The following is a 114,489-nucleotide window of genomic DNA, read 5'->3' as shown; positions in this document are numbered from 1 at the left end:
ATTCTCCATCAGGAGGGTTGGCTCTGCTTCCTTTGAGCTGACCAGCTACAAGGAGGGTGGGTGATGGGCTGATGGGCATCAGGTGTGGGGGTTAGCCCACCCTCACAAAACTTCCTGGGGTGGGGAGAGCTCCCAGCTTTTGCTGCAACCCTGTTTCCCAGGGAGGTGATGCTCTTTCCTGCAGCTGTTGCCTTCTGTTCTGTGCTGGTGCTTTTTATCTGCCAGGTAGATAATTCTTGTGTGTGTGTGTGTGTTGGCAGTTGCAATGTGCCTTGTTTGGGATGCTTGGGAGGAGATTGGACCCTCCTTTTGCACATGGATCTTTTTTGCAGGGCTTAGGTACAAGTGGGGCTGTGGTGGTACCCTGGCCCAGGGGAAGGGCAGTGCTATTAGGGCAAAAATACAAAAATACACTTTTAGGTCAAATGCACAAAATCCAGTGCTCCCTCAAGAGCCCTTGGGGTGGTACCTTCTGTCCCCCCCAGCCCCATGGCATTCAGGAGGCTTTGCAAGAAGCCCTGTGCAGAGGAGCTGCCTCCCCTCCATTCCTTGCCCTCCCTAGGGGTGATGCTCACTGCACCAAAGCAGCTGGGACAGCCCTGACAGTGGCCAGTCTTGGCCACTGCCCACAAAGATAAGTAAAAGCCTCCTCATAAAATTGTCTGGTCTGCCTTGATGTCACCATATTTGAGACATAAAATGTAAAGACTTAAGACTCTCCAGAATGATTATATGGGATGCAATGAGGTAAATAAGTGAGGCTCTGCTGGGAGTGTCCAACCACTTCCTTGGGTGTCAGCACAGCTGTCAGATAAAATATATTTCACTTGGAAAGGCTTGGGTAGTGGTGGTGTTGGAAGTGGGATACGTGTGTTGCAGCAAGTTTCTAAAATAAGGAAATATTGTCATCCCCAATGATGTATTTTTAATGTATATATAAATATTTTGGTATATAAATGAACAATACATATGTATATATGGTATCCATATATTTATATGGAAAGCAAGCAAGTTCTAAAGTTTTCAGTCCTGGTCAGGAAACATCATAGAATGTGGTTTCTTAAGGCTTTTGGTTTACCTGAAAACAATAAATTACATATAGATGGTAACAGATCTTCCTGTGTCCCCTGTTCAGAGGAGGAAGGAGTTTGTCACAGCCAGGGCTCCACATACCTTGCGCCAAAAACCTCACTTTTTTCCCTACAAACAGCTTGAGGTGTTTCAGGAGAAAGGTTAAAACCTTCCCTTGGGAAAGTGTTTGAAGGCTTGAACCCTACTGTGGCTAAAAATATTGCTAATGGGGAAATCTCTGAAAGCTGTCAGCTCCTATTAACATCTTCATTTCCAGGTAAAAGGAACTGAACACGCATGACCTGAAAGTCAGGACCAAAGTTAATAGGGGCTTTGTTTTGCAGCCCCCCCCAGCTTCCTCCCAAGACTCCTGGATCGTTATTTTAAAATAACCCTATCTCCTTGCTTGTGCCTTCTTTTTCACAGTAATCAGGTAAAACTCAGCAAACAGGAGTTTTCACCTCCTTCCTGAACTTCTAGTGGATTGAGTGAAGTCATTGCTTGGAAAACTGGATGTGTCCTTTCCCTGAGCATGGATGGTCCCAGACTTTGAGTTGCCAGGAGGACCTAAGCTCTCCAGGCTGAAGTTTGTAATTTTATTTTTCTGTAGTCCTTGTCCCATAACCAGGAACTTCTGTTACCTTGAGTTTCTGTCCTGTCTTGCCACATAGTGCAGGCAGGGGGAAACCTGGCAGCAGCAGAACTGCCCCACACCCTCCTGCACATCACTTGCCAACAACTGATGGCAGAGGGTCCTTTTTTAGGAACTGTACATCTTCCTTCAGAGCACATGAAAGGGTAAGTTTGAATAGTGTGTGGTGTAGCCTGGGAGTAAACAAAAATAACTGTCTCTTGGTGACAAATGCCTTTACCCTCCTGTACCCCATTTCATGGTCTGTAGCCACAGCATTGACCCCAGCCCTGGGCAGAGACATGGGCCCACATGAACTATTTGCTTTTTGATATTGTTTTTTTTCCTATTATTATTCTTTATTTCCTGAAATATGTTGCTGAGTGCCCAGGGCAGGGAGTTGTGCAGGCAGCAGCTTGCTGGGTAAGGGGGTGCAGCAGGAGCAGCCTGCCCAGCACAGGCAGCCCTGCCATGAGTTTCCTCTGCTGCTGGGCTGGGCTGAGCTTTCCTTTCCTCGGGTAACTCAGGAAGCTTTTTTTTTCCCTGAAAATTACTGAAAGGATAAGGCCTACACAGCTTTTTCTTGTGCCTCCTTTTCCCTCTGTTTTCCCTTGGTTATAATTGCCTGCCTAGTGGAGCAGCTTCTGCCCTGGGGCAAGGATGCTGCAGAGCAGTTCCCTTTGACGGGGAACAAAAATATTTCAAGGCCAAAAAAAAAAGCTTCCAGCAGCTCAGTGAATAAATTATAGACATTTACTGACTGTGGCAGTGAGGCTCATAACCAAAAAACCCACTACCCCAAGCTATAAAACCTTATGATGTTACCTCCCTGTGTGATGGTGTTGAACTCCCAGCTCTGGTGCATCCCCAGCCTGTGCTGCAGGGACAGACCCAGTAGCTGGCCCAAGGAAAGCCAGCAGGATTTGGTCCCTTGCTTTGTGGTTCTCAGTGGGTTTATAGGTGGATTTATAAACTGTGCAAGCTGCTGGTGTGTGATGGGCAATTTTGATTAATTGCAAAAGCTGAGTGAAGTTTCAAGCAGTGCCAGCTCTCCTCTGGGAGAAGCTCATTTCTGCCAGGGGCTGCTCCGGCCTGGGGGGCCCCAGGACAGGGCCAGCTCAGCACAGGGGCTGCCCCGCACCAGAACCAGGGACATTTTTGCTGTCAATTGCTCCTTATCAGTACCCAAAAATGTCTCCCTGTCTTTTATGGCTGAGGATTCCCAGGTTCCCTGTGAAAACTGCCTTGACAGGGAGCCGTGGTCTGTGGGTCAGCAGCCTTGTCCCCCTCTTGGTATTGGGCTGTGCCACTAATCCACTCTGAATGGGGTGGTAAAGATGATTTTTTAAGTGCTTCTGGTTTGCAGGAGCTTGGCAGCCTGGCTGGCACCAGTCATTCCTGGGCAAAGGTTGTCAGGGTGCTGGGGATCAGAGGTGCAGCACAAAACCAAAAGATGAGCAATCCCTGATCTGGTTCTGATCAGCCCTGATGGCCACGGAGCCAGAGTGCAGGTGACATGAGAGGGAAAGGAATCTCAGCTGGCACCATGAACATGGATCTCTGGAGTTACTTAGTGAGGGTGAAGGTTTTTTTAGCAGATTGCTAAAGGAGCTGATGCTCCTCAGCAGTTGTTGGTTGCTGTCCCTCAGTGAGGTCCCGGGTGCCACCCTCCTGCTGCGCTGGCAAAATCGTAGCTGTGTTTGGTAATCTGCAATAAAAGTCTGGTCCAGCTCTCAAGGTTGCCATGGCAACAAGATATTTGCTCATTTGTATTTCTTGAAAATTATGGTGGCCTCTTGATTGCACCGTTTGTGAAGCTCTTTGTCAGGAGACTGATGGATGGCTGCTTGTCAGGGCTGGATGGGAGTGGCTGCTGCAAATTTCCAAATGGGAACTTTGCTGGAGTGTGGGGTGTGCTCTGGCTGCAGCCCTCTTGCAGAAACCCAGTAACACAACCCCTGGCCTAAGAAGTTTGTGCTCACTCTGCTTGCCCCCCCCTGACACCCATGGGTACTTGTGCAGTTGCTGGGAATAATACGAACTCCAAGTGCTTGGCCAGTGACCTTGGTAAGGACAGGCAGGGGAGGGTTCAGGAGCAGCATCTGTAGTGTGGAGAGGACTCAGATAAAATTCCCTCCCTTCACTGCACTCAGAAATCAGCTGTTGTGGGGTAGGAAGGCAAAGAGTTTTACCTCAAAGGTGGTTTTGGCAATTGCTGTCTCCCCATATGATCTGGGGAGGAGGTGAGAGAGCATCATGGCCAGAGGGGCCCCCGCTGGCTGCTCCCGGGAGGGCTGTGATGCTGCTCCCAGGGGAACAGCCACCATCTTCCACATCCAGAGAGCATGGAGACTTTGAGGTTTGGAAAAATGTCAGCTTAGATTAAATGCTTACTAATTTTTGGTGCTGAAAAACTGGCACTTGCTGCAGAGCACAGGGAAAGGATGGTGTTGCTGGCTGGCTTGAATTTTCAGACTTGGCTGTAGAAGCAGATGGGAAAGCTTTTTATATATTTTTTTCATTCTAATGACAAAATTAATTTGATTTGGGTGCTATTTAGACATAATGTCCATAGGTTCCCAAAAGGCAATTGACCCACTGTCCAGCAGAAGTATGAGAGCTCAGTGTTCATTCTCAAGTATTTGTTTAATGTCAAAAACTCCACTTGCCACTAATCTGCTAATTACTCTTTTATCTCACTGAGATAATTATATTAGGAGGCAGGACATTGTGGCAGGTCTGCAGATAGAAGTAGCTTTCTGCAGCTTGCCCATGTGTGGCTGTAAAACCTTTGTGGGCTCCTCATCTGCTCATCTGTACTTTCATTTGTGCCCATGTGGAGCACAGGGACTGTCAGACCTGGGCTCCTCCATCCCAGCCAACTTCCCCCATCCTCTGACCACCAGCAGACACAGAAAGTGGAGGTCACAGGCAGAAGGAGGGGAAAGAAACAGTAAAATTCAGTTTAAAGCAATTAAATGTGGTATTTCATCAGTGGGAAAGGTGAGTGCTCACAGGAATGGGCTGTGGCCTTCATAAATTTCCAAATTAGCACACGACATCCCAGACACATGTAAAAGCTGAACAAATGCAAATGATGAACATATTCATCTAATATGGAAAGTTGCCCTGGATTTAGCTGGGTTGTGAAAGTGATTATAATTTGGTAACAGCAACAAGATGAAGAGCTCTAATGAAATCCTAAATGCCAGCTTTGTAACCTGCTCTTCTATCTGCACTGACTCTGTCAGGTGCTCTGCTGTAGCTGTCAGGGCAGGTTGCTGTGCACAAGATCCCCCTGATGCCCCGTGCACACCTAGCCTGACTGGGATTTGGGGGTTATTTATTACCCTGCATCTCACAGCCACACAGGGAACATGGAGCAGCTCCTGCTCTGGCAGCAACACAGCTAGGGAACCAAAAAGCCTTACTTGGAGCTGACAGGTTTGGGTGTATTTTGCATCTACACCCTCAAGTGCACATGATCCTGGTCCTCTGGGTGCTCCCTGCTGCAAGGATGTCCCTTTTGGGGAAAACTGCCAGAGCAACAGCCATCAGGCTTCCAAAGCATCCCAGCACTGGTGGGTTTCATCACTTCAACTCTTTCTACACCCAGGATGTGACTTTTGGGAAAGGATTTGTGAGTTTGTGGCTTTGGGTGGAGCAGGGTGAGGCAGTGGTGAAGGCTTCTCACAGTTTCCTTCACTCCTGGTTTTAGCATGCAGCCATACAAGGCACAAAATGCCTGCCAGGGTGGGGTTTTTAACTTTAAAATGCCAGTGCAGACTCTCACTGCTTATAGGATCTGGCAGCTACAGCCCCTACATCTTGTCTTGCATTCCTTTCTCCATTTTTCTGGTTTAAACTGAGCAAACCCCAAAAAGGCTCTTTTGCTTGGGAAGCTCAGTGAAGTAAATGACCCATTTTTCTTCTTGGATGAGTCATAGAGCCTCCTCTGAAAGATCTTATTATTAATGTGCCATTTGGGGGATATCTGATTTTTCTAGCAATGGACACAGCCTTGGCTGTGCTCACTAAAGGAATCCACACAATTAATGGCACATGTCTAATGGTGGCACCATCATGCAACAGCTTTAGTGTCTGTGTCTTTTTAAAGGATATGTTGGATTTTTATGGCCATATATATGTTTTAACATATAGCATTACTATTGTATCATAACCATTTTATGTACACCCACACATCCTCTGCACGTCCCACGTCACTCTCTCTCTTTCTCCCACCCCGTGCAGAGTAACCAACATGAAGAGCTCACCCATGGGCATTTCTTCTGCAGAAGAGCCCAATTACATAATTTTGAAGCAACATATTTTGGAAGATTGGCACTTAAACCTGATTTCAGGATGATTCTACACCACAGGAAGGTGGGGTGCATATCACCTTGTTAGCCTGATGAGCTGCCAGGCTGAAGGACAAGTGCTCTGAGCATTGCTGATGCTGGCTTGTACCAAAAAGGCCCCATAGTGAAAAAGGCTTTTGACAGCACTGAGTATATTTACTGGTTTGGAGATAACTCTGTTTATGGGGATTTGGGCCAGCTATGGCTGAACCAGGATGTGACTTAAATCTGTCTATAGCTTTGGACTAAATCTGCCTGTCACCATGACAGAAGGAGCCACACAGGTACTTTGTGCAAGGTAACCTCTTTGCTGTGGGTATTTTCTGGTGTGGATTCACCATGGAAGAATCAAACTGAGCGTTAGCAGTTCAGGTGACACGAGTGAGACAGCAGGAAGGTGGGATGTAAGGATGGAGAATGGCTCTGGTGGCTTTCCTGGGTTCCTTGTGTCTCCTCCAGGCCTTCTGAGTGATGGGAGTGGTAATGGCTTACCATTTATTAGCATTTGCTTCCTTCCTGCTGGTGAAGGACTAGTTTTCTGGCTGGAGTAAAACAAATAGGAGTGCTTTGGATTAGATGCTCCAGGGTGAGAAATCCCAGCCAGAGATATAACAAAATCAGGAGCTGCAGCAAAGCGGGAATGAGGAAAATGAGCCTAAAAATTAAACCTGCTTGGGATCTTTCCAGAAGAGAGAAGTAAATACATGAAAAATAAAAAGAATTTGGCATTCTGCATGGGAAAAACACCCAGAGTGAGCAGCTCCTGTGAAATGGGGACTACTGGGGAGCAAGGAGCAAGCCCAGTAAAACTCTTGGTGACTGAAGAACAAAAGCTGTTTCCCCTCCAGTTCCTTGAAATGTCCCTAAAGTGATTTATTTTAGTTAAATGGTTCATCCCTGCTAACTGATCTGGAGAACTGGGATCTGTGCTAATGACAGATTCTTCATGCAGCCAAATTACGCAGTGATTTACTTTGTGGCCCTTCACTGACTTCCCTGGTGATGCCCAGGGTGTAAAAGAGCACAGCTCCTCTGTGCCAGACTGAGCAAGATTCCCTGTTCTCATCATAAAATGCCTCCTGTGGTACTAAATAAGCAGTTTAAAAATCAAATCTAAAATCACTGTTACTAAGCCATGACTGCTGTGGGTCTCTGCCTGGGGGTAACAGTGTTTCCTGCTTTCTCCCCAAGCAGCCAGATTCCTGGGGAACCCATACATTTACCTGTGGCATCCATGTAGCCAGGGCATGGTGCTTGCTGAGGCACCAGGATGAGGTGTGGGGTGTCCTGGGGAGGATGAGGGTGGCTCTTGCCCTGCCCTGGTGCCACCCATCTCTCTGCAGAACCCAAACACAGCTCAGTGCTTGGGGCCAGCAGTGCCCTCTGGGTGCCTCTAAGGCAGTTTCCAGTTCTTGTAAACATCCTGCAGAGATTGGATGTGATGCTCCTGTTCCTGAGGAGAGCAGCTCAGCTCTCTGCTCTCTTTGGACACTTCAGCTCAGGCTGGGCACAGGAGGAGCCCCCAGGATGAGCTCTGGACTGTGGTAATGCTCACCCTGCTCCTCACCAGGCATCTGCAAATACACAAACAATATTATGCTCTCGTTTTTCTATTATGCTCATTTTTAACATGCAATTTGCAAACAGCTCTGGGCGTTTGGTTTTTCCATTAGCCCAGATGAGGCATCTTGAGCACCCCCAGAGACCAAATGAAATGCTTGCCAGCCTGAGCAAAGCTGGGAGATGTAATGCTCTACGTTCTGCAAAGAGATGATAAAGATCCTATTTCCACAGCATTTCACTGTGCTGCTTGTTGCTGCTCATGCCCCAGCAGTGCTGCTGAGCTCACCATTGGGCTGCTGGACACATTTGGCCTGGGTGGAAGCACTGGGCACTCCTTGGCTTCACAGAGGATAAGGCAATGCCTATGGTGTCACTCAAGGATGTGAGTGTATAGGACCTGCAAACACAGTATCTGCCCCCGTGGACTGGTAACTTGTCAGATCTGTGGGAAATAGGGGAGAAAACACTACACCCAAGCATGCTGGGTATTTCTGTCAGCTATTTGTAGTTAGTCCAAGTTGCAGATTCTTTCTTTTGTAAAGACTGGATCTGGGCTTTTCACACACCTTGCTCTGGGTACTTGTGCTGGAGAGAGGCAGCTGGAGCAGTGATGCCCATGTGGAGCAGAGGATGGAAAGTTTTGGGGCTTAATTGAACAGCTGGCACATGGCAATTTTCCCAACCTAAGGGAACTATTTGATGCATTTGCTTTTTAGCAAAGGGACCCAAGGAAATCTTTCCTACTGAAGCTGGCTCCCATGGGCTGCTGGAGGACCTGCCCCATGACAAGATGCTGCCCACTCATGTGTCCTCTCCTGTGGCAGGCAAGGAGGCTGTGATGTGTTGGTATTTGCAGGAGTGGCTATCTTGTTGCCCCTAATTAATGCTTTGACTGATTAATTTTTGTCTCAGGTGCTTTTTGACCCAGCATTCCTATACTGGTGGCAGTGGGCTTTCCCCTGTGGGAACACAAAGTCTAGCCATGGCCCTGTGGGAAGGAGAAAGCCAGCCAGGAGCTGGGCATGAGGCAGCAGGGGCCCTGTTAGAGCCAGCAGTGCCCAGAAGCTGCAGATTTCCCCTATTTCCACCAGCCCTGGACACAGCATTTCATGTTGGGCTCATCAGGCCCAGAGAACTGAAGGGTTTTTTCTCCTTAATTTGGCATAGGCTGAATTGCAGAGCTGGGGTTGCTTTCCTGCTGCAGGCTTTCTAGATCTGACTTGGCCCTTAATGCACCAAAGATGTGATTATCCTAACACAGCACATCTCCTGTTGAGCCATTACACCCTGTTGCTGATTGCCTTCTGGATATAAAGTGGTTTGTTCTGGGTGCAGGCACCCACATCACCCTTGCTGTGGAGGACCTGCCAGCTCCAGCCTTTCCTTTGCCTGAAAATACCACCATCTGCTCTGCAAATCTGAATTTCCCTGCAGCTCTCCACCTCGCTTAATTCCTTGTGTTTTCACAGGGATGATGGAGCAAATCTTTGCATCAGACTTATTGAAAGCAGACCTCAGGGGTTTTGTTTGCAAAGTGCTGGGAACAAAGGAAGGATGGCAGCAATCCCAGGCAGGATCCCAGGGGAATGCAGCCCTGGCAGGCACCTGGGGGTCAGTGCCCAGTGGGCTCCTGGGGGGCACAAAAACCAGTTCAGCTAAGTCAGGGGCAAGGTAGGGAAAAAAGGCAAGTGGATAGAAGTGCAGTGGTGGGTTATCATCTTGGGAAAGGCAAAAATCAAGCCTGTTTTCTCCGAGTTTCTCTGCCCAAGCTCTGCTGTGTGTGTGCCCTGGGGGGCAGCTGGGAGCTGCACTGTGCAACAGGGGAAGGAAGAGTCATTCCAGATGCAAAAATTGGCAAAAGATGTTATTAATTTACTTTTTTCTTTTTTTTTCTTCCTCAAACAACACTCAGAAGATGAGGAACAAATCCTTCCACTGACACCCAGCAAGTGCCTGGCTGTCCAGCCAACTGTTGGTGCTGGTGGGGGTGACCAGGGGTGTATGAAATGATCATTGCTGATCCTTCTGTGCCTGACGATGTCTTTGGTCTGGGGACAAGGCTGATGCCCCGGGGCCGGGCACTGCCCGCAGGCAGCAGCAGCATCCCTGCCCCCAGCGCTGGCAACCTGCGTGGCCACCAGTGCAGCCCCAGGGCCCTGGCCTGGCTGGGTGCTGCGGGGCAGGAAAAGTCCCTGGGATACGCATCACCACGGGATGGAACTTGTACGCGTTTGTAGGGAGAGGAGGGAGCTTTTGAAACCACCCAACTGTGAGAGAGTGCTGCCATCTCTCGGCTATGCAAATCAGGAGAGGTGCAGAGGAGATGGGGGGGGGGGGGGGGCATGGCAGCTCCCAGTGGTTAGGAAAATGTTGGTTATGCGCTGCTTTTCTTTGTATTGGGGCTGGTTTATTTCCTTTACCGTGTGAAGTGACCCTGGGTGTGAGAGGAGGACCTTGACTCATGCTCAGAGCTGGCCAAGGGGACAGCTCTATGATTCTGTGACACTCTGCTGGCTCCCAACAGCCCAAGGTGGGCATCCAAGGAAGCTCAGCTTGTTGTGGGACACCAGCATCCCTTTCTTCCAAACAGAATACTCGATCAAGTTTCTATTTTAAGTGTTTCAACCCAACATGGATAAAGATTTTCTGTAAATTTGAGAATTAATCATTGAATGAAAGAAGGTCTTAGGCTTATCTATTGCTTCAGTGGAGCACTGCACTATCTGGAGCCTGTATCTATCTGTAATTAGCTCTTTCCTGGGTTTAAAAATCAAGTTTAAAACTATCAAATAAGTGAGTGCTCTATTTTATGTACAATCGCTCAGGACTGACAAATGGTAACTACTACCAACAAGCAGAAGAGGTTTCAGAAGTGAACTTGAGAAAATAGGATATGTGGTCCCTCCCTGGTGAGCAGCATCCAGAGCTGAGCATGACTCACTCCATCCATCAGCACAAAACTCACCAGTGTGATTTCTTTCACAGAAAACAGACAGCCTTTGACAGCTCCAGGGCACCATCATCTGTCGAGGTTGTTTGGCAGTATGGCAGCTTTTCTCTCTCATTTCTGTGGGTCCAAATAGCTCACCTGTGATCCTCTGAAAAGCAAGTAGAAATTATTGGAAAAAAAATCTAAGTGACAACTCATAGCTGCTGAGGCTGGATGTGGGAAACCTGACCTGACAGCTCTCTTCCCAGGTGAGGCTGGGGCTGAGCAGCCACCCCTGCTGCAGCCACATGGGTTGAACCCCTCTGAGGTTGCTCTGGCACTGATCTGGGCCCCATCAAGGCTGTGGTTCTGCCTGGTGGTTGGGCTGCAGCTGTGCAGTGCTAGGCTGAAACACCTCCTGGGGGCTCCCCATGAGTTAAACATCTCTTTTAGGGTGAATGCTGCTGGGAGAACAGCCCTGTGAATATAGCTCTGAAGAGCTATAGTGAGCATTTTCTCTACAGGTCAATCTTATCCTTCCTGTGGTGATAAAGCCAATATTTGGGCAGCCTAAAAAAAAAGAAAGAAAAATTGCATGGGGAGAGGAGAGTGTCAAACTGTGCCAGGTATTTTGCTGATGTAGATGTGATCCATTTGAATGTGACATCTCTGGCAGTGACATAAGCTGCTTTCCCAAATATAAAGCTGTCAATAAATCACTTTTCTGATACAGAAAAATAAATTTCACTGATGCTGCACGGAAAGAAGGCGGAGAAGGGGGTGAATGGGACCTGCTCTGAGCTGGTAGCCCTTTGCTGAGAATATGGATGTTGAAGTGTGTGTTCCAGGCTGTTTTTCTTGCCTCTGCCCAAATCAACACTGGTGACTCATCTCGGGCAGGCAGCATCAGCTGCCATAGTGCTCACAGAGGTTCATAGCCCAGCCTGCAGAAACCTGCTGCTTTCCTCTGCTGATGACAGGAGCAGGACTCACCCCAGCACCAAAATGATGATCTCTCAACTGAAATATGGTTTCAGGCCCTTTTTTTGGCCTCTATGCTCTATTTTCTGTACCAAAAGCAGCAGTGGCTTGTTCCCATTCTGGGATGAGACTGCAAAATGCTGGGCAGAGCCCATCCCAGCAGGCACTGGAGAAGAGGAGCCATGAAATGGGCAGCCTGGTGCTTCTCCCTGGCTGATCAAACAGGCACAGCCCAAGACTCTGAGTGTCCTGGTCCTGTTTTGACAGTGACACAGGAACACTGCAAGAGGCAGCAAAGCAAAAGCCTGGAATTGTCCTCCTTCTCCCCTTTCTCTTGCTCACTGCAGCTGCTGTCAAAGCATCCTTGTGGGTCAGTACTTCCCCCCCCGCCAGTGGAAGGGGAGCTGGGTGCCTGCCCATAGCCCCTGGGGCCATGCTGAAGCATCCCTCTATCCCTGCCACTCTGCCTGTCTCATCAGATGAGGACATGGGGGGAAAGGGGAGTGTGGCACCTTGGTGTCCTGGCCCAGTGTGAATTCCAGATACCCTCAGGATGTGTTCAGAGCTGTGACCAGGAGTCTCCACATGTCCACACTGGCACAGAGCTGGTGCAAGGTCAGTGGGGTCCAGTTCCTTCCCCATGTGGAAAAGCAGGGTGAGATCAGTAGCTGGGATTCCCCCTTGGTACTGCTCAGCACCTCCCCAGCCAAATCCACCACTTCCCACCCCAGAACCTCCTCGCTGGGGCGGTCCAGGAGGGCCAGAGTGTGCTGGTCTGAGCAGATTGGGCACCTTGGGGCAGTGCCAGGGCTGCGTGGCTGTGCAAACCCTCACTGGGCCTGTCCCTACACACTGCTGGGGACTGGGGAAGACAGAAATATCTCCAAGAAAGCTGCAGGACACAGATGTCACTGAGCAGCCTTTGCTGAGCAGCCTGATGATGGATTTAGGAGGAAAGCAGGAAAGCCTCATGAGGTACTAGCAGTCATTTTCCAGGCTTGCCCAAAGTGGCTCAGCAAGAGGTCACTCAGGGCTCCTGAGGGGTGCAGTTTCACACCCACAGCACCAGGAGCACCAGCAAATGATGAAACACATCGGGAGGACCCGGGTGGGTTTAGCCCAGTTCACTATCTGGAGAAATATTTCGGTAGCTTTTCAAGGTCAATAGCGATGTCCTTTTGCCTCGGAAGCCCTCAGCTCCTCTCTGCCTCCTGCTTGGGAAGGAAACAAATGCCGCTGGAGTTAAAGGAGCAGAGCTGAAAGCTGCTGCTTCGGCACAGTCCGGGTTTTCCCTGCGAAACCCCCGGCTGGGGCTGGGGCTGGAGCAGCCCCCGGGCTTTTGCGGTGCCCAGGCAGGGAGCAAGGGGATGGGGAAGCGTGAGCCTGCATAATCCTGGCTGCTGCTTAGTGCTGTCAGCCCGGCCGGTTCCGAAGGCATTTTGCCTTTGCCATCAGCCTCACGGATGTTAAACAGCCAGGAGGATTAGATAAATCAGGTTTCTGCATCCCAAGCTGGTGTTGATACCCACTGATTGGAAACCAGTTCAGAGCACAGGTGGTTAAATAGGAAGGTGTTTCCTGCTCCTTCGCCAGCATCGCTCCGAGGAGATAAGGACGGATAATGAGGAGGCAGAGGAGAGATGCAGCCAGGCTGAATTAGCAAGGAGCATGGTATGCATTCGGTCTGATGGTTACTACAGCGTCAGGAATTTGCTAATCAGTTGGGGGGGGGACAGCTTATTATCTTGTCCACCAATAAGTCAAATAGTAATTCGGTTGAAGCACACTTTTTTTTGCAAAAATCATATTTGATGGTTTGGCATCTCTGCATGCTGCTGGGGTGCTGCAGAGGCTGCAGGGCAGTGGCCCCCCAGCTCTGAAGGAAGGGGGGCTCACACCCACCCACCCATGCTCCCTGGGCTGACGTTGCTTGCAGCCAAACAAAGCAAGATAAAACATTGGAGACTGGGGTTTTTTTTATTGTTTGAGGTGTTTTTGCATCCCACCGAACCCTGAATTATGCATTGAGGAGTGGACCAGACAAAGAGCCCAGAGCAAACGTGAGCTTGCATCTTGGGAAGCTGGCCAGAACTACCCAGAATACAAAAGCCTGGATGTTTTTAATAAGCAAGACAGGTCTGAGCCACCGGTACAGAAAGTTTTGTCTTAAGCAGGTGGGCTGGTCACCCCAGACCCTGATTTCCTCAGTCTAGTACATTTCTCACATGAGTATCCAAAGCTGTGTGCACTGATGGGGCAGTTTGTAGCTGAAAAAGGTATTTTTTCCCACCTAGTTGATAATTGTTTTACTCTGTGAGCTTAACTCTGCTCTGAGTGATGCCAGAGTAAGTTTGAAGTTAATTTAGTAGAGTTACTCCAAGTGTAACAAGTTGCAGAATTTGTTCCTGTGTCTGATGAGGGGCTTCACACCCTGAGGAGAAGAAAATCCCAGATCAAGGCTGCGTTTGGCCACCATCAGTGTAAGAGTTGTCTTCCCCAGCCATGGGGGAAGGTGACTTACATTATTGATGACTGAGTCTTAATGAGGCTAATCACCAGCTAATTAAAGTCCTCCTAATAGACATCCTGCATTGCTTTGCCTAACATACAGTATGGGGAGTTCTTAGCTGAAACAATTTCTTTGGAACACATTCCAAAATTAATTTAGCATACTGTGTCTACTGGGACTGGGTGAGTCAGACGACTGTGATGGGACTGTGAATGTGCAGCAATTTATTTGTACTGAAGTTTAAATAAGATTGATGGAGCCATAAAAACATTAGTGAAGAGACTTCATGGTGAAGCCTAGGGGTGAAATAAAACACAGCAAGAGGCTCTTGGATTTGTAGCATCCTCCCACCTCACTGTGGGGTTGTGATGGTGGTAGCTCATCTTCATCAGCTGTCCTTGCCTCTGCAGAGCTGTGGATGGCTGTAGGCTGGGGTGGATGCCTGGGATCTGCAAGAGCTGTCAAAGCTCTGCAATGAGATTCCCCAGGAGATGAGAGGTGGTCTGTTGAGCCATATCTAGTAGAAGTTTAAAGTCAACCTGAATTTTCTAGTTTAGATCTGTGTTTTTTTGAGAATTGGCCCTGAGGAAGGGGGCTTACAAACCTGGTGAGGGCTGAGGCCAGCATGGGGGAGATAACTCAGTGGAGATGTGGAAGTCCCAGTGGATTTGAGCTGCAGTTCCTGAACAGCTGAGATCTTTAAACTTCCCCTTTTCAACTGCAAATTCGGTTTCATTCTCCCCCTATTGCCTTTTATTAGCAAAGAGGAAGGGCAGTCCTAGGAGCATTCCTTTCTCTTCCATCCACTGAGGATTTGAATGTGCCCTGATGGCTGAAGAGTAAAAATGTTCTGATATAAAGAGTGGATATGGCCACCTCCCTTGAGCCAATTCTTAAAGCATCCCATGATCTGAAAGTTCAAGTCTCTTCCTGTATTCCTTGAAACAGTGGTAGGAGAGCAGCCCAGAAGAAGTCCTTTGGCTGCTACGGATGAATCAGGGCTGTGTCTGGAAAAGGTGCCAGAAACCATAAAATCCAGAACAACTGAAGGTTTTGCTGAGAGTTGCTGGTGCTCAGACAGTTCAGAGATGGGCTGGGATATATAATACCTCTTGGAAAATAGCACTTGTCCTCCTATAGGAGAAGCTAAACTGTATTCCTGGTTGCAGTGCCTGGGAGTGTCTTTGTGAGGGAGATGTCTTGAGGGTCCAGGCACACCTCACCGAACCTGAGGCTGTCCCTCTGCATCCTTTTCCCTCCAGATGAAGCTGGTTCCTCCCCTCCAACCCCACTTCTCAGCCATGCCAATGCCTCTGTCTGCAGGGCTCTGCAATGAACCCTGCCAGGCTGGAAACCACAGACTGCCCATCTGCCACAGCCACTTTTGCAAGCGGAGCAAAAGAAATTGGATGGATACTATAATAAAACTACAAAGGATTATTTGCTTTGGTTTTGCTTTTCAAAGATTAAGAATCTCTTTCAAGTGTCTTGGGTTTCATTTATCACCTAGACAGAGACCAGCACAGGCAAGTGAAAGATGTCTCTAAAGGGCTATCTTTATACTTCACAGCTGTGAGGTATCAAACCCTCAGACTTTTAATGATAATTCAGGCACATAAGGTGTAAAAAGGAGCAAAAAATGTATGTGGAGCTGCTGGGCACGCAGGAGCCCCAGGCAGCTCTGCTTTCCTGGTGTGCCTCATGCTCAGCACATCACTGACACACTGCAGTGACAGGGGTGGCCTGGAAATGGGAAATGAGGGTAGAAAATCCTGCTGTAAAATGTTTACAGGCATCCTGTTTCGGCTGAACCCTCTTCATTTGGGTTTGAAGAAAGGTTTAGTGGCAGCTCCTGCCTTGAAGTTTTCAATGCCACACGTCTGCAGCTGACACGTGCAGTATTTCTCACTTGGAAATCTCCTTCCAAATGCAGCAAGAGCTCAGTTTCAGGGCAGGAGCACCAAAGACCCAGGACAAACCAGGATTTCCAAACTGGGTAATTGTATTGCTCCTGGATAAAAAGTGCTAAAGCAGACTTGTCCTGCTTAATTCAGAGTCTCCCTTTGCAACTGGGATTGTGAGTCATCAATATGTTGACATGTACTCATTTTAGTAAAATCTGGTATTTGTTTCACTAATAGTGTCGATGTATAAAAGGGCTTTGAAATTAAGAGCTGCGTGGTAAAGATCAATTAGCTCTTTTACTCCCACTGAAAATGACATTGATATTTGGAAGATGTACCTGTACCCACATCCCTGCTCATGCAGGGTAATTTATGGCCCTCTCCCCAGCTGCAGAGAGGCCATTTCCTCTGCAACTTGAAAGGTTTCTAGTGCTGCTTTTTCTCCATTTGAGGCTGGCTTTGTGTGAAGGAAGGAAAGTCCTGGAAAGAGCCAGTAGGTTCTTGCTGCCTGTTGCTCTTCGTACCTCACTCCCTTCTCCCAGGGCTTATTTTGGGTAACCAAAGGAGCCAATTCACATCATGTGTGAGGGCTGCAGGTGGATACACATCACCTGCAGTGGGGTCACTAACAGCAGCATAAGGGGAAGTGGGTAAGGGAAGCACCATTGTGTGTGCCTCTAAGGAAAGTGTGAGATCTGCTGCAGAGGTTTGCAAGGCTGGTAGCAAGGGCTTTGTGCTGTTCTGCCAGAAGAAAAGGTGAGGCAGGAGAAATAATGGTATTATGGAGAAATAATGCCTGGGTTAAACTTGTCCTGGTTGCTGCAGATGTCCTTATGTGGGTGGCATGGGGCCCTTCAGACTGGGGAACTCTACTGAACAGGGGAGGCTTAATGTGGGTCTGTCCTCCAGCAGTTTTGCTTCTGAGGTCACCGTTTGAGAAGAAAGTGTTGTTTCGAGGAGTAAAACACATCTCTTGTGTACATTATTTAAAACAACGTCCAGCTTTAAATGTGGGGTGGCACCTGCCTGGACTTTCCTGTTCCTGTGGTGAGTGTTGCAAGGAGGTGGAGGAGGCTGTTGCTCAAGTGACTAAAGCAACCTCCCTGCCCCCAGTTCCTGGGGGAGTGGGCACCCTCCATCATCCCCAGCCCTGCTGGGACTCAGGTTAGCTGGCAATGGGCTCTGCATGAGCAGACCTTGATCAAAATAACCCTGGGGAAAGGGAGTTGGGAGGCTCCTTTCAGCATGATATTTTCCCTGATGTGGTTAATAGACTGCTCAAGAAATTTCTTGCTGCCAAAAGAAATATCCAACAGGTGGATGCAGGTGACTGCTGTGCTGGCTTCTGGCATCATTCAAAAAACATAAACTGAAAGAAATTACTACAGAAGGGAGGTGATTCTTACACTGGATCAGTTCCCTGGTGGGGTTTGTGGGGAGGGAGTGTGGCTGGACTGGCTCTGCCTTTGAGAGGAGGGTAATGTGTCAGGGGCTGAAGGTGAAACACTCGGCTCTCTCCTGCCATTTTGCTCTCTTCTAGATTCAGAAATTCATATGCTGCTGCACAAAGAATATGTGCACCTTTTCCTGTGTTTTGGCTTAATTTATCATCCATCCCCGTGTGAAGACAAATGCAAAATGAGCTCAGTACAGACCAGCTATAAAAATGATTTCAACTCACCCGAGTAACAGCCTTAAAAGACAGAGGGACACACATGAGCTGCCTCATTTATACCCTAAAACCGTGGTAATTTCCAGTTGTGTGAGTTTGTCAGTTTAATCAAACTGTTGCTTTTAACACTAGAAGTGCTCCGGTCCCCTTCCCCCTAGCAGGCAAGGTTCCAGCAGAGGCAGGGGAGGGGCAGCCCCCCTGATGCCCTCCCCGCAGGGCTGCTGGCCCATGGCTACTGCTGGCCAGGATGCGCACAGCAGCAGCGGTGTTGGGGACCATCAGCAGCAGCCCTGGTCCCGGGGGGACCCCCAGAGGAGCTCACGCGGTTATCCAAGGCATGGGAGTGACGTCAGGGAGTGCAGCAGTGAGGAACTTGACGTCACCCGCTCCGTCTGCTCGCTCGCCATGGCCTGCTGGAGGTTATTTTTAGCATTATCTCAAAAGTGCCTCCTCGCCGGGGTTTAGTTGCTTAGCAGCCGCCTCCTGGCTGCCGGGATCGGGCGTTCTCAAGGCGCTCACACGTGCAGAGGTCACCTGGAGGTTTCCTCCCCGTTGCTGCACAACAACCCTGCAGCTTTGGGGTGCGATGGGCTGGGAGAGTCCAGCCCCAGAGGTTGGTGTCCCCTGTGTGTAGCAGTGACATCCTACACCCGCCCCGGGGGCCCGCTGCCTCCTCTCTCCCGGGGTCACCCCTCCGGCACAGTCGGTCCCTTCTATCGGGGTTTGTTCTGTTTGGGAACAGCTTCAAAAAAAACCAAAACAAAACAAAAAAAAAAAAAGAAAAAAGAAAAAAAAGGGCTCAGGCTCGAAATAAACCTCTGTGGGAATCCCCAGCCTGCAGGCCAAGAGAATGCAGTGCAGGATGCTATGTTTATTCTTCGGTGAGCTATTTTACTTTCAGATGATCTGTTTTCTCTGACATATATAGAGTTGTATGTTTCTAAAACTGCCTACCTGGCTTGCTGGTGTCTGAGAGTGGAATTATGTTTGTTGTAAAGTCAGTGATAGCCTCAGTCATCACAAGGCTCTCAGAAGACACAGGGAGTTATTTTCTCGAACTGAGAAATTTGGTACTTAAATTATATTTGCTCAAATCAATTAAGTCAGATTGTCTAGGCACAGATAACTCTATAAATATGTTAAGCTGAAGAAAAAATATTTTAAGTCTCCGTGCACTGACAGACTCCTTTTAAAGCTGGAAAATCCTGAAATGAGTTTCTGTAGGTACAGATAAAATAAACAAAATAGGGATTTTGGGGGGCTGGCTTCTAAAATGTCAGGACCCCAAGCTGCTGCATGCCTGTAAACACATACTTGAGCTATGGAGCTGTTTTCTCTCCCTTTGTCCCCTGTAACTGATGTACAGTAAAGGATGGATAGGCAGTTACTAAGCTGTTTTTCCTGACCAGGCCTGGGAAAGGTGGATCTGGCAGACAGCAGCAGCAATGGCCTGAGAGTCCTGGCCAGAGCAGTAAAATGAGGGTTTCTGCCATGGTCCTGAGACGAATACGGAGAACCAAGTACCCTGTGCTCCTTTTCCTCTGCAAACTGCAGCCAGCTCATTTTCAGTGCCTGGCACATGGCCTGGCTGAACCAACCCAGCATGTGCCCAGCTGTCTGCACAGGTATGTCCCAAGGTGATGCTGGGAAGGTTGTTCCTTGGCTTTTTGCTCCTCTTTGTCATGTTGGTGCTTGTGCCCCTATTGATTAATTTCAGACATTCTGCAACACTGAAGTGTGAAGCTGAAGCCCCTATGCCCTTGTGAGGCAGCGTGAGAGCAGAGTGCTGGGCTTGTCTTCAACACAGCTGAAACTGTGTTTGCACACACAGCCCCTGGCTGGGCCTTTTTACATTTTAAATAAAACCCTTTCTGCATTCAGGTCCCAGTTGCCTCTGGCTCTGTGTGACAGCACTGTCCCTCTGCTGCTTGCTGTGGCCAATGTTGGCTTCACTGCAGCTGGGCCTAGGCCTTGGGGCTTTTGTCTTTATTGTAAAATAAATTTGAAATGAGAGAGTATTTAGGTGGTTTGGGGCGGGGCTTTATCCTGCCACTTGTTTGCTTAATGCTCTTCACTTTGGCAAATCTATAGCAGGAAAGGAGAGGAGTGCTGGCATTTGTCACATGTTGGGTTGTATTGCATATAGAAGGGTAAATGCCAAGGGTACATATGCCATCTTATAAATAGGTGCTTCTGGCAAGGAAAGGCGTTTTCTACCCAATTATGTTGCCTTTTTGATGTAAATGTTATGGATGTGTGGTAATATTTGGCCATCTGCTGCTGAGAGTAAGAACTGCACAGCTGTGGCAGGAGGGAGGGAGCCCCTGCACTCCAGCTCCTGACGGAGCCGGGGCCCTCATGGATGCTGCAGGAGGAATTGGGGGACCCAGCACCCCCCAGAGCTACTGGGATCAGCCCCACGTGGCAGGGTGGGGGATGACAGCCTCACCCAGACTTCCTAATATCAAAAGAATCCTAAACCCATGCTTGGGATCACCATTTTGGTCTCTATGGGTGTCAGCTAGCCAAAGACACTGCTGGCCCATGTTTTCCCCAGGCTATTGACCACTCCATGCTTTCAATGGCTGGAGGCATTTCTAGAAATGCATTTGTCTAAGGTATGCCATCTACAGGATTATGGGCTGCATCTGGGAACAAAATGGGGGCACAATATCTGGGTGAGAGAGGAAAAGAAGTGTGAGAAGAACGGGAGATGAAAAAAGCACATAGTAGCAAAGGTCTAAGTAAAAAGAAGTGGGAAAGTCTTGGCCTGTGTCGTAGAGGCTGTGTGAAGGAGGAGATGGAAGTTGAGAGATAAAGAAAAAGCTGATGAGGGAAGACACAGAGCCAAGCAAAGGAGAAGAACAGGGAGTAGTGGAAGTAATGAGCCCTTCTTGGAAGAGAGAGCTGCTGTCCAAGTCATGCTACACAGAAATTTTTCCCTTGAAAATCCCCTGTGCTCACCCTCTGTCTGCACAGGCTGTGGGCTAAGAGCAAGAGGGGATGGTGCAGAACTTTTCCACTCCTATCCAAGTCTTCCCAGAACAAGGATTTCACACTGTCCTCGCTGGGTGTGCCTGGTGGGCAGTGGGATGGGCAAAGGGGGATTCAGTGCCCTTTCCCCACAGACTGGGGAAAACCATCAGTTCAGGTCTTACACCTGTGAGCTGCAGTGGAGGTGGAGGAGCTGAGGCAAACCCTGTGCTGGGTTGACAGCAGGGACGTGAGATGGTGGCAGCAGAGGTGCAGTGAAACTTGGCCACAACTCTATTTCAGAAATGAAAGTATTTAAGTGTTTCATCACTGGTTTTGTTTTCCTTTTCCTCTCTGAGACTGTCTGCCCTGTTTTATGTGCCAGCACACTGAAAAGGTTTGCATTCTTTCTTTCTCTTACCACAGTCCTTAATCATAAGTGAAAATCTTTCTACACATGGCTGGCATTTGCCTGTCACCTGACAGCCTTCATAGCAATTGCATTCCAATTTCCTCTCTTTTTTGATAGTTTAATAATATCCTGAGTAGCATTTAATTCCACTGTTGCACTTCCACATCTGGTACAGAATGAACATTGATCCCTTGCAAAGCTGCAGGTTGGGATGCTCATGAAAGCTTTATTTTCCGCTCACTGGTGATTTGCTTAGTGCTCCCTTTTCATATCTTCAGTTTCAACTGAAGAAGAAACAACTCAGAAACAGAAAGGGAGGATAAAAAGCAGTTTCTGTGGGCTCACATTAGTGTTCCCAACACACATCCCCTTAGTCCTGCTTGTGTGTAGCTCAGTTGCAGTCAGGCAATACAACCCCCATTGCTGGATCAGGCTGGGCCATGTCTATCTTTATTTATAGATTCCCCTAATTTCACAGAGAATATTTGACCTCTGAAATGCCTGAGCAAGCCCAAAAGCCTGGAAATGTAATGGTGTCCTCTGCAAGTTTGCCACAGGGAATGGCAGAGCTGTGTTTCAGGCTACTGCTCCCCACTTAGAGGCAACAGAGAAAGAGCCCCTGGGCTGGAGAGCTGTGAGGTCAAACGAAGGCAGACACAGAGTCATTCCTTGCCACAAGACAAATGTTGTTACTCACACAGTATGAACAAGATGTATGTCAGGCCTTATGAAGGCTGTCAGCTTTGCACACGTGGATAAAAGGCATTAAGGAAACCTCCCATATTTTATTGATGTGTTGCCTTTTCTGGGAGTTGCCCGTTTGCTTGGTTTGTGTTCTTACCCTGAACACATTTTGCAGCTTTCTTCAAGTGCTGTGGGTTTAACTGGCTTCACAGGCAGGCACCTTGTGTGACACAGTCTATGAAATATTGCCCCATTGTTCTTTTTTCATTTGACACATAAGTTTTTGCACAGTGTCCAGAAGAGCCAGGTCCAAGTCACTGCTGACATCATAGTCTCAGGAAGAAAAACTTCCTTGGGAAGCAGGGCCAGTATGTGCTGCTTTGGCTAACTGCAAAACAAATCCACTTTTTTTTCCCAAGTGAAAAAAAAAGGGAACAATAACGTTGATTACTAGCAGAGGATGTGTTGGATGAGCCCAAAGTCACTGTGATTGGACTTCATGCTCTACCAGCCATGACATCTGTAGGATGAGCCCCACCCAGCTCTCAGTGGACTCATCCTTGTGCCTTGGTGACCCTTTTCACCTTACAGAGGCAAAATGTGGTCCAGAATGTCCTGCTAGGAGTCAGCAGCAGCTGAGCTGAAGGAAGGTGGGGTTGCTCAGCAAACCTCCTAGCTTGGGAACACCTCCCTGCCAGACCAGGTTCTGACTGTTGTTTCCCTGTTTCTTCTTTTTCATCTTTTATTTAAGGTGACTGCTGGTTGCAAACAGTAAAAGCTCTCTTTGTTGGCCTTGCTGCAAAAGATCCATATGGTTCTCCTGTTTTTCAGGAAATAATGAAAACTCCAAGGCAAGCAAGAGTCAGCTGGGAGGGAGGGAGGAGGAATGCAGCAGCAGCTTTTCAACTGTCCTGGGAGATCTACATCCTTCAGCTAATAACTGGAGTAGGTATAACAATAGAATTCATTTTAAATTGCCAAGCAATTACAAATCAATTACTTCCTTTAATTACAAGCAAGATGGGAGGGACAGCGGGATTTAATTTCAATAACATCTCAACCAACTGAATTATGATTTTTATTTAATACAGAAGTAATAGAATTTCCTGCTTTGTGATACTCTGAGCCTGAAGTTTTCAGACTTTATCTTCACTATTGACACAATAAACCACAGTGTGGACTTTGCTTAATACTCAGCAGCTGACTGCAAAATAAACCAGGGCTCTACACATTGTTTTCAGATTATAATCCCAAGTCTGTAGTACATTAGAATCTGCTCTCAGTGCCACAATTCATTGGGAGAACCCAGCACCAAGATAAATGATGCTCTATTTGTTTTGGTATTACTTATTAATAATATTTTTGTAGACCTTCCCAAGTTCCATAGTTGCTTTCTGGAGAACATTGCTACCTCTGTCTCTTGTGGGAGGGGTTGAGGGCTCAGCAAGGGGTGTGTGAAAGGGACCTTTGGGTACTTAACAAAATCTGGGTAAACAGAAAGGGAAATGAGAGAAAGCAACAGCTGGATTAGTTGGCTGCTGGAGCACTTCAGGTGAGCTGGTGAGTGGCATAGCTGAAGAGCAGTTTTGGGTTTCCTCTTCCTGCTTTTTTGCCTTTGCAATGGCAGCTGGTTTGTTGTTTTGTGTGGTTTTTGTTTTTTGGTTTGTTTTTTTGGTTTTTTTTTTTTTTTTTGCTAATATTTTAGCATTATTCTGGTTTGGTAGCATTTAACCTTGCTGCTATAATAACTGCTGCAGAGATTGTCATGAGGGACTTTGTTCTGTCTTTGTGAATATGTGTGTACAGCATGAAATAAAGAAGGCCTGAGGCAAGCTATTGAACAACAAGGAAAAGACAAAATATTGACTCACCAATTCAGTAAGCATCATCTGCCTGGTGTGCTGAACAAGGCAGGGATTTTATAAGAAATATCTTCCCTTGATCGTGTTATTAAGAAATATGTCATGAGGCAAAGAAACAGGAGGACTGGAGACAGATTCATAGCCTATAGTAAGCCTTGAGTAATTCTTGAATACTTGACTTCACAGCATGTGAATGTATAAAACTTGTACATAATTCATACAGGTAAGCAAAGGAATGGATATAACCAGATACATATTTCCAATCCATGTAAATGAGGGGTAATTTCATTCCTTGTGTTAGTGGTTCCATTTATTCTTCTCTTGGTGCTTGTTGCTTTTATTTAGAGTAGCCCCTTCTGACATCCTGAGTCACTTCAGAAGAGGAGGGGATGAGGATCCAGCTTTAGCTTCTCCAGGCACTCTCAGCTCTATGTCTGGGTTGTTGTCAAGGAGACATATCTCTGGCATAGATCTTCTCTGTGCTTTCTCCTCTTAATATGCTTTTCTATTGCTATGGAGACTATCAGGAACTCATTTAGCAACTCCCAGTGCCCCACGAGGAATGAGGATTTCATAACTCACTGCTCAGAATGAGGAGTGCTGTTTCATTTTTGGCCTCTCACCTGTGCTCTCAAGCCTGGCTACGCCAGGGACTCTCCGTGCTGAGACTGACACAGCACAGCTGGAAGGGCAGGGCTAGGAAAAGGTCTCTTCACTGGGGACAGTTTTGAAGCTGAGGCAAACCTTTCATGGGAGAGGTAGCCCAAGGCTTGCCCTGGCTACTTGGCATGGGTCTCCAAGTCTAAAACCTGCTTTTTGTATAAGTTTGCAATTTGTGTTCTGCCAAGTCTTCATGCCATTGCTATCTCTGGCAAAGAGACCATTTCATAACAGGAGTGTTTGCATGCTGTAGGTGAACTGCAGCTCAGGAGATCTTAAGGATTTCCTAATAATTTATTTTGAGGAGACATAATTATAGGAAAGACTTTTGAGAGGCAAGTCTCCAAAATAGCAAGAGGGGCTGAACTTGCTGGGGTAAGAGCAGAAGCTTGCAAACTTGAAGAGAGAGCCAGACAACACAGGAGGCATAGTGGTATTTCAAGGATACTCTGTGAAGCAAAACCAGATGGAACTAAGGAAAATGCCTGACTATCAGGCAAGAGAGAGGGAAGCACATAGCAGGGATTGCAGTGTGGAGGTACACAGGGTGAGGGAGGCTCTGCAGCCTGGTGTGCCCAGCTCTCAGCACTGCAGATGAAGGCTGCATCCCACTCAGGTCGGTACCTGCGTTTGTGTCACTCAAGTGGTGGCTCTTTGAAGCCCAGAGAGCAGCAAGGCAGCTGTGCCACAGGCAGAAGCAGGGTCCCAGCAGCAGAAGTGTCACTATCACCAGAGGAACCAAACTTGACTACAAAAATTAAGACATAAGAGAAGTTATCATTTGGGGTTTACAGCAGGTGATACCCAGGGAAGCAGTCACTGCTGGGCTGAAGGGCCAGAAAGCACTGGGTTTGAGCACACACTAGGGTGTCTTGCTTCTCAGACAGGAGGGAGAATAATCTTTGCAACCCAGGTACCCTGGAAAGACCCCTTTCAAAGTGGATGCAAGTAAGCAGGAAAAATTAGAAATAAACAGGGCAGCCTATAAAATAAAAAATGTCCACATGCAAGGTTGGAACTATAGCCCCTTTCTGGAGCAATCATGCTGAGGTGGCAGCTGTGGCTGTAATTCCCAGCTCCCTGCCCTATTTCTCCACTCCAGTGTGCAGTCTGACATGTTAGAATAATCTTCAATTCCAGTTTGCATTAATATGTCTGTCTCTTCCTTGCTGTAACTCAGGAACTATCATTTGGCTACTGAGTCTAGAAGGCCCTAGGAGGGCTCAGAGATGGGGACAACAGCTCCATTTCCCTCTCTGGGTAATCCAGAGCCAAATCATACCCAGAAATCTGTAAGTAGCCAGAAAGTCTCCAAATCACCACTTTAGTGCAACACAGAGCCATAAATATTCAGTGGGTACTGGGAACAGCTGAATCCAGCTAAAAGAATCTACATATATGAAGTCATTAATTGAGGTGTTTTACAAAAATGTACACAAAATTTACATATTTTACTAAGGCACAGGAATTATAATGAAGCAGAGTTTGGGGAACCTAAAGGAATCACATACAGCCTCTCACTTACACAAATCCTTCTCTGATTTAAAAAATCAGTTAGTTACATCTGAAGCTGCTTTAAGATGCTGCTGGGCATTTCCCTGCTGTGTATTGGGTCATGTTCACATCTGCTGGCCTGTAGCCAGCTGAGCACAGTGCAGACACCTCCCAAAAGCACCCTTAGTGTTAGGGTGCCAGCACTTCAGCTGACCCACCCAGAGGCAGTGGAGAACAAAAAGATGAGGGAAACGTATTAAAAAACTTACCCTGAACGATTGATTTCAGCTCTTCTTAGAAGAAATGGTTTGCTGGGTAATTTTTAATGTGATTTTTAATCTTAGGGAGTTCAAAATTTAAAGGAGATATTTAATTCAGACTTAGATGGTGTCTTTTTCAGCTTGGATTCCAGATTTAAAACAAATCGTGTTGGTCCAGTTAGTGTCTATAGAAGCCCAGGTGTATGTATGTTGACACCATCCACACAAATACATTTCAGAGGGTACCTACACCCAAAAAGCAATTACCTGTGCAGCTCTGGCCCATACTGCTACCTTTCTCCATGTCATTTTTTGTTTCATCATAGGTTTTCTTCTCTTCCTTTAAATCCTTAGCATGTTCCTTAGCTGTGTTTTGGTAAAAGCATAGAGCCAGGAATTATGGATCTGTGAAGCCATCATTATGGGTTTGTTGGAGTGGGTCTGCAGGCTTGCAGCTGAATTCCATTTATCTGGAGAGGAGGTGTTTAACTGATGGGCACATCAGACATGGAAAAAATGCAGGGCAGCTTCTAGTGTCAGTATTTTACAGAATCATCTGAATGAATGAGCTGAGGGAGCAAAACATTGCTTGTTTTTATATGCAGTGAACAGAAATAAAATGAAAAAGCATCACGATGAACACTATTCTTGGGCATTACTGGTGCTTTCAAGGTTAATATTACTCACTCTGAATGACTGCCATATCTGCAAGACTGAGGAACAAATTCAAGGAACCAAGAGAATTAAGTAATTACAAACCATAGGCAGAAACCAATTTTTTTAATAGCTCAAATCAGAATTTAAAGGAACTTATGTGAAAGACAACAATAAATTTGTCACTTATCAGTTACTTTCTAGTTAAATGAAAGGCTGATCTTGTTTGTTTAAAAGGCTTTTGTGTTAAAGGGCTGCAAGCTGTGCTGCAAGGAATCAGGTGAAAGCCGTGGTGTAAACTGTGGTCTAGAAAACAAATGAAAGCAAGGGAGTGAAGGAGAGGGATGTGCTCTGTTTAAGATCTCATTCTGCTTCAAATTATGAATCTCCCACCCACTTCAGGCCCTTGGACTCTTCTATAGCAGAATGACTACATTTAATATTATGTTGTTCTCCAAGATCCCGAGTAGATTAAGGTCTCACTGTGCTAAACATAAGGAAAAATGTTATTTCTGCCTAGAAAACTTTACAGTATACAGACGATTTTTTTTACAGGAGGAATCACAAGCTTGTGGACTAAGGAATATCAGTTATGTATAAATCCGCCCCTCAGTTTATTTCTGATTAATCCTTGGAGTTTTGTATGTGAATACATGAAAGCTGAATTAGGAGAACTTTATGAGGGCTGCAAAAGCAAAATTTGCAAACTGGCAAAAAGTTAGAATTCAGGTTGACTAGGAATAATGTCTGCTTTTCATGCAGGAGAACACATTTTTTTCATTCTGCCCTGGAGATGAGTCAAAGCTGCATTGAAGGAAGCTGAGGAAGCTGTGGTTTGTAAGGCTGTTGTTAGAAAAGATGGAAATTGTAGTGATTTAGAGAGGGCACTGCAGGAAGATGATGTGGTGGTTACAGTGCATGTGTGTTATTTGGGAAATCAGATTCTCTCTTACATAATGCTAGACAGCTCTCCCACACCAAGCTTTCCACAGGCTCAAGTTAATACTGAGTCTTTGCACTGAATCTGGCAGTAGAAAGCAATTTCTTCTCATTCGATTCAGTTTGAACTGGGTCAAGATTTAGACACAGACACTGCCTTTCTCACAGAAATAACATGCAATAGCAACTATGCAGGTGAGATTTCAAACAAGTAGTGCCTGGAGCTTCAATTCCCCCTGTGGAGACTTTGAATCCTCCTGGGTTTGCTCCAGACAGTGCCCAGTGCAGAGGGATGCCCATCCTCCCCAGCACTAAGCAGAAGGGCCATGGCTGAGATGGAGCAGAGCAACTGCTGCTGCTGTTACCCCAGCTTTACCCATGTGCCACAAGTGAAGGATCCCAGCTCCATTTGTTTTTTCCTGATGAGTGTTTTTCCACTCTGTTAGTGTGTTACCATGCAAACATCCAGAAGCACGAAAAACTGAGTCTTTCAATCTGTTTTCTTCTGGAAGCAAAGTCTAGGTGGCCTCTTGACCAGTAGGTCCTCTAGTAATTTGGTCCTATTTCCAGCTCTGTGGTCAAACACCTCAACTTATGAGTTCCCACAAAAAAAAAAAACGCTTCAGAAGGTGAAAAAACCCATGTGGGGCTTGAGAAATGTGTGTCAAATTCACAGCTAATGTCTGTACTTCACATATAAAATCAGTCCTGTGGAAGAGTGTCCAGATGAGAGCAATGAGCTCTGGTGGGTAAGGACCTGCTGTTTAAATCTCTCTAAGTCTGGCTCCTGCCTTTCATACTCTTTCATACTTTTCATAAAGGCTGGTTATGGAGCTCTCACTCAAAGTATGACCCAATTGACATCTCTAGTGATTTCACCAGTCTTTTCCAGAGGCTTCAAGGAAAGATGGAGAGATAAGTACCTGGTAACGCTGAGACCTGGAACACTTTAAAAAACAGGAAACAAAATAAACCCAGAAAAAGCAGTTAAAATAGAAGATATTAAAGGATAAATACCTTGGGGGAGTTTACTGTGTGTTTCACTTCTAATTGTACTGCACCTTGTAGACCAATTTTTCTTGTAATTTTCATGGCACTCCACTATCAGCAATAAGCACCAAACTGAGCTAAATGAACAAGCCAGATTCATTACACCATCCAGACAAATTTCTCTGAGCTTATTATACCTTAAGGGTTTCATACTTTCCTGACAGCCTCTTTCAAATTATGCCTTCAACAAATATGACAAAAACTTGGGTTTGTTGAGCATGAAAATTTGTAGGAGAGAGCAGTTACTTTCATAGATGGAAATGCTCCAATTCACCAGGAAGGTGAAACATCCAGTGCACTATAATTATTTCCAAAGGACTTCACAGTGTAGTAGGCTTGTACTATTGGCATCCACAATAAAAGATAACCACCTCTTGTTCCAACTCTCTCTTTTTCTGCAGTGCAGTACAGTGAATGCCAGCTCTGTCCCAGCATTGGGCAGCATTTCATAACACCCAACTGCTTGTAAGTCCTGATTCAGCTTTTCACTCTTGCAGGGTGCAGTGTTTCTCATTAAGCTTCTGCCCAGGCCCTCACAAAGCACAGATCTCCCAACAGCTGCCAGTCCAAACAGCCACCTCTTGCAGCAACATGAACTCATCTGTAGCCACAGAGTTTGGCTTGCAGATAGAACATCTTGGGAGGGACCCTGGGTACAGCACCCTCTAACTGAACACAGGAGAGGGAACTGCTGCTTGTGGCACACATTTTATTCAACATGAGTAAAAACATATCTGATTCTTGGCCAGTGCTCCCTACCAATCAGATATGAGATTGCTCCACAACGAGTTAGATTTTCAGAGGTGTTGACAATTTTGTTGAGCTGCTATGATGCTGTGAATTTAACTCCATAGCACACTGCATGCAGACTGTGACTGTCCTCTAATGCATTCTGTGGGATTTCCAAAACATATCAAAGCATTGCTGCAGTTTCTGCTCTCCTAAAAACCAGCGTGTAAAATACTGCTTTGGGCTATGTCACCAATTATACCCTGACTGAAATTTAACAGTTGTAACAGGGCTGATTGTATTGACAAAACATTTACTATTCTACCTTTTTTTTTTTTTTTCCTCAGACATTTCAAGACCTACCCGTTTCAAGACATAGAACTGTTTTAGGCTATGTATTTGTCAGGTCAAGGTAACTCCAAAGACTACTTGTTCAGGAGCCAGTCATTTAACTGGAAGTGCTCAGTTTATATATTAACTATGTTATATTTACATGCTACCAGGTTGTAGCATGTAAATAATGCCTAAGACATTTAAGGAACAGAAAAGCATATTGTTAATAAACAGAAAATGAAGAAACATCTTATACACACAACCAAGGACTTCTGTAGTCCATGATGTAATAAGTCTATAATGAAAACCTGTGACAGGAACTCAAATGTTTACTCATATACTGAATATAGAAATATGTAATGTTACATAGAAAATGCCTTAAAGATGTAAAAGAAAGATGCCTTAGAGAAATTCAGTATGGCAAAATGCAAGTTCTAAGAAAGTTTATGTATTTTATTTGTTACAGTGATGTAGAGGAATACTGTTCAGTAAGTTATCCCCTAAAAGACCTTGAGGAAATGGAGCAGATGGTTCCAACTGCTATCCCACTTAAATTCAAAATGGTTTTGTAAAGACTTCAGAAAAGTAGGATAATAATTTCCTTAGTCTTTTAATTAAAGAAAACAAGGTAAATTATGATCATAGTGAACATTCAAATCACAGGGCATTTATTATGGAATTTTAAAATACACAATTTACTTTTTTTTTTTTCCATTACATTTTTCAACACCAAACTCTAGACTAGTTCAATACACCTTGCTATTACCCCATGGGGTAAAGAAAAATTGCAGTTTGGCATGAAACAAAATAAGTCCCCTATGAGGACTGCCCCATTAGTTCACGATTGGCAGTGTCTTTGCTCGGCAGCACAACCTCCATGGATCTTTGTACCTTTTAAATGAAGAGGAGTCCTGAGGGCCCTGCTGTGTGTGTGCTGACAGGCTGTGGCTGTGCCACAAGTACAATATGTTCCAGACACCCTGGGCTCTCCATACCTGCACACATTGGCCATACATCAGGTGTGCTTTGAGCCTGCTGTGTCCAGGGAAGAGTTGTGTGGAGCCATTCAACTGAAAATCTGGTAGGTTACTGATAAATAGAGGATTTTGCCATCAAAGCAGTCGAATTAGTGGGTATGGAGAGGGAGCATTCTAGGAATCCTTTACAATTTTTAAGAGGCATCCATCTGCAATATAGAAGCTACAAGATCTTGGCACCTGGTACATCTCTGCTCTAGTTAAATACTGGTTTGCTCCTTGGCTTCTGTCCTATTTTCTCTGGAGGAAATAGCATCTCTTTCCCTCTCATGGTTGGTGATTTTTTTTCTCTCGATCTGAAGCTTTGTGTTGCATCAGAGGGAGTCAAGGGCCAAAAGTGCTTGTAATCCCCAGCACATGTTGGTTTTTCTAGACATACTGCTTGGTAAGGAAATCAACTAGTAAGAGGAAAAAAGATGCAATATGGTGCTTACCACCTTATTTCAGAACATTACATATACACAGTCAGCACTTTATTCCAACTAAAAATAAAATCAGATTAATACAGCTTTTTTTTTTTTTTCTTTGCTCTTTTTTTTTTTTTTTTTTAATATATTAAACAGAGGAATCAGTACCATGAATTAAAAAGCAGGGAAAAGTGTGGTTCACAGTGTCTGTCATGCCAGAGTTCTGCATAAGGATGGATGTGGACAGTATGTTGGAGCGAGGTGGGAGACTTATCTCTGAGTGTCATTGACTTATTCTGTGATTTAAGACAGGTCTTGTAAGCCCAAATATTTCTATTTTGAGAAGGTCCAGATTTAGACACCTTATTTATATTTTTAAGCAGACTCAAGGATCTTCAACTGATGTCAGCTCCAGCCACCAAGTATACAAAACTGAACTCCCAGACTTCAGGAGATAAAATCAAAAGGCAGTCTGGAAAATCCTGGCTTTTAATTCCATGGGCTTCTTCATTCATAGGATGCTGTCTGAGCAGCCTTATCCATCTTCACAAAGTGGCTAATTGAAATCTGTAACTGAGAAAGTGCTATACAGATAATTATTGCTCTATCTCACAAATCTTGATGAGCATTTTAACCATTATCTGTAACACTATTCAAATTTCACAATATAACCATCCTTGCAGAAACAGATCAAGTGTTTTTTCATTTGGCAAGTATAAAACATTTTACAGTTTTAAGGCTGTGCACAACAGCAGCTTAGAAAGCTAAACATCACTGAACTGTTTTACAAATGGAGATAGCATCCAGAAGAAGGATCTGCATTAGACCACACAGACTGCAGCAAATTCATCACTAGAATACAGGATTTCTGAAACAAAATTTGCTGTACTAAACACTAAATCAGTGGTTCTTAAACTCTTGCAAATAGTTGCTGGTCACAGTGTGCCAGCTGACTTTCTTGCCTTCTCTTTCTAAATTAATTTGAAGGGTAGTTAAAAATACATTCCTTCTATTACCTTGCTCCTTAAATGATTCCTGTTGTTACTATTGGGCTACTACTCAGATATGAAATAAAAAGAAAAATCATCACGTCCTGTACCACCAGGGGCAGAGGACCTGCTTGACTTTGTTAGAAATGGTGAGCGAATTTGTAGCAGGTATCATTATTATTCTTATAAAAACCTAAATTTGCTGCATGCTGTGTAATTCTAGATGTCCATCTTGACTATAAAGAAGGGGAGAAAAGATATATCATGCCTCATGGAATTGATTGATTTTGCAAAACTGATTCTCTTAAGATACTCCAGTCTATGTCAGTTGAAACACAGCCTGATCAGCACTGGGTCCTATTGCATCAAAATGGCATTATGTTGCAATGAAGCCTTGTGATACAATTTTATGGGTTTTTTTGTCCTGGAGCTGGTTTTGAAATCTGTACATGTCTTGCAGGCATTGCTTGTGGACTGAAAGCCAAGAAGCCTGCAGCAGCAGGATGATGGCTGCCCAGCAGAATCCGAGGGAGGTGGCAGTGTGTGCCATCTGTCTGTGCTAAGTCACCAGCAGAACCCTGGCATATCAAGCACAGGGGAATTTAAAAAGTCTCCTCAGGTCTGTCAGTGGTCTCAAATTTAGGATGTTGTCATTTATAAAAAGGGTCTGGTCTACCCAGCTCTCTTTGCTGGGTATTTGACTAGACTTTATCATTTTTCATAATTAAGGAAGTGTTCTGAAGCCAGGAACTGGGTTTATCAAATCAGCTAATTTAAGGTTTGCAGGAGAAATAAAAATATGCCTGAGACAGTCTTTGTATCTTATTTTGGGAAATGTACTCAGAATAGCAACCAAATTGAAGACACTTCTCCCCTCAGATTTCCCTGCCTTCCCAACGCAATGGGTATCACATGGCCTTCTACCAAACAAAAGAAAAAAAAACCCCAAAACCCAACAAACAACAACAACAACAACAACAACAAAAACCAAAAAAAAAAACCAAAAAAGGAGGAAGAAAACTGAGGTTCTTAGCGTTAGTGTGGGGTTAGTCAGCTTTTTGACTGCCTCTGCTAAACATCAGAGTCCTCCCGGGCAGTCACCTGTGTTCTGGTGACAAGGCCACATGTCCTAATGGGTAGAAACGCGGGGATGAGAATCTGATGTTATTCAGAAGGACAGAGCTCCCTGCAGACACTCCAGACACTGCCAGACTTGGGGCAATGCAGAGGGAAGGGACTCGGATGTCCCCATCCTCTGAACAAAGGGACATGGCAGCAGGGCAAGGGTCCTCCAGCTCTACTCAGGGCCGGACAGCCCTGACTCCCCTCATGCCCTGAGGTCCATGGTCCCCTCAGCACCCAGGGCTCCAATCCAGACCCAGCACCGCTTGGGATCCTCTGTCTCCCCTCACAGTTTGGGAACTGAGAGCCCCGTCTTTCCTCAGGCCCCTCGGTGCACCCAAGGGTGCAAGGGGTGCCAGAACTCCCTCAGGCTCCGGGATCCCCAGATCCCTTCACGCTGCTCAGGCAGGCACCCCCTGGGCTGCCCTCATGCCCCAGGCTCCTCTCACAGCCGAGGGGCGGGCAGCCTGTGGGCTGTCACCCACCCCGACTTCCCAGGGGCCTCGGGCTCCTCTCGGGACGCGGAGGGCCGAGATCCCCCGCTCTTCTCACGTCCCGGGGCGGAGTGGCGAAGATGGCCGCGCACTCCCCCGGGCCCGCTCAAACGGCGGATCGCAGGGAGGGTATCGGCGGGGACTTCCCCGTCGGTGGGGAAGCCGGTGCGGAGCCCCGTGGGGAAGCCGGTGCGGCGGCTGCCGGGGGCGGAGCGGTCCCGTGCCCGCCCTCCCGGCCTGCCCCGCGGAGGGGGCGGGTGGCCGGCCCATGTCCGCCATCCCGGCATGCCGCGCGGCCGGGCAGCAACCGGAGCAGTCGCGGCGGCCGCGTCCCCTCCCTCCGGTGTGAGACAGCAGTCGCCTGCCCAGCGAGAGTGAGGAGCCGCCGCCCGCGCCTCTCCCCTCCGCTTCCTCCTCCGCCCCTGTCCCGCGCCGCTGCCCGGCCGGCCATGCCGTCTCGGGCAAGGTAATGAGCCGCAGAGCCCCGGGGTCTCGGCTGAGCGGCACCGGCAGCAGGCAGCACTACCACCCGCGGGGCTGGAATGACTGGCAACCCAGGTGGGCAGGGCTGGGGCAGGGGGCGCGGCCTGGCCGCCTGCGGGGCGCGGGGGGCCGGGGGCAACGGGGCGCCGTGGCTGGCGGCTCGGCCGGGCCCCGCTGCCGGGCCTGGGGGAGCGGGGAGACGCGAGCCGCGGCGGTTTGGAGCGGCGGAGCCACTTCCTGGCTGTTGGGCCTAGGGGCGGGCGGGAGGCGGGCAGGCAGCCGCCGGGCCTAGCGCGGGGCGGGTGGCCGCGGGCCGGCCGCCGGGCCTTGGCGGCGGGGAGCGGGCCGGACGCGGCCCAGAGCTGGCGGGAGCCGGGCAGGGGCGCGGGGGGGTTTCCGGATCCGTGTCTGCCGGCGGCTGGAGACGGGACCCGGGCAGGTCTGTCAGCGCGCAGGGCTCGGCGGGACCCCGCGCTGGGCTCCCAGCTAGCGGGTGAGAGCGCTTCTTCCTCCTCCTCACCCCCCGGTCCTCCTGCTGTCTTCTCGGTCCCTGGCGGCTCGGGGTGGCTGTAACATCTCTGTCCGGTGTCCGGTGTGTGTCTGCGGGCAGTGGCTGCCCGCTCCCTGCTCCCCGCCGTGGGAGCCGCTGCCCCGGGAAGCGCTGGGGGCCTGCAGGGGAGCGGAGAGTGGGGGGTGGGTGGGCTTCCTACCAGCGATTTTGCTGTCGTTTTCAGCTGGCAGAGAAGAAGAGAGGCTACAGAAGTACCCCTAGTCTTTTGAGGGTTGATAAAATAGTACAGATCGTTATTATTGTTATTTTTATCTGGGGGAAGTCATTGAGCTGTAAATAGGCTGGGGTGAGAGGTTGTACAACGTGTTAGGTTTTAAGATGTGTTTATACCTGCTGGTACTTAGTAAGGGAAATTCAAAGTCCATCGATTCCCTTAGTACAGAGAGTGTATTTCAGGTCTTGATTATTTCTGATATATCTGATGCCAGTGTATTTACTGTACTGCCCAGCTGTGCTGTTTCAAAAAGAAAAAATGTCATGTACAAATGGTTAATAAATTTGGTGTTTCCTAATTATTTTTGGTAAATGTGGAAGATTTGGGGAAAATATACTTCAGTGATTTTTTAAGTTTAACACAATATGGGATTCTGCCCAGCAAAAAACAGAGTTGCATGTGCTTGGAAATGTACTTGCAGGTGAGAATGCCAGTTGCATGTGGTTTGGACAAGGAAGATTGGGTGAACGTGAAGGTAGATCTTAGGAAATACACACATAGCTTTAATATTTGCTGAGAAGAAAGCTTTGCTTTTGCTTGAACAGCTGGCAGGGCAGCCACTAGGGCTAAAGCTTGAGGCTAATTCAGTTCTCAGTGGTGTTTGGGGCATGGCTATTTAAGTTGTAATTTCTTCTGTATTGAACTACATAGTCAAATAACTTACTATTTTTTCCTCACTTAAAAACTTGGACATCTTATTTGTGACAAAATCTTATAGCATTTAGATTTTTTGGGGGGGGAGGGAATTAAGTCTGTTCTCTCTTTTGCTCCTTAACTACTACCTTGCTTCAGATTTCTGGGCTGCGGTCTTGAATTCTGGATCCTAATTCTTGACCTTCCTACCTGTAAGAAATCAGGTGTACATCTTGTGTCCTTGCTATGGTTGGATTCTATAAATGTGTATAATAATTTGTCACAACTTCTGTCTTTTAGCCAAAAAAAATGACATCTTACAGGGGCTTGGAAGCTAGCTTTTTCCAACCTAGCATTGTCTGAAAAAGGTTCAGTGGTGTTAAGGTTGAAAATAAGCTGCAGAAATGCCTTGCCTAGTGACCAGGCTGGAGTAAGAATTTAGAAGTTACCTCAGTGTCCAGCTCTGTCCTGTTACCTGGTTTGTAGTGTGGTGGCCTCCTTGGCACTCAGTAACAGCTGCTGTAAACTGGGCTGCTAAAATAGTTTTCCCAAAAGCCACAGGAGTAATAAAAATCTGAAAGCACTAGAGAATGTCTGGCAGGCCAGGGGAGCTTCACATCATGGATGGGGCCTAGGTGTGTTTCTATCACTGTGAGATTAGAGCTGCTGCCAGGAAATAGGTTACACCTCTTCACTGGTCCTGTCCCTTGCAAGAATTTAATTTTATCCTTTCCTTTAATAAATCTTACTTTTTTTTTCCTTGTGAGAGCCCAGAAGTCGGAAATGTTCACACAGTCTTGAAATGCAGAGCACATTTTTCTCTGTAATACTCATGTATTTTTTTGAATCTGAAAAAGATAGCTTTGGTGATATGCAGCCTGTGAGTCTATGCTAAGAGCTTGAAGAAAACACAGGTGAAATCAGTCTTTTGTTTTGGTGCTAACTAATTTTTAAAAGTGATTCATATACAGGGTTGAAAGGAGATGTTTTATATAAAACTAGCAATGTGTATTTCTGTTGTTTTGATTGTTTTGCTTATGCTGTTGGGCAAGCTGCACATACAAAATATACCCAGGTAGTCTTTTCTTCCTCTTTCTTTTCTGTTGACTATCAGTTTCATTTCACTTACGTTGCTGATGCTTTCTTTTAGACCATGGAAGAGGTAATGCCCATGGCCAAAGTAATGGAAACTACAGTTGTTTCAAATTCCTAAAGGGAAAAAAAGGATTTGCTAATGCAGGGATTTATTATCAGGTGGATTGTGTTTTCAAGTGCACATTTTTGTGGCTATAAAATGACTACAATGATTCTCATTAGTAGGTCCGTTCCTCTCAACTTTTAGTAATGCTAATGTGCACTGGGACTTGGGGTGAAAACACTGAAAGTTGGACCCCACGTCCTTCTTTAAGGGCATGCAGGTTTTAATTAGTATACAATTTATTTTTGTGCTTGCATGAATGTGGTCAAATCTGTCAGATGCATGTGGACTGGTTTTCCTACAGTGTGTCTGTTGCTGGAGCTGAGCTGAGAGGAAGAAATTGTCCTGATACATTTGGGCATATTAGTTTGTACACTGAGGTTTACCAGGCTCTAAATTAATAGCAACCCAAAAACTTCAGGTAGAAGTTGGATAAATGTGAGAGAGAACAGCGAGGCTTTTTATGAGAAGACTTGGCGAGATCTCATTGTCTCTTCTAATCTTTATAGCTCTCTACACCTTTACTTCTTTTTTCTTTCCTTTCTGTTTGACAGATCTCACTGAGGTTTCCCTGATACAACTCCTGGGGGAGAAAATAAAGTCACATCATTGTTTAAGTCTTGCATGTGAGCAGAGTTAATTTGGTAGAGTACTAAGAGCTAATTATATTCTGAAACAAGCAATACTCCCCTTTGATGGAACATACTCTGGGTGGCAAAGTTTCACATTCTTAGGGTGGTATTGAGCAGGAGTGTGGGTGCAGATGAGCAGGTTTGCAAGTGCAGGGTGCACCGTGGCTTCTTGTTCTTAAGTGAAAGTGAGAAAAGGAAGATAAGATTTTAATTAACAGGACCTCTCTATTTGTTTTATCATAAATGTAGGTTAGCAAGAGTGTACAGAGAAGTGAAGCCTTTCACATCTGAGAAGAGTTCCAGAAGTGTCTTAGTAGGTTCAGTACTGAAATTCCTTCTTGAAAATGAAGTATATCCTCCTCATGTAATGTAAGTCAGTGTTACAAATTACTAATTTCTGTTAGTATAGTACCTGCAAAACCAAGTTACTGCTTAGGGTCCCCAGGGGTCTAGACACAATGAGGCAAGGCAGCATAATATGGGTGTCCTTCCAGGTAGCTTATAACCAAAGGAGAAGAGCAGCTTTGGGTAGCACAACTGAGGGCAAGTATGCTGTGTGTTTAGTTAAAGACAGAATGAGACATTGGCAGGGAGTGAAGGAACTCAGCAGAGCAAATGGGCTGAGAAGGTGATGGCTAGAGCAGTGCTTCTTCTGTGGCTGTGAAGGGCAGACACGTGTAATTTACAAAAGGCAAGCACTAGTTGTTGGGGATATTATCTGTTCCTAATGCTGGATTAATACATTGAGTGACAAGCAGGCTGATAGCAGTGGGTGCTGTCTATAAGGGGAGTTGATCCAAATACTCATTTTCTTCTGTGCTGGCACGTACAGCAAAGTGCACAGAAAATGTTTGTTAAAAATAGGCTGAAATCTTAGTTTGAACAGGTCTGTAGCTGGGAGACTTGAAAGCTGACAAAATAGAGATGTAGGAGGATGTTGCTGAGATTACCTGACAGTGGTTGTATATGTAGAATGAAAGTTGGTAAGGTAAGGCCTCTCCATCTCCTCAGGGATAGTAGAGAGAGGAGAGCTCAGAGATGGGTATGTACACAGGGGGAGAGAGAAGAAAAAAAACAGTCTATGGTGTAGAAGGCATCTTAAAGAATGAAAAGGAGTATAAGTGGTGAGTTGCAATTGTGGGGAGGTCAGTAGGAACCTTGGGAAGAGATTGAGTGGATTGTGCCTGGGAGATGCTGAACAGGAATTGGTTCAGTTCTGAACTGGCAACAAGTAATTCTTGATCTCCTTTCACATCTGAGTATGCTGAATATGCTGATAAGGTTGGGAAGGTGTGAGATCAAAGAGCTTTTTTGTTTTTTGGGTGTAAATTTGTAAAAAAGCCTTTGTAAAAAGAAGTCTGTGATGTGTTGGGGGTTTTTTTGGGTTGGTTTTTTTTTTTTTTTTATGTGAAGGCAGAGAAGAATGAGAAGTGAGAAGGTGAATGTGTGTCAGTGGGAAAAAAAGGGAGCTTGGAGAGCAGATAGGCTTCCATACCAGAATCACCATACTGGATCAGACTGAGGTTTATCTAGCATAGTGGTGTATCCAAAACTGGCTATCAGAAGATGCCTGTGGAAAAACATGAGCAGGATGCATGTATGTGATGCATGAATTTCCCTGACATTCCCTCCTACAGTTCATCACATGACAAAAGGAAATTGGTGAGCTACTGTGTAAGAAGGGAGTGATACAGAATCAAGAGGTGATTTGAAGAGTGGCTGTGGCTGCAGGTAGGGCTGCAGTCCAGCAGTGGAAGTGGCAGAACTGCCACTGGAAAATAGTTTATTCATTCATTTTTTACTAGTAGCAAGCGTGGCCACTTGCTCTTGTGCTCTCTAAGCAGAGGAGTGGAACAAAAAGTAAGCTTTTGAGTGGGCTCAGCCTGGCTTAGGCTTGGCAAGATGATGGACCAAGTGATGATAAAAGAGCATGGCAAAAGGAGGCTGTCATTGCTCTGTGTGCCAGTGGAAGAAAGGTAGGAAAGTTGTTGGGAAGATGTTAAGAGGGTACAGTGACTCTAAGTTTGAAGTGTTTATTGACAAAGTTTTTAAGTAATGAAGAATTTGACTGTAGTAGAGCAAATAAATCTGGCAAGTAGTCAATCTTACTTGCTTATTTGGTCTGATCTGAATGATAATACAACTCAAACAATAGTTGTTTCAGAAGGAATTCTCCATGTAGATTCTGTACTTGGAAATAAAATAGAATAATTAAGTGATTTTTGTCCCAAAATAATATCCATATGGCAGGGTTGTTCTGAAAGAGGTACAGATAACAAACAGCATACACCAGATTGATTTGTAACAAACTTCTTGGACAAAAGTTCTTAGGGCTTCCATGTAACTAAAGAGAAATGATATATTTTTGATTGACTTGTTATTCTTTTTTCTAAGTAATGTAAACCAGTGGTTCCCAACCGTGCCTCCTGTCATACAGATTGGCTAGTCAGATCATGCTGATACTTTTGATGGAATGAGATATACACTTATTTTTGGAACAGTTTAACTTCCCATTTTTATGTCCCCTCAAAAAAATTACATAGTTTTCTTTTTTTTTTGTCTTTTTTTTTTTTTTTTTAATTTGGCTCTTTCACTTATTTAGATGTTTGAACTGTGTTTCAGTGGCTAAAGGCAGGCCAAAAATCCCCTTGCAGAAATCAATACAGTCTCTTGCATATAAATGATACTGCTGAATAGGTGTACATGGGGAAGTTGTTGGGGGTAACCAGGTAGTTTTCCACCCAGAACCAGGCACAGATGAAAACTGTCACGTGAACTCTTGAAGTACTTTGCTTAGTTTCCATTAATGAGCTTTTCAGGTGGAAATAAAACAGAGTAGTGTCTCAAAGTGATGAATATGCTTTTGAAGATAGAGGATAAAGTAATAATAGTTGTATTAACCCTTGCAGTTTCCCATTCCAACTTTATCACATTTATGTTGCTACTTCTGCTTACCTGTTGCTAACATTGTATGTTGTCATTTCACTAGTGTGCTATGTTTGTTCAGGTCTCTGAAAATGTGTGTAACTGATAAAATTCTTGTTACATAGACTTCTTTCCCAAGAGGATGCTAAGTCTGACCTTTGAGTACTCAGTGGTTCTTTTTCAAAATGATAGATACTGTTACTGACTGGAGAATGGGTTTTTTTCAGAAACAAATTTGAAAATTGTCTCTTCCTGTGCATGCAGCCTTTGCTTTCAGTGTACACAGCAGTGTCCTGTGTCACCCAGCTGCCTGGGTTCCTCAGTAGGGGGGTGCAGGTGACAGGTACTGGGGTTGTGTCCCCACATCTTGATGAGCCCATGCCACAAATTCCCAGAGTGCTGCTGCAGGAGCCTGCAGTACAGTTCTGAAATCCACTTCTCAGCTGAGGAAAGGCATCACTGTACAGCTAGAAATGGACAGACCCATGAGATGGTGGGCTCAGTTTCTGACATGAATCTTATTGCAAGCTTCTTTCCATTTTTAATCTTCCTTCAAATTAATATATAGTAGCCAGCTGGGTCACAGGTCCTGGCTCTCTGGAAATAGTTTGAAGCATTTCTTTCTCTCCCTAATAGAGAATGGGCAGAAACTGCTGGTTATCCAAGCTACACACTTATTGTAGCAGGAATAATGTCTTCAGTGGGAACTATTGTCTCTTAAATTGATACACAGGAGAACAATAATACATTTTTTTATAAATTTATGCTTACTTTTTAGTTGAGTGGTAAAGTGTGAACCAGCTAGCCTGCAGAAAGCTGTTTCCAGAGACAGAATGAAGCAAGTGTGTGGTTCATCCCAGGGAAACATCAGGTTTAAGTTATACCACAATGGAAAATTTCACAAAACCTTTAGTGGCTGTGGTGCTGAAATGAGGCTAGCTGAGAATGTGTTATCCTTCAGTTGACACCTTTACCCAGAACAGTCTTAAAGATTGTAGGTTTAATCAGCTTGCCTTCAGCCTTAAGAGTTTCAGACTTGATGCTTGACAATGGAGATGATGCAGTTTACAGCACATTGCCTTATCAAAAGCAATACTCTTTGGGGAGGAACACTATCAAGAAGCAATCAGTACCTAAATTTACAAATTGAAAAATTGTCAGTCTTTATCATTGAAAAGCTAAAATAATTTTATTTTTCTGTAATAAACTCTTCAGAGTGGACTGGAAGTCTCCTGAGGTTTTTTAAGGGCAAGGAGTAAATCTGGGGGCTCTGCAGCAGGTCGGAATATTTGCATATGGTGTAGGCACATTTGAAGGTATAGTGCAGATTGTTGTTCATCAAAATTAGGTGAATGATCAAGGTCCAGCAAGTTTCTGCACTCCTAGTTGACTGGCACGAGAAAAGACTTCTACTAAGGCTTTGCTTCTTGAGTAGCATAGCCTCTTTTGTCAAATTGTCCAAGCAACTGCTTGACAAAGCAGTAGATGTGACTTCACAGTGAGTACTGAATAAGGAAAAGGGTTTTGATGTGTCTATCTGAAGCTGAATTTGCTTGTACAGCAAAAGGGAATAGTATCTGCCAAGCAAACCTAGTGTCAGCCTTTCATTGTGAGAACAGAGCAAAAGCACAGTTTCCTTCTTTCAAATCCATTTCCAAATTGATAGTGCTTTTCTTCTAACATCCTCAAGAGAATGAAATGTGGCAGGAGGTTCTTTAATTATTTTTTACAAATGCCAACCCATACTCATAGTATTACTCTGCCAGTTGTACTGAGGATGAGCTATATTTGAAAGCAATAAGCCTTTAGGACAGCTTGAATAATAACTGCCTTTCAGAAGTTTTAGCTGTGTTTTCCCTTTTGGTCTTGAGATGTATTTAACTCCTTTTTCTTTGAATTTATTTCCCAGTTCTAATTAGTGTTTTCTTAAAAAGTAAAAATGAAAGACTTTTCCCCAAGAACATGTCCTTACACAAATTGTAGTTAATTTATAGGAAAGAGAGGGAATGAGCTGTCCTGCTTTTTGTTAAATAATCAAGTGAACTATCCAAAGCTTGAAGTATAAATAGTAGATCTTTAGAGTTTGCTTAGGAAAAGACTAAGTAATTTGAACTGTGTGATTCCAAATACACTTGAGTTGAACAAAATTCTGGGGATTTTTGTTTTGGATGTGTATTGTTTTACTGTTTTTAATGTAAAACCATCATTATTGTTTGTAGGAATGCATTTAAAGTAATTGGTTGAATTCAGGTTCTGAAATCTTGTATGTAGAATTTCATGATAATAAAGTAATTATTTTTAAAAACAAAATCACTTAGTATGTCCAGTGAGAAGAGCAGGTTTCATAATTTTCATCTTTTTCCTTAAAAGATTATTCTGGGCTATATATCAGTTTCCTGATCTGAGAGTGGTTTAAACTTAATGCAGATTTTTTTTATTTTTAAATTTTTTAAAATAAATTATTTCCAAACATTTGCTCTAAAGGATAACAGCTCTTAATTTACATTCCAGGTTTTCCCACACTAAAGCCTGTTGTCTTGTTTTGTAATTCTATTTTTCAAAAATGTAAGATTATTCCTGTGCTGATTATCAGTTCCATGCTAGTAACACTTCCATCTAATAAGTGCTTTTACATTTCTCAGTAAGGTCCATAACATATTTTGTAAATGTTCACATGTGGATTAGTAGTGACATTCACAAATGGTAGACACTATCTCCTAGCTCTGGTATATACCTAATTATATTTTCTCTTTCACTTCTGGGAAATAATTTTTCAGTATATAGGCATCTAACTGAAAAGGGAGTTGAGCACATCCTGAGAAAAGGCACTGGCACACTAGAATGCATTTCCTTTACATGTTGCTATGCTAATTAATTCTGATCCCAACATGAATTTGAGGTCACTTGAAGAAGCAAGTTTAGATGTACAACTTTTTTGACACAGGAAAATACATTTGGGATTGTCATTTAAATATGTTGCTTTTGTAAGTGAATGTGAATCCCACTCCTGTTATACTACTACATAAAAAATATTTTTCTCTTTATAGAACTGACAGTGCATCAGCTGACCAGGACAATTTAAAATACTCTTCATCCAGAGATCGGGGCAGTTCTGCCTCCTATGGATTACAACCCTCAAATTCAGCTGTGGTGTCTCGACAAAGACACGATGATATCAGAGTCCACACTGACATACAGAATGAAGAAAAAGGTACACAGATTGCTGTTTCATGTGTGAACTGTGAGGGGACCTGCAGAGAAAGGCATTAAACATAAAATGGTTGAAATTTTTTTTTCCTGTCTTTTTTTTTTTCCCTCCAAAAACCAGACAATGAACTGACACAACTCATTGCCATGGGATTGCTGTGGCAAGAAATTTATCAGGGATCAAGGAAATGTTGTGATTGATATGAATGGTGAGAAATACATTTGCATTAGAAGGCTGTAATTAGAAGACTTACTGCATTAATAGAATAAGCACTTTTTCCTAAAGGATAGTATTCTTAATTTGTCTGGTCTGGAAGTTGTAATTTCTTCCTGAATACTTTCTAGTGGTTTTGGTATTGAAAATGAACTGCTTGATTAAATGGTCTCATCTGATACATGACCTACTGCAGCTTTACTGCAGCAAAACACAATCTTTGTTTAGGAGTCAAGTGTATCTTTTTCACCTTTATGAAAAATAAATCTGCATTCTGAGTATTTTTTAATCACTGAATGCAGATATCAAGCAGGATAATTTCTTTACTTGCAGAGTGACTTTTTAGACTGTTTTAATCTTCTTCAGGCAGGCCAGACTCAAAAAAAATCTCACAGGAATATTGGTGTGGGAGTTCTTGTTCAGGAACGTAAGAAACATTCACACTCCCCCTACTTCTTTGCCCTGAAACTATCTATAAAGAAGTGTTACATCTTAGGGGAATTAGAGCTGGGTGTGCTGATGCAAATTTATTTTATAATAAGTAGTAGGTGCTGTTAGTAGGAGGCAGGAGCATGAAACAGGTATCTGTTTACTGGCATACCTCAAGAATGTTTAAGATGTTATTAATTTTAACAGAGAAACTGCTTAGAAAATCAGTGTATTTGTCAGTGCTAACAGGGAGAGTTTTACTGTGTTTCACACAGACTGGTGTAGTAGTTTCTTCTTACATTTTGAAGTATGCTGGTATTTAAAAATGGGACTAGTATAGCAAAATAGTAAATTTTGAACCAATTCAGTTAGGTAGTTTGTGATGCACCTCTCTCTCCCTCAAATACTGTGCCTTACAGGGAATGACTCTGCTAGCTCAGCACTTTAACTGTACCATTTTGTTCAGGTGTGACTTGGAAAGATGTGATTAGAACATTCTGTATTCTGTACTATGAAACAAAATTGCAAGTGCCTCAAGTCCACTTTTCTTTTGTGAGAAATTTGTAATATTACAGATGCAGGATAATTTCTTTATTTACTAAGATTTTTCAATTAATCTGATGGAGTCTACCAGAATGGAATTTTTATTTTAGGAACTTCTGGCTTTTCTGTCCTAGATACACTTATGGCATATACCTGGAATTCTTGAGAATTATTACCCCACCACCACCATCAGTTTCAGGTGTTCTAATAAAAATCACTTCCAACTTAAATTTTTGGAAGTTGTTCACTTAAGAGAACCTCAGAGGATGGGAGGTTTAGCATGTTTGTTACTTTACCACTTTCCTGGTAAATAATTGTTTTATCATATCCAGTTTGAATTTCCCTTGCTGCAACTTATGACAACTGACTCCTGTCCTTTTGCTCACCTTATTGCCAAAACCCCCTGGTTTTTTAATTCTCTAAATGACCATTTGTTTCATATTTTTACTAACAGTGTATCATACATAGTCAAGTGAGAGAATAAAAGTTTGAGCTTAATTCATTAACAGCATATACACTGTAGCAAATATTACCTGTCTTTGCAGACAACCAAAAAAGGAGGGATTTTTTTGTGTGCTGGAAGGAAAGTATGAAATAGCTTTAAAAACTTCAATATTATATGGTAGTATGAATGCTTTTGATAGTTTATGTTTGTAGTCCTATATGCATGATTATCTGATATCTTCAGATAAAGTAATTTCTTTCCTGCTTTGAGTTCTAGTGATACACTTCTGTTCAGTCATAAATGTAATTATTGCTGTCAGAAGTATTTTCCTTCATAGGATGGTGTTGCTTTCTTATGACAAAATAAGATGACAGACATGGTAGTTTATATTTAAGAACTGAGTTTAATGTTGTCAATCCACACATGCACAAATTTACTGTATTTATAATTAAGCAATTGCAACTGAGACTTTGCACAGGTTTTTCTGTAATGGTAGAGTAGTCCCGTTTATGTAGAAATACACAAACTTCTACTGGTAATTTACAGCTTCTTTTATCAAAAGTTTTTCATTCAAGATTATATTCTTTACATTTATGAAGCTCCAGATTCACCTTTATGTTTTAAACTGTTTTTTAATCCATCCTGTAATCTTAGTAGACTGCTTCTTTTTATGAAGAGCAACCTCTCCTTTTCCCCAGTCTTGCTTTTATACACTGATGCAGGTCCAATTGTGGTGATATTTTTTCTAGCTTCATGTTGAATGAAGTGTTGGGCAGGTTTGGGACAGCTTCAGTTCTCACACTACTGCAGAGGGGGACAGTGGCCTTCAAAGTGGTGTTGTAGACTGGAAAACCTTTGTTTTCAACATTTGTGTGTGTAATTTCTTGTGATTTTAGGAGTAAAAAAAACTTAATCAAAAGGACACTTGTATTACTATCACTACCAAAGGTGTACAGTGTGTTTCTCAAGTGGGAGAATGTAGGATTGAGTTTAACAATTTTAAGATAATGTTAGTGTGAAAATAGTGATTATTGCATGTTTAGGGAGAATTATTGACACTGTACATTATAGTATAAACAATTGTGGATTTTTATAAGCTTTCTCCTTTTTTTGGCCATTTTACTGACTGTGTATGGTGGATTTAGAACAAAAAAAGTGGAAATTTGTTGTGCATAGTCAACGAGCAAGGAAGTGAATGCATCTAGCTGTGGGTACTAGTAGTTTGATGTCAAGGATCTTGTAAAATGTAGGATCAAAAATAGTAATAAGAAAATTCCAGATACAACAAAGTCAATGTTAAACTTAATTGCAATAGATTTCTTTTCATATGCTTCAAAAATAGGCTGATCAGATTCTGAATATGTGACCTGGAAATAAGCAGAGCATAACAAAACATTTTTGCACATAAAATGAAAAAGGAAGCTAAAGAAGATAGTAGAGGATAGGGCTGCCAATTTGCTTATCCACTGAATAACTCATAACTCACTACCCTATTAAATACATGGTCTGACAGTCTTTTAATCTCACATTGGTTTTCCCACAGGTGGCTACAGTGTCAATGGAGGATCTGGGGAAAATACTTATGGTCGGAAGTCGTTGGGGCAAGAGCTGAGAGTTAACAATGTGACCAATCCTGATTTTACCAGTGTTCCGCATGGGAATCGTGCTTTAGCCACAAAAGACATGAGGAAATCACAGGGTAAGGAGATCACAGATTTTCAGGAAAAGAAGATCTCTTTTGTTAACAAATATGTTGATAAAATATGTTTGTGTTCACAATATGAAAAGCAGTTCACTATGGTTAGGCAATCTATATGGATTTTGTTATGAGATGGTGCTGATGGCAACTGTCATCTTGTATTTACTGTTCTCTGCACTGAAGCTTTCTCCAGAGGTTGGCCAGATCTCTCAACTCTATGGTTTATGCTGTCAGTCTTTCAATTTCCATTAAACAGCTTTTCAACCTTTTATCAAACTATTCAGAGATCAAAGGTTCCAAGAAGAATAATAATTTTCTCTTAGATTTGTTGAAAATTGGTGCCTGTAACGGGTTGTTAATTAACATGTGGGAAAGCCTTCAGTGATGAGCTCAGCTGTTACCTGTTCTCACTGGCCTGCAGGTCAATGGGTCATCACATCATACAAGTTGATTAGTCAGTTGATGTCTACTCCTGAACCAACCACAGTTGATGTTCTTCTTGCTCAGCTGAGGATTAGAGGCCAGGGAGGAACTGAAGGCTTTGTAAGAATGGAGGCAAGGTCTTTGGAGATGCAGCCAGAGTGAATCTGGACTTGCAGGAATCTTGGCATGTGTTTTTGTGCAAGAAGTCTTCACTTTTCCCACTAAGTTTGAAATCATAGTTGAAAAAAATAGATGAAATTGTTCCAAGGACTTTTGAATTAAAATAGAAACTTGGCTATGACTAAGCAGTGTCATTTATTGCATTACTTAGTATAAGTGGTAGTTGAGCCAGTGACAAAACCTGACTGCTTTATGCCAGGGACATTATAAACATATGAGGACATGGTGTTTCTCCTCAGGGATCAGTAGTTCAGAGGAGACAAAAGGTCTCTGAACATTCTGAGGAGTGTTCAATGTGATTTGCAGATGGAAGAACTTGAGATGCAGGTGGTGACAAGACTTGCAAAAGCCTGATCTTTGTAGTGGGTTAAACTCAGACTTTAAAATCCTATTCCAGTGTCTGCATTTAAGAATTGCACAGTCCTTTTAGTGTCTTAAATTGTGTCTATTTAGAGGAAATAAAGAATTATTGGAGAGAGATCACTGTGTAAATAATACTTCTGGTAGTGGGTTTGTGTATCAATCCACCATTTTCTGTACTGTCAGAAAATTCAGATTATTCTCCTAGGTATGTGAGCACCTCCTTTCTTTAATCTTTAAAATGTTAGGAGTTATAATTTCAGGTGGCTGAAGTCACTGCCTGTGACTTGTACATTGGTACATGTTGTGTCCTCTAGATGTCAGATTTCACAAGTTTCTCCTTTTTATCTGGGTGGTGGTTGTGATTGTATGTTTGAGCAAGAGATTTTGATTTTTCATATCTTCAAAGTACACATGGATTATGTTGCAACAGATTCTTATTTATTAAATTTTTTCTTATATTCTTGTTTGTTAGTGTGTGCATTAAGCAATATTTGAAATAGTTGTCTTCTGGGAGGATGTTAGCATGTGGCTGAGGCCTAGCTGTTTTTTCACAAATTAGAAACCATTCAGGTCCATTAATTAATGCTTTGATTAGTACAGCTTCAGTTATACTCCTGCTTATTTTATTGACTTTTAGGTAAAGATTATGGTTCAGCATACAGCTAACATTGTCTTAGGGAGTAGTGCCAGTGTTAGTCAGATATTAACTGAATAAAACCAAAGCTGCTTATAGTTAAGAGTTTTGAACAGTACATCTTGTTCTAGTAGTAGTTAAGTGTGTGTCTCATACCAGTAACCTTGGTGGTAGTAGCTTTATTTATACAGCTCTAGTTTTAGGAATTTTTTTGTATGTAGAACAGCACAACCATACTACAAAATAAATTAGTTTTACAGGTTTATCCTGTAATAAGAAAACTGTTGATGTTTCATCTAAAACTGAAGAGTCAACCAACATTTCTAGGAATGAGGGGAGACTTTTTTACTTCCTTGAGAAGATCCAGAACATCTTAATTAATTAGTAAATAACTTTCAGTCTTTTCCAAACCACTGCATCCTGGTTTGCCCTTGAAGAGCAGTATCTGGTGACCTAACCCCACTGTGCTGCTGTAGCTGCCGAGGTGCTTGGTAGAGTGCAGCTGTAGGAATATTGTAACAATAGACTTTCTCTTTCTTATGAGGCACTTCTGTTTTCTTAAGAAGGACTATGTTATGTAGTGGCTAATTCATTGAGTTATTCAAGGATGGATTCAAATTGCTCTTTTAAGATATTTTGTATGTAGACACTAATAGTAAAATAAGTATCTCTAGATTCAGTTCATCTTAAGGTACTTTCATTACTTCCCTAGCAGAAGAGTGTTTACATGGAATTATTCATGAATAGCATTTGCCCTTTTTGTGTACCACAGTCTGTGATAATTTCCATTGTAATGGATCTTAAAAAACTTTCTTTTTTTGCATGTGTTTTGTTTCCAAACAATTCCATTTGAAGTATCAAAACCCTCCCATTTTTTCCCTGGCCTACTGACCTTCCCCTATTACTCAGATTTTAAATGCAATGATAAACATCATACACTCCCCAGGGCAGACTGCATCTTTCCTAGTAGTTCTTTTCTTCTTCGGGACTGATCAAAAGTTTTGAGTGGGTAATTACATTAGATTCATCTTTCTGGAGTTTGTCTATACATTGACCATTGGCAGGCAAGCCTTGGACTACAGCTGCTCAAGGAGATCTTCAAATGGAAGTGACCATCTAGTGGGGGTCATAGTTATTAGTCTGGAACCATCACTGAGGAAGGCCTCTGACACTGCTTCAGAAGGTGCCTTTTCTGATTTTGATACCTTGAATGTTTCTCACAAGACATATGGCTTTTTATCCACTACTGAATACTGGTTTCCAGATAAAGCAAAAGAAAAGAAACTTAATTCTTCCTAAGGGGATATGCATGCCTTAGTCTTCTGTAAAATCAGTGACATCTTAAAAGTAGTCTTCATGGCTGTCAGATAATATCTCAACATGTCTTATGTAGCTGTTCTAGCTAGGAACAAAATGTAGATTTGATCCTTCAGACTTACTGCTATTTTAATGTGTGCTAAGCCTCCCTAATCCTTCAGAATGTCAGGTGTCTTCAAAATTAATTGCTTAAACTGATAACTGACAATAAACAGAATATCAAAGTAGTATTTTATTCATGTTCTCTTCTAAAACTCAGAAAAATAAATACATGAAAATAAGGTTGAGGATGTTTTTTATTACTATAATGCAGAAAACATACTCTTCTGTAGATGATGTCATAACTTGTAAGAGTTACTGACATGGATGGGCTCATAGGATTCTGTACTATGCAAAAACATAAAGGATTTAGTTTCTTAAATTTCTTTATTACAAGTTACTAGTAAAGCAAGTATAAACTTGTAATTAATTACTTCAATGCACACCTACATATATATATATATACACACACACATATGTGTATATATATATCTATATATCTATATATATAGATTCAAAGTGTTACAGGTGCAGCACTCTCCCAGGCTTCTCCCAGAAGTGGGGAAGTTGATGTCCAAGTCTTGCTTCAATAGTGATCTGCATCGCAGAGCTGAGTCAGTCAGGAGTACCCAGCAAAGGTCCTGTCTGTAGTAAAGTCTTTGCAGAGGGAGCTCTTGAAGAGAAACTCAATTTCAATAGAAAATGAGTTATTTCAGTACTGTTAAGAGATGTAAGTGGGTGTAGGGCACAATCACCTGGAGCCACCAGGAGCTTTTTCTTCTTTCCAAAAGAATGTAGTTTCCTTCTTTTGCATTTGAAGGAAATGAAATATTCATCTGAATTAACTGTAATTGGTACCTAGATCAGGTAAACTTGTGACTTGGACTGGTACCAGTAATGTTATTGGTCAACTTAAATGTTTTCTTAGGAAAGGGCTAATTCTTCTGTGTTATGTTCCTTTCCAAGCAGTAGCCACTGCACCTCTGCATGGTGTGTACTTCTGTTCCTCAGTAAAGGACAAGTAGATCTGTTCTCCTTCTCAAAACAGAACCCTGCTAGCTGTAGGAGGACTACTCATACATAATCTTTCTTCTTGTGACAAAATGATAAGATGATCTTGTTTCTTGTAGTTTGTTGAGCTTAAATCTGGTTCTTTGCATCATGAAGCAGCTTGTTTTTTCCACGATGTTTGGAAACTATTTTCAAAGTATTGTTGTTTATATATTCAGTCAAGTCTGATTTAATACTACTGTGCCCCTTTTTTAGTTCCATTTATGTAGAATGGAACTAAATCCAGAGTTTTGTGTAGAAGTATAACAGTTCTGCTTACTTCTGAATGAGTTCTACCAGGGTACTGGGCTGCCCGCCAGAGGAAGTGAAATATTTTAGTCGCTAGGTTAGATTTTACATTTAATTTTTTCTCGAACTGGCTTTAAAATCAGGATTTATTTTTTACTTTACTTCTGCGGTCACTGTTATGACTTACCCAGTCTACAGATAGAGATTTCAGACAAGAGAGGTATTCCTGAGCCAGTGCTGTAGAGAAAAGCAGTAATTGCCTTTTTCAGAGCGATCGTTGACTTATTCTGACGAGTCTCGACTGTCAAATCTTCTTCGGAGGATTACTCGGGAAGACGACAGAGACCGAAGACTGGCTACTGTAAAGCAACTGAAAGAATTCATTCAGCAACCAGAAAACAAACTGGTCAGTAATTTTTACATTTTCCATAGCACTGGAGTATTTTTTGTTGTATAAAATTGTCTTTCAAAAAAGTTTGAGTATTGGGATATGCCTGCGAGGAATATCTTGCATTCAAGAAATTTCCTTCCACAAGAAAGGAAAGTATATTCCTGGATTGCCTGTCCTTTTTCTAGCATTAAGGACATCTTTTATTGCTTGATTACTTACGACTTATTGCCTTAAAGCAAAGTACTGAATGCATGAGCTGTGGGAATAAATATGGCAGGCATGTGGGTTTTTTGACTGGTCTTAGCAAATATCCTCTGGATCTTTCAGCAAGGCAATAGCAGAAAAAGGAAGTGTGGTGTATTGTCTTGTTCAAGTATTGTTTCTGTATTTTAAATATTCAGATGTTTATACACTCTTGTGAATAACTCAGAGTTACTCAGCTTTCTAGCTCTAAACACCTTTGTATGTGAGTTGCCTTTTATGGAAAGAAAATGGAATAAGTATTTTTGTTTTCATTGCATCTTTGAGTTTTTTAATGGGTTGAAATATCTTCAAGTGTTTCTTAAGGATTGGGGTGGGCGGTGGGAAGAAATGTCCCACAATATTTTTATATTAATTAATATTGCTTATTTTGGATAGTATTTTGTCTGACACACTTCCCCTACAGTTTCAGAGAGCTTACAGTTCTCCAAGTATTGAGAAAGCAGAAGTGATGCTTTAATATCCTGCCTCATTTACAGGCAATGCTGTGGTATTTCAATTGTGGGTTATGTGTCTATCCATATTTATAAGAAGTTGGCTCACACTCTCATTATATATTAATTAGCCAATGGTAATTGTGCTTTTTCTCTAAAAGTGTGAGACTTAACCATTGAGACTTTTCTGTGCACCTAGGTATAAGCAGACCATGTGTAAGCCTACCTACTACTTCAGCTTTCCTCTGAAACAAAATCCTTGTTAATACAAGGGTTTGGGCAGCAAATGCTTTCCACAATTATTCCGTGGGTTGTTTTTTTTTAAATCACTTCCATTATTCTCAATGCATTTTCCCCCCATCTTTTTGGTGTGTTATCTGGTCAATTAATGTTCTGCTGGTACAATTGATTATTAATATAGGACACCAGGTCTTCAGTAGGCACTACTGATGACCAGTATGTTGAGTCCTACTTTTGTGATGTAATTTTAACAGCAAGTACTAAACTTAGAACAAACCCTGAGAGCAGGCTGCCAGAGTATTTTTGTGGCTACTCTAAATAAATATGAAATATAACATCTAGGATAACATTGCAGTATTGCTTAATATAGTTCCTGCTACTCTGCAGTGGCCACGGAAAGCATAATAGCATTCTGTTAGGAAACAGAATTGGCAGTGAAGTGTTTAATGGGGGTGGAAACAGAACCTAGTTTGCAGAAGTTACTGTGCCATTATTATGCTTATGCCTTTTATAGGTACTGGTTAAACAACTGGATAATATCCTGACTGCCATTCATGATGTACTCAATGAAAGGTAAGCTGGAAAAAACAAGCAGTTCAAAGGCTTAAAAGAGATAAATTATGACAATGTTAGGTGTGTATTTCAACATAGATAAAGAATGGAGGAGGAAAAGTTTGGAAGAAATTAATTCACTAATTTTGCATGTAACAGGAAGAAAGTGAGGGAGGTTTAAGACTCTTAGGCATGTCAACAATACTGCTGGAGTGTCTATAGTACCCCTCACACAGAGACAGTTTTAATGCATGAATGTAGCTTTTGTGTTGCAGGTAATACACAGTTTGCCTCAGCTGTGTTTAACCACCTGGATACAGTAGTGTGCTGCTGTGGTTGTCTAGCTTGCAAAAATTAACAACCTGACTTAAGTTATTTACATCTAACTAAGAGCGTATGTAGAAGGAACTCAGGTGTGTGGGAGCTTTTTGGGGATAACATGAGTGTTATTACCCAAAGTCAGCTGTATGTTAAGATTTCATTCCTCGGATAGTGTTCTGAGTAGAACAGCCTGCTCATTGCATGTTTTTATTCAAGTTGATTTATTTCACAGAAATACAGAATTTTCCAGATTATTAATTTTATTTTCATCTGTGCTACCATTAAGTGGGAGAGAAGCAACTTCATTCTTGATTACATTTTTCTGCTTTAGAAAATGTTTTAATTTGTTTATTTTTTTCTTCTGTTCTGCTCTCATGTCTGGAGATTTCAAGTTTTTTTGTTTGTTTTTTTTTCCCCAAAAATACAGTAGCAAGTTGCTTCAAGAACTGAGACAGGAAGGAGCTTGCTGTCTTGGCCTTCTTTGTGCTTCTCTGAGCTATGAGGCTGAGAAGATCTTTAAATGGATTTTTAGCAAATTCAGCTCATCCACAAAAGAGGAAGTTAAACTTCTTTATTTGTGTGCAACCTACAAAGCACTGGAGACTGTAGGAGAAAAGAAAGCCTTTTCATCTTTAATGCAGGTAAGATAACAAGATCAAACAGGGTTATTAAAGATTTTTTCCAGTGCAATGTTTAAATCAACTTTTTAAACCAGAATGAACAAAAAGCAAAGCTACATTGACATGAGTAAGTATAATTATAACTGAGTAGGAACTTTCTGACTGAAGGGGAATGCCAAGTTTTTGTATAATGATCCATATTTTGATTCAACATTTTGGTATATATTGCAGATCCAAGAGTAAGAAAATTGTTGAAACCAAAAAAAAGAGATCAAGTGTGGAATGGTCCACAAAACCCAGACTATTGATTTCTTTGTGCTACCTCTTATTCACAATATTTAAAGTTGAATTGTAATAAGAGCTGAGAGGTTGTGGGATGTTTGAAGAAAAATCTGATCCCCTGGTTCAAGTTTTAGGATCTGTTGGCTGTAGAAGAACTGTGTCCAGATCTGTGCTTCCATTTATTGCTTACTTTACAGAGGCAAAAAGCTTCAGCAGGAGAAACAAGAACTTAGTTGCTCTGTGGCTAAAGAATTAAAGAAAAGCATTTCCAAGCCTTGAGACCTGGGTCTGCAATATTTCAAACCAGTGCTCATTTGAAATTATTATTTGCAGTATGTGTGATGCTTTTTACCTTTTTCCTTTCTGCAGAAAGAGTATTGAGATGTTCCTTGTTTGAATCGAAATAGTTTGCTAAAATGTATTCAACAGTGAATAAATCTGTGTCTAGTACTGTAACATTTTCACACATTTTAGTGAAGTGAGTGCTTAGTGGCTTTGCTTTACTTTTTAGCTTGTAATGACCAGCCTGCAGTCCATTCTAGAAAATGTGGAAACACCAGAGTTACTGTGCAAATGTGTCAAGTGCATCCTTTTGGTGTCCCGATGCTACCCACACATTTTCAGCACCAATTTTAGGGTAAGTGTAATTTGTCCTCTTCATTTTCTTTCTCACATAGAAATGGTGCAGCAAATTGGGTAAGTAACTTTTTTTTTTCTCAAAATTGCTTTCTAGGACACAGTGGACATACTGGTTGGGTGGCATATAGATCACACTCAGAAGCCTTCACTGACACAACAGGTATCTGGTAAGTTTGGCCAAGCAGTCACTGATGCAGCCCTCTCTGGCTTGCAGATGATGTGCTACTGACAAGGAAGATGTCACAATGTGTCTGGTTACATAACATGATGCTTTGTTCCTAATTTTTTAGTACATTTGCATTTGCTTTTTTAGCTGTTAAAACGGGATGCTTTATTCAGGCTATATTTAAAACATCAGTTGTTTTGTGTATTTTGACATTACATTGGAAAAGATATTTTTTAATTGTGATTTTAAGCAAGTTTATAGATCATAAAGTATTATCTGTGAAATATATCTATATAAATATATATATATATTAAAAAAGTATATATCTGTGAAATTTTCTCCTACATACTTCTAGAAAATCTTTACCTTAAAAGTGTTTCAGAAATTGGGAAACTTCTTCCTATAGGTTAATTAGTTGTCTTGGGGGTTACTCACAGCAGGTCTGTGTTTCCTGTGTCATAGTCCTAGATTCTATCCTTAAATTTTAGCTGCTATGGGGTGGGATTGTACCTTAAAATTAGTTTGTAAAAGGGACAAAAGAGGCACATGGAATTTATTTTAAAAACAACTTACAATTGTCATGCAGGTAACCTTCTCTTACCTTAGCAACTTTTATCTCAGGAATATGAACTAAAATTTAACTTTCCTAATGTTACCTTGTTCCCCTGTTTTAATTACCCTGGTATTTTTATACAGGATGGCTGCAAAGCTTGGAGCCCTTTTGGGTTGCTGATCTTACTTTTTCTACCACACTCTTGGGTCAGTTTTTAGAAGATATGGAAGCTTATGCTGAGGTAAACAAGACTTTATGGTACACGCTTAAGTTAGTTGGTGTGGATTTCATAATCTACAGCTGTGATTTCTATGAATGTATTCCATTTGTATTTTAAAAAATTGTATGGTTTCCCTGGTGAACGAAGTTCAAATTACAGAGTCCTCATGAATTACCTAAATAGCATTATAGCCAGGCTTTCAGCCCTTTTAATTAAGAATATGTTATAATAAAAATAATCAAATAGCAGTGAAAATACTTCATGGTCTTTCCTTGGTATTTTTTGTGGTATTTTCTCTAATAGTCCAATTTTGGAGTTTTTCAGAAGTAGTGAACATTGAAGGGAGAGGGATTCTAAATGATTCCATAGAATGAGAGTAAATCTGTGGTTTTTGGGTTTTTTTGGTGTTTTTTTAAAAGTTATTATTTTTTATTTTAACATACTTTGGTTTAACTTTGTAGCCTTTGCCTAGTTAACTGGGCAGAGATTTTATCTGCTGTTAATTGAAGAGTTTTGACTTTGGGGAGAGGTGCCATCTTTTTGTTAAGGTCTATGGGCTTATATGCATATATGCTTATAAGTAGATTATGCTGTATTATGTAAGTTACCACACAGATTCTATGGGTGAAGTTGTACTTCCAGCATAATCTGTTTCACTCAGAGAATAAATAATTTGGTTTTATTTGTGTACTTATATGTCCCCCAAGGCTTCTGATGCTACAGCTTTAAGAATTAGGATACACAGACCTCTGGCAGTGTCAAGAAACCTGTGCTGCTCTGACTGTAGGCACAGGGTTGAAAGTGATTAATCAGTGCAGTAAGTCTCTGGTTATCAGCTTGTCTGCTGAACTGGACAAGGTGCATATTCTTAGTCACAGAAGAGTTTTAAGATAACATGCCTTAACTTAAATCATGCAGGAGGTGGCTCCAGCCCGTGTGTTTTTATCTCACAGCAGGGTAGACCCAAGGCTATATCTATACTAATGAGATCAGCACTTCTGGGAATGTTCCCAGACACTGGTGCCAGCTGGCATGAAGTAGCCTGCTAGTAAATTCATGTTCTCCAGATCAAGGTAGCTGCATGTAAACAGTGTGAAGGGAATGGCCACTCAAACATCCTGACTCCCATTGGTAGATGAAAATTGCCTGGGGGAGTGGTAAAAGCGTATAGACAAGTGTTGTGAGAGTGCAGCAATATGCTTGATTGTGTTCCAGGGGCCAGGAACATCATAAGCCTCTGTTTTAATTTGCAATATATAGGCTGAGGACTCTTTGTCAGTGGTTAAACTGATGAGCAGCATCCCAGCACTGCTCTGGGACTTGCACATCATCGTCACACGCAACGTGGAGGATTTTCAATCTCAAATTTTGATCTTTTCTGCATTTATTAGAATTGTTAATGATGTGTAATGACAGGCAAAACTTCTCTGCTCTAGGACCTCAGTCACGTGGCTTCTGGGGAATCATTAGATGAAGATATTCCTCCTCCTTCAGTATCACTGCCTAAACTGGCTGCACTGCTTCGAGTTTTCAGCACTGTGGTGAGGAGTATTGGGGAGCGCTTCAGCCCAATTAGAGGACCACCAATCACGGAATCATATGTAACTGATGTAAGGATTCAAGTGTTTGGTTTTGTTCGTTGTTGCAGGTGTGATTTATCACAATACAATGATCCTATTCACCACTGAGTTTATCTGGGTTCTGTGAATTTATATGAATAAGTATTTGCTCAGCTTTGAGCAAATATATTTTGAAGAAATTTGCTACAAAGATTCTATTAAACATTAAGGTATAGACTGTGGTAGCAGTACAGGGGAGTAATATCTAGCAGGAAGTAAATTTTTAATGCATTTTAACTTCATGCAGATAGGTTTGTGCTTGTAATCTGTCTTTGTAAACATTTATTCAGATGGCTGTGATGCTATACAAACTAAATTCAAATTAAGAGTTTGATTTTTATAAAATGTAGGGTTGCTGCTGAAGTTGTATCTATCCAAGCTGATAGCAAAGTGGAGTATAGAATGGTGTAAAATCAGAAAAAATGTTGCATAATATGATAAGTAGCTGCTCTACTACTTGTAACAGGGATTGTAGAGTATGTGAAGGATGCATATAGAAAGAACAAGATAAAAATACCTCCAGTCAAAATGTTGTTATTGCTGCATGAGCTACACAGCTGGTATTTATGGCCTTGCAGAGTTCTGTGAGTGATAAAAATTGGCTAAAGTGTATGGATTTCTCAGTTAAAGCCAACATAGTTACATAAGTTGTATCTTAATCTACTGAGGATTCTTGTGACAAAAACTCCAGAAAACAAAACTAGTCTGTCTTCTACAAGAGGAGTTCTGTTGGCATCGGTTGCAACTGAACAGAACTCTGAATGATGAACTTAGGTTTTCTAGGTCTTTGCAGTTTTTTAACTGAATAGGAAACCAGGCATGTTGAAGGATTTTTTTTTAACTTATACCTGAAGTGTAATGCTATGATATGCATTATTCAGAATATTCTACTGATGGAATTTACCAAGCTGCAGAGTAGGTGATGGAACAGGATATCAAATGATGTGAATACAATTAAATAGCATGCAATCTTTGTCTCTTAAATGGAGTTTAATTTAGGTATGTTTTTGATTTTCCAGGTTCTGTACAGAGTAATGAGATGTGTGACTGCAGCAAACCAAGTGTTCTTCTCTGAAGCTGTACTTACAGCTGCCAATGAGTGTGTTGGTGTTTTACTTGGCAGCCTAGAACCAAGTATGACCATACACTGTGACATGGTCATCGCATATGGATTAGATCAAATGGAAAATTGTCAGACTTGTGGCACTGATTATGTCATTTCAGTCCTGAATCTGTTGACACTGGTTTGTACAGATTTTTATTATTGTGGTTTTTATGTTGGAAAATGTTTTCTTGCTGCTTTGTGCATGCACATTCAGTAAATCTTACACTCCTCCTGACTGCAAGTAAGAAATTTCTCTTCTGAATGCTTGTATTCTTTTCTGCAAGGCTTATGCTGCCAGCTTGCTCATACATTTGGCTTGTTGACAAGGTGGCTTAGTTTTAGCTTAAGTGTTCATGTTTTGTTTTATTGTTTGTTGTTTTATTTCTCCCTGTGTGGCTTGGCTGTGGGACAGTGCTCTTCTCTGGCCTCTGCAGTTGATAGCAGCACCTTATGAGTTTCAGAATGTTAGGACTGAGTATGTTGTATTTATCTACTTTTGCCATGACCTGGGAGATGAGATGTCTTCAAAACACAGTTCTTACTGTGTAGAACACAAACTCATAAACCCACACTGATCTAAATTAATCATGTAAGTTTGTCTCAGCTGTGCTGTTAAAACCTGAAAATTATTTGTTAATTTGGGAAAGTGAGAACACAATATTTGCATTGCTGGGAAGCTGTTTTTCTAGATAGAGTGTATATGCAATCTAGAAAAACATTAATAAACTATTCTAATAAAAATCAATTCAGGTAGTTAAGGATGTTAATAATTGTGATTTTTATCCTCAGATTATTGAACAAATAAATACAAAACTACCATCATCGTTTGTAGAGAAATTATTTATACCAGAGTCTAAACTCCTTGTTCTTCGCTACCATAAGGAGAAAGAGGTAAGAGTTACTGCAGGGGTATTACAGCAGCCTCCACACATTTCCTGGAATGTAATAAGCTGTTTTTACTAAACTGTAAAACTTTGTTTATCTTAGATATATCTTGTATCTAATTGTATACCTATGAAACTTTTGAAAAGCCAGATGTAGCTAATTCTTGGTTTTGACATTTAAGATTTAATCGAAATTGGTGAGTTGGTAACAAATAGAGAAGTCCTTAGCTGATGTTCTCTCATGCTTAGCATGTTGTGTAGATGATCCAGAAAGTAATTAATAGATTCTGTAAGTGAGCAGTATTTAATTACAGAAAACTGCAGACAGGTATGTGTATCTGACAAGGCTCTTCATAGCTAATTTTAAATTCTACACGGGTGAATGTTATGATTTCATGCTGTAATTAATTTCTGTAATCATTTTATGTTCTCAAGGTTGTTGCAGCAGCCCATGCTGTATACCAAGCCGTGTTGAGCCTGAAGAACATTCCTGTTTTGGAGACTGCTTACAGATTGATTCTAGGAGAAATGACTTGTGCTCTAAATAGTCTTCTCTATAGTTTACATCTTCCTGAGGCCTGTTCTGAAATCCAGCATGACTCTTTCAAGAAGCGTATATTCAATGTGGATGAAGCAAAGTTTGTTGTTATATTTGACCTTAGTGCTCTAAGCACTATTGGAAATGCTAAGAACTCACTAATTGGGGTGAGTAAAAATTCTGCAGATAAAGTCTGTGAAATAAGTCTAGAAGCATCTTTTTACTTGAAATACGCCCTAGTGTATTTCAGCAATACTGCAGACATGTACAAATAAAATTATCATGTATGTTTCATAGATTGTGGTATAGAAAAACTTCTAATATTAAAACTTAAGGGATACAGAACGGGTGGATTGTGTCTCTAGTTGATGCATAATGAAAAGCAGTTTCTGGGGAAGAGCTTCTTACCAGTGTTATTCATAGAATTATTCTAATGTCATCATAGTAATTATTTTTGAAAATGAAGAGAGATAAAAGCACTTTAGTGTGTCCTCTGGCACTATATCAGCCATGTAAAATGAGTTGTTCTAGATCTTTCCAAGTAAAGACAAATTGCTTTTAACAGGTTGTTTAAAATGGGGGAAGAAACTACCTGCAATTACTGTCAGAAAATTTATTAAGAGTTAAAATATTTCCCTTGCAAAGCAGCAAGACACAATAGTTAGTGGTAAGGAGGCTATACTTAAAATAGCTCCTATTTATAATGTTTCTTTGTTTATGTTGCTTTAATGCTCTTTGTTATGTTGTTTTCTAGATGTGGGCCCTTTCACCAACTGTATTTGCACTACTGAGTAAAAATCTGATGATTGTTCATGGTGACATTGCAGCTCATTTTCCTGCTGTGCAGTATGCAGTACTCTATACCTTATATTCACACTGTTCCAGGTAGGAAGAAGAATAATTCCTCAGTATTTTGAGAGCACTAGGGTGCACTGATGAGAATAGAATGTATTGTTGGAGGGATTAATTCAAATAGGCTATTACAATTAAGTTTTTGCCCAAACTTCCCTAATAAGTTTTTACTTTCATTAATTGCAGGGAGTCTGTATGTCAGCCAAGAAAGCATATCCTGGCTTAAAATTTGGCATTTTATTCAAAGGCAGATTAGAAGTCTTGTGTTTGAATAGAGATAACTGAGGGAGAACTCTACTGACAGTAAATGAGGAAAGTTTATTTACTATTTTGCTTACTGAGAGATCTAGGAAAGGTAATGAAATGTAAACAAATTTAATCATGTTTTGGAACTTGTTGTCAGAAAAACTTGTTGTCATTTGGAAAATGTTGTCAGAGTGAGGTAATACTTAGTTTTAGTTACTCTGTACAATTCTTGGCTTTGGTGATTTTTCACTAAGCATTTGATACAAGCCACAGTTGAAAGCAGGTTCCTGGGCTGCATGGGTTGATGTAAAACTGTAGCTTTGTTCTTTTAGGCCAGGCATCAAAATACTTGGTTGAGTTTTGATGTAATGTGGTTACTGTGTGGCTCTTGCTGCTGGGTTTTTGGTTTGTTGTGTGTCTGGTTGTTTTGTTTTGGTTTGGTTTTTTGGGTTTTTTTGAGGGGGGTATTAGTTTTGTTTTTGTTGTCATCCCCCTTCTCCATGTACTATAAGGAAGTATCCCTAATCTTGAGGTGATTTTATATTTTCTGGTTTTTATTTCCTTTTCAGGCATGACCATTTTATATCCAGTAGCCTCAGCTCTTCCTCTCCCTCTCTGTTTGATGGAGCAGTTATAAGTACTGTAACAACAGCAACAAAAAAACATTTCTCAATCATACTAAACCTTTTGGGACTGCTGCTTAAGAAAGATAACCTTAGTCAAGATACCAGGTAATTAAAATTTTCTTATTAATCAGTAGACTTTTTTTTCCATTTGTAGAATGTCTTTCTTCAGAAATCAGGATACTTTCATTCTGTAAAATGTGGGGTAAAACCCAGTCAAGTATATTTAAGTTTTTTAAAACATTAGTAGTTACAATAATGGTGGAAGAAGTAACTGCTCATTTTTGTGCCTGAAAACTAAAAAAATTAAGCTTCTTAAGATCTGTACAGTAAAAAGCAGAACTATCAACTGAAAAGATGTTTTTGCTTACTGACAGTACCTTTTACAATAGTTACAGTCCTGTATTACCCAATCATTGTGAAAGCTAGGGAGAATTTTGATGTTACAAAGCCATTTTTGTTGTTTTTTAAAAACACATGGGTTCTGGTATAACACTAATCTATAACTTGAAGTAGTTTAAGTTCTACTGAAAGATTTTTCTGTAACTGTATAGAGTGACTAATACTTTTGTTTTTTGAAGGAAACTACTTATGACATGGGCTTTGGAAGTGGCTGTTCTGATGAAAAAGTCAGAAACATATGCACCGTTATTTTCTCTCCCATCTTTTCATAAGTTTTGTAAAGGACTTTTAGCAAACAGTAAGATATCACATATTTTTTACTTATTAACTGTCTCTTATGTGGCATAATTAAGTACATAAGTGACCTTGTCACACACCACATAGCTGTGACTGTTTGTGTTATTTTCATTCACTTTTAAGGATACTTCCCATTCATATTGTGCAAACAAACTCTTCTGTAATTTTTCTTCAATGGTTCCCTACTTAGTGCTTATGCAAACAATTAATTTTTATAAAATAATTGTTATTGTGAAAATGATATACCAAAAATCTTAGTGATGTACCAGATCATACTTGTAAGGTTCCATTTTATTTTATCAGAAGCAGTCAAACCCTTCCATAATGTGCTGTATTGTCTTGGACTTCAAAACATGGAAATGGAAATAAGGGAACAAATGGTTTTCATAGCAAAATACTAGCAAGAGCAGTAACTTCCCAAGGCCAGGAGCTACTCACTTTCCCTTAGTTTTTTCTTATTGAAATACTGTGTGTGTAATGCCAGGGTATGGAGACAATAGATTACTATGTCCCAAGGATTAATCTGTCAGCCATCACAAAAGGCCCATAAGTAACACAGCACAAGTGACTTTTTGTTCCTGAGCATCTACTTGTTAAAGTAAAACCAGTCAAAGAAATAAAAAGTGTTGCTTAAATCCTGTGTCTCCTTCTACCACATATGCAGTAAAAATATCTCCAGATACCACAACCAGGGTAATGCATAAGTTCTTGCAAGATTAATTTTTTTTTCTTCCAACTCTTTAATTCAGCCCTAATGGAGGATGTGAACATTTGTCTTCAAGCATGTAGTAGCCTCCATGCCCTGTCTTCATCTCTCCCAGATGACCTTTTACAAAGGTACTTGCACAGAATTCTGTTTATTATTTGAATTATGCTGTTAATGGGTATATTACCACATTTTTATCCTTTCTGGTGATGCAGGTGTGTTGATGTGTGTCGTGTTCAACTAGTACATAGTGGTGCTCGTGTAAGACAAACTTTTGGAAAACTTCTGAAGTCAATTCCCTTAGATGTTGTGCTGAGGTAAGTTGTCCAGGTTTACTTCAATGCAAAGAATAGTTTTCTTTCTTTAATGATATTTATCTGAAAAATTAGGCCAGTTGAGTGTCAATATGCAAAAAGCATGGAATGTCTTGCTATCCCTTCTTTGTTACAGGTTTAATAACAGTATCTAATAAAAAATTAACAAGTTTGATAAACTGTGCAGGAAATATGAATACTTGTAATCCAGAGCTTCAGCAATATTGTCCTGCAGCTTGTCTCAAAGACCTGAGCTCTTATAGCACTCAGTCTTAATACAAAAGAGTATACTTAAATCTGGTCATTGCAGACACATATACATGTGTGAGTGTAACTTTTTTGCCCAACTTTTCTTGATTTATTCAAGTACATTATAACATGGGTTTTTTCTCTCCCCTTTTTCTGCAGTAACCGTACGCACACAGAAATACAAGAAATTTCTTTGGCTATAAGAAGTCACATGAGCAAAGCACCCAGTAACACATTCCATCCACAGGATTTCTCTGATGTCCTTAGTTTTATTTTGTATGGAAACTCTCACCGAACGGGGTAAGAACTGCTTCTAAACTGAAATACATGGATGTTGAACATGAAGTAAACAATTCCAAGCTGTATTTAGTTTAAGGTTTGTAATTATCTTTAGGAATCACATTGTTTTGCCTTCAATCATTTGTTTTCACACTTCTAAGTTAATGTATATATCTCCAAACACATCCCTTTTTGTGTATTTATCTATGTACATTGCTGCTTGGAAATAATTTTAGTAGAAATTTGTTTTGAGCAATAGGGTGCTGAGGTGTGAGCAGTATAAACTTGTGACCTCATTAATTTGTGTTAATGTACTGTTGTTTTCTCTCAGGAAGGATAATTGGTTAGAAAGATTGTTCTACAGCTGTCAAAGACTAGATAAGAGAGATCAACCAACCATCCCTCGTAATCTCTTGAAGACTGATGCAGTCCTTTGGCAATGGGCTGTTTGGGAAGCAGCTCAGTTCACTGTTCTTTCAAAGTTAAGAACTCCTCTGGGCAGAGCCCAAGACACATTTCAAACAATTGAAGGTAATGTGAAAAATACAGTTTATTTACATGGGATTTTTTTGTTTGTTTGTAAGATTGCGCAGCTAAGAACTTCATGCTCAAGGCATGAGGCCAATGGCTGTATTGTCAGTTATTACAGACTTAGCATGTTTGACATATCCAGAAATGCAATGGCAGAAGAACAGTTGCATATTTACTGCTGACTTTTGAGAGATTTATCTTAGCATTGCAATCTCTTGACACATTCAAATACAAAACTATCTGGTAACTCTTTTTCCTGTGTTTTGGTAAAATGTGCAGGTATTATTAGGAGTCTTGCAGCCCATACATTAAACCCTGACCAAGATGTTAGCCAGTGGACTACTGCAGACAATGACGAAGGACACAGTAGCAACCAGCTTAGGCTTGTTCTCCTTCTGCAATATTTGGAGAACTTGGAAAAATTGATGTACAATGCTTATGAAGGATGTGCCAATGCCCTTACCTCTCCACCCAAGGTTTGTCTGTCCTCCTGTCTTGAAGTTACTTCAAACTGTCTATAGAATGAAGGGTATTTTTAGGATTGTACAGGTCTTAACTGTGGAACTTCAGAATGTCTGAAACTTTGAGGCTTTGAATCTGTTGACTTTGGCTTATTCCTGGAGAAAAAGTGAAAACAGGATTTATTTCAGGAGTACCAGTGCAGTGGTACAAATCAAGCAAGTCTGTAGTACCTCTGATTTGTAGCAGTTGTTTATTTGTAGATTGTCAGCAGTTTACAAGACAATTATTTGATAGTTTAAAATGCTTTCTGAGGAATATAATTATTTATAAACAGCATAGCCTTTTGTGTAGTTTTAACTGCAAAACATTCTTCACTGTTAAAATGAGCTGTGTAATTACCAGACTTTGACATGGCAGTGATATATAATTTAGTGTGAGTTAATGTCAAGATTTTTACCTTGGCAGTATGCCTGGGCCAGCTGCATGCTATGCATGATTTCAGACCATCTGCATTAATAACACTGAAGGTGCAGAATTTTGTGTTTCTTCATCTCTCAATTGAAAATGACTGGAGAAAGGAAAACTGTCCTGACTTAGCTATAATTATGTACCTGATGTAAGTATTTTGATTCAGGTAGAAGAACAGTATTGTAAAGCTTCTCTTTTCTGTCTTTAAAGGTTATCAGGACTTTCTTTTACACGAATCGCCAGACATGTCAGGATTGGCTAACACGGATCAGACTTTCCATCATGAGAGTGGGATTGCTGGCTGGCCAGCCTGCTGTGACAGTCAGGCATGGGTTTGATTTACTCACAGAAATGAAAACTAATAATAGTCTCTCTCAGGTACTCGCTTCTTAAACTCTGCAGACTACTGCAAAAATATTCCCATGATACTCTCATAGAACCAAGGGCAATCAGTAGTTCAACTGGTCTGCAAAAGTTTGTGCAACATTCTGTACGTACATAAATGAATGATGTGGTGTCTTCACAGTTTGAATTGAGTGATTTAATTTTAAGCAAAAGGTTCTGCTTAAACGTTATGAAGCTTCTGTTGTTTATTGTGAGGCCTACTTGAGACTGTGAGAGTGTCTTTGGTTACTTGTATGAGCAGGGCGGAACGTAGCCTGAGGGAATCCTTTTCCAAAGGAGCCAGCAGGGGTGGATGAGTGGATAAAGTGGCTAAATGTTTTTTTTTTTAAAGTTTCTTCAGTGCTTGATTTCATCTGCTTAATTATTTCAACAATGAAGTCCTTCTGGGTAGTTACTACCTCCTGCTTCTTCATGAATTCTTTTACTTATCTAGGTATAGACCATTAAATAGTGTTTGCTTACTGTTGGTATTCAGAGAGAATTCACAGCATATACACTCATCCCTTAGCTCCCCTGCTTTTCCAGAATCAGTGTAATGCCTGAATATGCAGAGCACTTTACTTGTAGATGCATGTAATGAAATACCACCTTACCAATTTCAAGTATTTCACCATGTATATAGCTATGACTTTATATGAGATTTGTTAAATAAAGCTTTTGGTTTGGCTTTAGGGAAATGAATTGGAAGTGACAATTATGATGCTGGTAGAAGCATTATGTGAGCTTCACTGTCCTGAAGCTATTCAGGGTATTGCTGTCTGGTCTTCTGCTGTAGTTGGGAAGAGTCTTGCCTGGATCAATTCTGTAGCTCAGCAAGCAGAAGGGAGGTAAGTTTTCTCAGATAACTGCATGTTACAAACTTGGACAGTTTTTTCTTTCATATTAAATTGTGGCAGGAATCAAGGCTACTGGTCTGATTTCTGTGCTTATTTAAAGTAATTGTATCTTTCAGAGATAACTACTGCAAACAGCATTTTTAGGGATTTGACTTCTGATTTTAACTAAATTACAAGGTTTTAAATACAAATAGTGTTACTAAGCTATTTTTTTCAGTTTTCATAAATAGCAGTACTATTTTCATGTTGTATTAAGTTTTTCATTGCAAAATATCAATTTAAATATTTCCCAGTGAAGTTTCTGACCAGCAGCATGATCTGATTACCTGCACATTTTGCCAAGAGAGGGCCTCTGAGGGAGATGCTTTCCAGTTTTAGTACAACTTTGGAAAAGTGACTATCTGTCTATTGAGGCAGAATCTTTTGACTGCAGATACAAATAAGTGGGTCAGTGTTCCAGATAGGGTATGCCTTTGTTTTTGGTGTTTTCAACTCCCTAAAGTACGGCATTCTTTCTTCTGTGTGAAATGAAAAAGGAATGCCTTTCATTATTTATCTACTATGTAAATATCTCAAAATATACAAACAAAAAAAGAAGTTTTATAACTGTCTTTTTCCTGTTCTTGTAAGATTCATTAAAATAATATATAGCTTTGTAATACATGAGGAATTTCTCAAAAATCTCAAGTGTAGGGTGTAAATTGTTGCCCTAGATAGTTTTACAAACCTCTCTTAAATGGTATGGCATTGCTCAGTATTCATCTTTATTCACTGTGACAGTCAAATATAAAACTCATTTATCTGCTTCAGTCTGTACCTGGTTTGCAGTTGGCATTAAAACCTGAATGGAAAAGTGTTTCTCCTGTTCTGTAACATAGAAATTCAGCTGGTAAACTTGTATTCTATGTTAATCCCTTTCTCTTGCTGAAGGTGACCTGTGAATTTTGAGTATTGTGGTAAAGAAATGTTTAAAATATAATCTTGTTTACCAAAAAAGCAAACTGGTTCTGTAAAATGCTGACTAAAATATTAAACCATTTAAGGTTTGAAAAAGCAACTGCGGAATACCAGGAGCACCTGTGCTCCATGACAGGAGTGGATTGCTGCATTACAGGCTTTGACAAAACTGTTCTGAAGTTGGCAAATTCAAACAGTGTGAATAATGCCAGCCCAAAGCATTCCTTCAATGGTCAGTATTTATTTTTTTTTGTAAGGAAAATACAGTTTTGTAACTTTGTGTGCATAAAGTTAAAACACTCAGTGATGTAGCCTTGGTAGTTACAGTGCTGAATACTTATCTCTGAAAACCCATTTCTGTCTGCAGTTCAACTGAGCTGCTTAATGCCATTGAAACCAATATTATGTGTAGATTCAAGGGTTTGCAGTACTGAGGTCTAGCTGAATGAAACAAAAAATAATAGGTAATATATTTTGTCATTTCTGAGTTATTTTAGGGCATCATAACTTAAGGCTTAGTATTTATAATGTAATTATATCATAAATATGCTAGTTAGTCAGGTTTTTTTTTTTAAACTATTGAGACTTTGTTGCCATATTCTGTTTCGTCTTTGAAAAGGGACCTCTGTGTTCCTAATATAGTTCTTCTGCTTGTGTTTTGATGCCTCTTTATGGATATGGACTAATTCTTTCATAAACCTCCTTTGAAAAAACTTTTAATGTATATGTGGACCAAGAATACTGCAAATATTGTGTATCTTTGATTTTTTTAATTATGTATTTTTCTTAACAAAAAGACACAAAATTGCATTTGAGTAGTGGAATTGCTATTTAAAGATATAGAAGCATGAATATATATTTAATTATACATACTGGTTTTTTATTTCACAGGAGAAGCTCGAAAAACTGTTCTGACTAAGCCAAGTGACTCTTCACCTGAAGTTATAAACTACTTGGGTAACAAAGCATGTGAATGTTACATTTCCATTGCTGACTGGTCTGCTGTTCAGGAGTGGCAAAATATGGTCCATGACTTGAAGAAAAGCAATAGTAATACCTCAATCAACCTCAAAGCAGATTTTAACTACATAAAGTAAGCATATGATCAATTTATTGAACAGAGTTCAATATCTTAGAACTGAAATACTAAAGTTTTTTATGGGTTTTAGGTACAGAATGTAATTAAAATAGAGATGTGATAAGACAAAAAGTTGTGGTCTTGGGAGGAAGAAAATTAGACTATGACATTACTAGCCAGACAAATAAAGAGGTAACATCATTCTGAATAGTTACTTTGGCTTTCTGATTGCTGAGGTTTCTTAGTATTCAAGAAAACATCTTTTAATTGAAAATAAAAGTTATTCTACTTCTGTTGGCAGCAGTTGCATCCTTTCATTCAATTTAGTAGTAAAACCTAAAATATTAGTGGTAAGGATCTTAAATATTTTAATTCACTAATGGAAAAAGTATCTGAAGGTGGTCTGGGACACTATTCTTGTAACGGAATGTAAAACTGTAGTTCATGCTTTGCTTTTCCAACCCTTAGTATTTGCCTTGTTCATGAAAAAATACTTGACATAGAAACAATGCCTCAAGGTGTAAGGGTCCTTCCAGTTTCATTTAACAATTTGCTTACTCTCCATCCCTGTACTGTTGAGGTAAATATCATAAAAGTCTTCTGGCTGAAATTTCATGACTTGAAAAATGAAGGCAGAGAAGGCACCTTCAAAATAAAATCTTTCAGGTCTAAAAGGTGACTACTTCTGTCAGAGAAAGCTTCGTTGCTAGAGAGGTGTTTTTTCCTTTCACTTTGGCATTGAATTTATTCATTTGGTGCAGTACCATTGCCTTTTATTGAGCTATCTGCAAATTCAGATTTTTGTTTAGAATTAGTCATTCTCTGTAGGATTCATTAGTCATCCTCAGTAGGATTTCAAGGTAGGTTTGAATCTTTCCTTTTACTGCCTAAGATATATAGCTACTGAAATGAAGTAAGAAATGTGAAAATAAAACTTTAAACATTGAATTGCAGATCCTTGAGCAGTTTTGAATCTGGACAACTTGCTGAATGCACTGAACAACTAGAATTATTACCAGGAGAAAATATCAACCTACTTGCAGGGGGATCCAAGGAAAAAATAGGTATAAATGCATAAGTTGTAAGATCATTTCAAATACATACAAATATTTCTTCATGTTTTTATGCCTGTAAATGACAGACTGAAATTTCTGAATGCAGTTTGCTGTTTTCAGTGGACTAACCAACACCATTATGAATAAAACTTCAAAATGATTGTCAGTGGTCATCCTAAATGTTGATATAAAAGTGTTTGCTGAAGATAATGTGTTTGTTTATGAGTAAGCTATCATCAGCTTCTAATATGAATATGTATATATTATATATGTATAAGAGGGGGTTATCCAGCCTTCCTTGCTCTCAAAAATGCATCCTTGCCTGGTGATACTTGGTAAAATTTGGCAGTTCTAGTTGGTTTCAATTGTTTCATCTCCATGTAGACATGAAGAAGCTCCTTCCTAATATGCTGAGTCCTGATCCAAGAGAACTTCAAAAAGCAGTTGAAGTACAGCTTTTGAGAAGTTCAGTATGTCTGGCAACAGCTGTAAACCACATACAACAGGAGCAAAAGTGGCAGTCAATATCTGAGTAAGTTGAAATGTGCTATGAACAACTGAACTATACCAGGAAAAGCTGTTCTGGTTTGTTAAATGTAACTTTGTGAAAAGTGTACTCTGCTTTGTATTTCAGCATCTGTGGTAGTTTGCTACCAGTTTTAGCTGTTGTGAGTTATAAGCTCACTGAAGATAAATAAGATGATGTTCAACTCGGAGATTTTGTAGTTCTTTGAGATGATAAAGTACGTCTTGTCAGTTTAATAATAAAGTATCATAACTTGTGTGTGAAATTGCAAGATTATCTCATCTGTTTGAAGATGATGAATTTGCTTGTTCTTCAGTAATTTTGGTATCACTATTTACTCTTAAAGTCTAGCTAACAAAAATGATTTTTCTGATTCTTTTATTTCAGAAATGTTATTAAGTACTTAAAGCAAACATCACGGATTGCTATGGGACCTTTAAGACTTTCCACACTCACTGTGTCTCAGTCTTTACCTGTGTTGAGCACTCTTCAGTTGTATTGTTCTTCTGCTTTGGAAAACACTGTATCCAACAGGCTGACATCAGAGGTATGTTTGTGTGTTTAAAACTGAAAAGGAGGTAATGTCTTTCTCCTTGTCGTGTCATGAATATAGAACATACCTCATTTATTTTGACAGTTGTTAATCATACTGTAAAAAGACCTAATTTAGTTTTCAAAAGTGCCTTGGCCCAAGTTGTTTTTAATTTGAATCTTAGTTGGGCTTCTTTATAGTTACAAATATACCATCTCTTAATTACACTCTAAAGTATTTTTAAAGTTTTGTCAGTAGTTACTTTTTAGATATGTGTTTCTTCTCTAAATACACTAACACTTTTAAAGTCACCTGTGTGTCGTAGGAGAAACTTTAAATACTTAAGGAAAGACAATCACATCAGCAATTAAAAATTCAGTGTCAGTCTTCAACCAGTATGAATTATTTAGTTCTAATTTCTAACTATTGCTGTCCAGAAAAGAATTCTGCTTGGTTCTGGGCTATCCTTGGTGGTGTCCTCTGAAAATCAACCAAGTCTTTCTAGAGCCGCATAAAACATTTGTGTTTTATCAGTTAATGAGAGAGTAACTACTGATACAAATAAGAGTGGTCTTTGTTTTTAATAAATAAAAACACATTTTAGTAAAGATGTCTCATGAGAACCATGTTATTTCTTTGCCTCTTTCAGGACTGTCTTATACCTCTCTTCAATGATGCTTTGAGGTCATGCAAACAGCATGATGTGAGGCCATGGATGCATGCACTGAGGTACACAGTGTACCAGAACCAGTTGATGGAAAAGCTTAAAGGTACATAAGCTCTCACTTCAGTGTGCAGTTATTGATTTTTTAATATTTTTGTTTACAATGTTGTGCTTTCTTCTTCAGAACCAACAGTCCCAATTAAAAGCCATCTCATGGAGCTGGGCTTAACAGCAGCAAAGTTTGCACGGAAGCGGGGAAATATCGCCCTGGCTACACGACTGCTTGCCCAGTGCAGTGAAGTGCAGTTAGGAAAAACTACCACTGCACAAGACTTAGTCCAGCACTTTAAAAAATTGTCTGCACCAGGTCAGATAGATGAAAAATGGGGTCCTGAGCTTGATATTGAGAAAACAAAATTGCTGTACACAGCAGGTGAGTGTTTACTAATTATGTTGTAGATCCTTGAGCTACTTGTCTGGCTAATGCCCCTGACCTTGAAGAAATTGTAATAGGACAGGATCCTACCTGAAAGGAGGTTGGAGCCAGGGGGGGGTTGGTCTCTTTTCCCAGGCAACTCTCAGCAAGATAAGAGGGCACGGTCTCAAGTTGTGCCAGTGGAGGTTTAGGTTGGATATTAGAATTTCTTTATGGAGAGGGTGATCAGACCTTGGAATGGGCTGCCCAGGGAAGTAGTGGATTCTCCGTGTCTGGAGATCTTTCCAAAGAGCCTGGATGTGGCACTGAGTGCCATGGGCTGGGAACCACGTGGGGAGTGGATCAAGGGTTGGACTTGATGATCTCTGAGATCCCTTCCAACCCAGCCAATTCTATGATTCTATCATTAGGAACTTATTTCATCCTATTAACTTGTGTTTCAAACTGTTTTCACAAGGCTTTTCTTACTTGTAATTTTTTAACTTCAAAAAGAATTTTCTTTGTAAAATTATATTGTTACAAGCTGTATCTGAATATGCTGAACTTCAGAAGAAATGTTTTGAATCAAATTGTCTTCACTCTACTGAAGATACACTTTTTGTGAAATGCAGGTCAGTCAACACATGCCATGGAAATGCTGAGTTCTTGTGCCATATCCTTTTGCAAATCTGCCAAAGCTGAATATGCAGTTGCTAAATCTATTCTCACGCTGGCTAAATGGATTCAAGCAGAATGGAAAGAGATTTCAGGACAGCTGAAACAAGTCTATAGAGCTCGACAGCAGCAGAATCACACTGGTCTGTCTACCTTGTCTAAAAACATATATAATTTGATTGATCTCCCAGCTGTTAATACACTAGAAGAAGAATACCCGAGGATTGAAAGTGAATCTACAGGTAGATTTGTTCTCCTTCATATTTTTTGTTAAATTAGTTACTGATGAATCCACTGAGGGATAGCACCAGTTATATTGATAAAGTCTAAATACTCCATCACTCATGTATTTGTTTTTCTAATACACAAATAGCCTGTGTTTTGTGTAACTGTATACAGTTAAAAAGCTGAAACACCTTAATATTTCATTTCCTTGTCACATTTTTCTCATTCAAGTGATAGTGGCCTGAAAAGAAACCAGAATGCATTCATTTTGTGTTGAGGATATAAAATTTTGTTTTGTCTGTTTAACTCTTGTATTTGCTAAAGTTCAACCGATATCTTTCAGATTAAGCATTCACAGGATTTATATTTTGAAAGTCTGGATAAGTGTGAAAAGTGGTTACCTTAGGTTTTCTCCTGATCTTTAAGCTAGACTTAATTTGAACACTTCTGTTTTTGATGCAAATGTACTCTTAATTCCCGTTTTTCAGCAGGCTTTACCTTGGCATTTAAAGACCAGTTCTTTCATTGCTTAAAAATGCATTTTGTAAATAAATATTTTTATAAATAACTTTTCAATTTCCTCTCCTGCAAAATCAGAATGATTTTTGAGCTATTAAGGGATATTATTTAGTAGGTTCTCTCTGACTTGATAGTGAAGAAAATAAATATATGCACAAATTAACACACTGCCCTATGTACTTCATAAAGGACTGTTCTCTGAAGCATCTTGCTCTTTTGGAGATCAGGAGTTTCTTGCCTCAGTTTCCACCATTTTATGAAAAAGTAATTGTAAAGTTTAGACAGTAGCTGTTAGCAAATTAAAAACTGATCAGTTTTGGAGATAGTGTCAGAAATGAAAAATAATTGCATTTCAGAAATTTGGTTACTAAACTGAAAAGAATATTGCATACTTAAAATGTTTTGATGTTGTTTTCTACATTAAGGAAGTCAGAAGCAGGGTTTGCATCTTAACATACATTGCTCTGTTTCTCCCATCACAGTAAATATTGGAGTTGGAGAACCTGACTTCATTCTGGGACAGCTGTATCACTTGTCTTCAGTACAGGCACCTGAAGTAGCCAAGTCTTGGGCAGCCCTGGCCAGTTGGGCTTATAGATGGGGCCGGAAAGTAGTTGATAATGCCAGGTAAATTCATCCTAATGTTTAAATTTGTATGGCACAATTAGTTTTCTTAAGGTAAACTCTAGCTCTGTATTTATGACTACTGTTCTTTGTGGTCTGAAGCTATCAGAGATCTGATAACTTGCCCTCTGTAAAAAGAAATGAGTTTAATTCTGAGATAAGGATGGAGATTTCTTCCTTCAAGGACCTTTTTACATATATATAATGGTCTTAATGTCTCAGTAGGTCTATAAAAACTAATATATTGGGGATCAATAATTCATTAAATGTTACAGTCAGGGAGAAGGTGTTCGTCTGCTGCCCCGGGAAAAATCTGAGGTTCAGAACTTGCTTCCAGAGAACATTGCAGAGGAGGATAAGGAGAAAATCTACGGGATCCTTGGGCAGGCAGTGTGTCGTCCAGCTGGCATCCAAGTAAGTGTAAATCTACTTGCTTAAAAAATGTTCAACATCAGTTTGAACCTTATCTTTCCTCTACTTGTGATTCACATCTTGTAAATGTTTTAAAGTTAAAAGTCAGACAATACAAGAGTTCTCTAAGAAACCATTTGTTAGCTAAGTAGCAACACGTCTGCTGTATGGTCTATATAAATATGATCAAGTAATGCAGTTGCATGAGTTGCTAAGACAAAAAACAGATTAGGAACTAATATTGCTTATAGAAATGGTTGGAGGACTTAATCAAATCTGTTTTCTCTTTACTTGCTTTTAGGATGAAGATATGACCCTACAAATTACTGAAAATGAAGACAATGAAGAAGATGATATGGTGGATGTTATATGGCGTTTGTTATTAACAAGTTGTCCCTGGCTTTCAGATCTGGATGAAAATGCAACTGAAGGGTTAATTAAAGTGTGGAGGAAAGTTGTAGACAGAATCTTCAGTCTCTATAAGCTTTCCTGCAGTGCATACTTTACTTTCCTCAAACTCAATGCTGGTCAGGTTAGTGTTTGTTCTGATGAGGAAATCAAGTTACAAACTTCTCTAAATGGTGATATGAATTCTATACTTAGCTTAGAGGAGTATTTCTCTCTCTCAAGGTACCACTTGATGAAGATGATCCCAGGCTGCACTTAAGAAATACTTCTGAGCAGAGCACTGATGATGTCATTGTGATGGCAACACTTAGACTGTTACGATTGCTTGTGAAACATGCTGGAGAACTTAGACAGTATCTGGAGCATGGGCTGGAAACTACACCAACTGCTCCTTGGAGAGGTAAGTATATGTTATGTAATTGTTTGAATAGAAGCAGAAAGGTATCCATAGTGCTTTCATTAAAAATAGGAAATGTTTAAGCATGATAGAAAGAGAGCCCGTCCTTTACAAAACTAAAGGTGTTGAAGTCTGCCGTGAATTTTGATCTTGGAATAGACCAGTAGCACAGATTATGATCCCCCTCCTTCCCTGGCTTTAAGATACTGAAAGGAGAAAGGCCATGTAATATAGTTTGTGAAGTATTACATTATATTACCACCTTTAAAAAAAGGGGTTGTTGGTTTGTGTGTGTTTGTTTGTTTGTTTCCTAGGCACAGTTTGAAACGCAGTTCAGAGGAAGGTGTGTGGCTAAAGGCAGGGGTCTCTGAAGTAGTTGTTTGGCACTACACTACTGGTCCTGGTTGCTCAGGGGCTTTCCCATGAAAAGTTATTGAGTTAAGAGTGTGAAATGCAGCAAAAGAGGAGGCCAGTTATTGCAAAATTGTGCTTTTTCTCAGAATGTCCAGTTATCCTAACTTCAGGAACTTTGTGCAAAACTCAATTCGTAGTGCTGGACTAAAAGATTTTAGACAAGTTTTTTATGGGGAAACTAGACCTTTATGTTCTCTCTGTGCAAAACCAGCATGCTTTTAAAAATAAAATATGAATCATTTGAAGTGAAATGGAATGAACTTGCACATTTTGTCTTCTGTTCATAAAGGTATTATACCTCAGCTCTTCTCCCGCCTCAATCACCCAGAGGTTTATGTTCGGCAGAGTATTTGCAACTTACTGTGTCGAGTGGCTCAAGATTCTCCTCATCTCATACTCTATCCTGCAATAGTGGGTACCATTTCACTTAGCAGTGAATCTCAGACTTCAGGTATGGAGAAATAAATATTCAAATATGTTTTAGTTATTGGACTTTTATATACTGGATAAAATGATACTGAATTGTTTTAGGTTTTGTTTTGGTTTTTTTTCAGTAACGGTTAAAGTTCTATCTTAAGGTTATTTTTTTATGAGACCTCACTGATACCTTTCATTTTATTCACCATTTTGGCAAATAAGTTAGATTTTTCTATTTTATCTATTTTTTTTCTATTTTTTGCCAGCATTTAGTGTAATATGGGGACTCGATGCTGTATGAAGTATTGAGTGATGTATTTTTCCAAGCCAGAACAGTGTAGCTAATACTTTAACATCTATTTTCAATTTAGGGAACAAGCTGCCTTCTGCCATCCCCACTTTACTAGGTAATATTCAAGGAGAAGAACTGTTGGGTGGTGAATGTGATGGAGGGAGCCCCCCAACCTCTCAAGAAAGCAGTAAAGATGACACAAAAGTTGGATTAAACGAAGATCAAGCAATGATGCAAGATTGTTACAGCAAAATTGTGGAGAAACTCTCTGCTGCAAACCCAACAATGGTACTACAGGTAAATAATCCAAATGTATGCTATTGTGCTCTTATTTGAACCACAGAATAGGTACTTTGTAGATCTTATTGATATGCTTCCTAATGAAGCTTGGTGTATTTTTGCTGGTAGGCTGCCATCTTTTTTTTTAAGTTGTTCCTCTACAAAAATAAGGCTTAATATTGGTACTCTTAAAAGTAAGTGAATCTTTATTTTTTACAGGTTCAGATGCTCGTGGCTGAGCTGCGCAGAGTTACTGTGCTTTGGGATGAACTTTGGTTGGGAGTTCTGCTGCAGCAGCACATGTATGTCCTGAGAAGGATTCAACAACTGGAAGATGAAGTCAAGAGGGTCCAAAACAACAACACTTTACGGAAGTATGTCTTTTTGAATAATTCAAGTGATAATCATAACACATTTGTTCCTGGGGAAGCATAACAGCCAAACCGATTTGAGTCTTGTTGGTCCTCAACTTGTACTGTCCAGCCTGCTTCTTTGTAAGGCACTGACCTTGTTTCAAGAAAATTTTCATGCTACAGCTAATACTCAATAGTCAAATAATACTCAAATAATACTAATAATCAAATAAGAAATAAGTCTACCTGTAATGAATCCATGCTAAGATTTCTAATGCATATTTAGTTGTGAATTGTGAACTTACAGTTTGTTATTTCCAAGTTCTTTCTTGGAAGTCAGCTGAAATGAGGACAGTCATGTTGAAGGGTATAATCTATTTGGAGTTTACTCTAAATACAGATGTTTGGACTAAGCAGAATGTCTGTTTAAAAAAACTGCTAAATAAAATCTGCTTAAAAAAACAAGAAGAAAAAGGGCTTCAGAGGAATGTGTGTCATGAAATATGGTGATCCTTAAAGATGTCATTTTAGATGCATAATCACTTGCAGTCTTATTTTAATACTCTGCTTGCGAAGTAGCTTGGTTTTCTGGGGTTAAGAGAAATTTTTTCTTGTGTTTTTGTTTTCTTTTTATTAGAGAGGAGAAGATAGCAATCATGCGTGAAAAGCACACAGCTCTAATGAAGCCCATTGTGTTTGCTTTGGAACATGTACGAAGCATCACTGCAGCTCCTGCTGAAACTCCTCATGAAAAGTGGTTCCAGGATAACTATGGAGATGCAATTGAAAATGCACTAGAGAAACTTAAGAATCCTTTGAATCCTGCTAAACCTGGAAGCAGCTGGCTCCCATTTAAAGAGGTATTATATGCACAGACTGCAAGTACAATCTGGAGACTCCTGATGCTACTGCTGTGCACTGTGTGCTTGACTCTCTTTAGTGTTCTCTTGCTATGCTCTTGCCATATCAAAATAGCAGCCTGAAACTTTGTTGTCTTTGTAATCACCACAGGCATGCTAGACCCTAAAGCACAGTAATTTTTTCCCATGTAACAAGTCCTAGTGTCTGGATTGTTTTATTTCTACCCAATTGAATTATTTTTTTCAAATCTTGCATCTTCTGCTGTCTGACATACTGTAAATTTGGGGGGCTTTATTTTACTGAATACTGTCTTTCAGGAAAATATATCATTTGATTTTAGTGGATTTAAATTTTAACAAGACAGTTCTCAGGTTTTCTACGCATAGTCCTTGGGCTGTGCAGCAACCTTCAAATAATCAACACTTCCCAAAATTACATTATTTTTCATTTATGTGATCTTGTCTTAGTTGATATTGGCCTGACAAACAAATTAAATATTCACTTGGATATCCAGAGCCAACCTGGTGTTTTTTAAAAGTCTTGGTTGACAGAACCTAGGTTTTATTCCCCAAGTTTTATTTCTCTTTCTGCTTTGCAGAACAAACAAGCCTAAAGCAACATAAACAGGATGTTGTTGAATGTGACTTCCTTTGGTCACACCTCAGATATTTAGAAGTACAGGAGCAAACCTCTTAATGAGTTTGATTTGTTGTGTTACCACCAGGCAGGGTGTATTTGCTGCATAAACTATGGCATTTTTTTTTTCAGTTTTTGTCACCTTCATCTTAAGATGTAAATGGATTAATAGAGTGGCAAAGTTGAAAGGTTGTTTAAGAAAAACCTTCATGCTTTCTGGAGGATGACTACCATTAAGTCTGTTTTGGTGCTGTGTTTGTTTTTTAATGCTAGCTTTTAAGTTTAACCTCAATTTAAAACAAAAAATTTCTTTGGAATAGGTTATGCTAAGTTTGCAGCAAAGAGCACAGAAACGGGCTAGTTACCTTTTACGACTTGAAGAGATCAGTCCTTGGCTGGCTGCCATGATGAACACTGAAATAGCACTTCCTGGAGAGGTATCTACCAGAGATACAGTCACAATTCATAGTGTGGGCAACACCATCACAATCCTACCTACCAAAACCAAACCTAAAAAGCTGCTTTTCCTGGGTTCAGATGGGAAGAACTATCCTTACCTGTTCAAAGGTAAGAAATGGAAGTTTTGTTGGGAAGATGCATGGTTGAAAGTTCTGTTTTATCTGTTTGCATGATATGGAGAAAAAGTTTTTTGGAGTGCCTGCTCTTTCTTCTCCCCACCTCCCACTACACCATACATTGCAAGGAATTTTGCTTTGTTAAGCTGCAAGTCAGGGGTGTTTCAGATTTTTTTTTTTTTTTGATAATGGCTATATCAGAAACAGTCTTCTGCTTGCATTCTGATAGTATTAGCTGGATGTACATTTCCAGAAGCTTAAGGTAGCACCCAAAAGAGAACTTCAGAGACTTCATGCCTTCCCTGAAAGGGAAAGAGCTGTTATGTTAGTAACTGCTGTCCCACAGTGCTGTCATCAACTGCTGGTTCTAGTGGTTAAATGCTACGTAAATGTTTAGGTGTAGGCTGAACAACACATCCTTAATCTGCATAATTTATAGAGCTATTCATGGTGTGAAATGATGTGGGATTTAAAACAAATGTTAAGTTTTGTGCTTTAAGAGAGTACTTTTTTCAGATAGAAACTGAATTTTAAACAAATTTATTGAAGGTTTGGAAGACTTGCATCTAGATGAAAGAATCATGCAGTTCCTATCAATTGTGAACACAATGTTTGCCACTATAAACCGTCAAGAGACACCGAGGTTCCATGCCAGGCACTACTCTGTGACACCTCTGGGAACAAGATCAGGCTTGATCCAGTGGGTGGATGGAGCTACACCTCTGTTTGGGCTTTACAAGCGGTGGCAGCAGCGAGAAGCTGCTTTACAGGCACAAAAGGTAACAGCTCTGTTTGATGCTGGTAGAACAATTTAGAAGGGGAACATCTATGCTGCATTGCTTTGCAGTTCTAAATAGTGTACTCTTTAAATGATTGTTTTGTTCATAATGTAGAATGGCTTTGTGTGTTCATCTCGCTGGGTTTCATCAGATGTCAAAGAAATTGCATAAATGTACTTATAGAAGTTGCAGGATGTGATATAAATATGCTGCTCTGGCATGGTAATTCAAGGAGCACTGTTTTTGAACACAGTTAACATTGGTTAGCATTTCATTTAAAATATATTTTTTACATTTATGTTTTTTTAAATTTACCTTGGTTAGAGTTTTTTCAGTGTATATTTGGGCTTTTTCAACTTCTTAATTTGAAAGAATTCTCTGAGCTGTAAAAATTCTCAGTAGCAAAACTGATTTCATATTTCATTCCATCAAAACTGAATCTGAAATACTTTTCTGTGGTAAGAAGTCACACTTCATAAACTACATTTTTGTCTTCCAGGCTCAGGACTCTTACCAGACTCCTCAGAATCCTGGAATAGTGCCACGGCCCAGTGAACTTTATTACAGTAAAATTGGACCTGCTCTAAAGGCAGTTGGGCTCAGTCTTGATGTGTCACGTCGTGACTGGCCCTTGAATGTCATGAGGACTGTTCTAGAAGAACTGATGGAAGCAACTCCCCCAAATCTCCTTGCTAAGGAGCTCTGGTCATCATGTACTACACCTGATGAATGGTGGAGAGTTACACAGGTGAGTTATAGCAAACATATTTTCCCTTTGAAAGACTTTTTTGAATGGGGTGAGGGACAAAAAATGCCTGGGATATGTTCAAGCAATGATACTGGTGAGTTAGGGGAGCTAGGACTGATGAATTTTCATGTAACAGGAAATGTTGGCAATTGTACCATCTGGAATGAAAAAAGTGGGTATACACCTCATAGCTCTACAGTATTATACTGGAATTACCAGCCTAAGACATGAAAACTCTTGTAAGATACCACTAGAAAAACAAATAGAAAACAGCTTGGAATAAGTTGGGTCTGATTTGTCTTAAACTAAAAAATAATGTTTTTAAATCATAGTCAGTCCAATGTGTTGGCAGAGGATTCCCATAAATAATTTTTTCCTGAAACTCTCTTTAAAGTCGTATGCAAGATCCACTGCAGTTATGTCCATGGTTGGCTACATCATTGGTCTTGGAGACAGACATCTGGATAATGTTCTTATAGATATGACTACAGGAGAAGTTGTCCACATAGATTATAATGTTTGCTTTGAAAAAGGTAATTTAAAAATGCTATATGTTATTCAAACAAAAGGTTTCCCTTCCTGATAATTAAAAGAAACAACTTACATTTTTATCTTAAAGGGAAAAGCCTTAGAGTACCAGAGAAGGTCCCGTTCCGGATGACGCATAATATTGAAACAGCACTTGGAGTGACAGGAGTAGAAGGGGTTTTCAGGCTTTCTTGTGAACAGGTAAGTTAGAAAACCTGCAGAAAACTGAGGGCTATCACTTGCACAACATGGATTTATAAAGCCTTTAACTTTTCTGCTGTGATTTTATTGGACATGTTTCAGATGTGTCCTATAGCAGGTATCTAGGAAATACAAGAGGGTCAGGTAAGTACATATACAAGTAGTGGTACATCTACAATTCAGGGGACAAGGGGGACTTTTAGCTCCAGATGTAAAATTTTATTTTTTTACTGAAGTATTTTGTGCAGTTTTGCACCTTTTTCTTCAGAATGTGTCCCTCATAAACACATCAGATATGTTTTTAAAAAGAAAAATGCCCCCCAAACTGGAACGCTAGAATGCAGTCTTTGGTTTTAATGGTGTTGCTACAGGCTTAGCTGCATTTGTTTCATACCTGTGGTAGTAGTCTTGTATTTGCACTGCTTAGGAATGAGTAAAGGATTTCTGTGCCTACTCAGGTGCAGTATAAAGTTCCACTGTTTTAGAACAAAAATGCAAGATCAGAATGATTCTGTTTAAAATGTAACACAGGTCCTTCATATTATGCGGCGTGGGAGAGAGACTTTGCTTACGTTGCTCGAAGCTTTTGTTTATGATCCTCTGGTGGACTGGACAGCAGGAGGTGAAGCAGGGTTTGCTGGAGCTGTCTATGGTGGTGGTGGCCAGCAGGCTGAAAACAAACAGAGCAAAAGAGAAATGGAAAGAGATATTACACGTAGTCTCTTTTCATCAAGAGTGGCTGAGATAAAGGTGAGCTGACTGTAATAATTTTATATTTTATAAACAAAGTAGGCCCTATAATTTAATTTATTTGCATTCTGGGAGTGGTGGAAGAGGTGGTCACTTATTAGAAACAGTTCTGAAATTTTAGTGAGTCAAATTGAGTTTGTATTGAGAGAAGTGCCTATGTGGAACTTGCAAGTATTCAGTTTTCATTTTCTTTGCACTTAATTCTAAAACACATCTTAATATTTTCCCTGAAAACATTAGGAATAAAAATAGAGGTTTAGAGAGCAGTCTAAACAGAGAATGTCTGTTAAGCTTTTAGCATTTGTAGCACTGGAGGTACTCGTAGATGAACAACATAATTGAAGAGTCATGTGCTGCCATGATTTTCTCTTATCTGTTTGAATTAAATCCAGTTCTAACATCTGTGCTTTGGTTATAGGTTAACTGGTTTAAGAACAGAGATGAAATGCTTGCTGTGCTGCCTAAATTGGACAGTAGTTTAGAAGAGTATCTGAACCTGCAAGAACAGCTGACAGATGTAGAAAAGTTGCAAGGAAAACTCCTGGAGGAGATAGAGTTTCTGGAAGGTGCCGAAGGAGTGGATCATCCCTCCCACACACTTCAGCACAGGTACAGAGCAGCAAGGAGTTCTGTCAGGAATCTTGCAGTTCAGTACAGTTGGTGGTTTAGTAATGTGATTATGAGTTAAAATGTTAAAAATATATATGTGAGAGAGATTAATATCTGGGGGAAAGCTGATTTTACAGTAAGAAAGTTGCTCTTTCTATAGAAGAACTCTTGAAACCATTCTCTTACTGAGTAATCCTATTTATGCCTCACACTCCATCAGTATTATCAGTGCTGGTCCGTGTTCCACACTTGTCCCTCAAGGCAAGAGATAGACTTTGCTGAATGTGATGTTCCAGCAAATTAACCCACATAATGCAGCTATCAATAAGTAGCACAAAAATCTTTTAATTTATGTTTCTAATTCTTTAACTGATTTTTCTGATGTATCTGAAATTGAACAAGGATTTAAGAATTGCTTGAATATGCATATGCATTTATTATTTTGCATGCAAGTGGGCTTAATTAGTAACATAACACTTAAAGCTTTATGTAATCGATGAGAATATGTTAATTTTCTGGTCAATGGGGTAGTTATATTGATCAGTATGGTTTTGTAGTCAATATAGTTAAATATTTTTTCTTCTAGTACTTACTTGATCTTGTGGTTTTAATAATTCAGGTATTCTGAGCACACACAGTTGCAGTCTCAACAAAGAGCTGTCCAGGAAGCAATCCAGGTGAAGCTGAATGAATTTGAGCAGTGGATAACACATTACCAAACTGCCTTCAGTAATTTAGAGGCAACACAACTTGCAAGTCTTCTTCAAGAGATTAGCACACAAATGGACCTAGGTATAAAATAGTATTTGTGGGATTTTTTTAATGGTTTGAAAAGAACTAGAGCTTAATATCAGGAGGCATTATGAGTGTCCTCTAACTTAAAGGCAAAAATCTTTTTGTAATAAATAAAAGAAAGGTAGGGTTTTTTTGTTTGTTTTCAAAAGGTGATTTAGAGTACTTCCATGTTTTAGTGCCAGTCTGTCTGAAGGAACTTGTCTGTCTTACCTTAGCTAGGCACAAGATTTTTCTCCTTCCTTATGCTCAAAATTCTCAGTACAAATCCTCTGTGCCTCCTTTATCACATATAAAAGAGTATTTTTGAGAAGATGCTAGCACTCAGAGTCTGTATGCTATGAAATGTGTGTGCATCAGAGTTGCATCTTAATTTTAATTATCTTTCTTAAAAGGCCCTCCAAGTTATGTGCCAGCAACAGCATTTCTGCAAAATGCAGGCCAGGCACATCTCATCAGTCAGTGTGAACAACTGGAAGGAGAAGTTGGTGCTCTTCTCCAGCAGAGAAGATCTGTGTTACGTGGTTGTCTTGAACAATTGCACAACTATGCAACAGTAGCTCTTCAGTATCCAAAAGCTGTGTTTCAGAAACACCGAATAGAGCAGTGGAAAACCTGGATGGAAGAGCTCATCTGTAACATGACCATAGAGCGTTGTCAGGAGATCTTCAGGAAGTAAGTAGACAGAGTAATGGATTGTTTGAAGAACTTATTTTTCTAGCTACTTCAGGATTTTTAGTTTAAAAAACCTAAAATGGCTACTTTTGCTTAAGGACTGATCTCATTATAAAGCAAAACAAGATTTGAGATGAAGTTGTAATTCCAGAATTTTGGACAAAAAGATGAAAAACTGCTTTAAAAATACTGTTCCTGAGTTTAGTCCATGTACCACAAAAGAAAAGCAAATACTGTTGTCCTCTAATGAACAAATGAAGAACAGTGTGGCTTTAAAGTATTTAAAAGTAACTTAAGTCAACCAGAGGGTATTTTTATTAAAGCAGATTGTCATGTAATTATTTTTTTCTGTGTAAAGTCAGACCATTTCAGCATTACTCCTGCTGGGCTTACAAGAGCTGTATTTTATTCAGGCAATTACACTGCAACCTATGTCTTCTATTTAGTCTTTGCCTCAAGGACTACTGGGACTACTGGTTGTCTGCTGTCCTTGTAAATAGTTATGACATACAGTGCATACTAGGACTTTATGAAGGTGTCATCAGGGTAACCATCAACTGCTGTGGTATTTTAGAGTTGATACGGAGGAGGTGATGTGGAAACAATTCAAATATGGAGCATTTTTTCCTTCCCACAGAGCAGAATGCAATTTGCTAGCATGTGAGGAAGGAGAAGTTTGTCATTGTACTCTTCCTTTACAGGTATGAAATGCAATATGCACCTCAGCCACCTCCAAGTATGTGTCAGTTCATAACTGCTACAGAAATGACTCTGCAGCGCTATGCAGCAGATATCAATAACAGACTGATCAGGCAGGTGGAACGTTTGAAGCAGGAGGCAGTAACTGTGCCTGTTTGTGAAGACCAGCTGAAAGAAATTGAACGTTGCATAAAGGTTTTCCTTCATGAAAATGGAGAGGAGGGCTCACTGAGCTTAGCAAGCGTCATCATCTCTGCTCTTTGTACGCTGACAAGGTGAGTTGCCTCTCCTGAACTTCTTAATATGCTTTGTTCATTGTTTGAAACCACATAAAAGGAATATTCAAGAGACATTGGATATGGAGAACACAGTAGCAGGCAGGTTGTCTAACTCTCGTGGTTTGTCTAGGCGGAATCTGATGATGGAGGGTGCAGCATCTAGTGCAGGAGAGCAGCTGGTTGATTTGACTTCACGAGATGGAGCCTGGTTCTTGGAGGAGCTTTGCAGCATGAGTGGGAATGTTACTTGCCTTGTGCAGTTGCTGAAGCAATGTCATCTTGTGCCTCAGGACTTGGATATTCCTAACCCAACTGAAGCATCAGAAGCTATTCACTTAGCAAATGGAGTATATATCTCACTTCAGGTGATACTTAGATTTATGTTACTTTTACTTTACTTGTCCTTCATCTTTAGCCTTCTGTGGCTTTAGCTAAACCATTCTTAACAGCTTCTTCCTTAAACACCTAAATGTTTGTTTACAATACTGCTGAGACTTTTTTTTGTCTGGGTAAAGTCACTTTAGTCTTGGACATTAGTCTTGACTGATGCATTGGGCAGTTGAACAGGCATTTGCTACTGTCATTTACATTTTTATTGATTGAAAGAAACAGTTTTGATCTATATATGACAAATTATAAAAAACACTGTCAAGTAAACTCAAAAAAGCAGTTAATAGCAGAATTATATACATACCAATTTCACATCTGCTTTTATTATTTTATTCTATTGCTGGTGGTCCAGAACACCTTCCAAGCTGTTCAATCTGTGCCATTTATGTTTTATGCTCCTGCTTGAGCCTTCCTTTTCTTCACCTGAAACAAGCAGTTTCAAACAAATTCTGAAAACCACTTGTACAGGCCCTGTCTTCAAGAGTGGGAAGGAGATGCATTTGGAATTCTGTTTTAGAAGCTTCCACCATAGTAAAACAGAAGAAAAAAACATGAGCAGCATCTTGAGTAAAGTATCCATGGATGACTTGAATGGTTTTCAAACTGTGGCTGGAGGAAGTAGTAAAAGGGTTTTGGTTCCACTGTATTGTATTTGAAAAATGCTTTCCTCCCAATGTCTGTAAGCACATGGAGACTTTTGTCACTTTATTTCTTTGCTCCTTGGAATATTAACATATCAGAAATTTTTCAGAAACATGCATGCAATTTCATTGCATTGCAGCTGAGGTCTTTCACCCACACATTGTTGAGCTCTTAAGTAAGATGTGTAGCTCACTTAGCAGTCAGGATGACTGAGCTTTTTGGTGTGTCCTGTCTCATTTTGGAGATGGAGTGCATCAGTTGGTTCCTTCTGTAGCTACCTTTGCCCTTTTCTTTCTGCTTGGGCAAAATTGCTTTTTGCCACTCAAGGTCATGTTTTGCTTACCTGCATTGATTTCTGTGGTATGAGTAGGACTCGGGCAATATAATCACTGTCTGGCAAGTTTTTGATTCTTTTACTTGGCCTAGTCCTATCAGGTTAGCAAACTATAAATTCAGAAAATAATTTAACTCGCTCATAGTTAATAGAAAAGAAAAACTAAATAATTTCCCAATTTATTTGTCAAGTGTGATTGCTGTACCACTAAGCTACTGAGAACTGCTGCAAAGTGTTGCTGCTGAGGTAGCTGTTGCTGTGCTGTGCCAGTGTCAAACATCGTTTAATTTATTCCTGATTTCTTTAAACTAAAGAGGAAAACAAGAATAGATATTGACCTTTGGTTGACCATTGTCATGTTATCTTTTAGATAATATCTACTGCAAGGTGGTGTAATTCTCAAAAGAGAAAGATATGTTACTTTGAGAGGAGAAAATTCCTTACGCTTTCATTCTTACTTTCCAACAGGAATTAAACTCAAACTTCCGACAGATCATTTTCCCTGAAGCACTGAGGTGCTTAATGAAAGGAGAGTATACTTTAGAAAGTATGCTCCATGAATTAGATAATCTTATTGAACAAACAACTGATGGAGTTCCTTTGCAAACATTGGTTGAATCTCTTCAAGCCTATTTACGAAATGCTGCTATGGGGCTAGAGGAAGAAACACATACTCATTACATTGATGTTGCAAGGTAAAATGCTTTTCTTTTTTCATTATTTGTTTGATGTACAGGCTTTGCTTAAGGGTATTCTTGGGCTAGAAGAGTGTTGTGTCTAAAAGTGTGCACATTTCCTCTGTGTGTTTGTCTGCATGCATAGCAAGAAGTACAAAACTCTGGCAATTCGTTTACATCTGCTTAGAGCTGACTATTGTTAGTCACCTTTTTCCAATATGTAGTTGTGATATTATGTTTGAAGGGGTGCTAAGAATAGGAACTGGTCCATTAGTTTGTGGGAGGGACCTGTGAAAAGGAGAGCTTGACTGCACTGGTCAGGAGCTTTGAGCAGCTTCTGCATAATGAATAAGCATGAAACAACAAAACATGAACAAAAAAAAGACTTGTTCATCTTGTAATGTGAGACAGTCCCTTTCTGGGAAAGTGCTTGGTAGACAACTAAGCCAATCCAAAGCTTCCTGCTAAGCAGAAGTGATCTTGCTGCTTTTCTTGAGCCAGTTATGGTGGCTCCATCAGTGGTACAATGGAGCTTGCAATACCGGTTGAAAACAATTTATGCTTTTTCTGTTAGGTTAATTATTTTCCTGATTTACCCATTGGCAGACCTGCTCAGCCTGTTAGTTGAGGGAGAGGGTAAGATCACTGTTCCAGGAGCTGCAAGCTGTTAAACCATCTCAGCCATGATCTAAGCCCTCATCCTCCAGCTTTTTACCCTGTACTCCAGTCAGTTAAATATATGTTATAAAACCAGCACTTGGTTTTCAAGGAAGGAAGGGTGATATTTACATCACTTGTTATTCATAACTTTTTATTATGCTTGTAGGAAATACAGTCTGTATCCTCTAATTTTAAGTTGGCTTTGTAGCTGGTCCTTTAACACTCTCCTGTCATATCTGGCATCCTTAGGTGCTCTTATGAGAGCAGCATTAGGAGTCATGTGGTATGCAGGGTGCATAGGAGGAGCCTTCAGTAATTTCACCTTGTTGATTCCCATTTGCTCTAACTGTGGGATCAGTTTAAGAAAATCCTATTTCTTTATTTGTTATTTTTATATGTGTATTTTGGTTATTTATATATATACACTTATATGTGTATTTTGGTTATTTATATATATACACTTTGGTTACTTATATATATATTTTGGTTATATTTTTGTAGACAAAGCAAAACCATGTAATTTTTTTTTTCTTCTTTAAAGAGTACTTCATGCTCAATATGGTGAGCTGATTCAGCCAAGAAATGGTTCAGTGGACGAAACTCCCAAAATGTCAGCTGGTCAGATGCTTTTGGTAGCCTTTGATGGAATGTTTGCTCAAGTGGAAACTGCATTTGGTTTACTGATTGAAAAGGTATGGACTTCTTCTTTTTGGGGTACTTTTTGAGTCAGAAGTATGAAAGGTTTATAAAACCCAAACTGACTGTTCCCTTCTCATTGTTCAGCTAAACAAGATGGAAATACCCATTGCTTGGCGTAAGATCGACATCATCCGGGAAGCGCGCAGCACTCAAGTCAACTTCTTTGATGATGACAACAATCGGCAAGTCCTAGAGGAAATCTTCTTCCTGAAGAGACTCCAAACAATTAAAGAATTTTTCACACTCTGCGGCACCTTTTCTAAAACATTGTCAGGTAAATAAGTGTTATCAAATATTCAGCATTGCTTTGTCCACTTCTCATTCTGTGTCAGATATGAAACTAAAATATATAGTACAGTGACTGTCTTTTTACATTCTTCTCAAAAGGACAAGTGTGCTGAAATAAAAAATTATCTTCTTTAATCTTGCTGAGCTTATAAATCTCATTGTATTTTTCTAGATGCATCGAGTGCTTACTGCTACTATTTATTTATAACAAAAATACTGTTTCTTTCCTTTAAAAGGGATCACTTCACTTGAAGACCAGAATGCAGTAAATGGACCTGTTCAAATTGTCAATGTGAAAGCCCTTTACAGAAACTCTTGTTTCAGTGAAGATCAAATGGCCAAACCAATCAAGGCTTTTACAGCTGACTTTGTGAGACAGCTGTTAATTGGCCTTCCAAATCAAGCTTTGGGACTGACTTTGTGCAGTTTCATCAGTGCTTTGGGCGTTGATATCATTGCTCAGGTCGAGGCTAAAGACTTTGGAGCAGAAAGCAAAGTTTCTGTGGATGACCTGTGCAAGAAAGCTGTGGAGCACAATATCCAAATTGGCAAGTTCTCACAGCTGGTGATGAACAGGGCAACAGTGTTGGCGAGTTCCTACGATACAGCCTGGAAGAAGCACGATCTGGTGCGCAGACTTGAAACAAATATTTCATCTTGCAAGACCAGTCTTCAGAGAGTGCAGCTGCATATTGCCATGTTCCAGGTAAGACCACACCACTAGCTGATTCTCTCTAAGTTGTGTCTGTGGAAAGTGAGCTTCAATTACTGATTTTGAGTACAATTTTATATTTCTTGTATTTAGCTTTAGAATATTTTAATGGACTTTAAGATTTTTTTTTGGTTTAAAATTACTCTAAATTTATAAGCAAAAATGTGCTACAGCTAGCTTCTTCTGAAGACCAGCTGCTTCCTGCTTGACAAGATGCAAATGTGGCAATGTGTAATTTTTTTCAATAACCATGAAGTCATTTATTAGAAAATAAGTGATTCACTGGCTTTCTTACTAGTACTGTTGTCCCATTCTCCACTTTTTGCAAACAGACTATGACTGTAAGAAAGGAAATTATCTAAACCAGACAGGGTATGCATTGCTCAATGTTGTCCTGTACCTTTCTCTCAAAGTTATAATGCATGAACTTGGTCCACTGTTTTGTCTCATGAAAAAAATAGAGCAGCAGTATCAATCCTGAAAATGTTCTTCTGAGGCTTTAGATAAATGCCACTGTGTACCTTGGACTTGTATCCTGTTGTGTTGTAGTATCTTTGATCTTGTAGTGCTTTCTAGGTTAAGGGTAAAGGCTTTCTCCATGTCAGCTGTTATAACATTTCATAGACAGGTAACCAAATTTGTCTTGGTTTTAATGCATCACAAGTGAATTGTTTCTAAATATTGATGAGTGTTGCATTAGTTCAAGGAAATGTGTGTAAATCACTTCTAATAAGTTAATGACTGATTAAGGGTATAAATACCCAAGCCAGCAAAATACAGCCTACAGCTACTTAGTATAACTTAAGTCTCTGATGCAGCACTTCAAGTGTGCCAGTATTGCCTCACCCTTTTAAAGTGCCCTCACCTATAAAGTGTACCAGAGTACTAGAGCTGCTGGTTTTGAAGCAAAATATTTTGTATTGACCCATATTGGTAATCAAATGTTCCCATTATTTTCTTAAAGTGGCAGCATGAAGATCTCCTCATCAGTCGCCCACAAGCTATTTCTGTTACTCCTCCACCTCGTTCTGCAATTTTAGCTAGCATGAAAAAGAAACTTCACACACTCAGTCAGATTGAAGCTTCAATTGCAACAGTTCAGGTACTACTATTTTTGGGAGGTTTGTTCAGTATACTGGAATGCAAATCCAACTGTAAAATTATCTTCCACCTCCAGAGTTTCTTCTCTCTCTTGCTACCAGAGCACAAGTGTAGTGCTCTTTCCACTGATGATTTTCAGCCTGTTTGGTGTACACTGTTACAATGTTTGCTTTTGTAGACTCATACAAAATACTTTCTTTGGAATATCAGTAAACCTGTTTCGTGAGCAAAAATATGATTGTGTGAATTCCTTCTGATGCTCCTATTTACGTTTGTCTGACTTATATAGTCAGCCAGTTACTATCATTTTACTGGCTAAGTATCAGATGTTTTATATGTAGATCTGAACAAGCCAGAAAGTTTGTGTGTGAAGATTTCTATTGTGGCTTGCCTCAGCTTTTTTAGACTTTTGGGCATCATAATACAGAATATTTAGATGTTTAAAATAAATACTGCTTAGCTTCTTGAATTTTAATTAGCTTTTTTGTTGTGAAGGCACTGTGTTTGTAATATTTTTTTAAAGATTATTTGTAAAACAGTTCAGGACCCCCTATTCTTTTTTCAGTCTAGAAATTTGACTAATTTTAACTTGCTTTGTATTCGTTTTTTTTCTGGTGGGTTAAAATTTTGACTGGTGACTTTGTTTCCATAACAATCAAATCCAGTTGTGATGTGTGCTGAAAATAAACCTTTAAACAGCATAAGCAACGCTTGCAAGTCATTAATACTATATTGTTTTAAATAAATAGGTATAAGCATATGCTTGCAAGTGTTATATGACTGTTTTGGTTTTTTTTAAGTCATGCAGTTAGGTTTTAAGATGATAAAATATCAGCATAGGTTATCTATATCAGTGTATTTTTTTCTTCACCAATGCAGGAGAAACTAGCAGCACTTGAAGCAAGTATTGAGCAGCGTTTAAAATGGGCAGGAGGTGCTAATCCTGCACTGGCACCAGTCTTGCAAGATTTTGATGCCACTATTGCTGAAAGAAGAAACCTTGTACTGAAAGAAAGTCAAAGAGCAAGTCAGGTATTACACAGAAGTACTGTACTGTGGACCTGTTAAGTATGTGTGCATTTTATTTCCTTCATGAAATTTATGTAGAAGATAATTTTCCCCCCCAGCATCTAAAGAGCAAACGTAGATAACCAAATACTTGTGGGAATCCCAGTTACAAGCAATGGGAATAATCTCTTAGAGAAATGCTGCAGGGCTGAATGACTCTGAACTGATGTTGATACAGTAGCAGAGTGGCTTTCCTGCTGCATTTAAAATTCTCCCTTCTAAGGACATGGAACAAATGCTGTTTGTGTCATAGCTGAACTGGAGTAATTTTTCTCACTCTTGCTTTGATTTTTCAGGTCACTTTCCTCTGCAGTAATATCATTCATTTTGAAAGTTTACGTACTAGAACAGCAGAAGCCTTAAATCTTGATGCTGCATTATTTGAACTTCTCAAACGCTGCCAACAAATGTGCTCCTTTGCGTCCCAGTTCAACAGCTCTGTCTCTGAACTGGAGCTTCGCCTGCTCCAGAGAGTGGTAAGGAAAGGTCATAGCCAAGTGTGTAACATCACAGAGTTGCTGTAATGATGTCTCAGTTTTGTCTTTCATCCTGAATTGATGTTATGTATGCCATCTGATAGCCTGTATGTTATGGAGTTTATTCTATTAGCTGCTGAACTCTTGGCAGTGGCATCTACGCAGTAATTGAATTTTATCTCTGGATACAGATAGAAAAAATGTTTTATTTTTAGGGCACTGGTCTTGAACATCCTATTGGCAGCTCTGAATGGCTTCACTCAGCTCACAAGCAGTTGACTCAAGAAATATCTACCCAGAGAACGGTGCAAACAGAAAGAGAACAGCAAATAGAAACAGTTTGTGAAACAATTCAGAATCTGGTGGATAGTATTAAAACTGTGCTCACTGGTCATAACAGACAACTTGGAGATGTCAAACATCTACTGAAAGCTATGGCAAAGGTATGCCTAAAACAAAGAAATTCATTCCTCAGACCTGTACCAGTATAGTTTTAAGAAAAGTAATGGTTGTAACTACTCTCTTTTAAAAGTATCTAAAAACAGTGAAATGTGTTCATCCACGTAAGATGTGAAATTAATTCATAAAGAATTCATAAAGCTTTATTTCTAGAGTTAGGCCAGTCAGGCTTTGGTTGAATTACAGCTTTTCCTTTATTTGGCAGCTGAAACATTTCCTTTGTGTTTACAAATGCTCTTGATCTTTACTCAGTAAAACATTCAGTCTTTTTCAGTTTTCTTGAAATGTAGCAAAGAATTGTGGTTATTTGTAGTCAAATGACAAACTGAGGGGCTGGAAAGGCTTAGAAATGCTCAGCTTTTTCTTAACCAAAATACAACAATTTATTAACTTTTTGCACATCTTTGTTACAGGATGAAGAAGCAGCTTTGGCAGATGGTGAAGATGTTCCCTATGAGAACAGTGTTAGGCAGTTCTTGGGTGAATATAAGTCATGGCAAGATAATATTCAGACAGTTTTGTTTACATTAGTTCAGGTTATGGGTCAAGTCCGCAGTCAGGAACATGCTGAAATGCTGCAGGAGATAATCCCCACCTTGAAGGAACTAAAAACCCAGAGCCAAAGGTAAGAAAGTCACCTTCTCTTGAGTGAGAGCATTTTGTTTGTCTACATGTGTGTAGTGGAAGCACAGCATGGGGTACCTACTTGGGCATTGTCTTAGAATGCAGAACTCCTTGCAAAATTGGACTTAACTTTCATATTGAGTTATCAGTAAGTCAAGCATTTGCATGAATATTTCTCACCTCTGTTATGTTTCCTAGTGTCTACAATAATCTGGTGGGGTTTGCATCACCCTTAGTCACAGATACATCAAATGAATGCTCAAGCCCAACGTCAGCTGCTACATATCAGCCAACCTTTGCTGCAGGTAATACTTGACAAAATGCAAGCAGTGAAACATCAGGAATTGACATTGGAGAGGGGATTGTAACTGTTGCTGAATTTTGAAATACAGATGATCTCTCTGAAGTTATAAAACCCTGTAAAATTCAAGTCATTCCACATACAACTCTGAATGGCCACTAGATCATAGTATTTTAATAGCCTCCAGGATCTGGATTCACTCCACAAAGCCTAGAATACATGGAATGCCTTGTCACTTAATGTAAAGACACATTACAGTTCATTTGATTTAATATTTATGCTGACTCTGGAATTAATCCTGAAACCCTATGAATGTATTTATATTCACAATATTTTCATTAATATACAGTTAAAAGCATTAATAAAGTTTCTCATGAGCATGGATTTCTTTCTCTTCAAAGGATTATTCTACTGGGAGTGTTTGGACTAAGCACAAGTAGGAACTCCTGTCAAGAAGAAGAATTGCATTTTGTAACTGCCATACAGAATGATAGAAGTTAAGAGAGCCCATAACATTGTCTAGTGTATATAAATCTCTTGTAGTGGAATAAAACCCCTTGTTTATGAAGTGAAAGAAAATTAAAAGATAAGAGATGCAGAGTTTAAAATACAAGCTTACGATGCATTTGTACTAATAGCTGCATCTGGTACATTGAATTGTCCTTTTTATTGCATCTATACTACATTTTTGAATCCTTGAAGTGTTTTTAAACTCTCTTTACAGCCGTACGTAGCAATACAGGGCAGAAAACTCAGCCAGAGGTGATGTCACAGAATGCAAGGAAGCTAATTCAGAAAAATCTTGCCACATCAGCTGATACTCCTCCAAGCACAGTCCCAGGAACCGGCAAGAGTGTCGCCTGTAGTCCCAAAAAGACAGCCAGGGACCCTAAAACAGGAAAAGGTAATGCAGGGCTTTTTAAAGCCTATTGTTTTTACAACACACGCACAAAAAAAACCCAACCCATCACTGACAACATCAAAAAAAAATCCCAAAACAGCTCAGCTGGCTTCTGTGCAGGAATGTAAAATGGAATTAATTTGATTTTGTGCCTTTAGCCGTGCAGGAAAGGAATTCATATGCAGTTAGTGTGTGGAAGAGGGTCAAAGCCAAGTTGGAGGGCAGAGATGTGGATCCCAACAGGAGAATGTCTGTTGCTGAACAGGTAAGTTAGAAATGGTGATGTTCTAGTACTGGTCCTTGCTTTAAATATTTAATGTGTGTGTATATGTGCTGAGTTATGACTTAGAGACTAAAGTCCTCTCAGTAATGGAGAGTCCCTTTTGATGGTGTCATTTATAGTCCAGTGCAAATTAAGGTGGGCTGCTGTCTTCTGTTGCTGCATTCACCTTTTTTTTTTTTTCCAATCAAATGCTTTTATTTTCTGTATCATAGATTTATATAAACTCATAAACTGGATTAAATTGCCTTTTTTATTGCCAATATGCTAAGGTTTGTAACCCAACTCTTGATAACCAGGGACAACATGAGATGGGTACAGCTGTGGGAAGGACAGAACTTGTCTTTGTTGACTCGCATAACACAGCCATAATCCTGTCTTTGGGAAACTGAGTCATGGGACCCAAGATGTTCATGTAAATTTGAGATCATTGTGACTGTTTGTAGGATAGGAGCTATGAATGAGATAATGTGTGACCCTTACAAATTCCTCTTTCTTATGTGGACTATATGAAATGATATAACAAGAAGTTTACATTTACTGTAGATTTTTCATTGGCATTTCATGTTTGCAGGTGACATTCCACAGTAAGCCTTAAGATCACTTTAACACTTTTAAAACTCTATCTTTTAATTCCGTGTTTGACCTTTTTGATAGGTTGACTTTGTGATTAAGGAAGCAACTAATCTAGATAACTTGGCTCAGCTGTATGAAGGTTGGACTGCCTGGGTATGAGTAGGGAGAACGCAGCTCAGTCTGGTTCAGGAGGTCAGACACCCACCAGAATCAACTCGGCCTCAGGCATCCGTAGCCGCACCACAGTCGGTGGTGATGCATACTGGGGCTTAATCTGAGGAAACCTAGGAAATCTCGGTGCACTGGGAAGTGAATCCTGCAGGATAGCTGCACTCAGGGATACGCTAAACACAATGGTCTGCAACCCCCACGGTCAAGGGTGAACGCTCACCGCTTGAGCAACACGGTTTGTCTTTCTGCTATGAAGAACTGCAAACGTGTCTGGGGGGTCAGCTGCAGAAAGAAATCGGGATGCTACAAACCGCAGAGTGATCTGGAACTCAATTCCACCTGACCCTGTGAACAATTCAAGAAACACCGAACCCTGTTCAAAGAAAAAACGGAAAAAAAAAAAAAATAAAAAAATGGGGCCACGAAGAAATCACAGCAAAGGAAGATTTGATGCATTCAGATTCTTGTTACTCTCGTTGCGTGGCAACGGTGCTGGTCGAGTCGGCCAGTCAGTACGGAAAAAAGGCTACAAAACGTAAACTTCAGAAATGGACTGAAAGCAAAGAGCTGTACATCAGATACATGCAGCATTGGAAGAACTTCTGAGATAGAAGAAAAAGCCTTTGTTCTCTTCTCCCTCTCCTTTTTCCTTTCTCTCCTCCTTCCCAGCCTCTCCTTGCATACACCCCTCTCGGCTTATTCTTGTAGGTTAGGCGTACTTCCAATATACTTTTTATTTCAATCCTTCTACTTCACAGTTTAGTCAAATTAACAACTTAAATTTTGTTTGCTAAACCAATTTTCCAAAAGCACTGAAAATAGAGAACATCAACGATGACATGAGTTGGATGGTCAAATGCAAACTGTAATTTTGGTTATTTTTACAGTCATTTCTGTGATTCTATTATGTACAGTTTCTCAAAATTGTCACTGTGCATTTAAAAGTAATGAATCCTACAGGCATTTGATTTAATGTGCACTTCCCTCTGCTTGCAGTGTACACTTTTTTGTGATTCGAATTGTCCCTCCAATCTCATTCTACTGTGGTTGCTGTAGTTTCTTTCGTACAACGTAGCTAATCCAATGTAATCTTTACCTTTTTAAAAACCAGGATAGAGTATCTAGTAGAGTTTTACATTGTTGATGACAGATAAACAATAAAGTGATGTTCTGGTGGAGGTAGAGTGATATGCTTTTTACTTCACTTTCCTAATACTTTTAGTTTACACTTGTAAATTATAGTGCTTCAGCTCACAGGGGTAGATGTGTAATCCAGGAAATGAAGGACTCTCCAATCTTTTTTAACTAGATCTGTAAAGACTTCTGCAAAGTACTTTTCCTTTGCCATATTACTTCTGTAGATGGTTGTTCAATAATGCATCCACAGTGAATCTTCCACCAAGACTTGTTATTTTTAGGCAATTCAGCACTCAAAGTGTGATTATGGCTAGAAAAGTCTCTCTAAAAATGGCATCATCTTACACAGGTTGATGTCTGTCAGGTGTCTAAGACTTTCTACTTCCTTTCTTTGAAGTGGGACACCTTTAGGAAAAGTCATCTTCCTTTTCTTAGAGCAAATAAAGATAATAATTCAGTTACAACTGCAGAATCTTACAGGTGCTGATAGCTAAAGCAGAAGTGCACACTGGTGTTCTCAACCCAGATAAACTTGCATAGCTATGTATAAAAAATTTCTCTTTTGTAAACTTGATGATGCACAGTTGCTGAAAAAGGATTGATGTGGGAAGATCCACTATACCATTTTAGTGACTTTTCAGAGTAAAAACCCCACTTTAAATACAGCATTTTTTCTGTCAGAATCTAAGTGTTAAAGGATTTGAGCCAAGCCTGCTATTGGCGTAAAATTTTTTTAATTAGGTGGATTTTCAGAAGTTATCTGAGAGCTTGGCTAGTAATCTTGAAATACTATAACACCAAGCATAGGTAACAGACAAACTTGTATTATTCTCAGTATTTGCACTATGCTAACTGCTCTGCCTCCTCAGTAGGTCTTAGAATTCACTTTCTCCTCTGTTGCCAGTTTTGTGGACATGCACTTTGAAGCGTAAGCTTTTTCAACAGCCACCCAGCCTTTTTTTTTTTTTTGCATTCTGATTGCCTGACTAACTCTGGGGAAGTCACAGGCTTTATATCTAGTGCTACCCATGCAAATGCATTCCACTGCTGCTGCTTCCTGAACCCTCTGCCACGCTGTGCACTGCAAGGAAGAAGGGGTTTGAACGTTGCAGTGAAGAATGTTCTTATGCAGAACAAGACACTTGGCACTGTCAGTCCTTTTTATTTTCCTCCAGTTAAAAATAACCTTACAAACAATCTGTTTGGAGTACCATAGCAGCAAGAGTGTATTAGACATGCTGGTTTATTTCTTGGAAGCTGGGGTGGGGGGGAAGGAAGGGGTAATGCACTCACCTGTGGCTCATGTATTATACCTCTGCTATCCAGAAGTGAAACACTTGTGTGGAGATGGGTTCCTACTGCCTAATTTAATAAAGTTTTAACAAAAAACAAAAACCAACCAAACAGAAAAGGTATTCATAATTTCCTTATATTCAAAACTTCCTGTGGTTGTGAAAATTCCAGGAGAGAGTAAAATGCCAAGTACAATCAAAAACAAAACAAATGCCAAGTTAGAGCAGGGTTCTACAGAGACTTAAAATTTGCACAGCTGCTAGTGAGGTGACAGCTCACCTACTGGAGACTGGGACTGGCAGCTTTTGTGTGCTGGTCCATTTTCCTTGTTGAATGTTGACAATAAGGGTAACTCAGCACAGTCTTGGTTAAGCTCAAAATGCAGATTCTCTGTGTTTATCTTGCACAATGAGTAAGGCTGCATTAGTTGCATGATCTTTTAAAAGGTAATGTGTTTCTTAGTTATTTCATTTTGAGTAAAATTGAGACATTTACTTTTTTCCTGCAATAAGACAGACCTCGAATAATGCAAATCTAGCCTCAAGTCTTTGTAAATAGATGCAAATCAGCTGAAGCTACAGAAGTCAAACCTATCAGCTGATGGAAATATTTTTGCATGATGCTCAACCTGCCATAAATCCAAGGGATCAGGCTACGAACTGATTTCTCAAAGTCACCTTGCAAGTGTGATCATCAGTTTTGTTACTTCCATCTATATGGGCTACTGGTTGAGATGGTCTTGACCCTTACTGGTTTGCCTCTCTTCCTGCTTCCCTCTGTAGAGCCAGGATGCAAGCACTGCTCTATGGAGATGTGTTAAACAAACTGGAGTCACCAGGGGTGCCTGAGATCACTTTGGTGAAATGATGCCAGTGTCAAGTTAATATAACTGAAGTTATAACATCTACAGAATAAACAAAAAATATTGTACTTTGCAGGGGCTTCATGGGCCATTTTTGTTTTTCCTTCAGTCTATTGAAATAGTAATATATTTTATGTAATCTGTCAAGTATCTGTAGAAGTCTCAAGCCTCCTATATAAATAAAAACAACCATATAAATAACCAGGTATATACCAGAGGGAGGAAGATAGATGTCTCATGCATTTTTCCTTGGAAAACTGTAAAATCATTGCCAACACCTAACCCATGTGGAAGGCTGCCCTGCATGGGGCAGGAGGATGTTTCACTGCACAAAACTCCACTGGGGGAAGTGCAGCCCCACAAGGTGTTGTCCACCCTCTGATAAATTAAGCTGCTCAAATAATATTTCCCCTCTTACCTCCTTTTTGACACCTAAATGAAAAGCACCATATAAAAATATTATTTCAGAAATAGCAGAGGGGATTGGAAAAGTTAAACTTCTGTTTTTCTGACCTTCAGGTTGATTTGTTTCAATTATTCATCAGTGTGTTCTGTACCAATACCTTTGTTTTAGCACACTCAAGTACTTCAGAGATTTTTTTGGGTTTCCCCCCTTTATTTTCCCTTCAAACTTTCCCTAAAATTAGCAGACACACCCCTTTATGCATTGAAGAATTGGACTGGGGAAGACATATAAGATGACAGCTCTTATATTTGCTTTCTTAACACAGTGCCCAATTATAACATGCCTACATATTACTTCTCTTTAGTGGAAAATAGTTGTTCAATTTAGTATAATGTTAGCATTTCAGTCAAAGAATGTCATTGAAATTAAAGGTACTGCATAAAATTACTGTGTTATGTACTTAAGTGCATACCTGATTAGAGCAATTTTGCTCTCTGTCAGGCTCACTTTTTTAATAGCATAAGGAAGAAAGTTGAGATGCATTTCTTATATTAGACACAATAAATGGGTGAAAGCTTAAGATATGAAATGTAAGTGCTTGCATTTTTGTGGTGAGAAGCACATAAATGGTTGAAAGCAGGAGCTGGCTGACTGTCACAGCCAGAGAGGTAACTCCTGCAGGACACTGCAGATACTGCTAGGAACAGCAGTGCTTCTGTGTGGCCATCCTTCCCCGAAAGACTCATCAGAATTACTGCTGGCATCAGTCCCTTATGGAGCTGGCTTTTGTTTGAGCTTTGCTGTGGTGCAATTATGGATTTTGAGGGTGGACTCCATCATTTTGAAGTGCAAAACATACACAAAATTAGGCTTAGCCACCTGTAAATAAGCCTAAGTTTTGTTCAGTAAAGTATCTTTTCTTTGCATACAAACTTGGGTGAGTCTGGAAGGCACCCAGTAAGATCAAACAATTAAGTACAGACATGTTTGTACTTTCACAGTATCATCCTCAGCCCTTTTTCATCCCTACCAAGCTGGCGAGCTGGGTTGGGAAAGGATCAGTTTTGGTGCCAGAATGATGTTTGCCCTAATTTTGGAATGGCATTCCAGCCTAGGGATTGTGATTAAACTCATTAACACGTGTGACGAACATTTTAGGGAAGCTGAGTCAGATACATACTTATATCCCAGTGCTTTTCTCCTGTGTTTAAGCCAGAGCTGCTGCCACTTCTGACACAGTAAAGCAGGAGTTGGGTGGATGGTGACTGTCCCGGGGGGTCGGGTCAGGCAGCGGTCTCCAGAGCTGGAGAACTTAGCTGTGAACCCAGCAATCCCGTCCCCGAGGGTTCTGCTGCCGACACCTCGGCCACATGCAGGGAATGAAACACCCGCGCTGGAAAAACAGAACTTGGAATCAAAGGAAGTTTTGTGTGGAGCGCGGGGTGCCGGGTGACACCGGGGGCCCCGAAAGGCTCCCGAGCAGCAGCGCTGCCTCTTTCCCAAGAGCCGAACGCAGGCGATGGATGCCAGGGGAACATTTCTTTTTTAGGCGGCCACACAATGTTTCACTGATCTGCCTCCTAACAACGACACGTTCGGGTTACTGAGGCCACGCTTGTTAATATGCAAACGTTATCCTTGCAATCGCTTGAGGGCAGGTGACTGCCTTAGCACTCCCGTCAGGGCGGCCGCCGGCAGACTCCGGTACCGCTGGCAGAAACCGGTACCGCCGGCAGGCTCCGGTACCGCTGGCACGGTCCGATACCGTTAGCAGAATCCGGTACCGCTGGCCCGATCCGGTACCGCTCCCCTCGGCCCCTCCGCCCCGCCGCTCCCAGCAGAAGCCGCGCTCGGCCCCGCCCTCAGCCTCAGCCCAACGGCCGCGCCCATCGCCGTCGCATTGCGACTGAGGGAGGGAGAGTGGAGGTGCGGAGCCCCGCGCTGATTGGCCGCCTGTCTGCATTCAAATCGCGCCAGCCAATCGAATGTTGACGGGGCGCGGAAGGAAGCCGGGGATTGGTCCGTGGTGGTTTCGAGCAGACCAATCGGAGTGCCGAGACGGGCCGCAGAGGCTATAAAAAGCGGCGGCGCAGTGCGGGAGGGAGCGGTGGCGGTGCGAGGGCCGCGCAAGATGGCGGAGGGCGACAACAACAGCGTTTACCAACTGGTGAGGCCCCCGGGAGCCGCTGCTGCTGCGGGGTGGGGGATAGGGACGTGCTCTGGCGGTTTGGGGAGCAGTGGGCAAACGACGTGTGGTCCCTCAGCCCTGAGGGCGCTGGGGGAGAAGTGGGGGCAGCCAGGCCTGGCCGTGGGTGCTGCTGAGGGCTGCCTCGGCCCCACAGCTCGGGGGACGCGGGGAAAGGTCTCCCCGCTCTCAGTTTTGCTTCCCGTGCCGGGGTTCGGCTTCTCTGTGAGGGCTGGGGGGGGCCTGGGTGTGAGGAGGGTCCTGCCCCGGGCCGTGTGCTGCTGAGCCCAGGCCGCAGCTCGGCGTTGGGCTTTACCTGGTGAACCTGCGTTAGTGGTGTCCTTGTGCTCCCGTGTCCTTTGGCCCTGCCATCAAATGCCTCAGCAGTGGTAGCGCTGGGTGATTGGCCTAAGAGGGGGAGGCTTAAATCCTTAAACACCTAAACCCGGGGATATGAGCGCTTAGGGCTGAGAGGGCTGCGGCAGAACCGCTGGAGAAGCAGCGGAGGGGGCTGAGGAGACTGTGGTACAGCCTGGGAGGTGCAGGGATGGGGGGGAGGGAGTTTCGGGTTTCTGCAGAAGTGCCCGGAGCTATGTTGCCCAAAATGTGTGCGAACATACAGCAGGGAGGGCTCTTTCGGAGGAGGTGTTTATGGAAACTTTGTCGTTTGGTTAATGAAGAAGCACTTTGGTGGATGGGCTCTGGAGTTAGGTGGTGCTGACAAAAGCTGACTTAAGCTTTCTGTACCTGACCCATTGGGAGAAAAACTCACAATAGTTGTCGAGGCTGCCAGAGGCAGTTAAGTTCCAGTCTGTTTCCCATTAATTTTTCTCTTGATTGTGATGTTAAATTCAGACAGCCAGAGGTAATAAAGCAAAACAGTTTGCCATGAAGTGTCTTCTGGAGAAACAGTTTATTTTCCCTCCGTGTGACAATTTTTTTGTTTATGACAATAGGTATCTGAAAAGTGTTCAGCAGCATGTCAGGTAGTTTTCTGCTCTTCTTTTTATTTAATTATTCCTGAACTAAAGTTTTAAAGTAATTTCACTTGATATCCCATAAATAAATAATGGTTACTGTGGTAGCTGCACTCAGTGGTGCTTGTTATTTAGTGATGTCATGTTTCTCACTTGAGATAAGGGTAGCTCACAGGTAAGAATGGAAAGTGCTCTGCACAGCCCCTGAGCAGGTCTGGATGACTTCTTACTAATTGTGAGCAGTCGGTTCTGTTCATAGATACCTGAACTTTGTAATAGCTGAAATACTTGGTCCCACTGAGAGGAAACTATCCAACTATGTAAAGTGTGGAATGCTGCTGCTTTGTTTGGATCCTGACTATTTTCATATCACTGCTACGATGTCATAACTTAGTGTACAGAACTTACTGCATTATTAGTAATTTCATTACTCAGAAAGGTTTGTGACTGGGGTTTTTAATTATAACACTCTTTTTAGCTACTTCGAGTGTGGGAATTAATTGGATACTCTGGTTAGTAATAAAATAGTTTTCTTCTTTTTGTGTAGGCTTCAGAAACTGCCAGCTTGGAGGAGCATTTGCAAGGATGGGGAGAAGTGATTCTGCTGACTGACAAAGTCCTTCGCTGGGAGAGAGCCTGGTTTCCCCTGGCAATGATGAGTGTTGTTTCCTTTTCTTTTCTGTAAGTAGCTTGTGGGGGGAGCCTTGAGCACAGTTCTTTCACGGGTGACAGCAAACCTGTTAAGTTTAGTGAGACATCTTTAATAGGAAGGCTGTTACTCCACGTTCAGTTTCTGAATGCGTGTGAACTCAGAGAAGGAAAACTTTTAAGTATAGAGAACAGGAAATAACACAAGTCACATCCTTCCAGAGGGAGGTGCTTCCTGCAGAGCTGGTTGTTTTTACCATGCTCAGATCTGTGTTCTTCAGTGGTGTCTTTGTACTCTGCCCTCACTCTTTATATCCTGCTTCTTGGTCAAATCTGGGTATCTCCTCTGGCTTTTTCTCCCCCCAGCTAACGGCAGTGTCTTTACAGAAAACTTGTTTCTATAGGGCAGACTTTCCTAATCTGCATCTTTGGTGTAGTATTTAGGATGAGTTCAGTTGGATTTGCAAAACTTGTTTTTTGACATTCTCCATCCACTCCTTTGAGGAAGGAGGAAAAGGAAAGCTTGCAGGTAGCTTGATCAACAAGATGGGAAGCTGTAACCTGTCCCTGGGTTGGAGATACAAAACTGGCTTGCTGGAGGCACTTGGGCAGGTTTTGATGTAATATGGCAGCAGTCAAGATGACCCCAGTCTGCTTTGTATGCATAAATGTCCATACCAGGTGTGGGTTTGCCAGTTGCATGTGCTTTTGGAGTGAGGAGAAGGGGGGACTTAAAACATGTTGAACCAGGTGAGGCAGGGATCATCAGTCTTCTGGCTATGTAAATTTCATGGTATTTAGGGCAGGTGAGGAGGACAGGAAATCAAAAGCAACTGGAAAGTAACATTTTTAAAGAAGTAATTGCACGAACTTCAGGGTATTCTGTTATAAATCCTGTGATTATAGCTTGTCTTGAATAATACTTTCAGGAAATAGAACTACTTCAGGTTCTGACATGGTACTTCAGCATTCAGCACAGTGCCTGATGCATGGGGCTGGCCTGCAGTGGACTGGATTGTTCATGTTTATTACTTCAGTGTGCAGGAATTCCTGTGAAGTGCAAGCAAGTAGCACAGGGCCCGGCTCCATGTTAACAGACACTGATGAGATGAGCAATTCTTGCCCAGTGCCCACACTGCTGTGTCAGGGATGTACCCTCAACATGTTAAAAAGCAGAGCACTGTCCTCACTGGAGACGTGTGGCTGCTTCTCCAGAACAGGTCTGGTTGGCCCTCAGGGGTGAGACCCATCAAATGAAAACATGTAATGGATCTCAGTTCTCTGACTGAAGAACCAACAAGCTTTCTCTCTACCTGGTTATTTCATATGTTCATCCACTCATGCTGATCTCTTGTTTTTATTAGTAACAGGAGGTAATTTGAATTTTTTTTTGGCTGGACAAGAGAAGAGGGTTGGTCTATTCTTTGAAGTCCCGAGCCAATCTGAAGAGATGACTCAGTATTCTAGAATTTAGCAGTCTGAGCATCCAGAAATAATTTCTACTTTCCTTTTTCTGCAGGATGATCTACTACTTGGACCCATCAGTTCTTTCAGGTGTCTCCTGCTTTGTAATGTTCCTCTGTTTGGCCGATTATCTTGTTCCTGCTCTTGCACCTAGAATCTTTGGATCTAATAAATGGTGAGGAAAGCTTGAATTAAAGCATTTTCTTGACTTTGAATAAGTTATCAACCTTACCAAGTGGATGTCTGACTTGGAAGTATCAAACAATAACTTTTTAGAGCCATTGTGGTAAGGAATTAGTCTTTAATGTATGAAGTCAGGAAACTGTAACATGTTCTGCATTCTTCTTCTAGTGAAACTGCTAAAAATATATCTTTAAATCCTTCTCTTTTAGAAAACAAAGATTTTTTTTTCCAAGGGAGTAGGCATTTTCTTTGCTCTTCATTAAGGATGCTAGTTAGTTCTGCTAAACTAGTTTTTAGCACTTACTGGATAATATACTGAGAAACACAATTATGAAGAGAAGTACTGGATTATATTTAGAAAAAATAGCAGTAGTGTAAATATGAAAAGGAGTAATGCAGGAGAGTATGGATGTGACCAGAAGTGATTGAAACAGATTGGAAAAAGGGGAAAGTTTATTTAGAAAGCAGCAAGATGGAGAAAAAACTTTTTTGAACTAAATTTCAAGTTAAAAACTGACTAGTGGATAAGTGATCCTCTCCAGTAATGAACAGACATAAAAGCCAAAGCAATACACCCTGGTATCAGGTGTGTGTTATTTGTCTGTATAAGGTGGGTTTTAGGTGATTTAAGTTGATGGTTTTCTGGTTTGAATGTGGTTGATTTGCTCTCTGGGAGTCAGTTTGGGATTCAGTGTATGGAAAAATTACATGGGCAGTTGCACTGAGGCTTGATAATGATAAGGTGTCAATGCCAAGTATTGAGTAGATTTTTGCTGCTGTAAAAATATCATGGGAGATATTTTAAGTTTCAGATAAAATACTGAATTACCATTTCTGGCTCTTTCCTTTCATGAAAGGACCACAGAACAGCAGCAGAGATTTCATGAGATTTGCAGCAATTTGGTAAAATCTCGTCGCCGACTTGTTGGCTGGTGGAAACGTCTCTTCACACTGAAGGAAGAGAAGCCTAAAATGGTATTGAGTTCCAGGAGGTCATCTCTGTTGTCTTAAGATCTTGTTTTGTCTCAGCACTTTATTTAGCAAGGCACATTTTTGAGGACAATAGTGGCATTTCAAACCTGAGCCAGCAGGTCTGGCTGTGACTCTGTGCCAGTCCTGCATCTTCTTCAAACTTGGAGTGGCAAAACCTGTGACAAGCAATACTCTGTTAGTCACTGACTGAACTAACATGCAAAGCTCCTGAAGCCTACCCTTGATGTTAAGATTAAACTGAACTGGGTTTATTTGGATAAGGAAATGCAGCTTGTCTCCAGTATCCAGAAACTGCCCAGCCCCCCAGAATCTTAGTGTCAGGTTAGGTACCTGAACTAATGAGCTTCATGTTCTGAAAACAGCTGTGTGAGGATGAAGTGGTGAGTGGGGATGGTGCAGCCTGACTTGGGGACATCTGGACAGGAAAGAGCTGGCTCCCTGTAAAACTGATGGTCTGAAAATAGATGGGAACATAGAATTGTAGACTTTGTAATGCAGTTCTAGCAAGCTGGTGTGTGGCTATTGCAAATGCAAAACTTCAGGTTATTTTTCATTGTTGGATTCTGAAGGGAATGGGGGAGAATTCCCTGCAGACTCGTGATAACTCTTTCCTTTTAATTTTTCAGTACTTCATGACCATGCTTCTTGCTCTTGCTGTGGTTGCCTGGATTGGACAGCAGGTTCACAATCTGTTTCTCACCTATCTCATTGGTAAGTTAGCAGCACATAAAACAGAAGCAACAATTTTGCCTGCAATGGTGTGAAGCTGGTACAACTAATTATTATGTGACTGTGGTAATATTTTTGGTCACAATGTTATACTTTGCTGTTTTCAAGCAGTTATTGGGGCTTTAGGGAAGCAAGGAATTTGCAAGGAATTTGCAAGGAATTGCAAAATGACAGATGTTTGTTAAAGTAGTATTAAATAATGCCTTTTTTTTTTTTCTCTATAGTAAGTTTCTTGTTGCTGTTTCCTGGCCTAAACCAGCATGGGATCATTACAAAATATGTTGGAATGGCAAAAAGGGAGATAAACAAACTTCTCAAGCATAAGGAAAAGAAAAATGAATGAAGACTTAAATGCTGTTCACTCTTGTGAAGGTTTCCTTGGGAACAGTTTTGAGAATTTATGTGTAATTAGAATAGGAGGAGTTGTGTTTACCCACTGGCTTTTTTTTTTATTGGGTCCCTGGTCAGTGAACATGTCACTCAAGCAACTGCTGTGGGTTTGTGTCTCTCACAAAGATTTTTGAAAATTCCTCTTCTTTGATGTACAGAGCTTGTGTGTCTTTACATTAAGAGGCCCTGTAAATAAATACTCCAACTCAAAAAAGGCCAAAAGGCAGAATTGTAAAGCTGGTGGCATTTCTGTAGCTGTGTTCATTTCACTGACCATTGATTTTTGGCTACAGCAAGTATGAAAGGCCATTTGGGAGCTTACACTTAGGGGGTTGTTATTCCCCATCCCTGTGGAAGGAGAACGATTGGCTGGATAGGAATGGTCATAGCTGAGGGTGCATACCCAAGGTTGCTGCAGGAGATCTCATTGTTTCACTGCATCTGTTTGCTTTTGTTCTGCATATACCAGATTTTTTGTTGAATAGGGGTCTGGAATATACAAACTTGTAGTTCAGTTGTTTAGCTGTAGTGTAAACTTCAACTTGTTGCACTGAGACTGTAGAGAATGAGTTAAGGTGTATTACCTTAACAGCTGATGATCCTAAAACCTGCTGTTGTCATGGAGCCATGTAGCATGTTTGATCTTATGAATGTTGTCTGTGTACAAAACCCCCTTGAAAATGCTGTATTTGTCTCTGTAAATAAGACAGTCTGGAGTGTTTGTGCTTTTCTATGACCTCTCCTTCCTTTTTTTAAAAACTGAACTCTTTTTTTCTTTACAAAGCTAAAAACCTGTGTTAAAGCATTTTAAAAGTTTACTGGTTTAAAATGAACTCTTCAGTGTTTATTGTAACTGCCCAATAAGTAAATACACTCTGAATAGAACCTCCTCTGCTCTTTGTGAAAGTGCTGGAAGTCTGTGGGAATGCTGGGGAGGTGGGAGAGGTGGTGCCGGTGCCGGTGCCGGGGGTGCCCACAGCCAAAGGGCTCCCGTGGGACACGGCGGCTCCGGAGGGCAGGGCTGAGGGTGCCGGGGCGGGGCGGGGATCTTAACCGGGCGGAGCTGCCTCCCCCTGACCCCAGCAGCGCTGGGTGGAGGCTGAAGGCGGCTGTCCCCGTGCCGGGAGCCGTGGTCCTGTTTTAACTTAAAAATCCGGTAAAACGTAGCCCCGTGCCCTGGGCACAGCTGTGTTCACCTCCTGCTGGCAGGGCAGAATCAGACTGTTTAGGGTGGAAGAGACCTCCCAGCTCATCCAGTCCAACCTTTGACCAACACCACAATCTAACTACTAAACCGTGTCCTGCAGGACCAGGTCCAAACGCCTTTTCAATGCCTCCAGGGCTGGTGACTCCACCACTGGCCTGGGCCATCCCAGTGCCTGACAACCCTCTCGGTGAAAAAATATTCCCTAACATCCAGCCTAAACCTCCCCTGGAGCAGCTTCCAGCCATTCCCTCTGGTCCTGTCACAGTTTACTAAGGAGAAGAGGCTTTTTCCCTCCTAGTTCCAACCTCCCCTGAGGAAGCAGAAGCGCGCTCAGCTCTCCTCTCTGCCTCCCCCCCAGAGCATGGAACCGGGGGAGCGGGGCCGTGTTCGCTCTTGTAAAAGTAACTCCAAAATAAGGAGGAAACCCACACCAAACCGCGAGCTGCATGCACCAGTTGCAAGGTCTGCGTTCCTTCCCGTGCAGTCCGGTGCGGTGCGGGGTGTGGGATGCGGGTTGCGGGGTGTGGGCAGAGCGCTCCGCCGGGGCCCGTCCCCCGAGTCCCTTCCGCCCCTGGCGAAGCGTCCCGGTTGCTATAGGAACCCGGGCGGCAGCGTCGCCCCGGAAGTGCGATTCCCGCTCTCGGCCAATGGGAATGAAGGGGTCCTGCGCGCGGCTCATCCCGACTGGGAAGCCGAGTCTCGCGAGATGTTGCCGGGCGCCGCGCAGCAGCTCGCGCCCATGGCCCTCCCATAATCCCGCGCGGGCGCCCGGCCTCTTCCTTTTCCGCCATCTTGCTGCACCGGTGAGCGGGGGGAGCTGCGGGGTCCCGGCCGCCATCCGCCCTCTCCCGGTCCCATCCGCGCCCCGCGGCCGCCTCTTTCCGGTTCCCCGCGGCCGTGAGACTGCGCCCGGCCGGTTCGGCCCATTTTGAGCCGCCGGCGTCTCCTCTACGGCTCTCTAGAGCCCCCGGAGCGGCGGGTGGGGGGAAGCACTCCTCCTGTGGCTCCGCTCTCCCCAGCGATGCGGGCCGGGAGCCGAGCGTGGGGGCTGGCGCGGCGGCCGGGCCCAGGCCGGTGCTGTGGGAGGCTTTGCCGGGCAGGGCTCGGGGGAGCCGCGGCGCGGAGTCTGGGGGCTTCAGGGAGCGAGGGTCGTGCGGCGAGGCGGAGGAGGAAGCAGCAGAGGGCTTGGGGAGCGGGCAGGGCTGGGGCCGGGGAGGGCAGGCGGCCCGCGGCCGGGGTCTGGCTGCACTCGCCCCGTGGGCAGGGTTACCCGGGCCTGCCGGGACGTGGGGTCCTGGCTGAGGGGTAGGAGCCCTCCGGTGCCGCAGGACATGGCCAGCTCTGGAGAGGCGTGTGGCCCGGGGCAGGGACACTCCTGTCTGGATCTGGCGGTGCTGTGTCAGGCAGTAAGTGGGTGACAGTGTCGAGCCTTGTCACGCCGGGTGGTACTCGGGTATCTTTAGCACCAGTATGCAAGAGCTGGTGCTCAGTTTTCTTTGTAGAGTGCTGGGCTCCATTTGTATCCGGCTGTTATCTTGGAGATAAGACAAGGGGCATCTGTTCTGTTTAGTGTCCTGTGATATTGCATATGGCTAGTGCAGCATCCTGGGGTTTTAAAGTCCAAAACGATTCACCTGGGAAAGATGTCACACTGATGAGATGTCTGGTTCTGAAATCATGTGCATGTTGATACGGCCAACTTAGAATCATAGAATTGGCTGGGTTGGAAGGGACCTCAGAGATCATCAAGTCCAACCATTGCTCCACTGCCGCCGTGGTTCCCAGCCCATGGCACTGAGTGCCACATCCAGTCTCTTTTGAAATATCTCCAGACACGGAGGATCCACTACTTCCCTGGGCAGCCCATTCCAATGTCTGATCACCCTCTCCAGAAAGAAATTCTTTCTCATCTCCAACCTAAACCTCCCCTGGCACAACTTGAGACTGTGCCCTCTTGTCTTGCTGAGAGTTGCCTGGGAAAAGAGACCAACCCCCCCCTGGCTCCAGCCTCCTTTCAGGGAGTTGTAGAGAGTGATGAGGTCTCCTGAGCCTCCTCCAGGCTGAACAGCCCCAAAACTTCAAACAGCCCCAAAACTTCAAACAGCCCAAGTTGCCATGTTAGTTGTGAACCCCTTTGAGCCTACACGAGGATGTGATTCAATCCACTTTTTAGCCTAGGGATGCTTTTGAAGGTGTAACGTAACTTCCTGTCAGCCTTAGTTATCTTAGGTCTAAAATAAGCCTGGAAAGAAGTGCTGCTTGGGATTTCTGTGCTGGGAAGAACCCGGGGAAGTAACCTCGTGTCTCTGTGTGCCCAGGCACCATGGTGCGCATGAACGTTCTCGCGGACGCTCTCAAGAGCATCAACAACGCCGAGAAGCGTGGGAAGCGCCAGGTCCTCATCAGGCCCTGCTCCAAAGTCATCGTCAGATTTTTAACCGTGATGATGAAGCACGGTGAGTGCAGAGGGCTCAGGGCTGGGCTGGCACCTCCCTCCTGGTTCCTCTGGGTGCTGGTGTGTCACGGGGCCTTTTTGACTGGAATGAAGAGGCTTGAGCTATTTTTGTGCAATGGATTTGTGTTAATGTAGCTAATTGTGTGTGGGGTTTGTCTGTCTCCTGATCTTCTGTAGGTTATATTGGCGAATTTGAGATAATTGATGATCACAGAGCTGGGAAGATTGTTGTCAATCTCACAGGCAGACTCAACAAGGTAGGGTTTGTCTTCCTGAGTTTGGTTTGGAAGGGGTTTAGATGGGACTTGTAATGTTGGTTTGCTCTGGGTCTGAAAGAATTGCCTATAAAGGAGGTTGTATTTATTGATTCCATGTAAATGAAAGTAATGAGGGTGTTATCAATGGCTGTCAGATGCTTGTTAATTTTTCTAGAGTACTAATTGTATAGATGACTAATTACATCTCACCTAAACTCTGTACGTAAGATGTTTTAAGGCAAGTCCTGCAGATGCTGTGTCTGTTTAGAGGCTTTCTGGCTACCTAGTGATTTTAGAAATCTTTGCTGTTTAAGCTATCTTAGCAGACTTGCCTTAAGAGATAGGGACTGAGCTGCTTCCCAGTTGATGTTCAATACCTGGACAAGCCTTTTTGCTGCTGTTAGATGGGCTTTGCTTGCAGTTGTTTTGTTAATTAGTGCTTTTTAAGTTCCTGGGCACATAAGGTATTCATGTGTTTTGGAAGTTTTTCAAATGCTTTTGCCTCAAAACACTGTGCTGTAGTGCTGTGATAACATGCTGTGCATCACTGTGTCCAATTAATCTATTCAATTAAGATTCTTTACTATAGAAATAAAAAATATTACATGCTCAAAATATTTGGGGGGCTGTCTGCTTGATGAACAAATACTGCAGCTGAGAATTGCTTGAGTGTAGAAGGCAGAGAATTCTGACATCACCCAAATTATTGGTGTCTGTAATAAAAATCATCTCTGTTGGGTGTGGCTGTAGTGTTCCTTGCACTTTTCTGGGATAACTTTGTGACAGAACTTGTGGATATAATGTTTCTCTCAATCGTTGCAACAAGGGAACAGTTGTTTAGTTCAGAAAAATGCCCATCAGTACTGCTGTTGTGCTGTTGGATATTGATTAGGATTATTAGGATAACTGGAGGCAGTGATGTGATAGGAGGTGGCAGGAGTGGTCACGGTTGAGACGTTGACGTGAGATCTTTGATAACTCTGGTGCATGTTAATTTCTCCCTGTTTAAAATATGCAGTATTTTTGCTAACTGTTTATGATGATTCGAAGCAGACTATTCCCTGAATAATTGCATATTTTTGATAATATAGGAGTATCATTTTAATAATCCATTGTGCTTTATAGTGGTTTATAGTACACTTCTTTGCTCTCCCAGGTCTAGGCATTCATTGTTAGTTTAGCTGCAGCAGGTGTAAGTCACTGTCCAGGTGAGGAGGAGGAGGAGGGGGTAAGGCTAAGGAAATAAAAGCTAAATTGCTGTATGGGAGTCTCACCTGAGAGGAAGTGCTGTTTCAGAGTAGGTAATGGCATGTGCTTCCTGGTACTCTCATCTTTTGCTGCCAAAAAAAAAATTAATTGCAGTTGTTAAATTCTCTCACTGGGTAAGTTGGAATGAGAAATGTACAAATGCAGTTTATAAAGCCTCTTCCATATGCAATGGAATTTTGTTTTCTAGTGTGGTGTGATCAGTCCCAGATTTGATGTTCAGCTGAAGGATTTGGAAAAGTGGCAGAACAACCTCCTGCCTTCACGTCAGTTTGGGTAAGTATGGAGAAGATTTAAATTTACCTCATCTGTAACACCTTCCTTGTTACACTTTCTTATTGCCTGAGACTCCCCTAACACCTTTGTCCTCTGATGATTCTGGAGGAAGATGCCAGTCCAAAAATCCATCTTCCACAGAAATGCTCTCCTAAACCAGTTTTAAAGAGGCACTGATATCAAGGAACTATTTTTGCTTGGATTTGTCAAATCCTGGTTTCACCATTGCTACAGCTTATCAGAAAAACAGGATTTTTCTCCTAATCATTTTAATTCTATTAATGGTCATGTCAATTACCAGGTCAATGGAAGCAGGTCATAGTGCTTAAAACTCAGTGTATAAATTGATGAGAGGCTCAAGGTTTTTGCCCCAGCACAGAAAATCTTACTATTCTGGAGAACATTTGTCTTTCCCCAGATTCACTGAGTCAGTGGTCACAGATCTTGGTGCACAGGGTTGACAGAGCCAGAGGACTTGTCAGGGGCTCAGCTGCTCTGTCCCATCAAAGGCAGGGTTAACAATTTCCTCTCATTTCTGTTCTCAGAGCTCCAGTGATGAGCCACTTGCTTCAGCAGTACCTATGCAGCTTCCTAGTGTGTGTTGTCATATTTCTAAGATAATTTGTAGAGTGGTAGTACAAGAGGTGCTCTGACATGGAGTTGTGTGGATGAAGTGTGCTGATAATCCCAGTGTTGGCATCATAATGACTGGGGCTGCTGCAGTTGTCACTCCAGACCCTGATACTCATCTGCATCCCTGCAGAGTGCTCAGTGCTGAGGAGCTGTCTGGCACCATGGCAACTCTACCTGGGCTGAAGAAAAATGCATAAAGCAGAAGCAGACTTTGTCTGGAAACTGCAGAGTTGCTGCTGCTGCAACAGCTGAACTGACTTCCCAGTGGTAATGTGCTTCTTGCTGGGGCTCAGCAAGTATTTGGGGAACAGACACCTGGAAGTGTCCTTTGTGCTGCAGCCTTGTACTTGGGAGAGGAGTTTCTTTTCCACTGCCTCATAAGCTGACTTAGTTCTTTCAGGCTCCTTCTTACAGGAACAGGTCTTGCTGTTGTGATACAGAAGGGAAGTTTGTGCTCTCACAGGCATGGAACAAAACAATAACTGAACCTTTGTTTTTTTTTTAATCAGGTACATTGTACTGACAACCTCAGCTGGCATCATGGACCATGAGGAGGCGAGGCGAAAACACACAGGAGGCAAAATCCTGGGATTCTTTTTCTAAAACTTGTAAAAAAAGAGGATACTAATAAATTGCTCAAATGGACTCTGGTGTTTCCAGTTGGTATTTTAATGACTTCTGACACTGCCTGTGGTAATGCTTGTGACAGACAGCTCTTCAGTAGTGCCAGAGCTCCATCTTTACTGCAGATGACATTCAGGTTCCATGCCACTTCTGGTCACAACATGAATTTCTGTTAATAGTGTAACAGACTTTCAGTCATTGCAACTTGATTGGCCATTGCAGGCCTCTGCACAGAATAGCCTCAGCAGGGGAACTCTAATGTTGAACTCAATAATCTGCTGTCCTGTGCTGGGGTCCTCTCTTGGGTGTTGGATACATCTGTCTCTGTAGTTATGTATATGTGACACTATAGTTTCACCTTTTGGCATAATAATAGAAGATGCCTTGCCTGAAGGTATTTCCTCTTTATGGTTTAAGAAGTTAGGAGGTGTGGGATTGTGGAATAATTAAGATGGTTGAAGTTTGATTTCAGATCACAAACTTGTTCCACATCTGAGCGTAAGGAGTAACTCAGGTACAGAGGTGAGTAATTTTTTCATCAAATTTCCTCTTTGAAAATCCTTTGAAACATCACTTTGGGGTAAGGTAGCTGCAACTGCTTTGAATCTTACTGTGAAGATGTAACAGCTTTCTTTTTGGTGTAAGGGAATAAGGGCATCTGAAGTGAATGTTGTACTGAATGAGGTGTTGGTCTTTGTTTCAGGCACCTGATGCATGGCAGCATGTTGTACTTGAGGCAGAAAACAACAGTTCTTTCAAAGCAGTACATTGTGCAGGTGACTACAGCTGAAGAGCTACTCTGAGAGGGTAGAGAATGAGAGGTGAGCTTCTGGGCTGATTGCATTGTCCTTCAGCAGCAGTTGGAAATCCCTTGGTTCATATTTGGGGTCTTCACTGGGAAGGAGCCCATTCAAATCTAGGAAGCCTGTTCCAACACACTTCAGAACAGCTGCTGAATTTGTGATTCTGATGCAAACAGTTGTAAACAATTCTCCTTTGTGTTATGTCCTGGTGATTGATATGTAGAGTTGCTTCAGTTAGAAATGTTGGTGCCTTGAAGGGGACACTATCACAAGAGCTTATCAAAGAGCCTTGGAATGGAAGTGACTGTCC

At 41.4% G+C, this 114,489-nt stretch overlaps 3 protein-coding genes across 4 annotated transcripts; all 3 read left to right on the top strand.

The window, feature by feature from the left end:
* Window positions 1-33,999: 33,999 nt before the first annotated feature.
* On the top strand, window positions 34,000-96,569 carry SMG1 (SMG1 nonsense mediated mRNA decay associated PI3K related kinase). 2 transcript variants are annotated; one of them, XM_030460220.1, is made up of 64 exons: window positions 34,000-34,275; window positions 37,698-37,817; window positions 43,421-43,584; window positions 46,755-46,910; window positions 51,435-51,571; window positions 53,006-53,064; window positions 53,792-54,005; window positions 54,778-54,903; window positions 55,000-55,072; window positions 55,768-55,865; window positions 57,281-57,454; window positions 58,483-58,707; window positions 59,358-59,459; window positions 59,888-60,157; window positions 60,745-60,875; window positions 61,658-61,819; window positions 62,293-62,411; window positions 63,160-63,247; window positions 63,332-63,433; window positions 63,839-63,979; window positions 64,290-64,489; window positions 64,769-64,965; window positions 65,630-65,797; window positions 66,497-66,651; window positions 67,704-67,849; window positions 68,509-68,710; window positions 69,650-69,759; window positions 70,135-70,282; window positions 70,664-70,823; window positions 71,458-71,578; window positions 71,657-71,905; window positions 72,520-72,804; window positions 73,789-73,933; window positions 74,206-74,344; window positions 74,643-74,873; window positions 74,972-75,149; window positions 75,850-76,011; window positions 76,349-76,566; window positions 76,768-76,922; window positions 77,539-77,761; window positions 78,719-78,965; window positions 79,523-79,752; window positions 80,252-80,500; window positions 80,895-81,033; window positions 81,120-81,229; window positions 81,761-81,979; window positions 82,398-82,588; window positions 83,208-83,380; window positions 83,776-84,055; window positions 84,757-85,029; window positions 85,163-85,397; window positions 86,867-87,093; window positions 88,277-88,427; window positions 88,519-88,708; window positions 88,959-89,428; window positions 90,399-90,536; window positions 91,415-91,567; window positions 91,900-92,079; window positions 92,295-92,522; window positions 92,952-93,163; window positions 93,361-93,467; window positions 94,188-94,367; window positions 94,523-94,629; window positions 95,302-96,569. In XM_030460220.1, exons 1-64 carry the CDS (start codon window positions 34,187-34,189, stop codon window positions 95,377-95,379), a joined length of 11,109 nt encoding a protein of 3,702 aa, XP_030316080.1. In that variant the 5' UTR covers window positions 34,000-34,186; the 3' UTR covers window positions 95,380-96,569. The 2 variants fall into 2 exon arrangements, with proteins under 2 accessions (XP_030316080.1, XP_030316081.1); XM_030460221.1 differs by lacking the exon at window positions 37,698-37,817.
* A 4,620-nt stretch (window positions 96,570-101,189) lies between these two features.
* ARL6IP1 (ADP ribosylation factor like GTPase 6 interacting protein 1) lies at window positions 101,190-107,543 on the top strand. The gene is made up of 6 exons (XM_030459720.1): window positions 101,190-101,256; window positions 102,799-102,932; window positions 104,419-104,538; window positions 105,404-105,521; window positions 106,166-106,250; window positions 106,493-107,543. The coding sequence occupies exons 1-6, from the start codon at window positions 101,221-101,223 to the stop codon at window positions 106,609-106,611; spliced, it is 612 nt and encodes a 203-aa protein (XP_030315580.1). The 5' UTR covers window positions 101,190-101,220; the 3' UTR covers window positions 106,612-107,543.
* Window positions 107,544-108,567: 1,024 nt separating this feature from the next.
* On the top strand, window positions 108,568-113,397 carry RPS15A (ribosomal protein S15a). The gene is made up of 5 exons (XM_030459633.1): window positions 108,568-108,668; window positions 110,184-110,321; window positions 110,498-110,577; window positions 112,034-112,119; window positions 113,262-113,397. The coding sequence occupies exons 2-5, from the start codon at window positions 110,189-110,191 to the stop codon at window positions 113,353-113,355; spliced, it is 393 nt and encodes a 130-aa protein (XP_030315493.1). The 5' UTR covers window positions 108,568-108,668; window positions 110,184-110,188; the 3' UTR covers window positions 113,356-113,397.
* Window positions 113,398-114,489: the final 1,092 nt, after the last annotated feature.

The sequence above is a fragment of the Calypte anna genome, chromosome 14 (genome assembly GCF_003957555.1).
Source record: "Calypte anna isolate BGI_N300 chromosome 14, bCalAnn1_v1.p, whole genome shotgun sequence".
Classification (NCBI taxonomy): domain Eukaryota; kingdom Metazoa; phylum Chordata; class Aves; order Apodiformes; family Trochilidae; genus Calypte; species Calypte anna.
Note: the sequence above shows the minus strand (reverse complement) of the source record. Positions and strands in the feature narration are given on the sequence as shown.

Excerpts from the sequence above, each read along its gene's own strand:
- SMG1 (XM_030460220.1), top strand. The coding sequence starts at position 34,187 with ATGAGCCGCAGAGCCCCGGGGTCTCGGCTGAGCGGCACCGGCAGCAGG. Across the intron at positions 65,798-66,496 it reads CTAATAATAGTCTCTCTCAG|GGAAATGAATTGGAAGTGAC; the intron begins GTACTCGCTTCT and ends GTTTGGCTTTAG. Across the intron at positions 66,652-67,703 it reads GCTCAGCAAGCAGAAGGGAG|GTTTGAAAAAGCAACTGCGG; the intron begins GTAAGTTTTCTC and ends AAACCATTTAAG.
- ARL6IP1 (XM_030459720.1), top strand. The coding sequence starts at position 101,221 with ATGGCGGAGGGCGACAACAACAGCGTTTACCAACTG. Across the intron at positions 101,257-102,798 it reads ACAACAGCGTTTACCAACTG|GCTTCAGAAACTGCCAGCTT; the intron begins GTGAGGCCCCCG and ends CTTTTTGTGTAG. Across the intron at positions 104,539-105,403 it reads ATCTTTGGATCTAATAAATG|GACCACAGAACAGCAGCAGA; the intron begins GTGAGGAAAGCT and ends CTTTCATGAAAG.
- RPS15A (XM_030459633.1), top strand. The coding sequence starts at position 110,189 with ATGGTGCGCATGAACGTTCTCGCGGACGCTCTCAAGAGCATCAACAAC. Across the intron at positions 110,322-110,497 it reads AACCGTGATGATGAAGCACG|GTTATATTGGCGAATTTGAG; the intron begins GTGAGTGCAGAG and ends GATCTTCTGTAG. Across the intron at positions 110,578-112,033 it reads TCACAGGCAGACTCAACAAG|TGTGGTGTGATCAGTCCCAG; the intron begins GTAGGGTTTGTC and ends TTTGTTTTCTAG.